The 140,261-nt window shown below is 48.7% G+C and overlaps 5 protein-coding genes and 2 long non-coding RNA genes across 15 annotated transcripts in view; 3 read left to right on the top strand and 4 right to left on the bottom strand.

The window, feature by feature from the left end:
• The window catches only part of CCR7 (C-C motif chemokine receptor 7), an 11,345-nt gene extending 966 nt beyond the window's left edge, over positions 1-10,379 (top strand). The window contains exons 2-3 of the mRNA XM_033089997.1: positions 5,401-5,450; positions 8,344-10,379. Of these exons, the coding sequence (XP_032945888.1) occupies positions 5,401-5,450; positions 8,344-9,423 (1,130 nt within the window). The 3' untranslated portion in view covers positions 9,424-10,379. The remainder of the gene's footprint in view (positions 1-5,400; positions 5,451-8,343) is intronic.
• Positions 10,380-31,705: 21,326 nt separating this feature from the next.
• On the bottom strand, positions 31,706-45,342 carry LOC117013338 (uncharacterized). Of its 6 annotated transcripts, none has more exons than XR_004421315.1 (6): positions 43,633-45,342; positions 37,921-38,724; positions 35,658-35,784; positions 32,979-33,067; positions 32,281-32,472; positions 31,706-32,088 (listed from the first exon to the last, which is right to left on the bottom strand). XR_004421315.1 is itself a non-coding variant. In XM_033090392.1 (6 exons), the coding sequence occupies exons 1-6, from the start codon at positions 44,490-44,492 to the stop codon at positions 32,082-32,084; spliced, it is 696 nt and encodes a 231-aa protein (XP_032946283.1). In that variant the 5' UTR covers positions 44,493-45,342; the 3' UTR covers positions 31,706-32,081. The 6 variants fall into 6 exon arrangements, 2 of the variants coding, with proteins under 2 accessions (XP_032946283.1, XP_032946282.1); XR_004421317.1 differs by lacking the exon at positions 32,281-32,472 and having other exon boundaries at positions 31,706-32,235; positions 43,633-43,759; positions 43,979-45,342; XM_033090392.1 differs by lacking the exons at positions 32,281-32,472; positions 32,979-33,067 and having other exon boundaries at positions 38,528-38,724; positions 43,633-43,693; positions 43,979-44,174; positions 44,385-45,342.
• Positions 45,343-50,944: 5,602 nt separating this feature from the next.
• LOC117013340 (uncharacterized) lies at positions 50,945-81,647 on the bottom strand. Of its 2 annotated transcripts, XR_004421319.1 has the most exons (4): positions 81,557-81,647; positions 79,583-79,637; positions 52,026-52,175; positions 50,945-51,443 (listed from the first exon to the last, which is right to left on the bottom strand). It is a non-coding gene; the product is annotated as an uncharacterized LOC117013340 (long non-coding RNA). The 2 variants fall into 2 exon arrangements; XR_004421318.1 differs by lacking the exon at positions 79,583-79,637 and having other exon boundaries at positions 81,557-81,597.
• On the top strand, positions 54,498-76,217 carry TNS4 (tensin 4). 3 transcript variants are annotated; one of them, XM_033090389.1, is made up of 14 exons: positions 54,499-56,088; positions 56,639-56,744; positions 59,640-60,149; positions 65,748-66,171; positions 67,246-67,670; positions 69,713-69,799; positions 70,114-70,239; positions 71,406-71,498; positions 71,603-71,680; positions 72,663-72,734; positions 73,609-73,777; positions 74,445-74,513; positions 74,763-74,789; positions 75,274-76,214. In XM_033090389.1, exons 3-14 carry the CDS (start codon positions 59,723-59,725, stop codon positions 75,413-75,415), a joined length of 2,139 nt encoding a protein of 712 aa, XP_032946280.1. In that variant the 5' UTR covers positions 54,499-56,088; positions 56,639-56,744; positions 59,640-59,722; the 3' UTR covers positions 75,416-76,214. The 3 variants fall into 3 exon arrangements, with proteins under 3 accessions (XP_032946281.1, XP_032946280.1, XP_032946279.1); XM_033090390.1 differs by lacking the exon at positions 56,639-56,744 and having other exon boundaries at positions 54,498-56,088; positions 72,663-72,731; positions 73,606-73,777; positions 75,274-76,217; XM_033090388.1 differs by lacking the exon at positions 56,639-56,744.
• Positions 81,648-87,132: 5,485 nt separating the features above from the next.
• IGFBP4 (insulin like growth factor binding protein 4) lies at positions 87,133-98,821 on the bottom strand. The gene is made up of 4 exons (XM_033090441.1): positions 98,175-98,821; positions 91,210-91,367; positions 90,277-90,411; positions 87,133-88,329 (listed from the first exon to the last, which is right to left on the bottom strand). The coding sequence occupies exons 1-4, from the start codon at positions 98,521-98,523 to the stop codon at positions 88,195-88,197; spliced, it is 777 nt and encodes a 258-aa protein (XP_032946332.1). The 5' UTR covers positions 98,524-98,821; the 3' UTR covers positions 87,133-88,194.
• A 3,058-nt stretch (positions 98,822-101,879) lies between these two features.
• Positions 101,880-115,191, bottom strand: LOC117013826 (uncharacterized). The gene is made up of 3 exons (XR_004421380.1): positions 115,035-115,191; positions 109,442-109,549; positions 101,880-102,610 (listed from the first exon to the last, which is right to left on the bottom strand). It is a non-coding gene; the product is annotated as an uncharacterized LOC117013826 (long non-coding RNA).
• A 120-nt stretch (positions 115,192-115,311) lies between these two features.
• Positions 115,312-139,903, top strand: TOP2A (DNA topoisomerase II alpha). The gene is made up of 36 exons (XM_033091317.1): positions 115,312-115,452; positions 116,318-116,473; positions 116,690-116,780; positions 117,059-117,122; positions 118,813-118,958; positions 119,151-119,248; positions 119,469-119,681; positions 119,994-120,167; positions 120,352-120,453; positions 120,559-120,696; positions 121,954-122,092; positions 122,776-122,933; positions 123,223-123,348; positions 123,674-123,784; positions 123,913-124,018; positions 124,108-124,217; positions 124,469-124,561; positions 125,100-125,214; positions 125,318-125,439; positions 126,429-126,577; positions 128,385-128,616; positions 128,797-128,931; positions 129,051-129,251; positions 129,424-129,619; positions 131,141-131,232; positions 131,335-131,493; positions 131,627-131,710; positions 132,578-132,757; positions 133,393-133,483; positions 136,498-136,656; positions 136,761-136,913; positions 137,144-137,267; positions 137,385-137,428; positions 137,812-137,952; positions 138,403-138,602; positions 138,914-139,903. Exons 1-36 carry the CDS (start codon positions 115,432-115,434, stop codon positions 139,040-139,042), a joined length of 4,752 nt encoding a protein of 1,583 aa, XP_032947208.1. The 5' UTR covers positions 115,312-115,431; the 3' UTR covers positions 139,043-139,903.
• The last annotated feature ends 358 nt before the right edge of the window (positions 139,904-140,261 follow it).

Raw genomic sequence — 140,261 nt, 5'->3', positions numbered from 1 at the left:
AGGCACCACAGCGGCCTCAAAGCCACAAATGGTTGGCTTTAAAAAGTGAAGGTTCCCTGATGCACCCTGTGCTGTCCTCACCCCTCCCCACCACACCACAGCCTTTTGCCTTCATTTCTGCCTCTCCCGCCCATCCGGAAACCTGGTGGACCCAGCAAACAACTGAGAGGGTTAAAGTAGCCACCCCACCCACAGACTATCCCTAGAAGGCAGGGTGCGATTCTTACTCTGAAGCCCAGGTGCTTTGGGGGTGTGAGCAGAAGACGTCTGTGAAATGAATGAATGGCATCAAGAACTCTGAGCTGATTTTAGTTTTTTAAATCTCTTCCAACTCCTCTCCTCCCAGTAGCCCACCCTCTAAACCCACCCCCCTCCCCAGCCGTCTACCCCAACTTACCACAGTCGCAGAATGCAGATGTCACCCACTAGAGACCCTGCTCCTGACTGACCTCTGTGAAGGAAACCAAGTAGTGTCCCAGTGGTGTGCTGGGAATGCTGGAAAACCGGCTCCCCGGGGTGAACAACGGCCCTGACTTGTAGTGCTTGCCAATTTCCATAGTGTAAACTCTCCCACCACAGCTGATTTCAAGCCTCTAGCCTATTTCAAGCGATGAAATGACTGAACACAGAGTTGGAGAACACATCACTGGCTAATGAGCCTGTTAGAGCCAGCTCCAGTACACTACTGAGGGTCTCCCCCAGACTTAGGTTTGGGGGTGCTAGACCCATGGGCTGTGACGCGGGGAGGAAAGGCAACCTCTGGTCCAGGGGAAAAGGATGTTCTTGCTGCTTCACTCTGCTCGAGAGAGTCCCAACGGCCAAGCACGAAATACTGGTAGGAGGGAAAGCCACTGAGAAGCTTTTGCTCAGAATAGTGTTTTTCTCTTCATCTGCACAGCAGGTAGCAAGGAGAGGGTGAGGGGGCAGAGTTTCTGTTACACAAAATGAAAATGCCAAACCAGAGCTGAACGGGTCTTTTTCACGATTTGAATGAGAAGCCTCGAAGTGCCTTTCCCACTTTTAAGAAATGGGGCCTAAGACCTCAGAATTCTCCAACGAAACCTGCCAAAGACTCCTGTCTCACAGCTTGGCCAAAAATGGTGGCAGAGGGAGATGCTGAAGGAATTTAAGACCAGTCTCTCCTGGTCTTCTGGAAGCTTTGCTGGGGAGAAGGGGAATGCTGTAGGCTGGGGGAGCTTTTGGAAAAATCTCTCCTCTTTGCTTGGACTTTCTTTCAGTGAACTATTAATATCATTGATTGGGGAATTCAGGCCTGACCACTCTGCTGGAGAGAAAAACACATTTATGTCAATACACCACTGTGACAGAGTAAGAGATACAGTGCTAAGAAGGAAAGGGGCAAGGCGCTTTCACCAGTCAAGGGGCCCAGGATGGGACAGGGACAGAAGACTCAATTGTCATCAGAGACCAACAAGGTAAATGCAGGAACGGACATCAGATGGAGTAAGTAGAGGGAAGCAGAGTGAACCAGAGGGTGCAAGCCCCACTTAAAGGTATCCGAATCCAAGTTTTTATAAACTCCATGCAGCCAAGCAAGTATCCTGGGGCTCAACCTGCAGCTTCCCAGATGGTCAGCTCTGGCAAAGGTTAATAGAGATAAGAAAGAAAGAAGTTGAGGGGGGATGTGAAGAAGATTTTTCTTTTTCAATTAATGGAGTTAAAGGATGAGATTTGTGTTTCAGAAGGAATTCTGTGGCAGCAAAGCCTTATGTCAGGGCAGAGGTGGGATCAGCTCTGAGATGCTGGGGCGAGAAGCAATAGAACTGGGTGAACAGTGGGATGTGGGGGAGTGAGGATTCCCTTCATGCTCCATAGAGGTCCCTATACACAGTAGGCTCATCGGAAATGTAACGTTACACAGTAGTGAGAGTTCCATTCAAATCTCACAACCATCTCTTAGCAGCTGTGTGACCCCAGGCAAGTGGCTTAACCTCTCTGGGCCTCTATTTTCTGGAATATAGAATGAGAATCACAAGGCGTAGCTCACAGGATGTTATGAGGGAGCCATACATAACAACTAAGAGGCAGCACAGAAGAGTGGTTAGGAGTACAGTTTCTGGAGTCAGACTAGTTCAAAGCCCAGCTCCACAGCTGGCCAGTCGTGACCCTGGGAAAGGTACTAATCTCGCTGTGCTTCATTTTCCTCGTTGCTAAATGGGAATGATAGCAGTACCTACCTCATAGGGCTTTTGTGAAGATGCAATGATCATACATGGAAATGGTACCTAGTGTGAACTCAGTAGATATGAATTACTTCACTAGATGAAGCAGTTGATATCATAGTGACTACAAGATTCAACCAGCTCTCATCCATCCTTGCCTGTTGTCTAAAAGAGCGTCCCCAGGCCTCTCACCTTCTCTCCCAGTTTCCTACCATTTTCCTGCTTCTTCCCTCCCTTTCTCCCCTCCACCAAAAAGAGAACAATTGTGTTGGCAAGTGAGGAATTCTAGAGAAGAAAAAGTTCGAGGTGGATTTGTGGCCAGTCGAAGGGCAGCCATGATTCCCTGGGTGGCCTGAAGAGCCTGAAAATGTGGAGATAGAAGTTCAGGGTTTGGGGGAGCAGCCAGCCAGCAATGCCCTTCTCCCAGACAAGAAGGGAGTTTCTCTTGCTGGAGGCTCAGGTTGGAGTCCTAGGGAATTTTCATGATGATCCTTACTAGAAACTCAAGACCTCAGAAAATACCCAGCATATATGGCAACCACTTCTCAACCCCTGAGATTCCCAACTTCAGTGGTCCCACCCAAGCTGCTGCCCGAAGCAGTTGCTTTATGACTTTGTAACAGACAGAAATGATCTGACTCATGGCCGCCAACTAGGCCCCCACTGCCACACAGCAAAGTTCCCCTAAGTTCCCAATTAGTTAACTTTCTTAAAAGTGTCCTGTTCTGGTCCTACGAGATCCCTGCTCATTCACCATCTCCAACACACCTGGAATGTGAAGTCACACACACACACACACACACACACACACACACACACACACACACACCAGTGCCCCCCCCCACCCCCTACCCTAGCCAGTGACAAAGGAAATGGGACAGCACCCAGAAGAATGGGTTAATGGAGTAAAATAGAAACACGGTTCTTTCTCCTCATATCTCATCCGTTGTAACTTGTCAAAACTTTGAGGTTTCTCGGTTCTCACTGAAAGTCAGAGCAGGCTTTCTCTAGGGTAACCAAAAGACGTGTTCAGTTAAAAAAACCTGGAGCACTTCACATCAAGATGAGTCAGTGGAGGACGGGCAGTGAGTTCGTTGGGCCCTACAGAGAGTGTGGTTAAGAGCAGACATGTGGACATGAGATCAGGGGCTTGAGGGGTAATTCAGTAAGAAAGGGGGTGAGAGAAGGGAGCTATGAAGTCGCACAAGGATCCGTTTCCTCCCAGGACTGCAAATACTCAGGCACAAGCTGGGGATGATGGGACAGTGGCAGCCTGTCCAAAGAAATAGAAGACATAGGTAGGAAGACAGGTCCAAGTAGACAATGGAGGGCTTGACTGCCGTGCTAAGCATCAGTGGCTTCTTCCTTAGGCTTGTAAGGATTTAGGAGGAGGAAGCAGTGGGGGTTTGCCTCCGAGTTATGCTTTAGGAAGACGTGTCTAGCAGTAGTGTGCAGTACAACTTGTTTGAGGGGGAGAAATACCTACCTGTTTATATGGCTTGGTGTCCTTCATCCTTTCCCCCAGGAGCCACAAGCAAAGCGTCCCTGCCTTAGGCACCCCCTTGGAAAACATTCCCTGCAACTTGGATGTCATGTGGGGAGATTTCCAGCAGGTGGTGCTGTAGCCAAGGACACAGGCTCACTGGGACTGTACGGCTTCCTCTTGGGAAACAAGACCCTTTGCTTGCTTGAGGGGAGTCCCAGCCTCCAGAAGGTGTTTGAAGCAGGATCCCAACCATTGCCCTGTCCCTACTGAGACTGGAGGTGCGACGGGCCAGCAGGTCTCAGCTTGGCATTCATTTGTCGCCTCACAGACTCTCTTTTGTGGGCCAGACCCTGACCGAGAAATGAGGGTCAGGCGAATGGGGAGGGGGTTACAAAGGTGCGGAAGGCACAGCTCTTTCCCTCAGGGTGCTCCCAGGCTGTTAAGTGAGATAAGACCTCTACATAAATTACCCTGTGAACTCCCTGCTCAGACCTCAGAGGAAATAAGTTCCAGGTCCAGCCCTCAGCTCAGCCAGAGCAGAGCTGAGCAGCCAAGGGCCCGTCCTCCATCTGCAGCACGGCAGGCGTGCTAACCTGGCGTCCCAACCCACCGTTCAGACCCAAGCAGAGCCTCCTGACTCCCGGGCTCTGGTCAGGATCCCTTCCCACCGCTGACCTCACGTTCCCCTTCCACTCGTCTTCTAAGGCCCTGGATTAGAAACAACTGGAAGAAGAGAAACACATATACACACACTGCAGTCAAGCAAAAACAAAAAAACAACAAAGTAGTTACCTCAAGAAACAGTCTCCATCCCCCCAGACTGCCACAGGACAGTGTCCCCTTGGTGCTTCCTCCCTTGAAGGGCGAGCAGGGCATTCATTCATTCATTCAGCAGGATGCAATTCCTGGTCACCTCCTCTCCTATAGTCTGGGCCTGCGCTGGGTAAAGGGAAAGAAGGCAAGCCGAAGGGATGGGCCAGGTGACGCACCAGTCAACACTGGGTCAATGTCAGCTGAATGAGAAGGCGATGAGGAGCCCCAAGGGTCCCTGAAGCACTCTCCCATCCATCTCTGAGAGGCTAGTCAGTAACACCCCTCTCCCCAATCCTATGAAACTACCCTATTTCTTCAGCCAGCCTCCCTCAGGAGACACTCAGGGCTTCGTATGTGGCTGACCACTCACCTGGACGCAGGTGAAATGCTCCCAATGGCTTCTGGGACCAGAGCAGTGCAGGATACACACACACACACACACACACACACACACACACACACACACACACACACACACACACACACACACACACCCCCCCCCTACCACCAGCTCAGGGCCTTGCTTCCTGCATAACCTAAAGTGGGAGGGGGCCATTCAGACCCAGGAGTCAAGGTCAGGTGAAGCCCAGCCTTGAGGAGGGTTGGTCTGCGCAGGATGGACTTTTCAACTCCAAAAGAGGCCCTGAAGAGCCAAGAAGGGGTAGGCTGCCCTGCATCCTGATCTGCTCCTTTGGGGGCCTTGGGAGCAGAGGAGGAAGAGAAAGCAAGGGTAACGAGGCTGGGCAGCGGGCCAGGTGCTTTGAGACACAATCTGGTTCTGATGTTCTGTTTCGACAAACACAGTTCCTGGAGCTTGTGATGAAAGTTCCCAATAGCTGTCTCCCATCTCAGTGGCTTTCTTTAATAACAAAGAGCTGTCCCTGCCAAGCAATAACTTTCTCACCTTGTCTCCTGCAGAGAAGCCAATGAAAAGCGTGCTGGTGGTGGCTCTCCTTGTCATTTTCCAGGTGAGGTCTGTTCCCTCAACTGTACCGCCCCCACCCCCCATCCCCAAGCCCACCCCTCCTAAGCCCAGGGTTCTGGTGAAGGAGCTGGGCATTTGCTGGAAGGAAACAGACCCAGACACTACCCCACTCGCCATTCATTTAGCTGATGGCTGCCCCTCTCCATCTACTGAGTGATCCTAGAAAGCCACGGATGTTCTCTGAACTTCCTTTACTCCGTTTAAATTAAAAGATGAGAGAAAATAAGCTACCACCACCTTCCTCACCCCACTTCCAGTATCCCCATCCAAGAGACAAAACTGTGGACTCCAGCTGAGCTCTTGGAGAGGGAAGAGCTGCAAAAAGCAAAGCCTGCCAGGTTACTGGGTTTTGCACATAGGTGTGTGCACCCACACGTGTAAAACTTCGTATGTTTTACTGAGCTGACAAAAGAACTTTTAGTGTGGGAGCCTGGTTACTATCCTATCACCCCAAGGCTGCCTCCCTCCCCAACCTCCAGCCAAAGGCTCCCCTACAAGCCCAGTTCCCTGTTGTGAAATAAAGAGACCCATCTGAGCCCCACTGGGTGGGGGAGAAAGGATGGGGCCCAGGACCCAGGGGGCCACATATATTAATAGGGGCCTGAACTCTGCAGGAGCAAAAACCCCCAATTTACAAGGCTTTGTTTCTCAATCCCAGAAGTGGAGACAAAAAAATCTGTCCCCACCAAGTGCCAGAGTTAGAAGAAACTGTAACTCATGGAGTCAACTCTCCCCCATTTGTTGGGGGTGGGAAGTCTCTTGGAGGGGGCGGGGGTGGCTGAGACAAGAGCTGGAGAGGCAGTGCTTCAGATTTGGCTCTTCCCCAGGTCTGGAGGCCAGAGGGGCAGCTTTCCAGGAGCTCTGGCCAGCGGCAGGCCCCAAGCTGGGCACTGTTCCCAAAACCCCATCCCAGAGGCCCCCCCGGAGCTTGGGCTACAGCCCATAGCCTGGCCCCCTTCCCCATCACCACTCCCTCCCCTCTCTCTCTCCTATTTCCAGGACTCAGGAGGGACTATATTGCTACCAGGGGAGACTGGGAAGATTGGGGAGGGGATGAGGGACAGCTAGGGCTCTCTCTTCTCTTTGCATGGGGGATAGAGGTGGCTCAGATGGGACAGGACGTGGTGGGGCTGTGGGCAGCAGAGGCATCGAGCCTGATGGCCCATGGAGGGGGCTGGTAAAGGGGGAAAAGAGAAGGCAGGATGGGGTGGTGGGGAGCACGATTCATAGAGGCAGATGTATGGAAAGCCCAGAACCCCCTTAAGTCCAGGGACCCCAGATTTAAGGCCTTGGGCCTTCCTAGGGGTAGTCTTCCAGAACCCCCGTGCTGCAATCACACCCAGACATGGAGAAAGGGATTGCCATTGACTTTTCTTTTCGAGATAGCAATGCCAAAGGAAAGGCCCCTGGACATTATTTTGTCCTCCTGTCCCCAAGCAGGACAGTGATGCATCCAGACTTTGTCAGTGAGAAAGAGACAGGAGACAGGCATGTCGGGAGACTGAGCTCCACTTCTGGCTATGTGACCTTGAGTGAGCCACATGGCTTGTCTGAGTGCCCCCGTCCTGATCTCTGAAGCCCCTCCAGCTCCCCATGGTATGAAAAGCCAGAGCCCAATTCCCAGAGGAAAGACCATCAGCTTCTAGCCCAGCTCCCAGCCTTGTACCCACTCAGCCATCACTGTGTCGTAGGGCACAGAGGCATAAGAGATGTGTGTGCCCTCCTTCATTGATAAAATCGCAGCAGGCTGCCTAAATCTTCACCCTACCCTGCAAATAAGCTAAAAAAAGCCCTGAGCAGCTGAGCCCTGCTGATTGAGATCTGCCGGAAGAGACTACAAGGAAGAGAGAGGCAGAGAGGTGGGAGGAGAGGGTGGGAGCCCAGAGACGGAGTGGGAGACAGAGCTGTGCTTCCTTACGGGGCCTTCAAGAGGACTGGGTCACAGCTGAGGCGGCGCCAGCCCCATGGCCCCGTCATCCACACCTGCAATACCTGTGGAGTTCAGTGTACTGGGCACGCATTTCCTGAGCCGGACACTGTGCCCCGGGGCCCCAGGGGTCCATACGTAGAAGTCTTCTAGTCTCTCACCTACCCATGATCATGGCAGCTTGCCCCAAACCAGGATTTCACAGCTCTTCAGAGCTTTTGTCTTCCTCCTTTCACACTCCAGGGCCTCCTCAACCTTAACGCCAAGGTGGATTTTCCCTCAGAAGCTGAGGTATTTTGTAGGCCCCCAGCGCTTTCTAACAAGTCCTAAAGGAGGCTCAAAAAGAAAGGCACACGCTCCCACTCTCCTGGACTTTCCAGTGAGCTAAATAAAATCTCTGTGGAGATGAAATGGTGCGAGACCTGCGTTAGGTACCTCACAACAACCAGGTGAAGGAGATCGTATTCATCTCCATTTCACAGATGAGAAAACTGAGGCTCAGAGAGATGAAGTGTGTCTAACTGGCTCATTTGACCCCAAAGCCCAGACTATTTCCAGTCCGTCGGCACATGTAAGGTCGAGTGTCTCAGAGCTGGCAAACTTGGACCCTGGTTACTTATCAGACATGCAGAACTTCAGGCCCCACCCCAGCCTATTAAATCAGGATATATGTTTTAACAAGATCCCCGGGTAACTCATATACATGTTAAAATTAGAGAAGCGCTGATTTCAAGCCAAAGAATCACCTGGAAAGTTTAGAAAAACAGATTCCTGGACCCTGCTCCCTGAGATTCTGGCACAGTCAGTCTCAGGTAGGGTCCAAGAATTTACAGGTGACGCTGCTGACGCTGGAGACCACTGTTTGACACCACTCCTCTGGGCAATCCCAGGGCAGCAAGGTTAAACTCACTGAGCTCAGCTGGATTACGTTCCCGTTTCCTCCCCGCAGGTGTGCCTGTGCCAAGATGAGGTCACAGATGATTACATCGGAGACAACACCACAGTGGACTACACGCTCTTCGAGTCCGTGTGCTTCAAGAAGGACGTGCGGAACTTTAAGGCCTGGTTCCTCCCAATCATGTACTCCATCATCTGCTTCGTGGGTCTGCTGGGCAACGGGCTGGTCGTGCTCACCTACATCTATTTCAAGAGGCTCAAGACCATGACTGATACCTACCTGCTCAACCTGGCCATGGCGGACATCCTCTTCCTCCTGACCCTTCCCTTCTGGGCATACAGTGCGGCCAAGTCCTGGGCCTTCGGTGTCCACATGTGCAAGTTCATTTTTGGCATCTACAAGATAAGCTTCTTCAGCGGCATGCTCCTACTTCTTTGCATCAGCATTGACCGCTATGTGGCCATCGTCCAGGCCGTCTCGGCCCACCGCCACCGTGCCCGCGTCCTTTTCATCAGCAAGCTCTCCTGTGTGGGCATCTGGATGCTGGCCACTGTGCTCTCCACCCCAGAGCTGCTGTACAGCGGCATCCAGAAGAGCAGCAGCGAGCAAGTGCTGCGGTGCTCTCTCATCACCGAGCACGTGGAGGCCTTGATCACCATCCAGGTGGCCCAGATGGTGGTGGGCTTTCTGATCCCCCTGGTGGCCATGAGCTTCTGCTACCTTGTTATCATCCGCACCCTGCTCCAGGCGCGCAACTTTGAACGGAACAAAGCCATCAAGGTGATCATCGCCGTGGTGGTGGTCTTCATAGCTTTCCAGCTGCCCTACAATGGGGTGGTCCTGGCCCAGACGGTGGCCAACTTCAATATCACGACCACCAGCAGCTGTGAGCTCAGCAAGCAACTCAACATCGCCTACGACATCACCTACAGCCTGGCCTGCGTCCGCTGCTGTGTCAACCCTTTCTTGTACGCCTTCATCGGCGTCAAGTTCCGCAATGACCTCTTCAAGCTCTTTAAGGACTTGGGCTGCCTCAGCCAGGAGCAGCTCCGGCAGTGGTCGTCCTGCCGGCACATCCGGCGTTCCTCGATGAGTATGGAGGCCGAGACCACCACCACCTTCTCCCCATAGAGGTTCCCCTGCCTGGACTAGAGGGACCCCTCCCAGGGCCCCCGGGTCGGGGACAGGGAGCTGATGACATGACTTGGGACCCAAAAGCTACTGAGGGAAACGCAGTTCTTCTGGCCATTCCAAGGCCCGTCTGATGGTGAAAACCCGTGCCACAGAAGACAGATGAACCCCGACCCGAGCTACCTCAACCAAGTTTGCAAAGATATGTGGCTGATACAGCTAAAAAGTACAGCAACACTCCAACACCAAGACTGTTGTCCCCAACCAAAAACCAAAAGTGAAAGTCAAAAAAGTTCACACTTCTTGAATCAAAGGGATAGGTGTTGATGAGAGCCAAGGTGGTGGAAGGACCTGGGGAGCCCTCAGAATGAAATTTCAAGGGCTGAGGCAAAGTCTTCCAGAAAACAAGGCTTTGTCTCCAATACTAGAGGTGGTGGGGAGACTTCTTGGCTTGTCAGGGAAAGGAGGACGCCAATAGGTCAACTAACTCTCGGAATCCTTCCCTCCATCTCTTTTTCCACTGTCATCCAAGCCAGCAAGAAATGGCAGTATCCAACCTCCCTACAAACATACTTGCCCCTCTCCTGCTGCCTCTTCTCCGGCTGTTGCCCTCCCAGGCTCTCCACAGGGAGGGGTGTGGTGTTTCCTACAGACCAGGCCAGCTGCCTCCAGCCAGCCAAAGCCATGTTCCCAGCCAGGGCTCTGGGATGGGGATGATGCGTGGCCAGACCTTCTCAGGTCTCAGCTCTGCTAGGATGGAGGAGAGGGGAGAGGGAAAGGGTAGGGGCCGGGGCGTGGGTGACAAAGCTGGCTGCAGAAGGCCAACGAGCTGTTTCTTTGTTCTTTGTCACAGGGACAAAATACTTTTCATCCTGTTCTGCTTTCAATTCATTAAGAGAGCACATTTTACTCATACACAAATAAAAGTTTTCCCTTGAGGAAACAACAGCTTTAAAAGAAAGGAAAAAATTTTTTTGGTAAATGGCAAATGAGTGTGTTCTTGTTTTGCAAACCCCCACGCCCCACCTGACTCTCCGCACTTCCCTCCTCCCACCACCACCCACAGTCTTCATTTCTCAGAGATGCTCAGAGCCGGGAGGTCTACGGGGCTACTCTCTTTTCAGCCCAAGAGGCTGAAAAGATGCAGGAGGGGAAGTGCAGGCTATCCATCTTGCAAATAGCCTTCCAGAGCTCACGGGGCAGGACCAAAGCCTTTGTGGGCAACAGTGACCCAGGGAGACTGGTCTGCCCTGCGCTTTGGAGAACCAAGTTGTCCCTATAACCTCTACGGCTGGGAACGCGCTCTGATCCTTAGCAGCATTTACAGACTGATCTGTTCGCCTATCCGAGCTCAGTCTGGAACCAGAGTCCCTTCCCTTTGTCAGTCGTCTAGGGCTCCCAGAACTGGCGTTTAGAGGGCGGGCTCTCCCTGGGCTCGGAGACCTCCGCACGCTGGATTAAGGGAGCTTGCGATGGGACCCCTATGAGAGGCTGCACCCTTCCCTGGAGGCTTGAGAGCCAGGTCCACCCAGGACTCGCCCTCCTGCCGCCATTACAGCAATGGCTTTCCGTGGTATGGACACCCATCATGGAGGGGCAGGGACCAGGAGAGCCACTGCCTCATCCAGGCCCAGGATCCGTGTCACTAGGTGCCCTGGTGTCCACACAGATCTCTGACTTCTCCAAGCCAGAGAGGTCAGTCCAACCTGTGATGTACGAGGAGGGAGGTGTCTGAAGGGCCCAGCGCGGAAAGAGCTCGGGGCCTGAGAAGGGCCTGGGGGTAAGTGTGGGGCTGAGACACTCGTGGGGAAAGGTGATTCCATCCATTTCCCAAAGTGAAAAGAGCCTCCTGACAAAATGGAGGCTGCCGATTAGGACGCCCATTGTCTGATCCCCGTAGCACATGGCATTACCCTCCTCTGAGGGGAGCCCTGGGCACAATTTGTCAGCCAGCCTCCACGCCAGGAACCAGTGCCCTGGGACGGAGGAGCCTGGCACGGGCGCGGGCAGTGAGAAACAGCGGTCACAGCCAAGGCATTCAGTGTTAAAGACGCCCCTGCCACTGTGCATGTGAGCGTGGGGCGAGGGCTGATCCCAGCGCCCGTGAGGCCCGAGGGGGCCGTGCCCCGTGTGTGTGTGTGTGTGTGTGTGTGTGTGTGTGTGTGTGTGTGTGGCCATTGTCGTGCTCATCCTAATGAGGTTGCGGGCGGGACAAAGACCCTCCGGTCCTGAAGGGGAGGAATGGGACCAAGGTCACGAACAGGAAGCCAGGCCATCCGCACAGACATGGCACCTTGGCTCCAAATGCTTTTTTCTAAGGTAAATGGGCGTCTCCGGGTATTTACAAAGACAACAAAACCCCCAGCAATGTTACTTCCCCAAACTGCTTTATCTCAGGAGGGCTGACCTTGGCTGGTTGCTGGCCTGCTCCTACTCCCTTGCCCAAGGCTCTCATGTGCCCACGCTAAGCCTACGAAGAAGACACAGACTCACTGGGGAGCCCCCTCCCCCAGAGCATGCATATCTATCTATCTGTCATTGATCTATCTCTTTCTCACCTGCTTCGTACAACTGCCCCTCCTCACAGGTTCACAGCCCCCAAGCCCCTCTGCGTCTCCTGCAGCTTTCCCCTTCTTTCCATCACAAGCCCCCTGTCCCCTCATCCTTCCCGGCTGCAACTCCCAGCCACAAATCTGTCATTCCAGCCAGAAGCACCACACTTCTCAAATCATGGACTCACAGAGCTGCAAGGGACCTCAAAGATCCAACAGCTGGTCCAACATTCAATCATTCTCTAGATGGAGAAACTGAGGCCCAGAGGGAGAAACTGACTTGCTTAACAGACATTGCGATGTAGGGATATTGGATCAGTTTGCTTTGGAGACCTGAGGCTCTGGCAGGACTGCGGGAGGCGGGGGGTGGGGGGGACACACGGGCTCTGGAGCCCAGCCAGCTTTGAATCTCATGTCTCCTGCTTCCCAGCTGTGTGACCTTCAGCTGTTGCTCAACTGCTCTGAGTCTCAGATTTCCTAACTGCAAAATGGAGAGGATTTGGCAAATGCCTGGAATGTGGAGTCTGGTAATGAGAAGCATGGACTCTGCAGCCAGACTGCCTGGTTTGAATAGCAGCTGCACTACCTGTGCCTCAGTTTCCTAATCTATGTAATGGGGATAACCATAGTCCCTACCTCCTAGGGTTGTTGTGAGAGATAAAAGAATTCATATATGTAAAATGCTTAGCAATCCTTATAAAAATGTGGTTGGTAATCATTAAGAGATGTTTCCTAAGTGGTAGCTTAAAACAAAAAAGATGCTAACTGCAAGGAAACCAAATTCAATTCCTTGGCCTCATTTTCATCCCAATACAATTCATAAGTCAAGCTGGAAGGCAACTTTGAGATGAGTTAGTGTGTCCTTCCCACCGACGGTACAGGTAAGTCAATGGAGCTCAGAGAGAGAAATGACTCTCCTGACATCTCTCAGGAGCTCTTGGCAATGCTAGAACTGTAATCCAGGCTCCAAGCTCCCATCCGGAGCTCTCTCCCCAGACTTCCTGCACTCATTTACACACCCCCACCCCCTCAACCCCCCGGCATACACCACCCCATCCCACACCTTCCAGCTCTTCTCTGGCAGGCAACATCCCTCCTGTCCTGCGGCCAGGTCCTTAAGGAGAACCTCCTCATTTCCCCTGACATTGTTCCCATCCTTGCCATTGGGTCTGGAAAAATAAAGTGCAGAAGAAATATGGTCGTGAGCCCAAAGGCAATCAGACAACTGATCTTTTTAAGAAAGGATCCTGTCTGGGAGTTAGGTTTTCAGTTGCATTTCTGTGTTAAGGGTGAACAGTACCGGCCTAGGGGGGTAAAGGCAAGTGAGATGGGGGAGCAATTCTGAGTGGGGAACAGAAGGCGTAGGAAGGGGTAGAGGGGTGGGTTCTAGGGACTAAAAGGCTGAGGGCCAGACTTGGAGAGTATTCTCAGTGAGCAGAAAGATGCCCCCACCTACACACACACAGCTTCCGGGGCCTCCAGATCTCAGGTGAGGTGAAATGGGCTACATTAGTCTTAGAGGCCCGTGAGGTCGTGGCCTCCTTTTCTGGGAGGGGGTTAGAAATGGCCCTGTTTCCTTGGTCTGAGCTCCTAGAAAAATCCCAGGGGGAAAAAGAGGATGGGACTCTCCTTCACCTCTAAAGAGGGACTCTGTCAGCCCTCCCAGTCCCCACCCCATGGGAGCAGATGTCCCAGAGGTGTGGCAGGGAGTAGCAGTCTCACTACCCATACCCACCCCTCCTGTAGTGTCTTGTCTCGGGCCCAGAAAGAGACACAGACCGGGGATCTGCTGCAGAAAAGGCCACACAGCCCTTTGCTCACCAGCCAGAGCAGCCCTAGACTAATGCGACTCAACTGATCTCTGAAATCAGAAATGAGGGGACGTGAATTCTCCCACGGGCTCCTGTGCGTCTGCACACGTAGCCCAATTCAGACTTCTCCACTGCTGTCAGTTCCTTCCCTCCTACATTTACTTTGAGGATAGATAATAACCTTGTTTTCTGAGTATTGTTCAGCAACCACAGGGAATTCACTCGCTGGGTTTTTCTGTGTGTCACAGTGACCACTATACGGTTTGGCCTCCAGCTTCCTATCTCTGGGTAAATAAACATCTCCCCAAGTGAGCAGGGCGGGGTCAGGTTTTGCTGGGCTCTGACTGGCTCCGTTCCCTTATGGTGCAATAATAAGGCCAAAGGTCACACGTCTGTGCCCACTGGCAAGAGGGCAGGTGAGGAAACACGACTTGTGTCCTCTCGTGCCTGTGTCAGAGCTTGCTCAGGCCAGAACAGTTTATATGTGTTCGAAGTAAATAGCTGTCATTGTGAAATTCAACAGATGCTGCAGATGAAATGTCCCCAAACCCTTTTTCAATGTTTAAAAAGAAAATGTACACACGCCTGGAAATGCACGCACATTTATCTTGTATGGTTTATGCAAACTGAATTTGAGTGACTGAAGCAAGAACATGATCACGTGCAAAATGGAAGGATGCATTCTTCCCAGGCCTGGGGTATGTTCCTGTGGCGTGGCTGGAGACCTGTGGTGGATCCAGGTGCCAGGAGTCACCTACATGGCACCAGCTCTGTCTCCTGCCAGGAAGTGTGGACTCCCTCCCCCACAGCTGACTCTCTGGAGACCACCACCTTCCTGCACTAACACCTCTTTCTACCACCTGCCTCCTCCACCCACCCATTTCAGGAACACCCAGCTGCTGGCAACCTCTGGACTTGGGAGTCCTGGAAAAGGGAAGCAGGAAGAACAATGGGAAGCTTTCAGCCTGGGTGGTTCATGGAGACACCCTTCTGCTTTCATCTTCAGGACAAGACACAGGTCTAGACCCACATGGAATCCTTCAATCCTTGGTCAAAGGCAGAACTTGGATGTTTGTCCAAGAACTATCCCTGCACTGTCCCCAGCCTCCTTTCAGTTACCCTACCCCCGCCCATGCTCCCTACCCACCAGACTTAGAGAGACAATGGATTGCCAAGAGCTTGTGAGCTTTCATCACTGGGAGTGAGACAGAGTTTGGGTGACAGCAGGGGTGGGGGTGGGGGGCAGATGTCAGGGAATGGATTGTAGGAATCACAGAGCCTCTGGTGGAAGAGACCTTGAGGGAGTGGAGGAGGGCCTAGGTGGCAGGGGAGCCAGGCTCACATTTACTGAGTGCCTATGATGTACCAGTGAGGAAACTGAGGTTTAGGGAGCTTGTGTGACTTTTCTGAGGTAACACAGCTAGCAAGAAAAACGACAACCTTGTTAGGATTTTGTCATGTACTTCAGACTATCCTAAGCATCATATCTTATCTCATTAATCCTCACAACAACCCTACCAGAGTTCCATTTTACAAATGAGAAAGCTGAGGCTCAGAGAGGTTAAGTAACTTGGCCAAAGTCACACAGCTACTATCTGATAAAACTACTAAGTGATTTTTGACCCGTTGTAGCTGGCCTCCAAAGCCCATGTTCTTGCCACTCCACTATACAGGGCAACTAAATAGCTGTTTATTCATTGCCAAATACATATATATCTATATATATCTATATATATATATAGATAGATATATATATATATATATAGATATATATATAATATATGGAGTCCTTACTTTGTGTCAGGCATTGTGCCAACATTCTCAAAATGTGCCAGCCAACATTTTTCAAGACCTACGGGATGTAGACCTCTGACCTGGGAGGAGAGAGAATCAAGTAACAAAGATACAGCCCCTCCCTACCAGAGGGATATGATCTCCACAGCGAGGCATCAACCAGGTCTTTGCTGAGAGCTTAGTCTCTCTTTGTCTCCTTCACACCCTGCCTCCCACCCAGGGCCCTCCATAGGCCAGCCCTGCAGGGCTATATGCTTTGGGAGGCAGGTGTCCTGGCTCTGCCAGACTCCCTGGGCAACACGGGTGGGTTGATTTCCCTTTCTAGACCTCCGTCTCCTTAGCTGTGAGATGAGGGAGCTGGACCAAATGATGTCTGCCATCCCTTCCCGCTGTGACGTGCTGCGGGTACCTGGTCTGGGTGGGGTCAGCCAGGCAGGGCTCTGGGCCAATGCCTGGAATGAGTGCAGGATGAGTGGGTGAGGGGCTGAGGAAACTGCCCCACCCCCAGCTGTGGTTTCTGGTGGGGCCACTGTGGCGGCAGGTGGAGGGAAGTGTTTGTCACCCTTCCAACAAAGGCAGTAAAACAAAAGTCTCCCAGGGCACTGTGGGAGCAGGCAGCAAAGGCGCCAAACATAAAGCACACCACACACCTTCCTTTGATAGGCACCAGCAGCTGCTGCGAGGCCTGGCCTGCAGGTTGTGAAGAAAGGGCTCAGATTTCATGCCCAAGCACGCATGCACACACACACACACACACACACACACACACACACACACACACACCAGCACATACATGCACATATACAAGTAGCACACTCACTCATATGCACCACTGGCTTCATGGGCCTGAGACCTGTGCAGTCACTCAGGGCCCTGCACTCAGAAGGGCTCATGCTGGACTTAATGCTCGGCTGTCTCTGTCTTGAAATTCTTAAGTTTTGAGCAAGAGGCCCAGCATTTCCATCTTGTACCAGGCCTTGCAAGGTCTGTGGCCAGTCCTGCCAGTATACATTCCTAAGCACATATATTCACCATATGCTTAAAAGCGCACGAACGTTTGTAGATGGGAGTCCATACACTGCACACGTACAGGAGTATAAATACTTGCACACACACACCCACCTACAGCAAAAGTCCCCTCATCCCTCGTGCATACTCACTGGAGCACAGACACCACCCAGAGGGACGTGGACCCTCACAAGTAACACTCAGACACCTGTAGCCCATTGGCACAGTTTGATTAACACTGGGAGGCAGCAGAACAAAGCCATGGGCACAGTGGGAAAACAGGTTATTTTCTTCTACCCTGCAACATCCCTAACAGCTACAGCCAGGTTTCTGTCACTGGCCTGGGACTGCCAGCTGGGACCAGAAGAAAGGGAGAGCATGGGAAGTGGAGGGATCGATGGGGAGGGGGCAGGGCAGGAGGCAGAGAGGAGGAAAGACAGTAAGAAATAACGAGAAGGGCAGAAGGGGGTCTCCAGGTGAGTTAGCCCGAGCCGTGAGCCCATAAGAGTCTAGAAGGTCTTGGACCCAAAGAAGGGGGAACACCGGCCCATCCTCCCCCAGAGAGGCAGTCCCGAGGGCCCCATCTCTGCTCCTTCCTAGCCACATGACCTGGGACATCCACTAAACCTCCCAGTGCCAGCCTCCTCCCGCTCCACGGAACTGGAACGGGGATAATAGCATGCAGCTTGCAGGGGTGTGAGGTGTACATGGATGCTGCACCCCCCTCTCCTGGATTCTGTTCGACACATTGTCTCCTTGTCAGGCTTTGCAATCTGATCCTCCTGTTCAGAAATTCCAGACCTCTCATTAAGAACAGATGTTCAGACGTGTTTACGTCTCATCTTCTCCTCCTCTGCCTCCCCAGCCAGATGTGCACGAGAGGTAGTCATGGTCTTCTACCATTCCTTCAGGCCCATTGTGATCCCACTGCAACCCCCCTCCTGTCAAGCAGGACCTCAAGGCCTTGAACCTTTGCTTTCTCCTCCACTTTTCGCTCCCAGCCCTAACCTTCCCTATTTAAAACTGTCCCAGACCCTGCCCCTTCCCTGAGGGCCCAACAATCTGTTAGGGGGGACCAGACACTAAGGAGTTAATCGGGAAACAAATCCACTCTACAGGGTGTCCACAGTGCACTGTGCCTCGTCCCCATTAGTCACGCATGTGGAGAAAGGAACGGCCTCCTGAGTGGCCACCAACCAGAACCTTGATTTCACCGGAATTCTTCGAAGGGCATATGTTGCTCAGATCCCCACACGCCCTCCCTCAGTTTACTGAGAAGGAAAGTGAGGCATTGAAGAGTGAAATGACTCGGGCAAGAGTTAGGGCCTGTGGTCTTTCTGATATGCAGCTCCTATGAGACCAGATAAAGAGCAGTCCTTCCCTGCCCGCCCGCCTCGGCACTCAGGAACACAGATGGTTCCCATTCCCCAGGCGAGTTGGAGGCCCGCCAGGGCAGGAGGTCTGGTCACCAGGTGCCCTTGACGGGGAGGATGGGGTAAAACAAGGGATCTGGCACCCAACTCCCATACGGACTTCACTATTTACTATCTGTGTAACCTTTACAAGTGTCCTATCCTCCCCAGCCTCAGTTTCCCCACCTGAAAATGGGCGTGATGTTGTTCCAACAGCTTTCTTAGAGCTGTTGGGAAAATTACATTACATGAGACAGTAGACATGAGAGGTTTTTGTAACAGTCAAGTGATGTGAAAATAACCCTTTCCTTGGCTTGCTTCATGATATCTAACGGGGAAATTAACATGGGACAAGGGCCTCATCTTGGTGGTGACAAGAAACGAGGCCTCCAGCCTAGACAGCATCTTTGGGGCAGACAATGCTAGACGTCCTTCCCACGACAATAGCTGGACTAATCCCCTCTCATGTGGGCACCTGCCTTGACCATTTAGGTGTCATGTTTCCACAGGAGATGTAGGAATTAGTTCTCTGACACATGAGAACACAAGTCACTTGCTTTGGTTGCAGAACAAGGCGTTGCGGCACCTGTGTGCTCGTGTCAAGTGGTCCCTAATGGGTCCCCACTGCGCTCTTTCTGACCACAGATCCTCCCAGGAAGGGAAGCTGCAACCACGAAACTTAGCAGGTACAGACTAAATAAAGCCTGATTGGCGGGCCTAGCCCAGTGCTTGGCACAGAAGAGGTCAAAAATATTTGTGGAATAAATATACAAATGGTGAATTTGGGGTCCTCCCACGCCCTTGACTCATAAGTTTAAAATCTACCCGCAAACTCCTGTATTGCACAGACATGCCCAGGCAGACTGGCCCCTCTGGGAAGAGCTGTGAGTCAAGGCTTAAGGTAAAGGGGCCTTTTCAGACACGCCATCCTGGAAGAATCCCCGTCAGTCAACAGATGACCTTGCCCTCCAATGTCCACCCCCATCCCCCCAAGCACAGGGTCCAGGCTTTGACGTGGGCTCCTCTGCAAATAGATGCTGTTTCCATGGGAACTAAAACCCCAGTTTGTTTTTCCCTCCGAGGCACTCTGTAATTTCCAGCACAGTCTGTGCAACGTCAGCATCGTAACCTCGGGGTAAGCTGATCCTCCTCCGAGCACGTCCGGCACAGGGCAGCTGAGCTGACCTACAGGCTCCTTTTACAGAAGGGCCTTCAGAAGCAGTGGGCACCAGCCCGCCCCTGCCGGCCTCCCCACTGCATAGGGGTCCCAGCAAAGGGGTGGAACCAGAGACTAGCCCTTGAACCTCCCCGAGGGAGGCCTGAGGGGTGGAGAGGAGTGGGGGGCAAATGGGGGCTCATTTCCAGTAAGAAGTGGGAGGGAGGAAAAAGTCTGAGTCTGGCAGCCTGGGCCCCAGCGATCTGTAACAGATGATTTCTGGCTGCAGGGGGAGGGGAGGCTGTGCTCTCGGCAGTTGGATCATCAGCCTCTATTGTCTGAGCCTCTGAGGAAACAGCCTGGGAAGCAAAAGCTGAGTGAAGAAGGGGGGAGGTGATGGTGGACAAGGCAATGGTGAATGTAAAGGACAGGATGAGAAGAGGCTGGAGGGGCTGCCCTTGCCGAAAGACACTCTGCTGTCTGTCCCCCACCCCATTCAAGCTTAGGGCCTGGGCAGGTCCTCCCCACTCGAGCCCTGAGATGACTGTAGTCTACAAGAGACTCCCAGCCAAAGACCCAGCTAAGCCACTCAGATTTGTGGCGCATGGAGGCTACAGCCTCTGCCTCCTACCTCCTGCAAATTCCCTCTTCTGCCCCTGGGGAAACGTGGCCCAGGGCCCTCAGGGGCCCCAGAAGAAAAGTGTGAGGCCAAGACTGGAGTTTGGATGCCTTTGACGGAGGGCCTTGACCTCACTTTCTCCGAGCACCCCAGTCAGCAGCACGGGCAGAACCATAACGCCCACTCTCTCCCCTTCCAAGGTTGTTGTGGGCGAGGTGAGGAAGGCGGTGTGAAAGTGATCGCAGCCGGAGCCCTTGCTGTTGTTGTTATTATTACCTGTGCGGGGGCAGCCGGTTGGCTCAGTTGGTTAGAGCGTGGTGCTGATTGTTCCCTGTGCAGAGGGTTCCACGCCACCCTAGTTTAACCCCAGAGCTCTTCACACTGCAGAGCCCCCACCACCAGACAGGGCGCCTGCCTGTCCTCAGGCCCAGTTCCCCGATTACTAAGAGCGGCCACCAGGGAGCCTTCGGACCCTGGCAAGGGGCCCAGGCCACAAGGAAAGGGAGAGGAATGCTGAAAGGGAAACAGGATGTGGCCAGCAATGTGCTCTGCCCAGATTGACAGCCATGGCCGCTGCTTTCTGGGGGCAGCATGGCCTGGTGAGCCTGACGGTGGCCCCAGGCCCAACCCTCGCCCTCCTGCCCTCCGCCTTCAGCAGTTGGAGGCCGTGGCAGCTCGGGCCGCCTCCCTCCTGCGCTGTGCAGATAACAACACCAGTCAAACCACTGACCTGATTTTCTACAAAAAGGAAAAGATAATAGGGCACTTCTATGTGAGTGGAGCACTTGCGTGCACACACACACACACACACACACACAGAAAACTTTCTCTGTTTCCTTGACAGGAACCCAAACCTACAAGGGAGGGAGGGAGGGAGGAGGACCCAGAAAAGACTGGAGAGGGGTGTACAGAGCAGAAGGCCCCTCAGGAGGGAGGGAGGGAAGGAGGGAAAGAGGGAGGGAGAGAGAGAGAGACAGAGAGACAGAGAGAGAGACAGAGAGACAGACAGAGACAGAGAGAGACAGAGAGAGAGAGAGACAGAGAGAGAGAGAGAAGCTTCTGTGCCAGGAGCTTCCTGGGGTACAAAGCTCAGTGTTTACCTGCGGTGGCGGCCCAAGTTCCTGGAGCTCTCCTGCGTGGGCACAGCGGGTTTGACATGCCTCCCTGCAGGGGACAGTGCCTCCAACACAGCTGAGTCTCTGTGAGCTGTCTGCTTTCCCCGCTGGGGTGGGTGATAAGCTCAGGCAGGGTGGGGCCGCATCCCACGACCCCCCAGATCCCTCAGCCCTGGCTCTGTGCTCAGCGCCAACAAAGGGATTAATAAGACCCTCAACCCCCAAAAGTGCCTGAGAGTCGTAGGCGGAAATGTTTGCCACATAAACGAAAGTCTCCCATCCCTACACTTTCTCCAAACCCAGAATCCCACAGGCCTAAAAAGGATCTTGCAGCCAGATTCTGCCACTTATACGTGATGAGGTCTCCTCGTGGTTAAGTTCTCAATGGTGGGTAACTTATTATTAATCACCATCAAAGGGCAACCGCCTTCCTCTGCCCACCTGGGACAGTACCCACAGGAGTGGCTGAGTGAAGGAGCTTAGCACTCTGGCTACCCACCTACAAGTGGTCTTAGAGATGCACGGGTCAGAGCCAGAAGGGATACCAGAGGTCACAGGCCAGCTCCTTGGGGACATACCTGAGACCTGGAGAGTCCTTAGCCCCCCACTCCCACTCATCCAGCCTCACTATTCATTCGTGGACCAGGACCAGCTGCACCAGCTGCACCAGCTGCACCCGGGACCATATAAGAAATGCAGATGCTTGGGCCCCGCACCTGCATTTTGACAAGACCCGTAGTCGAGTCCTGAGCAGGCCAAGGTCTCCTAGGAGCTACTCGTATGCTCTACCCAAAGAGCTGCTCAGCCCTGCCCAAGAGAGGCTGCAGCCAGCCCCCCTCAGTCACCACTGCCTTTCTCCACCAATCAAAAGAGTCGGATAAGGTTGATATGGTTATAATCTTAGGGGTCCCAGCTGCCTGTGTTGAAGATGGACAGGATGCAACAGCCCCCTACTGGGCGTGGAGAAGCTCCATGCCCTGGCCTGCCTCTCACTCCACATCCTCTCCACCTTCCAAACTTTGCCGTTGAAGCAAAGTGGGCAGTGGGCCACGTGCAAGGCCTCATCTGGTCTGACCTAAACTTTAAAACCCATCTGGCTCACTCGCTCTCTAGTAGCTGATGGTCACAAAGGTGGCCCAGTGCTGCGGCTCTGCCTGCCCCTGCCTCTTGGCTTGTGTCTCCTAGTGAACCCTGTTCCTGGGACCCGCAGTTGGCTCCCCAGCCCCAGACAAGAACCAAAACCTGGGCCTCCACTCCCTGCAGGCAATCAGCCGGCTTCAGGGAGGGGAGCTGTGCTTGTCAGAAGGCAGTTTGGCTGGATCAGAAAGCCACTAAAAGCTATCAACACCCCTAGGGTGTGAATATCATTGATTCATTTATTGCTATTAACATCTTTAGTGTGAATTAGCTACCGTTTTTTTTCAATTGGCTGGCAGAAACTGGGATGGGACATCTGGACAGTTATGTTTTGACAGGAGAAGTTAGTCTCAGGAAAGGGAAAGCACAGGTCCAGCTACTTCCCTCCCCTCCCGCCCTACGGAGGCTAGCCACCCGTGTTGTCTCAGCCTCACTCAGTCCTACCATGTTTCCCCGAAAATAAGACCTAGCCGGACCATCAGCTCTAATGCGTCTTTGGGAACAAAACTTAATATAAGACCCGGTCTTGTATTATATTATATTATATAGACCTGGTCTTATTTTAATATAAAGACCGGGTCTCATACTAACTTTTGCTCCAAAAGACGCATTAGAGCTGATGGTCCGGCTAGGTCTTATTTTCGGGGAAACACAGTAAAGCAAGGGATAGAAATCGCCTCCACTGCAGAGGCCTGAGCCTGAGGATGAAAAGAAGAAAACTGACATTTAAGGGGCTCCTAATACGTGTGGGTTACTGCGCAAACCATGTAACCATTAGCTCATTCTATTCTCACAGCAACACTGTGAGTTGGTACTATTATTATTCCCATTTACAGTCAAAGAAACTGAGGCTGGAAGAGGCTAAAGTGTACAAGGTCACCAGTCGATAAGTGGCAGAGTCAGAATTAGAGCCAAGATCTGTCCATTTCTCCCACTCCCTGCCAGGTCCAGGAGGTGAGGCCGAGTTGTTCTCACTCCAAGACCAGGAGACCAGGACTTTGGACAAAAACTGGTGAACTGAGCCTCCATCCTGAAAGCTCTTCCCCACTCTCTCTCCTGCTAGGTAAACTGGAGGGCAGGTAAAGGAGCCAGGTAGGCCTCAGAAGGGGATAGGGCTTCCCCTAACCAGTGCAGGCAGGGTGAAAAGGACAGGACGGCCTCTCCAGGCTGAGCTCTCAGCAGCACCGAATATCTGACCCTCTCTCCCCCCCGCCCCCACCCATGCCAATCCCAATATTTAGGAAACTGATGTTTATTAAACACAATGAGATAACCAGGGTGGTTATCTCATTTTACCTTGAGCAGTAGGTGCTATTATCCCACATCACTGAGGAAACTGAGACCCAGAGAGGTTGACCAAGGGGACCCAAAGTCCCACAGCTGGTGGGTGCTGAAGCTGAGAGGCAAGCCCAGGTCTCTGGTTCTCCCTGCAGGGCCGCGGTCCTTTCAGAGTGAGCCTGACTTGATTGTTGAGACCAGAAGCAGAGTCTCCTGCTCCCAAGTCCGCTGGCCCCTTGAACATGGTCAGGGCCACTCTGGGCCCGACTTCTGCACTGGAGGACCTCACTGCAGGGCAAGGGCAGCTTTCTGTGTTCCACAAGAGCCAGCCGTCTGTTACCTTATGATCCTTCCTCTGCTCCAGTTCCTACCCAGCAAAACACAAACTTCCCGTACAAGCCGTCCTCCATCTAATCCCAAATACCTACCTACCCAGACTCAGCTCCCCCATGAATTCCCTTCACTCCTTTTGTTTCGGCTACACTGGACTGGTCTGTGTTCCCCCAATGAGGCCTGCATTTTCCTTCCTTTCCACCTTCGCACCTGCTCTTTCTTCCTCCTGAAGTCCCCTCCCAGCCATCTCCACCCGTCAAATTCCTACATCTTCTTCAGGATCCATTACAAATGCCACCTCCTCCGGGCAACATTTCAATGTGAACTCTCTTTCCTTTAGTTCCCAGTGGGCCTACTTCACAAGGTTTATAGTTCTCTAAAGCGTATGTCAGTTGCTCATTGCCCCAGGCTAGCCTGAGTGCAGAGTCCTGGCCGGGGCCTCAGGGAACCCTCCCTGGGCAGGTGCCTAGCATCTCTCTGGAGGCAGGTCTTGTACCGAGAAGGCTGGGATGGCTCAAAATGAGACTTGGATTTCCTAGGGTTCGGGGTATTCTTGAACACGGTTCTGCCCCTCTCTGAGGCTGGTTAGAGATGCCAGTTCTGTCACCAGGAATCATGAGAAATCTGGGAACAGTGAGCACAGCCAAGGAATGTCCCAGCCACAGCATCTGGAGCCACTTGCTTCTTGGAAGGAGAACAAAGTAGAAAGAGTTGCTACAACCTCTCCCTGCACAAAGGGTGTGGCCCCAAGTGGGCAGACCTCCGGGAAACTAAGCTGCTAGGTGACAACTGGGGGACCCAGGGGTCCCTGAGAGAAGGATTGGGATGGGGTCGGTCAAAGACTCCTTCCCTTCCTCTTCTTCTCTGCTGCTTTTAGTCTCTCCTCCACGAGCCCCAGACTTTCCTCCCCCACTTCTTTTTTTCTTTCCTCATCTCCTCCTCCTCTATCTCTCACTCCTTATCTCTATGACCATGCACCACCCTGGACTCCATTGCAGAAAGACCACCCATGACTCCAAATTTCCACTCCCTCATCTTGACATTCCAAAATGATCTTGGAAGCCACGTGTTGATGATGGCACAGCTGTCAGCAACCTGGTCTCTGAATGAGCCCCACAGCCAACCTGGTATTTCCTGAGACCATTATAGAAGCAAGAGACAAACTTCTATCATCTCTAAGACATTATACATTCTTGGGCCTATTTGTTACACCAGTTAGCTTATCCTGACCAATACAAGTAGCTACCTATTTACTGAGCACTTCCTATATGCCAGGGACTATATTAAGTGCTTTCCCATTCAGTATCTCAGATTCATTAATCCTCACAGGATCTCTGTGAGGGAGCTACTGTCCAGTCCTCATTTTACAGATGAGAAAACTGGGGCTTAGAAAGGTACAATAACTTGGCCAAAGTTACCCAGTGAGTAACCTACATTCTAACTAGAACCAGAGCATATAGCGACCTACAGTGAATTTGATACCTGTCTGATAACCTCCCTTAGATTATTGTCACTGGGATGGTCAGAGTACTGGTCCAATCACACCTTTCCCCCCTGCAGAGACAAGGGGGAAAGGGCCAGACAAGAGTCAGACAAGTATCTGATATTTTTTAATGTAATTTCTTTTTAGCTCCCATTTTCTGAAAGCCCACTATGTCCTACATGGAATAGGGGTGTACTTCACATATGTCAACTCTGATTACCACAGAAAGGCTGCCAGGTAAGTATTTACTTTGCTGATTTAGAAGCAGGCGCCAGGTAAGTATTTACTTTGCTGATTTAGAAGCAGGCTCTGGAAAGCTAAGTGACCCAAGTAGCCACGTGTGGAAGGAGCATGGTCTGTTGAGATGGCACGTCCGTTCTACCCCTCCCTTGTCAGGTCACTTCTGCCCCGGGAGGCAGCGGGGCGTTCCCAGCAGGGCAGGGTTGGGGATGGAGGAGCACGTGCGTGCTTGCGTGCCTGTGTGCAGGCACAAGCATGCACGTGCCCACACGAGCATATCAGTGTTTTACTGCTTTCCATAACTCAGTCTGTTTTTCATTTCTTTAAGGAAGGGGGTGGAGTGTGACAGAAAAAAAATGGAAGGGAAGAAAATTCCTCAGGCTGAGAGAAGAAAAGATCAGAAAACATCAAAGTCAATAGAAACTGTAAGTATCATGGCCACCCCCCACCCCCCACCACCCACTGCCTTAACCCAGGAGGAAACAGATCCAAAAAAATAAAAAAGGACTTGCTCAGTGACGTGGGGTCAAAACTTATCATTCTAAACCCCACCAGGGCTCTCTGCACCAACCCCTCTGTCTCAAACCTCGGAGAGGCTAGAGTACCCACAGTTTCATGGCTCGGCTCAGGCATCACCTCCTCCAGGCAGCCTCCCTTGACCTCTCTACCACTCCCCAGTGCTGCGATGGTTTACTCACTCATCTCTCTCACCCACTAGACTGGGAGAGGGCAGAAACAGATTCTGTCTTTGTCACTCCTGCCTCCCCAGATCTCAGGAGATAGAGCACATAATAGGCACTCAATAAATATTTGTGGAACTGAATGTTCAGATGAGTGAATGGATAAAACAAATGATGATTAGACATGCTATTATACATTATAATGGCCTCACATCACACAGTGCTTTCATTTCTCAAACCATATAGTCTCAATGGAACCTCCATGAGACCCCTGTGACAAGAGAAGAGACATCAATCACACACACACACACACACACACACACACACACACCCCAGCACATTCAGCTCCCATCCATGTATACGTGCTCCCGAGTATACATGCAAGTGTATGTAAACATATAGACCCATCCCCTTGCCAGCCAGCGAGGAAGATGTCATGACGTGCTATTTCCTGTTTTATCTGCAGAAATAGAGGCCTCCCCCACCCCAAGACACACACACACAAACACACACACACACTGCCTGGTCCCTTCCAAATGCAGGGCTGGTTTTGCCCTTTAGCTGGGGGAAAGCAAAAGTCAGCTAGTTGTCCACAAGGGGGCATCCACAGACCATCCGATTCAATGTCTCACATCCAAGATTGCCACCTGTTTGTCCCCAGAAAGACAAGGAGATCTGCAGAAACAGCTGAGGCACCTGAGTGGGGTGTTGTGCAGAAACGCAGAAGAAGAAATGGTCAGCCTCTGGAGAAACAGGAGTGCACGATGGAACTACATTCAGGCACTAACTAATAGAAATGGTAGTAAATGATTTTTATCATTTAATATTTATTCAGTGTTTACCATGTGCCGTCCCATGTGTTGATCTAATCACTTACCGTGTAATAACTCATTTAATCCTCACCTCGCTTCTGCCAGGTTCATAAATACTATGGTTCCTGTTTTATAGATGATGACAAAACAAACGTCTCAGGAAGATTAAGTAACAAACGCAGAATTTGAACTCAGGACCTTTTGTCCATAGTTGATGATGTGAATGGCTCCCTCTGCTCCCTTGGCCTTAGACCGTCAGACCTCCCACTTCTCAGCCCAGGACTCCGCACTGGACCCCACTTCCCTCATCCCCAAGCCCTTTCGGGTAGTTTTTGAAGGGCCTGGAAGCTGATTCCCTGAGAGCGAATAGCTTGTTGCCCTGAAGTTACCTCCTCATCCGCTCTAAATTGTTGATGTTGAGTTGGCATCATTCCTTTGAAAGCAATTCCCAGCAACACCCATAAAGCTGTTCCTCTTCCTTTGACCCCAATAATCTCATTCCTGGGAACTTATTCCAAGGAAATAATTCAAACGGAAGCCAAGTGTTATCTGCATAAATGCATGCACTAAAGTCTTTCTTTAAAGGTGAAAAACTAGGAGCCAGACTAGGGAAGTGGTTTAGTAAATGGGGACATCAACACAATAGGCAATCAGGCCTGGGAATTTACAGCTGTACGACTGTGTGGGAATGGGGAAACCGCTTTTACTACACAACGTGTCACCATCACACTCCCACCTAACTAATTCGACTAATCATGTTTATCAGAGAGAGAGAGAGAGAGAGAGAGAGAGAGATCTGTTCATGTTCAAAACAGATTCTTAGCCTCCACTGACCCCAAAGAAATGGAAGAAAAGCTGAAACAAACAACAACAACAACAATATCAAATTAAATAATTCGTGGCTTTTGCGTTTCCAAGGCCCCAGCCCCTACTGGCCCCCAGGAGCTTCTCAGAGGGATTTTGATCATTGGTTATTGTGATTTTTCACCTTTCACGCTATATTATGATACAATTCTTCGTATTAAATTCTGCAAAGATAACTAGTATGGTTTCTGTTTTCTGACTGGACACCGATGGACACATACAGACCATGGACCCTGACCTACAATGCTTTCCTCATATTGATAAGTGATAATAGAAGACTTCAAAATTAGAGTGTGCCCACCATGATTTCAACGGATGTGAATATATATATTAGCACGTCATAGGCCTGACTGTCATTATGTATTTCCAAATTATACTTTATATTTATTACCTATTACTGCAAATTACCCTAAAGCTTACATGTCTTGAAATAACTCTCGGTTTCTGAAGGTCGTGAATCCAGGTGCCGCTTAGCTGAGTCCCCTATTTCAGGGTTTCTCACAGGCGACAATCCAAGTGCTGTTCAGGGCTGTAGTCATCTCAACATTCCACGGGGTTAAGATCCAATTCCAAGCTCACTCACGTGGTTGGTTGTTGGCTGAATGCAGTTCCTCAAGGGCTACTGGGCTGAAGGTCTTGATTTCCTTGCTGCCTGTTGGTCAGAGGCCGCCCTCAGTTCCTTGGCATGTGGGCCTCTCCATAGGGCAGCTCCGAACATGACAGCTGGCTTTATGACAGCAAGGAAGAGAGAAGAGTCACAGAGAGAGAGAATGCAAGCAACATGGAAGTCAGAGTGTTTCGTAGCCTAATCTCAAGAGTGACGTTCTCCCACTCTGCCGTGTTTTACTCATTAGAAGCAAGTCCGCTCTGAGGGAGGAGACTACACAAGGACGTGTGGTATGCCTACCCATACTTGAACACGTATAACACCTTCTCAAGTGTTTGCAAACATTGCTTATCTAATATGGAGATTTTCTAAATCTGTCGGTGAACTCCCACACCTTTTTCTCACAGCCACAGCGCCCTTGTCCCCTGCCCCCCATGAAGCTAATGTCCATGGCATTATGGCATCTTATTCCCATCACACTTAGCAGAAAACTCCTGCGCGTGCGGTATCAGGTTGGGGATGAGGGGTGGGGAGGTGTGTGAGGATGGGGGCAACATAGACACTTCCAAAAGGCAACCCAGGGCTCCACCTTTGAAAAAGGCTCAGATGGTCCTTGCCCCAAGGGCATTCGCATTGCTTTTTTTTCTTAACCAGCCCAACAAGGCCTGGCCAGAAGTGGCCTTATGTACTCTCTCCAGGCTCAGCTCACCCCTTCTGTCTCAGCTCTCTGAATTCCAACCACACTGGTCTTTCCCTCCACTCTGCATTTGCTTGTGCGTTTTCCTCTCCCAGACCCCACCCTACCCCCAAAGCCTCACCTGCCTAACTCCTACTGAGCGGTCAGCCTCAGTTTGGACCTCATGTCCTTGCAGAGGCCTTCCCTGAGCCTCCAGGCTAGACCAGGTGCCCTCCCTGGAAATTTCTGATTCTGGCCAGGAATTTCTGATTCTGGCCATTTTTCAACAAGCCCGGGCAATTTTTTAAATAGTACAAGTTTGGGAGACCCTGTCCACCGCTGTCACAGGCTCTCACAGAACTCTTCCTTCTCCTACCTCATTCAACACACCAGGAACTGTTCCCCTCAGGGCCAGGGCCACTTCTGTCTTGTCCAAGCCCAGTGGGGGTGAGAAGGGGAGGGAGAGGGCAAGCAGGAGGGAGATGGACACAAATGGCCAGCATGAAGGTGCGTGGGGTGGATGCGCACATTGATTCTGATGTGGGCAGGAGCAAGGTTCCTCCTGGTTCTTGGAGGAGCTGGGCACGGCAGGACATCTAGGTGGCACTGACAACCATCAGGATGCCAGGGGAGAGTGAGGGACCCAGGACTGAGAGAGGCCTTCCAGGGCTTCTACAGAAAAGCAGGATCTTTGGTCTCCTTCAGGTACAGCCCCACTGTTTGGGATTACAACTGGGAAACCCGAGGTTGAGGGTTGACAGATTTAGCAAATAAAAAAATACAGATGTCCTGTTAACTTTGAATTTCAAATAAGCAGCAATATGTATGTCCCAAATATGACGTGGGGGTCTTGTATTTTATCTGACAACGCTGCCTCAAGGTATGAGGTGAGGCTGAGGCACTAAAGCTGGGGTCTATGATTGTTCCAAGGGGGTTCTGGAGAAAAAAACACAAATCCGAGGGCTTGCCTCTCCAAACAGGCCACGTCCCAGGCCATACGGCTCAGTCACCACTGTTATAATAGTTCAATACTGGAAGCAACCTAAATATCCTTCAAGAGGAGTGTATTAGTTTCCTAGGGCTGATGTAACAAATACGACAAACTGAGTGGCTTATAATAACAGAAATGCATTGTCTCACAATTCTGGAGGCTAGAAGTTTTCCACCAGTGCCAGGTTTTCTCTGAGACTCTAAGTAGGATCCTTCCTTGCCTTTTCCTAGCTTCCGGTCGTGACTGTCAATCCTTGGTGTTCCTTGGCTTTTAGCTGCATCGTGTCAGTTTCCGCCTCTTTCGTCACGTGTCTCTGTCTCTTGTCTTCCTATAAGGACATCAGTTATATTGGATGAGGGCCTAATGAAGTATGACCTCATCTGAACTCGATTACATTGGCAAAGATCCTATTTCCAAATAAGGTCATACAAGTAATAGGGATTAGGTCTTCAATATATCTGTTGGGGGGGGGGCACACAATTCAACCCATAACAAGCAGAATGGATAAATTAGAAATTGACACATGAAAGGATGTCCATGATGGATTTTTGCGTGTAAAAAAAAAAAAAGCAGGGTACAAGAAAAAAAAATACATGTAGCAAGATCCCCTTTTTGGTCTTAAAAAAAACCAACTTTTATATGAGCCTGTATGTGTGATTATTACTTATTCATTTATTCAGTCAACAAATATTTACTGAGCTATTTCCTGAGCTCCCACCAGGCCTACTGCAGTGAATAAAGCAGGTCCCATCCCTGCCCTTCTAAAGCCTACAATTAAATACGCAGCTTGCTAGAAGGACACACATCTACCCATTGTTTCTATTTCTAAGTGAGCTTGGAGGGGAAACGTCTCTTCTGTTTAACTTTTTTCTGTACTGTTTGAATTTTTATAGCAAGCGGGGTATTAATTTGTAACTTTTAAAAAATGTTTAACCTGTTTTTAGTCTGAAAGGCCAGCCTGTGGAAGTTTCCTTGTTATGTCTCCTTGAGCACAGTGGTTCTGATGCAGCTGCTTAACCAGTGGCACCACCATGTGTGGCTGTTGTACCAACCGGCAAGTCTTTCCCTCAGTGTGTGTAAGTAAGAACAAGTAGGAAAGTTATACACAACCCAATCGCTCATTTATTAACATTTTATTGACCAAAAGAGTGAAATGTAATTATATATTTATTTATGTGTTTATTTGATGTCTGTCTCTCCTACTGGACTCTGGACTCCAAGATGGTGGGGCCATATTTGTTTTGTACAATATTATATAACCAGCTTTCAGCACAGTGCTCAATAAAACTGTGTTTAGTGAATGAAAGAAATCAAAGCTTGGGATGGCCCCTCTCAATCATCGAGTCTAACCCACTCATTTTACAACTGATAAAATTGAAGCCCAGAAAAGTCAATCCACAGGACAAGTTATTGGTAGCAAAGCCTAGAAGAGCCTTATTACTCTCAATCCAGGCTCTTAATTGGAAAAAATAATAATAATAATGTGATACACATTTTATAGTAAGAGGAAGAGACATATAACCAGTTAAGTACAGAGAAGTACTGTCTAATAATGATCGAAAATTTAAACCACCGTTTTCATCTAACTATGGCTTTTCCCACTGGCGCTAAGTATTCAACAGATATAGGGATTTGTGGGTGCTAACCACACCCCTCACTTCTCTAAGTTCTGATCCAATTGAGAAATAGTCACAGAAGACAAATAGGAGTTAAAATGTCAGCTTTATTGTTGGTCCAGATGGATTGATGAGTGTGGCTCAGACTCAAGGCGCAAATGGGCTTCCTTTTCCTTCTCCCCCAATTTGACCTTACTCACCCACTCACAGCAGAACAGCCGACTATTGAAGTCCTCCCAAGAAGAGTCTGGGGCTGCCCTGGTGCACATTGCCTGGAGGAGGCAGGAGCAGTGGCCTTGCGGTTAGGTCAGTCCCAGAGAGAGAGCCAGGAACAGGCTGAGCAATGCACACTTGATAACTTTTCCCAATTCCATCAACCCAAGAGGTCACTTCTCTCACAGCGAGGAACTAGGGAGTGCCAAGAAAGTTGAAACGTTTCTTCCAAATACTTCCAAGAGGATGAAAGTTCCTGTTTTATGGGCTGATAGGAGAATGGGGAAAGGAAAAAAATGCCCTCTTTAATGACAGCCTTCAATTTACTTAATACCTTTTCATAGAAATCTAAAAGCCTCTGTGATCCCGGCTGCAGCTCTGAGATTAAAGGTTGTATCGATCAAAGGTGGATTTGCTGGGGAAAAATGAAAGGCAAAAGAATGAACAATTGGTAACTTACACTAATAAGGGATGTATTTTTCTTATGTGACAGGAAAAGTAGAGGTAAGCAGTCCTGGGTTGGTATGAAGCTCCAATGCCACCCAAGACCAATGCTCCTCTGTCTTTCTGCTATACCATCTTTAGCAAGTGGCTTTTGTCCTCATGCTCATAGGATGATTTCTTCTCTACTTCTAGGCATCCTATCTTCATTCTGGGCAGGAGGAAGGGAGGGCAAAGGGACAACTAGTTCTGTCCCTTTTATCAGGAAAATAATAAATTTTCTGGAAACTCCATTCAGTACATGTGTGTTTTCCCATGGCCAGAATTGTGTCACTTGCCCAACCTCTCTGCAAGAGGTCCTGTGACATTTAATTTCTAACTTGGCAAATTGAATTATTTCAAACAAAGGAAGAATAAGAATGAATATTGGATAGCAAAATGACCCACCACAAAGGTCACAAAACAACGATGAAAGAAAACAGAAAATATTGTCAAATAATTGCTTTTTAAAAACTAAATGGGTTTGTTTTGTTTTGTTTCTTTTTGGCAAACATTCAGGAAAGAGATTACTTCCTGTGCAAACACTTTCAGAGCACAAAAAGACAGAAAATTTAGTTCATTTTACAGAGCTAGCATAACCCTGATACCTAAACCTAACAAAGAGAAAACACATACTAAGTACAAAAATTAATTAATTAATTAATTAAAACTACATACCAAGCTAACTTACGAACTGACAAAAATCCCATGTTTTCCCTTTTCTTGGTTTCTTCCTTCTTTTATGAAGCTCATCGTCAAATAACTTCCTACGAAAGAATATGTGGGAAGTAAACTTTCTTAGTCCTTATGTATCTACAAATGTCTTTGATCTGACCTAGTACCTTATAGACAGTTTAGCTGGGTATTAAATTCTAAATTGAAAGTCATTTTCTGTCAGAATTTTAAAGATATTTTTCCCATTGTCTTTTTGCATCCAGCACTGCTAGTGAGTAGCACAGTACCTTTCTGGTTTTCATTTATTTACAGGTGACTTTTTTTCTCTCTCTGGAAACTTTTAGGAGATGTCTTCTCATTTTTCTGGGTATTCTGAAATTTCAAAATCTTGTGTATTCTTCATGCTGGGGGCTTGATGATCTCTGTTAGTCGGAAGACTTGAGTCTCTTGGTCTGGGAAATTCTGTTCAATTATTTATTTGAAAATTCTCTCGATTGATTTCTCTCTTCTCCCTAAAATGCTTATTAATCAAACAAGGACCTCCTACATTATTATTTTTGCCTTAACTTTTCTCTAATACAATTCTGTTTCTTTCCTTTTTTGCTTTATTTTCTGAAGATATTACCTTGACCTTAACTTCAACATTTTCACTGAATTTTAGTTATATTTTTATGTCCAGGGTCTTTTCTGTTCTCTAATTATTCCTTTTTCATAACACCACTCATGTTTTATAGATACAATGTCTCTTGAATTCTCTTTTTAAGTTCTGTTCCACCTATAAATTGTTTCTGTTTCCTTGGAGGTCTCATTTTCAGTTGGTTTATCTCAGTCTTTCTATTTCATATTTTAGGTTTCCTCAGATAGCTTCTGGCTTATGATTGTCCATTCATATTTAAGAATGAAGCAGTAGAAATGTCCTGGAAACTTTGTGTACACAGATAAGAGATGAATGGCAGGCTTTGTTTCAGAGTGAGCTGGTCTGTATGCTTTAGGACTTCTAAATGTCACCCTGCAACATGCTTTACTCTAGGGTGCCACCTTAAAACCCAGCTTCCCTCGTCTTGTTCAGACAGTTTAATTTCTTTAAAAACCCTCCATTTTAGGAGGGAGGTAAAATAAAGGGAGCATATCTGAGCACTCTCCATACAAAGGTCAGGGGAGTTTATTGTACCATTTATAGACTTATAATTAAGTCCCCATTTTCAGCCACATATCCCCTTCCCACCCTCCACTGAACCCAGCATATCTAAGTCCAAGCTTCTTCAGGCTTCTATGGGCAGGTCAGCTCCCTCCTTGGCTATCGGCCCTGCTATGTGCATTCCAGACAGCAGCTTCCTCTGTCCTGCTTCCTCAGCCATCACTCCTCCATCAAACCATTCCTCCAGAAATTTGTTGAGATTTCTCTTTTCCACAGATGCCCTTCCCCCAACTCTTTTCTTTAGAAAGATTTATATATTTTTATTATTTACTTCTAAGACATTTCTGGAGGAAGACGATATAAGACCATTGCATTTAATTAGCCATGATGGACTGGAAGTCCCACCTGCCTTGTAATGGAGAGTGGTGGGTATGAGAATGTGTTCTCTCTCACAATTTTACATGGATAAACCTGAGCAGACTGTGTAATCTTTTTAATCAATGACACATTTACAAGAAATTCAAAAATATGCACAGAGATTGAAGGAAAACTTTTTTATTACATAACACATTTGAGTTTGTGTTGATTAAAATATATTTTAAATATGAAGCTAAAATCAGACATGTCCCTAAAGCACCTTCTCAGAATCCTGAAAGTTTCATAGAATATACTCAGTAAACCATTGGCTTAGTAAAAAGAGCATGGAATTTGGAGTCCGACAAGCTTGATTTAGATCCTGGTCTGGATCCATCTGTTCTGTCCAAATGTTAGTTCCTTCACCAGTACTTACTTCTTCAGCTTACTGGGAAGGTAAAATGAGATGATCCACAGGCAAAGCATCTAGCACAGAACCTGGTGATTAGTAGTTGCTCAGTAAATGCTAACTGCTATTCCTCATTTCCGATTCATACTGAATGACTCACCATGCCCCATTTTGTTCATGCTATTCCCACCTCACCCCTTCACCAATTCTTGAGTGCCTGCTCAGCCCTCAAGGTTCAAATCAGGCATTCCCACATTCACAGAGTCTTCTCTAAACCTCCAGAGAGTCACTGCTCTGTCTTCTGGTCCCCCCAACCCCTATTGTAGCTCCAATCTCTCTGCAACAGAGAGAGCTGTGCACACCTCCATCCCTCTGTGGAGAAGGATTCCTGAAAGGCAGCATCCTGATCTTGTTCCTCAGATTCCCCCTGGCAACCAGGACAGTAGCTGGCACATAGTAGGCACTCAATAAATGTTGGGATCTAATTGAATTGCAACAAACTAAACTGTATGGATTACGAGAGCCTTAACCAACAGCCAGGCTGAGATATAAAAACCAAGTCATGACCCAGACAGACAGATCCTAACTTGTCCACAATGCAAACACCTTGTTCTCTTCTTGCAGGAGTTTCTGAGCTGTTGTCATAATGACCTCCGCTCCCAACCCTGCCACTTTGCCAAACACAAGTAAACACGTTTAACTCCACGAGACAGAACCTTGGTTTAGCTCGGCCCTTGCCACACCCCATGAGACAGAGTGAGGAGGACCAGACACTACTCACCTGGATTTATGGGCACCCACTGGGTGGAGGAGAGGATTTTTCATCCTCAAGAATGAATGTTTAGCTCTGGGGTTGGTCTGGAGCAGGATGCTTTCTCTGTTATTCTCTTCACCTTCTTGGACAGCACCTGGCAGAAGAAAATATCTTGGTCCCTGACCTCTCCCCTCTTCCTTCTTCTGCCTTCACCTCCCACCCAAGCAGGGTCAGGCCAACAGTCAGGCCAAATAGAGATATGACACAATCTCTGTTCTGGGGACTCACGCAGAGTTTAGGGGTGGAAGAATACTGCCCACGCTAGGAGTCACTGGTCTAATGGAAAATGTGAAGTGTTTCTCCTCAAGGAGCTCCCAGTCTAATGGGGTTGGGTTGGGGAGACACAGTATAGTTCCAGCCCTCCAGTAGCTCCCAGGCTTCTGTGTTAACACCCACACTCAGGACACACTCAGTCCAACATGGGAGACAGTGCACGTGCACACAAGCATCATCCATAACTGAGCGGACACAGCACCAGTTGTGATCCCTCTCAGTGTGCCAAGCATCTGACATACGTATTACTTACACGGTCCAGTCTCCAAGCTGTGTTATCATCAAAGTAACTCTGTGTACTCGAATTCCTCAACCCTAACAAAAGGATTTGTTGATCCTAGTGATACTCCTTAAATCTTCTCTCTCACCCACTCTCCTATCACACACATTGCAGCTGCTCTCAAACCTCCCTCCTCTTTTCGTCCTGCTCCTGATCCTTCTTCCTCTCTCTTTTCTCCCAACTTGGCATCCCATTCGCCTACCGATTCTTCTGACAACTGGCACCCTCATTAGAGGCTAAGGGAGGCAAAGAAACGGAGCAAGCCAAGCCAGAATTTGCTCCAACAGGCAGGGAGCAGGGAATGACCGGGAAGCGACACTTAGGTGCTAATAATTTCCATCCTGTCACACACATATTATTTCATTTAAGTCTCAAAGCCTCTTGATAACATTGACACTATCATTCCTACTCCATAGATGAAAAACAAAAAAGTTTAGCAAGTAACACGTGACCGAGGACATGTCATTGGTGATGTCACAGGGACTTGAACCCACAATTGCTGCCTTCTGTGCATGGGGGGGATATAATCACTGAAAAGACAAATTAGCAGGGTACCCGGAGTGAAGGAATTGGGTGACTCAGGGCACTGAGGGAATGCTCTGTGGAAAACATTCTCCAAGGTGTGGTGAATTCTTCTTCAGTACCTCAGGACATTTTTGTGTTTGTGTCTGTGTGTGTCTGGGACATAGGTGAGGTGACCACAGGGAGTTCCTCTCAGCCGTGGTCCACTTCCTACAGCTCACAGTGTGAGAGGACATTCCATGTGGAGCCACTCACTCTGAAGAGGCTCAGGAAAGTCTGTGAAGATTTCCTCCACACGGAGGAACATGCCCAGGGACCCCCACTGAGGGCCAGAGTGGGCCAGGGGACTCCTGAGGGCCCCGCTGAGAGTATTACTTAGGGCATCTTGTCACAGAATGGGAACGTTCTGTGTATGAGGCTGCTAGGGCATAAAGTGTTACCCTGTTTTACAAGTGAGAAAACCGAGGCCCGGAGAAGTTTCGCCCCCGTAGAGAAATCAGGGCCAAGCTTCCACCCAGACCTTCTGACTCCCACTATACCCTCCAGCCAGCCAGACTGCCAGGCAAGAGTAGACAACGCTATATCCCACTCCCATGTCCCCCAACCCACCCTGAAATGATGCCTCAGACAGGGCTTTGACATATCTCTCTTCTTTCTAGGGACACCAAGTGACTAGGGACCTGGGCTGCTTGGGAGAGCTCCAGGGGGCCTGTCCTACTGGATCTTTCTTTGGAGTCTGACAAGAGAAGGAACTCAGTAAATGGAGGCATGCGTGTGATAACAGCCAACTGGTGGGAGCCCACCAAGGGCCTCTTCCTGCTATGCCACAAACCAACACCCAGGACCGGAGGAGGTGGGAATATATATGCTGCAGAGAACCCCTGGGGGGCAGTGAGGAGTGCAGAGGGGTGCTTACCCTTTTCCTCAATGCCCACCTCCCTTCAACTGGATTAGTTCTGACTTATCTGTTTCATTAGTCTACACTTACTAGCAAACTCCTATTTGAAGAAAGGGTCTGGCGTCCTACCTTCCTTCTTAGGAATGTCTTTGTTTGCAATCCTTTTCCATTTTGTGTGTTTAAATCAGGATTTCTCTGTCCGTTTAGGAGAAAATTCCTAGATGGAGGAAGGGAATGGGCCAGGGAAATTTTCTCACCTTCACTGCTCCCGGATTCCCCCACTATTGATCTCAGAAGTGTTGAAAATATGGCTTCTCTTTGAGGCCAGCTCCACTGAACACCTCCCCCTGCAGTATCTGAACCTCCTCTCCCTACTTTATGCCCAGTACTTCTGCCCAATTCAGAGGCTACTCCCAAGAGTTGTTGCGCAGTCCTAGAAGGGATATTTCTGAAGCCCTCAGAGACACAGGCTGAGACCATGCCCTCCGACCTTCCTGTAGCTCCTCATGCATCCTTGAGTCCCACGCGGTCTTTTTGCTTCATGGCCACATTGGAGCCTGTGGAGCTGTCTCCCAGTTCTACCAGTTGTAGAAGATTGCGCTTAGAATGCTTGTTGGCAATCAACTGCCTTTTCTCTTCTCTTTACCACCTCTGCACAGCTGTTGAACCCCACTGCCTTCTTTAAAGTCTTCCAGTTCCATGATACTCCAACCAAAGACTGAGCGTGCTGGGATGGGGTGGGGCTGGAGGAAGCAGCTATCCCATTCTCCTAGCACCCCTCTCATGGTCTGAGGGGTTTGGGGTGGATCTGCAAACGAAGTAAGGCCAGAGCAAGAATGGAGGCCGCTTCAGTTCACAGCTCACATTGGACAGAATGCTTCCCTGGCAGGAAGGCAGGGGGCTGGATTGGATGAGCTCTCAGCCTTGAGGACCAATGGTGGGACTGCCCCAGAGCCCCTGGGCTGGTCAGCAGAGTCTCTTCTCCCTCTGTCCTTCCAGGAGGCAGCTCCTCCCCTCCTGTGCAGGTCTGTTGCCTGGTCTGTGAAGCAGACCCATGAGGCCTGGTGGGAGGCAGAGGAGGGAAAGCATGCTGTCAGCACCCGAGGGCAAACGGGAAAACCAGAGACCAGAAGCCTGAACTCTATGCATCCCCAGCAGCCCCATAAATCCAGATCGCATTCCCAGCCAGAGCAGAGAGTGGACCCTGGGGCTTTATGAAGAAGCACCTTGAAGCCCACAGTGGGTGCCCTGCTAGAACCACCGACAGTCCTAGGCACCAGGAGGACAGATGGGGAGGCAGCAGTAGCCGCCCACAAACCCACCCCACCATGCACCATCCCACACATCAGGAGGGTCCCCCAGAGCTATTTGAGGGGCAAAGGGGTAGCGGGGAGGTTACTGGCAATAAGGCCTCCAGAGGAAACACTCCTTAAGGTGGTGCAGGAGCCCCAGTTTCAAGGCAAAGAAATATCCCTGCCCTCAGACAGCTCCCACACCAAGTGGGAGACCCAGGTCCTACTTGGGGTGGAGGGATGGGGTGGGGAGGCTAGACTTGCTGAGATACCTCAGGGCTCCTCCAGGACTCCCTCCCCCAGGGAAGGGCAGGGCTGAGTATAGAGGGTGGGAACTCCCTGAGTAAGCAAGGTCACAAATGACGGCACTTTCCAATGAAAGTGACTCAGAGGCAGGAAGAGGAGACTGAGAACCCTGAGGCTGGATGCCCGCCCTCACCTGGCCCACTGGGCTCAGCTGCCCCAGGCTCTTGAAGAGACCCCTCTGCCCTCTCACATCCTCAGGCTCCACTACTCTTGGGAAAAGAGCCTTTGCCAGGGGAGATAGGCCCCTGGGGCAGGGGGTCGGGGGTTGGAGTGGGCGTGTGCAAGGAAGCTTCCTGAGGCCAAGAGTCTTGTAAATGATGGTGGGCTAGGAAAGGAGACCTTAATGAACTCCTCCCAGAGCCCTGGCTTCCCGCTGCCCAGGGCTCAACCAGGAGAGCACTCACTACAAGTGCCTGTGTTCCTCTGGCCATGTGCCTTGGGACATGTGCCATCTGACCCTCCCACAGTGCTTTGCACTTTCAACCTAGCTAATCTGCCTGCAGCTTGTCCTTCCAGAGAGACTGTGAGCCCAGCCTGACTCTGGCTCCCCAGGGCACGTCATGCAGAGCACACTCCTGGCAGGTATTTAAAAGCGTTGAATGAACAAATGACCTAAAAAGTATAGTATTTCCTAAGGCCAGTCACGTGCGTGCACTTCCGCCACCACCACCCTAAAGAGGCTCCCTCCTGGAGCTGCCACAGCCTGGAAACTGCTCTCCTGGCTTCCTCAGTGGACCATCCCCATCGTTCCGCCAAACAAGCTTTCCAAATACAGTGTCATCACAATTCTTCGAACACTGTTGCTTCCCCCTGCTCTTGGGATAAATCCAAAATCTCTAACCTGGCCCACAAGGGCTGGCCCCTGGCTACCTGTCCAGCCTCATTATCGTAAGTCCCTCATTCTTTGTGCACCAGCTGTGCTGAGTTTTCTTTGGCTCAAATGGACTGCCATTGCTCCTACCTCAAGACCTTTGCACTTGCAGTTTCCTCCACCTGCCAGCTCTTTCTCTCCCCTTCACCTTCTTTGCCTGCCTAACTCCTATTGTCTTCAGGTCTCCACTTAATTGTCTCTTTCTTGGGGAAGCCCTCCCAGATCCCCCAGGGGCAGCTTCCCCATTACATATTCTCAAGCCAACCTAGATTTTTCCCTCCCAGCGTCTTTCAGTTTGTAATTATAATTTGCATGGTTATTTCATCAGTGTCCACCCCTCACACCCATCCCCTTCCTGCCCCAAAGACCATCAGCAGGATGTGGACTAACGCCCAGCCCCAGAAATGCCCTGCATGCCAGGGGGTTGAGATTTCGGAAGTACTTGATCTGAGAGGTCAGCCCCACCTTGTGCCAGAGCGTGGGGATCACGAACTCTGGGGTAGGTACACTCACCCCGGAAGGGGAAAAATAAGGAGTAATTGGAGAGAAAGATAAGGTGGCTAAACAGCAGGAAATGAGCTGTGGGGAGCTGTTGGCTGAGGGAGGGCAGTTTAGAACGGAGGCTGCAGATCAAAGCAACAGGAAGTGGGCTGATTGTTTTCAGTAACGGAAGAATCTGATCGAAGCCACACTTTCCTGTCTGTGGGGATAGGCCATTCATTCACTTATTCGTATTTATTTGTATGTCATCATAGGGTCATTCAACAAATATCAATAGAGCACCTTTCTGTGTGGCAGGCACTAGGCCAGGCCTGGGGACACAGTGGTGAGTAAAAGTGGATCCAGCCCCTACTCTCCTGAGTTCACAGGCATCTAGCTTAGTGTCCAGACCAGTTTTGAAACTTTGAGCCTGCGATCCGTTTAGTGACTCACAGCCAGCCTGTTTAAAAATGAAATACAGGGTGGAATGAAATGAGATGGGACAGGGCGGAATGGGGAGGACTGGAATAGAATGGAAAATATCAGTGTGTCCCCCATAGCAAGGGTAAGCACTGTTTCGGTTATACACAGGCACACCTCCTTTTATTGAGCTTCACTGATACTGTGCTTTTTTATAAATGAAAGGGAAGACCCTCCACCAGCAAAAAGATGATGACTCCCTGAGGGCTCGGGTGATGGTTAGCATATTTTAGCAATCAAGTATTTTTAATTAAGGTGTGGACTTTTTTTTAGACAAAATGCTGTTGCACACTTAGTAGATAATAGTGTAAACATCACTCTTCTAGGCACTAGGAAACCCAAAAATTCGTGTGACTCGCTCTATGGCGATGTTCGCTTTGTTACTGTGGCCTGGAACGGAACCCGCAATATATCCAAGGTACGCCTGGATGTGTCATGTGACCTGGGTCCAAGCGTAAAATGTATTTGTCACTGTGGGTCACAATCAAAAACGTTTTTTAAATACCAGTCTAAATATTACTTAAATAATTCCATAAGCTTATAACTGAAGTCTACGATAGGGAGCACGCAGAGATATACAGAATGGTATGGGAGCATAGAACAGTAGTATCTCATCTTGCCTGGGCCGGAACGGGGGGGGGGCGGGGGGGAGTCAGGGACATCTTCCCTGGGGAGATGATGCTTGAGCAAGGAGGAAGAAGAGGAGAAGGAAGAGGAAGTAAAGGTACTATCTACGAGGAAGGCGCAGAACATTTCAAGGAAGCAGAGGAGACCAGGCCTGTCGTTCTGAGAGAAGAGGGAAGGATGGCATGAGCTGAGGACGGAGAGGTAGGAAGGAGCCTTGCGGGGCTTATTGAAAAGTTTGGTCGTGATCCTAAAAGCCATGAGAAGCCACTGATGGGTTTATCCACTCATATATTCATCAACAGCTGGCTGAGTCGTCCTCTGACCTGGCTGCCTGTCCTGGTGCTGGATACACAGAGGTGAAAGCACCTGCGAGCCACTTTCAGGCCGGCTGAGAGTCGAGACACACAGGAAGTGGTCAGTGCAGACTCTCATTCTATTTCAGCAAACTCGTGTCTTGGGTTAGCTTCCCCCAGAAGCAAACCCTGCGACAAGAATGAGTCATCTACCTGAGAGGTGATCCCAGGAAGCACCGGTATGAAAATATACAGAAAAGTGACATAGAGAGGGGATTGACAAGCACCCCTGGGAAACCCAGCTCCATCCTGCTGGGACCTCTGGGAGACCCTGGGGAACTCGCCTTCCTGAGGGAGAGCAGCTGCAGCTTTCATCGTCCAGTTCTCACGTCTCGGGCTAAAGCTGCCCCTGGGCACACTTCTGCTGCAGAGAAGGTCCTCTGGCAGAGTTGCAATGTTGCAGTGCCAAGGGGACGTGGACAGGGCACCAATCCTTGCTGCCAAAATCATCCTACAACACTCCCAGAGCATTCTGTGGTCCCTTAACTCATCTGCATTTGATTTAGGATGACGACCCCCAGATCTCTAACTCCAGTCCTAACTTTTCCCCTGGTTTGCAAATCCTTATATTAACTAACCATCACCTGGACGTCCCCCTTTGGATGCCCTATGAGCACCTCAAATCATCAGGTCCTACACTCAATTCTTATCACTCCCATCCCCTCCATCAAACCTACATATCCAGTTTACCTTTGGGATGAATGGCACTGCAATGACCCAATCACCCAGGGAGAAACCAGCTCCCATCGCCCCAGCGTGCACAACCAGTCAATCACAGCCCGTCATCCTGTGCCTCCTCCATCCTCTCAGTCACTGCCCAGCCTGAGGGTGCCCCACCCCCTTTCACCCAGATCACTGCATTGGCTCCCTGGCTACCCTGCTCACCCCCATCAGGCCATACCTGATGTAGCCCACGTGAACCTTCCAAAACCCAGGTCTGGCTGTGTCGGTCTCCGGATTGAAATCCTTCATGCCTCCCCATCTCCCTGAGGACGAGGTCCAAACACCTCCAAGCCAGAAGCCTCTATGGCATAAAGGCTTTCATATCCAGCATCACCCCTTAGTCTAATGTCCCCACGCCATCATTACCACTACTCCACCTCATATGCTCCAACTATTCTAAGGTATTCCTAGTTCCCCTGACACATATCCATTCCTTTGTACTTGCTGAACCCACTTGCTAAACTCAATAACCTCTGCTTTGTCCACCTGGCCAATAACCACCTGCCTCCTCTGGAAAGCCCACTTTGATTTCCGCCACACCCCCACTGTACCTTACATAGCCGTCCTTTAGATCAAGGACGCCATGAAATAGTCACTGGGCAACTGAAGAGCTCCCCCACTAGTCTGCGAACTTCTTGAAGGCAGGGACACTATTTCTTCTCTCTTTCTCCAGCGCCTAGCACATAGACTGCTTCCGGAAAACCCTCAGTGAGTGTTAGCTGACCAATGAGGTGGCTGGGCTCAGGTGACTTCATTGGTGACATGTTAAACAGTGGCTGGGCTGAGAGGGGAACCTGGACTCTTCCCTGCCCTCGTGTCAGCACAGGTGACACATACCTTTGATGATGAGAGACAACGGAGGGTAGCCCTTCAGCAACCAGCTTCGTGCTCCTGAACCCTGTCAACGGAACCTGCAGTTGTTGTCAAGCCGCGGGGCCAAGGTGCGCCGAGCCATCCACACTCCCTTAGGACCAGAGGAAGGATCAGACCGACAGACAAGCTTTGAACCTGACAGAGCAAGGAGTTTCTGTCCCACTGGGCACGACAGACAGCTTTGGCTTCGGGAACACTTGGCAGCACCCATGTGAGCCAAATAGCCAGTGAGCCTCAGGGGACAGATCTGCTGTCTGCTTTGGTGACTTGGGATAAGCCACTTCCCCTCTCTGGGCCTCAATTTCCCCACCTGTAAAGTGGCAACTTGCACCAAGGCCATTCCAGCTCAAAAACACTATGATTTTGACTGTAATCCCACGAAGAAGCAAGTCTGAGGGCCAAGCCAGGGCCAAGTGACATGCTGTGCAAAGAACACAGTCTTTGGGGATGGCTGTCCTCTGCCTTTGGTACCTGGTACCTTGAGTCCCTTTACCTTCCTCAGTTTCCTGTAAAACAGAATAACAGCAGCCATAGAAGATAGCTGTAAGAAGAAACGCAACTAACTACGTAAAGTGCCTGGAGCAGTGCTTTACCATAACTGATGCTATCATTTTGTGGTTGCCTTCCTCTGATACTAGAAGGCACCTGTGAGTGCTGGGTGCCTCTCTAGCTCAGCCTGCAGGGCCTGCAGACCAGAAAATTCTACCTTCACTCACCTCCTCCAGTCCTGGCTTCACTCCCCATCCCCATGTGTGGCTTCCCTCACTGCCAAGCTCGGCTCCTCGCCTGAGTCTGGCTGAGGGCCGGAGTGGCCAGGTGAGCATGGTTAGCCACAGATGTGACCACAAAGACCCCAGACCACAGTGGCCGTCTACATTCACATTGAGGTCTGGAGGCTCCTAATCCAGTGCTCCAGTGACACAGGCCCACGGCCTCACTGCCCTCTCACTGTCCAGCCACCTTCCCTCTGTCCCCAGGTGACCCCACTGCATTCCTGTGGTTTGGGGTTTGCTGGTGTGGTGGCAGCAACTGAAGTCTTGGCACCCTCCCACCGGCGAATGAGGAGGGGGCTCTAGAGGCCAAATTCTTCTTCAAATGAGATTCCCGTGGTTTCCTCAGCTGAGGCATCTGTGGAGCAGAGAACAAACAATGTGGAATTACATTTCTCTGGAAAACAGGCTCCACAAGTGAAGATCTAAGCATCTCTTTGGGCGTGGGGCCGACCTCGCTGGTGCCAGGCTGGGCTCCCACTGCCTTCCAGGCTCGCTGGTTGAGCAATTCCAGGTCCTGAGGCCATACACCCCTTCCTCCACCCCCAGCAGCCTCCCCACCCGTGTGACCTCAGAACTGTCACCAGAGAAAGGCTCCGGCTTTTTCCGGACTTGGCTAGGGCACCCTGCCCAGAGACAGCTGGGAACCCCGAAATGGGAGCATCCTCCTGGGACGGGTCCACACCAGCTGCATCTGATGCTGCCATCCCGCTGGGCGGGATTTCGGGATCGCATTGCAAAGACTAGGGAGGTGGTGAGACTGGCTGTCTCCCTGGGTCCCCAGGCCCCAGCAGCTTATTCAAGAGTGACAGACCCAGGGGCAGCCAGATGGCTCAGCTGGTTAGAGCGTGAGCTCTCAACAACAAGGTTGCTGATTCAATTCCCGCATGGGGTGGTGGGCTGCGCCCCCTGCAACTAAGACTGAAAATGGCGACTGGACTTGGAGCTGAGCTGCGCCCTCCACAGCTAGATTGAAGGACAACGACTTGACTTGGAGCAGATGGACCCTGGAAAAACACACTATTGCCCAACATTCCCCAATAAAAAATTTTTTTAATTTAAAAAAAAAAAAAGGAAAACTGACAGACCCCCAGAGGCACAGAGGGGAGAGCCACCAGCTGACTCCCCCAAACCCCAGCCCAATACCATCTTAGATCCTGTCAAGAAAGGGCCCTGTCACAGGATGGCCACGGGTTTGAAAATTAATCTGGGGAACGTAATTTGGTGGTTACCAGAGGGTAAGGGGGTTGGGGGGTGGGGGATGAGGGTGAGGGGGATCAAATGTATGGTGATGGAAGGGGAGCTGACTCTGGGTGGTGAACACACAGTGTGATTTATGGATGATGTGATACAGAATTGCACACCTGAAATCTATGTAATTTTGCTAACAATTGTCACCCCAATAAATTAAAAGATAAAATTAAAGTATATTAAAAAAAAAAAAAGGGCCCTGCACATGTGGTGTCTCCATACAATGGAACAGTCTTCAGCCATAAAAAGGCATGAAGTACTGATGCATGCTAAACACGAATAAACCTTGAAATCACTATGCCAGTCAACAAAGATCACACATTGTATGATTCCATTTATATCAAATATCCAGAGTAGGGAAGTCCATAGAGACAGAACACAAGATTAGTGGTTGCCAGGGCCTGGGGAAGGAGCTTCCTTTTGGGGTAATGAAATTGTTCTGGAACTAGATAGAGGGGGTGGTTGCACAACATTGTGAAGGTACTAGATGGCCTTACTAATGGTAAGTGTTGTGTTATGTATTTTACCACATTAAAGAAAACAAGAAAGGCCCTTGCCCTGGGCGTCCTGCACTGGCCGCCCCTCGAGAATGAGGAGTCTGAAGGTCCGAGCGGATACACTGGCCAGAGCCACAGCCCCCCTTCCAGACCACACTTGGCATTCTGAGAGCCACCTTACTCCCTGACTAAACACCCTGAGACTCCTCAATTTCATTTTCTAAAGGCAAACCACAGCCTGGACCCAAGGGGCAGGTAAGGAACAGCTGTTTGTAAGGGAGTCGATGGGATTTGGCGTATCCGGCCTGGCGTGTCCACTCCTTCTGGTGCAAACTGGAACCTGGAATGAGAAGAAGGATCAGGCCACAGACCAGGGACTGGGACCCAGGGGCCAGCCCTCCCTGGGCAGCTAGTGCTGGCACAGAATTCTAAGTGGTCAGAGAATTATGAATTTGACCTTGGACTTCAAGGTCACTATGAAAAGGTATATATGTCAACATAGATAGATAGAACATATTGATAGAACATTGACAGTTTTTAAGTCAGTTTTTAAGACTTATGGCTTTTGACTATTTAGACTTGTGGTATATGAGCCTCTGTATTTGTTTTCCATCGCTGCCTAACAACCAACCGCAGACTTAGTGGGTTAAAACAACACCTACTTATTAACCCACAGCTCCATAGGTCAAAAGTCTGGGCATGCTCAGCTGGGTTCTCGGCTTGGGCTCCCACAAGGCTGAAGTCAAGGGGTCAGCCAGGCTGGGCTCTTATCTGGAGGTTCTGGGGAAGAAGCCACTTGCAGGCTTCTTCAGATTGTTGGCAGAATCCAGTTCCATGTAGTTATAAGACTGAGGTCCCCATGTGCTTGCTGGCTGTCATCCGAGGGTTGCTCTCAAGTCATGCTTCAAATCTCTAACTTCCTATTCTGCTCCCAAATAGGAGAAAACTCTCTTCTCATAAAGAGCTCATCTGATTAGGTCAGACCCACCTAATTAATCTCCGTATTTTAAGGCCAACTGACTCAGGACTTTATAGCTACAAAATCCCTTCACAGAGTACCTCGATAAGTACTCAATTGAGTAGCCAGAGGATGGGATCCTGGGGTGGTGGCAGCTTCCAGAATTCTGCCTACCACTGCCCCCATTTGTAATCTTTCCAGGCCTTGCAAATGTTAGGGGGCGCTTGCTCCAGCCAGATGTGTACAGTTCTCTCTACCTCAGGACTTAACTCATGGGAACTTTGTTTACCTAGAGCAGTCACTCACCACCTGTGTGGTCCAATGCTACCTTTCCTTCTTCCAGGACCTGCTGAAATGCCACCTCCTCTGTGAAGCCTTCCGCTTGAGCCCCAGGCAGAATTAATCTCCCCCAGAGAGCACTTTGTCCCTTATATCCCTCCTCTATGGCACATCCCAGCTTGCCTTGGGTTACAGCTGAGAGCCCCGAGTCCTCTCCACCCATGAGACCAGGAGCAACCCAGGGCAAGGGCCACCAGTCATCAGACACTGTGCCAGGCCCTCAGAGATATAGAAAAATGAATCAAATGTCACCCCTGCCTTGGAGGACCCCGAGTCCCGCAGGACTAATAAACCTAATTGTAATGACCATTTACGAATGCTTAGTGTGCAGCAGTCATTGCACGTACCTTCCAAATACCCGGTGACGTACAGACATTGACAGGTGAGAAAACTGAGGCTCAGAGACATTAACCAGCTTTCCTAGTCACGTGGCCCAATTCAAATCTGGGAAACAGACATCACGGGTGCTGCCACAGATGCCACACCCTTTAACCACGTGGCTCCAGGAATCCTGTGTGCAAAGGGCTGCAGGTGCAGTTGGTGACAACAGAGCTAAATGCAAGAAGTGAAAGCAAGGGTGCGCATGCAGCCAGGGGTGGGGGGACTAGGGAGGTATGACAGAACAAAATGTCCTCTTACTCAGCCGCTAGGCTCAGCAGGAGGCGTTGCTCATCCAGTGAGCTCACCTTGGGCCTAGGGCTATGCAGGATCACACACAGCGCCGTCCTCGTCCCCCGAGCTGCCCAGGGACCCCTTTCTCCAGGCTGGGCCCTGGCAGATGATCCAGCAGCTTGGGTCATTGCTGCTCCTGGTCAGAGGTGGGGCCCAGGCACTGATGTCCCTAGGAATGTCGCTACACCTCCCCCCCACCCAGGGAGAGTGAAAGGCTCGAGCAGGGCAGGCTTAGGGTATCGGTGCTGAGCCCCCAGCCTGTCTGTTTTGGGATACAGGTGGCTGATTTTCTTTTCAGATTCAACTCTGAGGTGTAAATATCAGTAAGTCATGGGCCAAAGCCAAGAATAAATTATTTGGTACAAAGAGGGCATACGACTCACCCCTGGTCAGAGTGATCCAGACTCTGTCTGTCATGAGGGAAGGAAGAGAATTTCTCATCAGAAACACGTCCTCACCTGCTCTTGGGGCCCACCCAGTGCTGCTCCCCATAGAGCACAGAGTAGAGGAGATGCTGAGTTTCCTGCCCTGGGCCCCAGGAGGACAGGTGTTCCTGGGGTCCCAGGACCCTGAGCAGTGGGGCTGGGGGGCTGCACTGACCAGCCTGCATTGCCTCCACGTGCCCCTGTTGGGGTCAGGGGAGAGCCCCGGACGGCAAGGACCTGAGTTTCAGTGTGTCTGTGTCACCACTTGCAATGGCCCTTAAACAACCCCCATCCCCCTCGGAGCCTCAGCTGACCCATTGGTGCAGTGAGCTCTGACCTCCAAAGTAAAGTACACATACCCCAAGGTGACACAGAATGACCCCCTGGCATGTGGAAGAAAATTTTAGAATTAAATGTATATGTACTTGCATGTATCTCTGTCTAACAGTAAGGAAAGAATTCAGCTCTACTGATACTTAGCAGACAGACTGACCCAGGTAACCCCACTGGGACTGTTTTGGGCCAGTCATGTCCCCCACTTTAGTCCACGTGTGGAGAGATGTGATGCTCCATCAGGCAGAGAACCTGACGGCGGTCCCTTTTCTCTACTGCTTAGTTTTCAACATACCATGATATTACCATTTATGTATGCCCAGTTGGGTGGAATTCACAGATTGTAATGTCGGATTCAAATTAATCTGCCCTTAAACAGAATAAATGGCCTGAAAAGATTTCTGCAAAGAAACATCAAGAAAATAGCGGTGCTTCCCTCTAATCCTAGGACGTGATTTCATCTGACATTCCATAAAGGCAAAACAAGGGGGCTACAGTAGATGTCATTCCAAAACTGACATCTCTTTTCATCAGGGTAAAAGTGAAGTTTAAACAGTTGTAGAGGAAGTAATTTTTTTTGGAAGAAAAATAGTATGATTTAGAAATAAAGTTTGAAAGTGTTCCCATTATTATATGATTTTGTTGTTGGAAACCTTGTGTGTTCCTAAGATCTTTTATATCTCCCCTTCAAAAAAAAAACAAAACAGAAAACAAAAAGGGATTTTTTTTAAAAAAAACTTGCTTAAAAATCTTCCAAATGAAGAGTTTGAGTGGGTTTAAAATCCATTTGCTAAAAGCATTAAAATGCAAAGTATTCCAATTTCTTTGCAAGAACAACTGATTGACATGAGAAAAGATGGAAATTTGAAAGTCAATTTTGAACAAAACCTTTCCATAATTGGTGGATGGTGTTGAAAATTGAAAACTGAATGTCATGATTTAATGAGCCGAGCCCACAATGCACCTCGTCCATCTGGATCTAGGTATCTTCATGAGGCCTCCTTTTCAGCTGTGACAGCCTTTAAAACTGAATATTGAAATAAACCAAATTTAGTACCAGATCTTCAAGTCACTGTTCTGCAAAGTGTTAAACTAGGATTTTCAAAAATAAAGAAGCATATTTAATGGAGTTTCTCTCATTATAAGAACAAAAAAGGATGTCATACCATTATAAATGAAATGCCATAAAAATTACTTTAGAACTTCAAATTTATTACATTTTTCACTTTATGTAGTTTTATGATGTACGTAATAGAATATACATAATGTATAATTTGTTCATATATGTATAAGGTATTTTATAATATACATGTATTTTTTGAAAGGCACATACTATTTATGTATATATAGTTCATGTACATAATTTATAAAGTTCTATGTATGTAATGGATAAATGAATACCAGGGTGGCCACAAAAAATGTATACAAGTGGACACTTTGGTCAATGTTGCTCAAGCAGTAGTTCGCCGTCATCAGAAGTGTCTGGACGCTGATGGGAACCACGTTGAGCATCTCTTGTAATTGCAAAAGTCAAAAGTGACTTGTGTGGGGCCTGCCCGGTGGCTCAGGCGGTTGGAGCTCCGTGCTCCTAACTCCGAAGGCTGCCGGTTCGATTCCCACATGGGTCAGTGGGCTCTCAACCAAAAGGTTGCCAGTTCTATTCCTCGAGTCCCACAAGGGATGGTGGGCAGCGCCCCCTGCAACTAAGATTGAACAGGGCACCTTGAGCTGAGCTGCTGCTGAGCTCCCAGATGGCTCAGTTGGTTGGAGTGCATCCTCTCAACCACAAGGTTGCCGGTTCCCCTCCCGCAAGGGATGGTGGGATGCGCCCCCTGCAACTAGCAACGGCAACTGGACCTGGAGCTGAGCTGTGCCCTCCACAACTAAGACTGAAAGGACAACAACTTGACTTGGAAAAAAGTCCTGGAAGTACACACTGTTCCCCAATAAAGTCTTGCTCCCCTTCCCCAATAAAATCTTTAAAAAAACAAAACAAAAGTGACTTGTGTTCATCTTTTGTTATTGGTATATATTGAGTATTACAAATTTAATAGGTTTTTCCTTTCTGAAAACGTGTACGCATTTTTTGGCACCCTCTGTAGATTTGCAGGGTGCCTGCTCAACATTTTTTCCTGATAATAAAGTTTGAGGTCGAGGCTGACTGAACACCTAAGGGTCCCTCGAGCTCTGGCCTTAGAGACCGCAGTGGGCCCACCTTGTCCTGGGTTAGGGCGTTCCTAATAAAGTCGCTCCTGGATGGGGCCTCACCTGACATGCAGGTGGAATTTCAGGCATGCACATTTCCTAGGGAAGGCGTCAGAGGGGCAGAAGAGTAAGACTGGAGTCATGCTCCACGTCCCCAGGGCAGACCCATCACAAAGCCCAGAGTCCCCTCCCCTGGGATGAGAAGGATCTCTTACCTCTCCTCCTTACCCCTCCCACTGCAACAGAAGAAGGAAAACAAGACTTTCTTCCTGCTCAGAGGGAATCCACAGGCCCTCAGAGGGTCTTTCCTGGAGATCACAGCAAACTGGCAATGGAGACTGAGTGCAAATTCAGGCATCCAGACTGCAGGTCTGGCATTTTACCTGCTCTGCTCTCTGCACCATGACTCAGAGTCTGGTTTTTAGTTACCGAAATTCTCACTATCGTCTCTGTTGGGAAGCCCTGCCTGCTATTAATTGCAGTCTTATGTGCTACAAATAAAACCTAGAATGTTTAGAAGGCTAACAACCCAGGTCAGTTCTCTGCCCCATCGTAGCAAAGAACATCCCTGCCCTGTTTTAACCCCAAAGAAGAGAGAGTCCCAGGCAAAAAGCAAGGCCTGCCCCTCTGCTTCCTTCTTAGGGGGCTTTTCGCTTGCCTGAAGCAAAATGATTTTTCTATGGCACAAATATGTTCATGTCATTCCCTCCCTCCTCTGCTCTGCTTAAAAGCTTCTGTATCTCCAGTGACCACAACAGAAAAGCCAGGCTGCTTAGGCCAACCCACATGTTTTTTCCCTCTACCTCACCCCGGCCCAGCCCACCTGCATCAGTCACCGGCAGGAAACAGAAACCACACTAGCTAATTTAAGCAGAAAGGAATTTCATGCAGGTAATTCCGTACTTACAAAATCATTGGAAGGAGAATAGGCCGTACCCGCAGGAATGGCTCCCAGGAAAACAGAGGACCCGCCTTGGAACTGTCCCCTCTGGCACCGTCAGGAAGATGAGAATCAAGAGCCACCCAGGGTCGGTTGACGTCAAGAACCATCACCTAACTGATACAGGGGTCAAGAAGTCATTTCAGAAACAACTTCACACCCACAGCGCTGGACACTGGTTGCTAGAAGGCAGCTGCCCAAGACACATGGGGTCTCCACAACCATGCAAAGCAGTAGCAACAAGCCATGTCCCTAAGTCCATTCGTTTGACAGAACCTGTCGCCTAACCAGAACTGTTGCGAGAAATGCAGTGTTCAGCGTCCAGCCTCTCCAGCTCAGGAAGGCTCACTAGGAGAAGAAAGTGGACGTGAAGCTAAACACACACTGTCTCTCGGAATTCTTCTCCCAGCACTCCTCCTCCCACCCTGACCCTGAGTTCCAGCCACAGAGACCACTCCGAAGGTCCTGGGAACCCCCCAGGCTCTTTCTCACCTCTCTGACCTTCCCCATGTTGATCTCCACCCCCCTCCACTTTGAACGTCCTTCATGAACCTGAGATGCTTTCTCTGGCTCCCTCAGCCCGACGCTGCCCAATAGAAATACAAGACAAACCCCATATGTAATTCTAAATTTTCTAGTAGCCACATGAAGTAGGTTGAATAATGGCCACCCAAAAATATCAAATCCTAGCCCCTGTAACTTTTAAAACTTTACCTGATTTGGAAAAAGGATTTTTGCAGATGTAATTAAGTTGAGGATTTCAAGATGAGACTACCGTGCATTATCCAGGTGAGCCTTAAACGCCATCGTAAGTGTCCTTGTAAGAGAGAGGCAAGGGGAGATAACACAGGGAGAAGGCAAAGCAAAGAAGAGACAGAGAGTGGAGCAATGCAGCCACACGCCCAGGAATTCCAGGGTGACCCCCAGAAGGTGGAGAGGCAAGGAACGGCTCTTCCCCTACAACCTGTTCCGGCTTCTGGCCTCCAGACCATGAGAAAATAAACTTTTGTTGTTCAAAGCCACAAGGTTTGTGGTAATTTGTTACAGCAGCCTGAGGAACCTAATAAAACATATTTTAAAAAGTGGGAAAAAGCAGGTGAAATTAATTTTGAGAATATATATTTTATTTAACCCAATATCTACGAAATATGATTTCAACGTGTATTAATATAGAAATTATGAATGAGATAGTTTACATTCTTTTTCTCATACGAAGATTTTGAAATCGGAATTGCATTTTACATCTGTAGCACGTCTCAGCTCAGACTGGCCACACGTGACTAATGGCTGGCGCACTGGGATGGCACAGCTCTAGCATTCTCTAAGCCTGCGGGCTGGCAGAGGCCTGGGGTTTGAGGACCTTATTTGCCAACGAGTCATCCTCTCCCACACACAGTGTGCTCTTTAGGGCCAGGGATCTTGTTCCATTCGTCTCCCTATCTCAGTCCCTGAATACAGGGATGCTCATTCCAAGTATTTTTGAATAAAGTAATGGGGTTCTTTACAAGGAAGAGGCCCTGTTAGAAACTACATTTGTTGTTTGTTTGCTGGTTTGATTGATTGATTGATTTTACCTCTTCTTTAGAGAGAGAAGGGCGGGATACATCAAAATTTAGGCTGGGGCAAAAAGAAAAGTCCTCTTGGAATCCTTTGTCTTCGGAGGGGAGGGTAGATGAAGGACAAGGTGCCCCCATCGGCCAGGGAAATGCTGTATTTTGAGGTTGGAAAGAAATGCTGTCAATAGGCCTGTATCTAGTAAAGAGATTGAATCAATAATTAATAACCTTCCAAAGCAGAAAGCACCAGGCTCAGATGGGTCACTGGTGAATTCTAACAAACATTTAAGGAAGAAATTATACCCACTCTATAATCTCCTTCAGAAGGTAGACACAGAGGGAATACTCCCTAACTTATCTTATGAGGCCAGCATTACCTGAATTACCCAAACCAAAGACATTACAAGAAAACTACACACCAATTGTCCCATAAGCATAGATGCAAAAACCTTCACAAAATATTAGCAAATTGAGTCCAACGATGTATAAAAGTGATACAGCGTGACCAAGCCTTGTATACCTGGGATTTATCCCAGGTATACAAGGCTGGTTCAACATTCGAAATCAATTAATATATCGTGTTTCCCCAACAATAAGATCTAGCTGGACAATCAGCTCTAATGCGTCTTTTGGAGCAAAAATTAATATAAGACCCGGTCTTATATTAATTTTAATATAAGACCGGGTTTTATATAATATAAGACCGGGTCTTATATTAATAAGGTCTTATTGTCAGGGAAACACAGTACTCCATCACATCAACAGGCTAAAGAAGAAAAATCACACGATCATATCCATAGATGCAGAAAGAAATACTGCCGTACCCCTTGGGGAGGCTGATCAAATCAGGGGGAGGGAGGGGGAAGGTGGGGAAAGTAGAGGGAGGTGGGGAGAGAGGCAGGGTGGGGAGGGGGTAGGAAGGCAGGGTCTGTGGGGCAGCTGAGGCAGTAACCAGTGTTCCTGAGACCAGCTTAAGGAGAAGGAAGTAGCCAAATGTGAACCAAAAAAGCCAAACCTGCCAAGAAAGACTGTAACCCTCAGGCACAGGATCTTAAGGCTGGGGACCAACCCTAGCCCTGAAGAACTGCTCCAAAGGCTGTCCTCAGTGCCACCCCCAAGGAGGCAGCCAGGGCTAACCCCAGAACCACCACAATCCTGGCGCAGCACCTCCTGGAACCTGCGCCTTCCACCTGAGAAACTCAGCAGCTGCCCCGACCCCTTCTATGTGCAATGCGCCCCAGCTGATGGCTGCATCTACCCCAAGGGAGAAGCGCCATTTTTTTCGTTCAAAGTCACAACTGCTCACCAAGCCATGAGCCAGCTGGGCTGCGTGGCACCCGGAGCTGCCTTTTAAGGGCACCATCAGGAAGGAACGAGCACCTTTTTACAATCTTGCACAGCTTTCCTTGCTGGCCTCCCATGCTTCATCTGGCCTCTGAGAAGACACAGGGCATCAAACCCTTTAAGGTCAGAAGCCCTTCCACCGAACACAATTGGGGTACAGAGCAGCCCACCCACCCAGGATGAGGCACTGCTGGACTCACCCTGAGTCTGGGTCCCTCACTTCAGACCAACCTGCCCAGGTGGGGCTCAGCTGTGCCACAAACGTCCCTCCCCCCACCATGGCTAGATGTCCCCTCACAACACTCTGGGACCCCTGGCACACAACAGGGAGGGAGAAGGAATGCCTGGACTTCTGGACTTCCTCCTGTCACTCTCATATGAACTTCCACCCTGATACACAGACCAGACCATGCAGAGGGATAGCCCAGGGGGTAAATGAACGAAGAGAAGCAAGGATACAAGCCCCTTCTCAAAGCCCCCCAGACATTCAGAGCTTCCCCTCCTTTCAGAAGCCCCATTCCCAGACTAAGAAGAAAAAGAAGACAACATCTGTGCCTAGTCTTAATTCCAATGGGCCCCTCCCCTGTGCTGCCATGGCTGACCCAGCCCAGATGACACAGGACGGGGCTGTGTGAAGGGTCTCCTGCCCAATGGCTTCCTTTCCCAAGGCCAAGGCCATCACTCTCTTCCAGCTCTGCGAACCCACAATTCCTCCCCTGGCTGGCACATGGTGAGACAAATGCCCGCAGCCGGCACGCCTTGGTCCTAACAAGTCCCTGGCCAACCAGGGTTCCCCTGATCACAGGGTGCATGAGGGGGCGGGGTGCGGGCAAGCAGAGAATTGGGGAGCCCCTCACATACACAGTGGGCCCCAGCCACCACCCACTGCTGCCCTTCCCTTTGCCTGGTCCAGCCCTACCTGAGCCATCCAGACCCAGAAGGGGTGGGGCCTGCCCACTGTTGGCCACGAGGTAGGGCCCCTAGGGGAGGAGGGAGGGTAAGAGGGCGGGTGCTCTTAAGGCGGGTCTGAGGGTGAACTGTGTCTCTCCTTACTCTTCACCTGGTCTCGGAGCTGTCTTGATCCCAGGAGCCAGGAGTGAACACAGCAGCCTGCCTGCCCTATATGCCAGGTAGGTGCCTTTATTCTTTAAAGAGGAGAGAGGGAGACTCAGCACCTTCCCTTCCCTGACCCCTGACTCATTTAACCCTTTGTCCTTGGGGCTCTGGGCTCAGAGTGAAGGTAGAGAGAAACGGGAAAGAGGCTATGGATGAGAGAGACGGTCTCAGGGCCACAGCTCCCGGAATTCAGCATTTTGAAGGAGTAAATCTGCAGCCCTCGATGTACAGATGAGAGAACCAAGGTCCGGGGAGGGGAAGAGGCTTGCCCGAGCTCACAGAGACTTGGGGAGGAAATGGGCACAGAACCCAGGCTTCCTGCCTCCCGGTCTGCCCCAGAGCCCCTGTGCTGGGCCCCTCAGAGGCCAGGGGGAATCCAGAGGTGGGGGCCATGGCTGGGGACCTTCACTGGTCCTGTAGGTCCCTGCTGTCCCTGCGTCTGGGTGGAGGGATGGGACAAACAGAAGCTACTCTTCGAGGATGGGGGTGAGGTGGGATTGGGCTATTGAGGCAAGGGGCATTTTGGGAAACTCAGGCTTCACCCTCTCCCACTTACTTCCTCAGCTGACCTGGGCTTGTAGGAGGGAAAAGAGGTTTACGATGAAGAGAGAAGAGAATTTGCCAAGGTAGCAGGATCCTCCTACCTTCAGAGCCCTTGGGAACAAAGAAAGTGAGTCAAACCTAATGGGAGAGTAGGTGAAAGGGACCAATAAATAGGGCAGAGCTGGCTGGAGTCCTGCCCACTATACAGCCTACACACACACACACACACACACACACACACACACACACACACACACACAGAGTCCTCAGCCCCAGGGGCCCTTCCCCCCTCCTTACAGCAGGAAAAAAAGAGCTAGTAAGTACACTGGTTGGGGCAGGGTGTCCAGGAACGAAGAGTGAGCCCAGGCCCTGCCCTGGGAGTCCAGGGTGATTCAGGGAGAGTTAAAAGTGAGAAGAGTTGGAAGAGCTCTCCCAGGCCTATCCCACTGGGTTCCAGAATCCCAGGAGGCGAAGAGGTAGAAGGGCTCCTAAATCTATGAAGCACAGGATGTGGGACGGTGGGGCCACGACCGGCTTCAAGTCCCCATCTCACCACTGGGCTCATGGGTTATACTACCTTGGGCAAATCCTTCACCTCTCTAGCCCCTCAGTGAGAATACGCTCCTCACAGAACCACTGAGAAAATGAAATGAGTAAGTTTTAGGTATCTGTTATCATATCCCCATTATACAGATGGGACACCTGAGGCCCTGAGAGGAAAGGACACTTGCCCAGGGTGGCACCAAAGCAGTTTCCAAATCAGTAAGAGGGATCCTGGGTTCTGGTCCTGAGGGGAGACCCAGACTCCCAGCATGCTTCTTAAAGTCAGTAAGTTCAGGCTCCTCTAGGCCCAGTCGAAAACCCTGCAGGGTGTACGGAGATTCTGCCCCAGAAAACCCAGGCCTCTTGGAGCATGTGAGGGAAAAGCCACAGCTCTGTGTCCTCAGCTGCCCCCAGGAAGGAGCTCGGAGGCCTGTTCCCTTCCACTGCCATTTATAGACACAATTCAAGAGGCTAGGACGCGCCGCCCCCCTCTAGGACCTGGCCAAGAAGAAGTCTGGCAGGGGCCTCTAGGAGCTGAGGGGGAAAACAGGGGCCTGGCTTTTCTCACTAACTTACTGTGCAACCTTGTGCAAATTACCCTCTCTGGACCTCAGGTGTGTGTGAACTCAATGTGGTATAAGGAGGTAAGAGTTCAAAGTCCCACAGCCTGGGTTTGAATCACATCTACACCATTTTGCTGGGTGTGCAGCCCATGCAGATTTCTTCACCTAAGTCTCAGTATCCTCATCTGTAAAATGGGCTGGTACTAGGGGTATAGTACTTCCTAGGGTTGTGAGAGCAGAGTTACCATATGTAACATACACAGATCAGCACCTGGCACATGGTGAATGCTCCGTAAATGGGAGCTATTATTATTTATTCTTAAGAAGGTGTTATACTCGATATGAACCCTTATTTCTAAGTAGTATTTAGAATTGTCCAACTGCTTTCACGAGCAGCCCCTAATTGGTTCCACATCATTCTCTGGGAGAGTACAGGGCAGAGCATTCTTATTCCCATCTCACAGATGAGGAAACTAAGGCTCAGAGTTACACCTTAAGCAATTGTTTGAGCTGAGAATTGAATGTGAACCTTCAGACTCTAGAGTCCATATTCAATTCATGTGCCCCGGACTGCTCTCAGTGCCTTTTCCAGCACTGGGGAAGGTCTGACTCTAAAGCAGGATGTGATAGAGGCATCTTGGGAAAAGGGAGAAGCGGAGAGGGGAGTGTTGGGGGGGCAAGTGGTGAGACTCAGGACAGGCAGTGATGGTGCGACCAGCACGTCCCAGCTCCTTACGGTTTGCTTGGTAGCCTCAGTCCCAGAACCTCTCACCTCCGACCCAGCCCCACCTGTAAGAAACTGCTAACATGTGGCCTTAAGGTGAGACAACAGGAAGAACTTTCCGTAGTAAGGGAAATAAGAAGGAAGATGAGACATCTCTTTCAGATGAGCCCCAGGGAGTGAATATCATGATGATGTCACTCCCCACCTCCAAATTGCTCTGTGACTCCCCTCGCCCTCACGGTTGAGACAGCACTACTGAGCCCAGCCTACAGGGCACTGCAGGGTGTGGCCAGTCTGCCTCCCCATCCTATCCTTTCCCCCACCCACCCCAGGTGTTCTCTGTTTCCCAGATGCTCAATAATGCCTTCTGGTCTCTCCTGCGGGCCAGGCCTCGGAACATACCTGCCTCCTCGCCCTTACCTGCCTTGCCCAGCCAGCTCCTGCTTTTCCTTCTTATCTCCCTTTACATGCCCCTTCCTCCAGGAAGTTCTCCCTGACCTCCCCACCAGTGCCTGCAGAGTCCCCTTTGCTTCCCCTCTTCCCTGGTGACACTGTTGAGGATTGTTCACCTGCTTATTTGTCTGTTTCACCAACTGGCCCACATGGACTAGCAGCTCAGAGCAAGGGCCTTGACTTCCGGTAGCCTCGGGTCCAGTCCAGCTCTGACACTTGTTGGCCTCTCGCCCTTGGGCAAGTTACTCACCTCTCCGTCTCCATGCTCACATTGTAAAACGGAATAATAATAGTATCTACCTCATAATGATGTTATGAGGGTTTTAAAAGACTTTATTTGTAAATACCAGTGCTTATGTGCACAGTAATTACTCGATAAATATTAGCTATGATTTATTTAATAAATAAGGCTGGGACATAGTAAATATTCAATAAACTTCTATGGAAGTTATTTTATTTAACAATCACTTGCATAATACTTAGTATGTGCCGGGCGCTGTTCAAAGCATGTTACAAATATTAACTCATTTTATAGATAAGGAAAGTGAAGGACAGAGAAGTTAATTAATTTGCCCAACGTTATACAGCTAGTCAGTGGTGGAGCCAGGACGCAAACCCAGGCAGACTGGCTCCAGTATCCACGCTTTTAAACGAATGAATAAATATGCCTTGGTTTTGGGGAAGGGAGGCAGCGGCTTCCTTTACAAGTTACTCAGTGCCCACCCGTGGCCTCTTTCAGGTCCTGAGAGCTCCTGCTTGGCAAGTGACATCTCTGGGATATAAGTGAGGCTGGTTGGGAGCCAGAGGGTCACTGCCCCCACCATGTCGCAAGTGATGTCTGGCCCGTTATTGGCAGGAGGTCATGCCGTCGGCCTGGCTTCCTGTGAGGAACCCAGGAGGGTCCTGCACCCAGCACCCAGCCCCAGCCTGCCGCCCCAGTGTCCTTACTACACCACAGAAGGCTGGGGAGCCCAGGCCCTGATGGCCCCCACACCGCCCAACAGGCTCCAACAGGCCCCACAGGCTGGAGCCAAAGCCAGCTGCCTCCTGCGGTCTCCAGGTGAGCAAGTCTCAGGGGCCCTGGAGGCCCTGGACTCCTACATTGACTTCTCCCTGGAGAGTCTCAACCAGATGATCCTGGAACTGGACCCCACCTTCCAGCTGCTCCCCACAGGGCCTGGTGGCCCCCAGGCTGAGCCCACCCAGAGCACGACCTCACAGAGGAAGAAAGAGGAGCCTGAAGCCTTAGGTAAGGGCCTGGGGCACAGCGCCAGGAGTGGGGCAGGGGACAGTGTCCTGGTGGGAGGTGCTGTGCAGCCTTAAACAAGTTACTTAACCTCTCTTTGCTCTGCTATATAAAAAAGATAAATACAAATTTCCCTCACTATCCACTTCTATTTGGTTCCCAGTTTGGAAACTGATGGGTACCTATTTTATGTGATTTTCCAGAGAATTTAAGTAAGCTAATATGCATAACATAAATCGTATACAATGCCACGCATATAAATAAGAGCTCCATAAATGTGGGGTCCCTGAACCTTGCTGTACTATGAAGTCTCTCTTTAGGGCCTAACCTGGGCCCCTTGAAATTTTTGTAGGATTTCTGTCTGGACCCCTGTCCCTGTTTAAGGGAGTTTCTCTCTGGGGAGGCCCAAGCTGGAAGTAATGGGGTTGGAGAGATGCAGAATTCAGTCTATTGAAGGAGGGAACCCTGCTGTGTTTAAGCAGTGGTATGCTAGTACGTTCAACAACTGGCTCCCTGCGGGGGTGGGCGAAAGCCCTGATGTGAAGCATCTGCCAGTGTCCACAGTGTAAAGTCTCCCACCACCACCAATTTCAAGCACCAACACGATGTCACTGAACGTGGCACTGGAAAGAGATACACAGTAGCAGGCCATGACATAGCATTCACACTGTACCAATATAACAGATAGAAATCACCTCAAGAGTATAGATAATAAGTATAGTAAAAAGATAAAAGTAAAATCATTGGGATGTGATGAATTTTGAGTCTTTATAACTTTCGTATTTAATATAAATTATTTCATTGTAAGTTTATATAATGTAATTTTTAATAATGGCTGAGTTGAGTTCCAACCTGGACAAAATCCTGGAAATGTAACAAGCAACTCTCACGAGCTGTTCCAAGCCAAGTCCAGTACACCACTGAATCCTAAGGGATCTAGAAATTCCTACATCTGCCTTCAGTTTCCCAAGCAAAGAGTTTTAAGTATACTCTGAGGATGAGGATCAAGGAGCCCATTAGACAGGCTGGAAGACTGAGGCTTCCAGGGGTTTAAACAACCGGCATGGGTCAGGGGGCGTAGTTAGGATTAGAGACAGGATCCATGAGAATTTCTACTTATCGAGTACTTATTATATCCCGACACCGTGCTGAGCACTTAATAGTAGAACCTTTCATCCTCCCAATCCCCCATGAGATGACTATGTTATCCATGGTTTACAGATGAAAAACTAAGGTTAATGGACTTGAGTAAGGAGCCAGTCTAGCCTAATGACTGTAGTCGGGCAAACCTTATGCAAGCTGTTTACTTCACTTCTTTGTGTCTCAGATTCCTCATCTGTAAAATATAAATGAGTTCTTACCTCAAAGGGTTTTGCAGGGATGAAAAGAAATAACACTTGTCGGGTGTTTATCACAAATCCTGGCACAGTGTGAGCCATTATAAGTGGTGGCTGTTTTATTAAACACTGGGGTTGAGTTTAGAACCAGCCCTAGGGTAGATTCAGGCTCTGGAGTGAAAGCGAGCCCAGTACCCAGGTCCTTTGGCGCCTGGGCTCCTGGCCTGCCTTCTGCTCCTTGCACCGAGCATGGCCTGCCAGGCCTGTTAAAAGAAATGCCTCCAGCCCTCAAGAGTCTTCCTGCTTCTTCAGGCCAGTCCTGGACATGCCTCTGCAGGGAAGGTGGCTGGGGCCTAATTACCACTGCCAGGGCTTTAATGTTCATAGCCCAAGGCAGGGGTTCCACACTCAAGGCCAGCGGGGGCGAGACCAGTCTCTGGGGAGCGCCCACACGGATGGGTGGGGATGTTGACAATCAAGCCCTTCCTCCAAGGGCCAGACGGGCAGTAGCCTGTGCTCAGATGCCCCGGGCACAACCTGCCATCATGAGGATGTGGCCACCTGACTCGTGAGATGGGAGAGGGAGGGAGCAGCAATGGTCGGAGGGGCCTGAAGAAGCAGCCTAGCTCTGCCCTAGCCCTTTTTTTTTTTTAAATCCTCTCCTCCGACCTTCACTTGGATACTTGCAATGCCCGGGAGCTCACTACCTCCCGATTCAGCCCAGCCTGGCCTGCTCCCTGTTAGAAAGCTCTTCGATCACTAAGAAGGATGAGCGCCTGCATGTCATTGTGCTGACCTGTACTTTGCTCCTACGTCTCAGTCTCAGCCTCTCAGAACCCGCCCCTCAGACCATGGCAGCTGGTGACAAGGCCAGCTCTCCCCGGCCCTGGTAGTGTAACTGGTTCTGGGCACTGTGGTGAGTTTTCATCCATCCATGTGTATTCCATGCAGAGGACCCCCTCCCCCTTTGCACTCTCACCCTTCCCCCTTCTGGGGTGTTGAAGAGAAGACGTTCTATAATTGTGGTGTTAGCAGATGTTCACTGTTTCTCTTTCCTAACTTGGCAACATTAAAAATTAAGCATTGGCGATCCTATGTTGATTCCTCCCCTGAATATATACGGATAGGTTTTTGTGATACATGAGCCCAGCATCTACCCTATGAAGGAAATAGTAGTAACCTCATTTTACAAATGAGAAAATGGAGGCTCAGGGAGGGCAAGCGATGACCGTCACACAACTCCTGTGTGGTGGGTCAGACCTCAAAGCCCGGGCGTCTGGCTCCAACGTCCACATCCTTGCTTTTCACTCTTCCTTGGAGCTAGTTTCCTACCCTCCAGGGCTGCACAGAATAAATCTGTTGGGAGGAAGCTGGGGACCCTCTTCTGAGGCCCCACCTCCCCAGGGCTCAAAAACTTCTCCCCAGCTTCCTTGCCTCTGCCTCTTGCTTACTTTCCTTCAGACTTATGGGGGAGGGTCAGGGTGGGGGGGCGAGATGTCCCCGCCCCACAGGGCACATGTCACTCCTAGAAGCACACACCATGTCCCTTTCTTTATCCTCTCCTCCACCCCTCCCCATCTTTGGAACAGGCCCCCACATTTCACTTGCCAGCAGTTTCTGCCAGGCAACGCTGTTTGCCAACCCCAAGTGAAAGGTGTCTAATAACTCTCTCTCTCTCTCTCTCTCTCTCTCTCTCTCTCTCTCTCTCTGCCCCCACCCACGTGACCCCTCTCCCCCATCGCCCAGCCTGGTGCTGGTGCCTGCATCCACCAAGCACTGCTCAGACTTGCCCCATGGGCCCGTAAACAGTGACTGACTACACCAGGTGATGGTACAGGGGCCTCCCCTCCCCAGCCACATCCACCTCAGAACAGCAGTGGGAAGTGACTCACAGCTCCAGGACTCCTCCTGCACCCCCACCCCACCACACCCCTGCTTACCAAGCAAAGCCTTTGATGGATGTGTGGGTGACCCACTGAGGAGGGGACCCAGAACTTCACCAGGCCAAGACACCCTCCCCAAAGCAGCCCAGCACCTTTTCACAGGGCAAGGCCTTGGGAGAGTGTCCCAAGGAGACCCTTTTCCTGGAAAAGACGCCCAAACAGAGCACAGGAACAGGAGTCAGATTCCTCCACTCCCTGGCTGTGTGGCATTGGATAACTCATTTGGCCTTCCTGTGACTTTTTTCTCATCTGTGCTCTGGAATTAATAATATTTCCTTCTTCAAGAGTTATCGTGAGGGCTAAATGAGCTAATACAGGTAACATGTTTGTAACAGTGCTGGCACACAGCACCCAATAAATACCAGCCTTTATTAAAAATTGTGCAATAAATGTTAGCTCCACTCCCATATTTCTCTGAGCCTCAGTTTCCTCCTCTATAAAAGCAATGCCTACTGGCATTGGGCATAAGGGCTGTTGTAAAGTTTGAAAGGATTACGGTTGTAAATGCTATAAAGTCCTATAAAAATAGAAGCTGTGCTTGCCAACCTTCCAGAAGAATCCACCCCATTCCAAGACCTCTTTTCTTTCAGAACCCACAGTCCATTATGCCAAATATTCTCCTTTTGCCCTCAGCAGTGGGACCCATAGCCGTCTGGCCAATACTGCCCCCAAAAGCAGGCAGGTAGGAGATGCTCCTGCAAGCCCACCATGGGCCAGACTCCAGGCTCCATTTTCCCGTGTATTTCATCCTCACTTCAACCGTGGGAGGTTGGTTTTAGATTCCCACTCTGCAGATGAGGAAACTGAGCTTCAGAATGGTTAGGAAAATTACCCGATGCCTCTTGGCGGGAAAGTGGCAAAGCCAGGATTCACACCCAGGTTTGTCTAACAACAAAGCCAGGCTTGTTCCTTGCTGGAGCAGTAAGCCCAGGTCAGCCTGCCAGCCTCCCCCCAAATCTGATGCAATCCTCCACCCCCACCCTGGCCCAAGCAGGCTCAGACAGAGGCAGTAACCTTGAGCAGAGCCAGAAGGCCCTACCCAGGAGCGGGCTGGGGCAGGCAAGGACTCCACAATCACAGTAGGCGGGAAGATGGTGTATGTGCCAGAGCCCAAGGGGTTGGGAGGCCAGCAGACAGGAGCTGAGGGTGCAGTTTTCCCCACTGACTCTGCCCCAGTTTCCATCTTGGGAAGCCAGAGGCAGAACTCAGCCCTCCAGAAGCGAGCAGCCGGGTAACCCAGACCTCCCACCACCTTCGCTGGAACAGCACCAAGGACAGCTCCCTGCCCCCAGGCCGGTAGTGTCCTTCTTCACAATGGGGAGAACCCCAGGGCGCCCCAATCCCGGGGGGGGGGGGGAACAAGGTCTGGGGACAAGAGTGCTGGGTGCCCCCAGTGGGGAATGGAAAGAGCATTGGAGCGAGTCAGCAGCCTGGGTCGTATTTGATATCTCATCTCTGTGCACCAGATACAATCGGGACCAGGAGAGGCCCACAGTTCAGTAATTGGGCAAGCACTGCCTCAGGGAGCTTCCACTCGAAAGCAGAGTTCTCAAACTCTAAAGTGGACCCAGATCACCTGCAGAACTAAACAAACAAGCAACCTGAGGCCTGCGCCCACCCCAGAGATTCTGATCTAACTGATATGGGGTGGACCCTGGGCAGTAGAACTTTTAAAATCTCATTGGGTGATTCTAGTGTGCAACCAAGCTCGAGAGCCTCTGCCTTCATTGTAGGCATGTGCATAGAAAAGCTTTTACACAGCTGGGTAACAGAGGCATCAGAAGATGTGACTGGCATATCTGTTAAGCAGCCATTTCCAGCTTGGGGAGCGGGGGAGCATACGCAAAGGACAGAATCTCCCAGTTTTAAAGGGCTTGCTATGTGTCAGGTGCGGTGCTGAACCCCCCGCATTCATCTCATTCCATCCTTACTGTAACACCAAGAGGCTGGGTATAGTCACCCCATTTTATAGGTATGGAAACGGAGGCTCTAGCTGATGAAGTTATTCGGCCAAGCTCTCAGATCGTAAGTGACGAGCCAGATCTGAAACCCATGTTTGTCTGACTCCAAGGCCTGCATTCATTCCTCTGCATCTCCCCAACCAAAGGAAGTTATCCCAAAGAGGGTGACTTTGGGACTGGGCCCTGATGGTGGAGCCAGATGCTAATCCGGATTCCAACAAGCGGCTCCTCTCTGAACCTCAGTTTCCTGGTCTATATAAAACAGGGGGGGACCAGATGACCTTGAGGACCCTCCCAGCATTCCCGTCCTGTGAGTCTAGGCTCCCGGGTGTCACCAATGATCTGCTTCTCTCCCCAAAGATATAAAGTACATCGAGGTGACTTCTACCAGATCAAGGTGTCATGATGGTCCCCAGCGCTGCTCCAGCCCATCTGTCAGCCCGCCCTTCGGCTCCCCACGGAGTGGCGGCCTCCTCCTTTCCAGAGATGTCCCCCGAGAGACTAGAAGCAGCAGTGAGAGCCTCATCTTCTCCGGGAACCAGGGCAGGGGGCACCAGCGCCCACATCCGCCATCTGGAGCTCCCTCCTCTCGTCCCCCACCCTCTCCCAGCATCTCCATCCCTTGCATGGGGAGCAAGGCCTCAAGCCCCCATGGCTTGGGTTCCCCACTAGTGCCTTCTCCAGGTTTGGAGAAGGGGCTGGGGGGCCTGGCCCCACAGCGAGGCAGCAGGGTCTCCGTGCAGTCAGCCAGCCCAGCGTCTGATGTCAGCTACGTGTTCGGAAGGTAGGTCACTCCCACTGTAGCTTCTGATGTTGTCTCCACAACACACACACCCTAAAATCTTAAAGGGGCACCCTGCTGTGTCTGAGCAAAATCTGAACATGCACCAAAAATAAAAGAGTGGATGTTCTCATTTATGCCATTTGGACCTCAAGCTTTCCTCAAATGTTTAGAATATGATTCAATATACAAAAATCTTGACTTTTACCTACCTCTTGGGAAAAGAATTATTATATTAATGAGGCCCACCTGTATCCTTTCCAGCCCTCATACAACCCATTTCAAGGAAGGAGTTTCTGGGGGAAAAAAAAAAAAGAAACTCAAAAACTAAGGCTGAAATAGAATTGGGGGGGCGGGAGCGGGGGCTGGGATAAACCATTTAAGAAAGAAAAGCCTCCTTCCTCTTTGTTGCTGGCAAAACTCAGCAGAAAGGAGGTGAACCTGCCTGGTATTATTTACAATCGCCCAGCCCAGTTCTCTGCACGCCTCAGAATAGAGTAGCACACACGCCCATTCTGCCCAGGAAGACCAAAGCACAGGACCTCTGCCCCCCACACCAACTCCAAAGCCACTGTGCCAAGGCAGTCCCTGGCAAGGAAACTGGGATCCCACAGCCATGCCCATTGGCTTGGGCCTCTGAGCTCAGGGAGAAGTCTGGCTGGATGCAGAGCTGGCCTCCTCCTCCTCCTCCAGCTGGGGAATTCCCTCTGCATCCGAGTGGACGTGGCCCAGCCCAGGTCCAGCCTGTGTGCAGGGCGCTTGGGAGTGATGGGGACTCAGGCAGATCTGCCTTCCCAGAAACACAGAGAATCGGTCCAGACTAAGGCCACATGACTTGCAGGGGGTCAGCCCATTGGCTACTTTAATTGACCAAAGACTCTACAGTGCAGGGACATCTCTGTATCCCTCAGCACCCCTTGGGGATCAGGTGGGTTATAAGGAGGTGGAGTATGCGGTGTCTTACCTGACCAAACCCATGGACACCCAGACCACTAAAGTACAGAGCCTGGCTCTGGCCCCTGCGTGTCCACTCCAACAGCCTAACGCCCTGTCTACCTTGTGCTCTCTGCCCTGCAGCAGCCAATCCCTCCTCCACTCCAGCATCTCCAGCCAACAGTCATCTTCTAGGTCCTTGGAAAGCCCAGCCAGCTCTTCCTCCAGCCTCCAGAGCCTTGGCCCAATGTCCCTGTGTACGAGAGCCAGTGACATCCAGGTCCCCAGCAACCCCACCCCGAGCCTGGGCCAGCCCAGAGCAACCTACTCCCCACCACTGGCCAAGGAGCATGCCAGCAGCTGCCCCCCGTCCATCGCCAACTCCATGGTGGACATACCCGTCGTCCTGATCAACGGCTGCCCAGAACCAGCATCTCCCCCGTCTCAGCGGACCCCAGCGCACCAGGACTTTGTCCAACCTGGAGCTGCTCCTGTCAGTCACCCCTGTTCAGCCACCAGGAGCCACAGCCAGACCTTGCCACATGCCTCTCCCACCACATCTCTGGAGGGTACGTTGTAAGCCAATGCTTCAAGCATTGTAAGGTTTGGCGAGGGGAAATAGACAAAGCACCAGTGGGTTTCTGCAACAGCCAGTCAACACATCGATTGAGGACCTACTGTGTGCCAAGCCCTGTGCCAGGTAATGGCAACACAGAGAGGTAAACTGTCTAGACAGAGAGACCGAAACGAAGGATCGCCATAGAGTAGGACAAACACAGTCGCTGGGGCCACGGAGGAAGGAGTGAACCTTTTAGTCTGGAGAACCAGGAAGACTCCTCAGAGGACGTGACCTCTTCCCTGGATCAGGAAAGCAGATTAAAAGGCCATGCCCAGAGCAGGAGAAGAAGGGCATCCCCCATAGAGGGAACAGAGCCTACGGTCACCAAGGTGTGGAGCACATGGCATGTTCAGAAAGTGACCGGAATGTTGGGTGCGGGGTGAGGTCATGGAGAGTCATTTGAGGCCAGAGTGTGAAAGGCCTTGAACCCCAAGTTGAAGAGTAGGCTTTACCCTTTGGCAACAGGAGACCATCAGATTGTCTCAAACCTCAGATGGGGTCAGAGGTTCAACCTCAATAGATCACTCTGCATGGCAGATGAACTGCAGGGCCTGGCCCAGCAGGGAGAGTCGTTTTTATTTGGTTCTGTTTGGGTTTTTATCATGAAACGGTTCAGACAAGCCAAAACGGGGCCTGAACCAGGGCGGGGCAGGGCGCGGAGGAGAGAGGACAGAGCCAGGAGACCCTCGGGATATGGAAGCAGCAGGCTCAGAACTCCTGAGAGGGACAGGGAGAGGGAGAGTCAGTCATAGCTGACGTTGGTGGATGATGAGCAGACAGAGGGGGAGGACAGGGTGATGGAGACAATGCATTCCGATTCAGACAGCTCAAAACCACAAAAAAGCAAACACCCTCCTTCCTGGAGTCTGTGACTGCAGGCGTCCAAAAGAGCACAACCAGCCCGAACCCAATGCAGTAAACACAGAGGCTAATTAAGCCTTCGCCCAGCGCCCCTCCCTATGCTCCTCTCCGGAGAGCAGAGCTCCACAGGCATCAGGGTGACTCCTGGGAGGTTGGGGTGGGGGGATGAAAGGCTGACTCTGGTCCCCTGCTCGCTCCCACTCACAAAGCCACATCAAGGCAAGCGAGAGAAATGACATGACACGTATGCCTTTGAATCCGCCCTGACCGTTTTCCTAGGACAAACCATTTGCAGATTTCAGTACAGATTTTCTGAGTTACTCTCAACTGGCCACAACACACCTTCTCAAGATGCTGAAATTAACAGGAAGTACTGCTCTTTGCTTTAGGGACCTGAAAAAGGGGCATGTTGGTATCTCAGAGGGCACACTTCCTTAGCCTGATGATATATTCCCATCCTGGTTTGGGGATGCCCGAAGATATTATTAATCATACCCTGGGATCTTTTCAGATTCTGCCTAATATTCCCACAACAAAATTCATCGTAACTTCAGAGGTTATCAGAGCATTACAGACCCTCAGAGGATTTTTTTTTATTTCACTCAGGCCCCTCTGGGCTTCAGGGGCAAAACCGTCGCCCCAAATCAGAGTCAAGAATCCCCTCTCATGACCTGTGAGCACACACTCTTCTCCCCCAATCTGCTGTTTTCCTTTCCTTGGCCTTTTCTTTCATTTTCTTTTCGAAACTGAATATACCCCTAAGGAACTCATAGGATTAAGGGGATGACAGTGTGAAATCAAACAAATGATGCATCTCAGAATCCCTTCTTTATATCTCATTTCAGGCCCCACCAGTGGGATTTGAGAAACTGTTTCTCATTAAACTGAGATTTTTTAAATCTATTTGTTTCTGATTCATTACTAGGGATACAAGGGGACACTCCTAAGTCCTAGATATGCCAAGCCCTGGAATTCTTCTGTTGCATTTTGTTTCTTTAGGCCGTTGTAGATACAATGGGGCTGGGTTAGGAGGTGGTAGGTTGAATGGGACTCCTGGACAGGGGCGTGGGGAGAGTCTCTCAGCTCCCCTCTGTCCAGCCTATAGGGACTCCCTTCTCTCTCTGTCTCCAGGTCCCACCAGAGACATGCAACCCACCATGAAGTTTGTGATGGACACCTCTAAATACTGGTTCAAGCCAAGCATCACCCGAGAGCAAGGTAAAAGGAAGCACTGTACTTCAGGGGACAAGTGACCCAGGAATCAGGTCTGGGTCCTGCAGTCGAGGCCCTGGGTCATGGCAGAGGAGGGAATGGCAAATGGAAGGCCCAGGGAAGGGGGGTGTCCTGCCGACCTCATGACCCGAGGAAATAGGGGCTGCAGCAGGAATGGTGGAGATTAGACAATAGAAAGAACTTCCTAGGAACGAAAGGTGATTCTGTAACATCTGCTCTATGAAGACCCCTATGCAGATAGGGGAACAGAGGGTGTCCAGGTGGGGCGGTAACTGTCTCTGACCTAAGGATCGTTCCAGCAATCGAGCTGCTGAGGAAGGAGAAGCCAGGGGCTTTCGTTGTGAGGGACAGCACTTCATACCAAGGCTCCTTCGGCCTTGCCTTGAAGGTGCAGGAGGTTCCCGCACCTGCCCGGAACCCGTCAGGTATGCATCTGTCTCTGTCCTCAGTCAAGGCCTCTCCGAGGCAACGGGATGTGGTGGGTTCTAGTCCCTGTTCTGCCAACAGCTTGAGGGGATGACCTTTGGCCAGGCCCATAACGACTGCTGGGGGGAGGGTCCATATCAGCGCTCTCCCAGCTGTCCTCTCGCACCAAGACTCTGTGAAAAGCTCCTTTCACAGTAAGCCTGAGCTGCAGCCACCTGCCCGAGTCCCACAATTCCCTGGGAGGAAGGTCCCCGCCCCTCTCCAGGATGCTCTCTTCTGGGTGCCCACCTCTCTCCAGACCACATTTATTTTGAGGGAACCTAATGTAAAAACATGTGTGTGCTAGCTTATCACGTGTGTGATAGCTCATCACATGTGTGTGTGACAGCTCGTCACGTGCTTTCCTGTGGTCTCACACATGCACTGCACATCTGTGGGGCACCACCCAGCCCCAGGTACTGTGGAAGGATCTGGGGCACCTCACTAGGGAGAGAGATAAAGACAGGTCATTATAGTTTGAGGTACCTGAGTCACAGCTCCCCACTAAACCCCAGGACGGTAGCTCTCATGCAACAAATGGATGAGGCAACCAAAGCGCCAAGAGTTAGCAGATCACCCCCTAGAGCACGTAAGTCACAGAGAGAGGATGAAAACCCAACCTCAAGTTCTCTACCCTATGCCTCTCGGTCTAAATAAGAAAGCGACCTCTGGGGCCGTGTTGCTTATCCAGGAAGTCTTGCCAATGAGCCGAAAGAGAGGAGGAAGCTGTGCGCTGGTGATGAAGGCCAGAGAGCATTGTTCCCCCTCCCAGGCCAGCCTGGCTCTGGCAGGGACCAGCTTGTAGAGAAAATAGCGACTTGGAGGGGGTGGGTAGGGAGAGAGAGAAACCAGGGGGAAGAGTTGAGATTTGATATAAACAGTCATTGGGAACCATCTCTGAGAGCTCTTGAGACCAAGAGAAAGGTTTCCTAAAGGGAGAATTACTGGACACAGAAGCCTTTGAGCAAAAGTGTGGGCACCTCCTTTGTGGGTGGCCTGCAGCCCCACCCCGAGGCAGGAGGATGGACAAGCTAATCTCTGGATGGACCTGGAGAAGGCGGCTCAGGTGGCTAACCCTGGGCTCTGGAGCACCTATCCATGTGCACTGTCTTCTTTCTTTGTCCAGGCGAGGACAGCAGTGACCTTATACGCCACTTCCTCATTGAGTCTTCCGCCAAAGGGGTGCATCTCAAAGGAGCAGATGAGGAGCCCTACTTTGGTAAGCCGCTCCTGCAGCCTCCGGCCCCTGGGTGAGCCAGACCCTCCTGGGCTGGGAGGTGGTGTGGGAAGGCCTTCTCACACAGGGCTGCCTGTTCCCTGCAGGGAGCCTCTCTGCCTTCGTGTGCCAGCACTCCATCATGGCCCTGGCCCTGCCCTGCAAACTCAGCATCCCGAAGAAAGGTGGGTCTGGGCCCCAAGGAGGCAACAAACACCCGGCCACCGGGTCCATTTGTTCTCACTAGAAAGGCTCCTAGTGGTCAAGTGTCACCTTCTTTATGGATTATTTTAGTGCCACAATTAAACATGCATGCTCAAGGGTCTGGCAACATCTCGCCTTCCTAGCTGTGAGAATGCCAACCAATCCAAGCCTCAGTTTCCTCATCTGTGAACTGGGGACAGCCATCATCATGCCTACTTACAGGACTGGTGTGGGGATTAAATGAGATAAGACAGTGTCTGGCACAGAGCAGATGTCTGATAAACAGTAGCCTTCTTTGAGAGGGAAAAATGAGCCCTAAATCAGCCAGTTTGGCGAGGTTTGGTTTCTTTTCTTCCAGGTCCAATGTTTACTGGGCTTGCCCTCATTCATTCATACCTCACTACAACCCTGTGAAGTAGATGTTGCTGCTATATACCCATTTCACAGATAAGAAGAGGGTTCGAGATGTTAAGTATCTCAGCCAAAGGCACAGAGTCAGACTTCACGCCCAGATCAGGAAGCCCCATCCAGAGCTTCCAGCACAGCCACACCTTAGGTGTGCAGGAGGAGCAGTGAGGGGGTTTCTGGGACCAGAGGCAGGGCAGGGGGAGCCCCTGGCGGAGTGATGGCGAGAGCCTCCCTACTCTCTGCAGAGAAAGTCCTGGGGTTGGGGGCAGAGATCCGAAGGAAGCGAGGTGGTCAGGGCCCTCTGCAGGAGTCAGGGGCTGGAGCCTGAGGAGGGGAAGGGGGGATCAGAAGGCTTGCAAGCTGGGCCCTGGGGAGCCCAAAGTGACCCCGTTTGTCTGATCTCGGTCACACCTGGTTTCTCAGCCCAGGCACTTCCCGAAGGCATGGGCTGAGGTGGGAAATGTTCAAAGGGATTCATGTTAAGGGATTCCTATGAGATGGGTCCATTCACTCCACCCCGCCCCTTCGGGGGCCTGTTCCTTTACTTTGGCTCAGAATTGGGAGGTGGAGACGGGACCTCAGACCCCTCTGCAGATGGCCGGACCTCCTCCCTGAAGAAATCTGTGGGTGAGTGGTACAGGGGAAGCTCCAGGCTTGGCTTGTCCCTGGAGGACACGTCCCAGCCCCGTGCACAAGCCACACACATGCATGCCCACGAGTGTTCCCCATCGCTTCTACTTCTTCATCTTTAGCAAGGTGCCACATTCCTCGCCCTCCCTGTAAAGCGGGAGACAGAGGATGCAGGCAGTGTGCCAAGGGGAAGCAGAGGAGGGGGAGTGGCGGGGCTGACACCCCACCCTGCACACACATGGGTACACGTGGACGTGCTAGGGTCTCCCTGGATCTGAAGTACCTGCTCTAGAGGCGGTCTCTGGGTCTGGGATCCGCTGTGGGGTGTCAGGTCTGAGTGCTGGGCGTGTTTACAAGGGACCTGTTTTCCTCTTAACCTCCCGAGGCCAGGCACAGGTCAGCAGAGGTCAGCACCGTCTAAGTGACAGCTCGTCCTCTGAGCCCCTGAGCACCACGGCCCCCTCCCCATTCTCGTCTTCTTCCCCTTTTCTCAACAATGAAGCAGGGCCCCAAGGGCGGCTGGTGGTGGAGGCAGCACCACCCATGGGTCTGGACAGAAGGAAGGGTTGCCTGCCTGCCCCTGCATACGGGGCACTGTCCCCTCCTTTGTCCCACCCTGGAGGGCCCAGGACTAGGGCAATGCAAAGCAACAGATGATCCCAAAGTCCTCTGGGGTTGGCCAAAAATGGCAGTCACCCACACACTCGCTGTCTGCCTGCCTGGTGACTCAAAGAGGAGCCCCACTGGATTCCTGAAGAGGGAAGGCTGCCCCATCCCCGGGCTCTGGGCAGAGGAAGGACCAGGGCCTGGGGGACCCCTGCCCGGCCTGTGAGTCCTGGCAAGGCCCCAGCGCAGTGTCTGCTTCCCACAGGCTGCCATGCCCTGTACCTGAGCTCCGTGAGCGTGGAGACCCTGAGCGGAGCCCTGGCTGTGCAGAAGGCCATCTCGGCCATGTTGGAGAGGGACGTCCTCCCCACACCCACCGTGGTCCACTTCAAAGTCACGGAACAGGGCATCACCCTGACGGATGTGCAGAGGAAGTAAGGACTTGCCTTGCCCTGGGGCTGCAGGCTGGGCAGGGGGAGCTGGAGGGTCGGCCGAGACAGCTACGGATCAGTGAGCAAGGCAGAGCTCAGTGTCCTGGACCCACACGGCTCAGCAATGTGCCGAGTGACTCCAGGCAAGTGCGCTGCCCTCTCAAGCTTCACTCCAGTGACCTCCTGCCAAAGTCCCCCCTCACTGTGACTGATGGAGATGGAATCAACCAGTATTCACTGGACACTGATTAAGTCCACTCCCAGTGACATAGTAGCACATCTTCTGTCAGCCAGACTCTGGCTGACCACTGGGACACTGTGGAATGAGGTCATCCCTTCCCCGGGCTGAGATTCAGTCTAGCAGGAGCCTGGTTCTAGGCGGGAGGAGTGACAGATGACGAAGACGTCATTTCTATCCTCAAATGGTTAAATGACGTGGTGGACGGGGAGGGGCTAGAAAACCCCAATGTGTAGGACACGTGGCAGATACACTCATGAAAGGAGACAAGTGTTAACATATAACCCAGGGCACCAGTGGGAAAGGTCACGGCAGGCTGTTAGGGAGCCATCTGAGAGGCTTCTTGGAAGATATGGAGCTGGAGATGATGGAGGCGGGTATGACCCCGGGACGGGCTCTCACCTGCTCCCCTTCTCTCCTGCCTCCTCCCAGGGTATTTTTCCGGCGCCATTACCCCCTCACCACCCTCCGCTTCTGTGGCATGGACCCTGAGCAACGGAAGTAAGTTCAAGGCTGGGACAAACAGAAAGTTGCCCAAGGCCTAGCTGCCCAGTGAGGTTTCCTGCTGGCACTGGGATTGGGATCACAGACAGAACCTGTGAACCTCAAGGGACCAGGAGCAACCAAAGGAGGGGGTGGGCATGGTGGGGGTGGGAACACAGCTCACCATCCTCCCCTCTGTTCAGCCAGAGTCCAGTGGAATAGAACAAAGCCTCAGTACTCACTATTGCCCATGTTCCTTTCCCACAGGTGGCAGAAGTACTGCAAGCCCTCCTGGTAAGTCCTTCCTGTCTATTCAGTCAGTCTCCATAAGAAGTCTCCCTGAGGCAGGGCCCCCTGACCCAACATGGGGACGGAGTTAGGGAAGGAGGGAGGCCCCATTCTGACCCTCAGAGCCCATGGTTTAGATGGGGACAGCACAGGGAGCCTCCAGTCTGATAGGGGAGGCACAGGCTCTAACTTCAAAAAGCCTGAAGCTGTAGGGAGGCCAAGACACATCCTTGTATTGCCCAATCTGATGGGGGTACACGGGTCCTGTCCAGGGGGCCCCATTCCAAAGGAGGAAAACACTGACCATGAACTCAAGGATCTCCCAGTCTGATCGGGGAGGCACCTACACTCCCTCTCAGAGAGCTCGCCTTATAATGAGAAGCTGGAGCCACTTGGCTAGGAAAGGGGCCAGGAGGAACACTGTGGGCTTAGTTACCCCCTTTCAGCCCGGTCACTGCCGCCCCTCACTCAGGCTGCTCTCTCCCACCAGGATCTTTGGATTTGTGGCCAAGAGCCAGACCGAATCACAGGAGAATGTGTGCCACCTGTTCGCGGAGTATGACGCAGCCCAGCCAGCCTCACAGGTCATCAGCCTGGTGGGTGCTCTGCTGCAGGACACAGAAAGGATGTAGGGGTGCTCCCTGCACACTTTCCCAGATATTCCAAGGAGCTTGCTCAGAAACCCCACCTCCACCCGCTGAAAAGGGGCCTGTAGCCTCACAAATGAACCAATGTACTAGACTGATGGCGAACAGTACTGAGTTGAAACCCTCGAACCCATATGACCTTCAGCAGTGACTTTCCTCCAGTCCCCCCCACCCCGAGCCTCAGTTTCCTCAGCCATACAAAGAAGCCAATAGACAGGATCCGCTGTGCTTCTCAAACTTTGGTGGGCATCTGACCAAGCTCCCTGTGATTCTGAAGCACACCCACACCTGAGGACCCCCATGAAAGCCACTTCTGAGGACCCCTGATGCCATCAGCCTGACACTACCCACACAGCAGCCTGAGCTAAAGACCTGTGACCCTGTTTCACGACAAACAGCAGGTGCTGGGTTGGGACCCAAGGGGCTGTGGCCCAAAGCTAGCCTGGAAGCAGATGGTATCCAAGGATTGAGGACCAAGAGTTGGACTGACTCCCTTTCCCTCCATACCTGTTTCTTTCTCCACTTCCCTGGCGGCTTCTTGGGCAGCTGTTCCCAGAATAAAGTTGAATCCCCTGCTCTGGATTCTTCAGGCTAACGTGGCCATGCTTGTTGGAGCAGCTTAGCAATGGAGAACTGGGCCCCATGGTCAGAGATAACCCAGCTGTCCTCGTATTTTTGATGTCTAATCCCCTCCATTGCAAATGAGTGTCAGTCTCAGTTTTTCTTGTATTTTTCTGGTAAGCAAGTGTCTTCAGCTGGTGTCACAGCTGCCCTAGTGTTGTTGCTTGTATAACCCACACCTGGGTAGGGGCAGAGAGATCCTAGCTCTGCAGGGCAGACACCAGGGCCAGTTCTCTGCTTCTGCCTCAGCTCCTGCCTTGCTGAGTCCCTGCCCCTCGTCTCCCCAACACACACACACACACACACACACACACACACACTCACGCATCTCACACACACACACCCCCCACACGCCTTCTACAGTGGTGTGGTGTCAACTACCCCTACAGCCACACGAGGGCAGCAGAGAGTCAGGAATGCAAACAGGCTGCCACGCCAGGAGGCTTGTAGGCTTCTGGGGTGTCCTTCCCACCCCACCCCACCCCAGAAGCTGGAATAGTTTCTCGCAGGCCTGGGGTCCTAAGGAGACCACACCATGAAGGCAGAATGGGAGGCTCAGAGAAGAAGCCCACTTTTGCTCCGTGAGGAACAAGTGCCTGCCCCCTCCCAGCTGCAGGCCCTGCCAGAGCACCGTTATCTTTGGCCAAAGCTGGGCCTGATGGATTAGAATTTCAACCCAGGAAACCAAACTGAACTGAAGCGGCCCTGGGCTGGCGGGACCAGTTAAGACCAACCTACCCAGCCTGTGGTTGGGCACTGGCCCACCCCTGCAGACTGCAGACTGCTAGAAAGGTTCTCAAGGTCACAGTCCGGGGGCTGGCGGAGGGCCCTCCATAGACCCATGGGTGCCTGCGTTGCTCCCATCACAAAACAAAGTTCCTGTCTCTGTACAATAGTTGGTTCTGAGGCATTCAAGGCTGTGCCCTCAGAGAGGGAGAAGGGGTCCCCTCAGAGAAGGGGACCTGCGTTGGCAGGTGGCGGCTGTGTCTTAGACAAGGTGACATGTGCCACATACCCTCCCACACCCCTGGCCACAGCCATGCAGTCTCCACTGGCTTCCACTTCATAAACCATCACTTAAATCACGCTGTCTCTCCCCACCCCCTGCACCATGTCTGACACCTGTTCTTCATGATCTCTTCCCTGCCACTCTGCCAGGAAGACAGAGGGGCCGGATTTCCCATGTCCTTTCCCGGAGGCAAAGGAAGTCCGTGTGGCACCCCTGGTGGGTTCCAAGGTCTCACTCGGGCTCCCTGAAGGACAAGGAGAGGCAAGTGAACCTTGAGCAGCCAGCAGGAGTCTGGAAGAGTCCTTGAACCCAGATGAGCCTCGAGCTATCAGCTCAGCCCTAGAGAACCACACGACGGCCCCATCCTTCCACCCGAGGCCTGAGGAGTCCTACTCCGGCCCCCGGCACGGCCAGGCCAAGCCTTGGCAAGCGGTACCAGAGGGGACTGTAGGGGGCATTTGCTTTCCTAAAGAGCCTTAGGAAGGAGAGAGCTGCAGATTCCACTTGGGCTGAGCTAAGGCACCCAGTGGCAGGGGCTGCCCTGGAAGGCCTGTAAATGGACCCAGCCCAGAGCCTCGACTAGCCCCTGCCTCCTCTCCCTCTACCAAACTGCAGTTCCAGCCCCTAACCCCTACCCCCTCAGCCTGGCCATGGACAGAGTCTGTGGAAGCCAATAATCTCGGCTGCATTTGCAGTCCCCCCCACCTCCGCCCTTTCCTCCAGGAAGATTTAACAGAGAACTTGACTTGGACTTTTGCTGCCGGGCAGAGCAGCCAGCCCAGCAAGGGTGGGAGGGTTGGAGGGCAGAGGGGAGGAAGGACAGCCACCAAGCCAGGAGCCAGGAGGGGAGGGGGGCTCCTCACATCCATACAGGGACGCCCAGGCATTTTGTTTCCAGGAGCTTCCAGGCCTGGCCCTTTTTCTTAAGCCTCCCTCCCAAGTATCCCCTCCAATGTTACTCCTCCCAACTTTCCATCTCTCCCCATCCCTTTCTGCATCCGTCTCTCTGCACACACACACACCACCCACCCAATCCTCCCTCATTTCCCCTCTCCCAGTTTCTCTCTCCGTCATCATCTTTCTCTTCCTCATACCTTCTCCACCCACCTATTCCCAAACCTCTCCTCTCCTTCTTTACAGAAAAATCTTCCCTCTCACTCTTTTCCCATTTAATTCCCTTGCCCCTTTGTTCCAAGTGGCTGAACTCACAGTGAAGTCCAGCTGCTGCTGGAGTTGAGGAGAAGGGCGGGGGCAGCCTCCTGCACTGCCAACCATTTTTCAGTACTCAGATTCCCATGCCCCCTGAACCCTGCCTCCTCTCGGGCTGCAGAGTGACCTCCCATCTGACCACCTCCCCCACACATCTCCCACAGAGCGCCAAGTTTGTTCACTTCTGCTGTTTCATCCTCCTCGGCCCGTAATTCTTATGTCATCCAATAGGCTGAGGACTTGGAACCAGGGCAGGGTTGGGGGTTCCCAGCCCAGAGATCGGCACCTTGATTCCTCCAACAAATGTTTTCTGGTGACATACTGAGCCAGGAAAACACATAAATACAACAGTATTTTAACAGAGGTTTGTAAGTGCCGTGCAGGGCTGGCAGGAAGGGCAGAAACAGGGAAGATAGACTTTACCCATTTGGGAGGAATGAGGGCAATATTACCAAGGAGGTAACATTTGAGTGGGGTCTTCAAGGATGAATAGGAGTTTAACATGCAAAGAAGGGGAAAAACTAACTTTTATTGGGGGGGGGTTCCTATGTGCTACGTTCAGTATGAGACACGTTATATATGTATAATCCCATTTTACAGATTGGAAAACTGCCTAAGAAGAGAGGCTCTCATCCCAAGACAGGATGGGAGAGGAGCCTACTTGATCTAGGCCTGGGTCCTTGGTTCTCTCTGAGCTTAGTTCAATGTGGGAAAGAGCAGGACTAGAGGCCTCTACTCCCCCTTGTATTAGTCTGCTCAGGCTTCCATAACAAAATACCAAAGTCTGGGTGGCTTATACAACAGACATTTACTTTCTCACAGTTCTGGAGCCTGAAGTTCAAGATCAGGGTGCCCGCGTGGTTGGGTTCTGGTGAGGGCTCTACTCTTGGCTTGCAGGTGGCCACCTGCTCACTGTTTGTTCACATGGCATTTCCTCAGTGCGTTTCCTGGAGAGAGAGCTCTCTTCTTATTAGGCCACCAGTCCTGTCAGATTAGGAGCCTACCCTTATAACTCAGTTAACCTTAATTACCTCCTAAAAGTCCTGTCTCCAAATACAGTCACCCTGGGGGTTAGGGCTTCAACATGTGCATTGTGGGGTAGCGGGGGGCACATTTCAATTCAATCTATAGCACTCCTCCTATTGGCTTGTCTCCCTGCCCCCGCCATGTTCCCCAGCCCACAGCCCCCCAGTGCTGGCCAGGCTGGGCCCTCAGCCCCAGCAAAGACCTTCTTCTTCCCGACTCTGGGCCCTTGGAGCCAGCCAGGGGCTTGTATTATAACCCTGTTTTCAGGAAGGCATCTCAGCCTTTACCTCTCTCCAGTGGAATCTTGCCGGGCGGGCAAGTGGAGCTTGGCTTGGAGCAGGCCTGTAGGGAAGAGAGACACACCACGAGGAGAGAACCAGAGAGAGGATGAGGAGGGAGAGGAGAAGGGAGATTGCCACTCACTTGTTCATTCATTCATTCAGCAACTATGTGCTGAGCTGCCATGGGAAGAGCAGAATGAATGACGCACACCACGACTGGCCGGTAGGTGCGGGTCCGGTCTGCATGTGCCCAGGAGAGATAGTCTCTCCTCCACGGCACTAGATTTGACACCCGTGAACATCAGATGGCACCTGTCTTTTCCCTAGTTCACCTCATTGCCACCTACACACTGCCACACACACACACACTACTTCCCTCTTCTGCATCAAGAATTAGAAGCCTACGTGGTCAGACCAATCTGGATGGCAGGTCCATTAACTAGCTGCATGATTTAGGACAAGTCGCTTCTCTGAGCATTGAGCCTCAGGTTCCCACCCATAACGTTAAGGTAATGGGAAACCTAAAGACACACTGGACATGAATGCAGTTTGTGGCCTATGGAGCACACGTGCTCGTTATGTGAAAGATAGCACTCCTGTCACTCTTTCACCAAGCACCTAATACATAGGTCAAGTACCACGCTGCTGGAATGGCAGCTCCATGAGGAAAACCACTCGTCTTGTTCACTGCTGAATCCCCAGCACCTAAAACAGTGCCTGGCACACATCAGGCTTGCAGTAAGTATTTGTCAGAAGCTTTGCCATACATTATCTCTCTTAATATTGACAACACCAACGACAGGTAAATACTATTATTTGTCCTCAATTGATGGATATGGAGCTGTGGATTAGGCAGTTAAGTCATGTTCCCAGGGTCCAGCCATAAGCGGTGGAGTGAGATGTGAACCCAGGCAATCTGGACCCAAACCCCTGGTGACGCTGATAATAATGATGACTTTTGGAGCTTATTGAACCAGAGGCCAGTAAGTCCAATCCCCTGCCTCCTCCATGTACACGGTTCTCTGCCGGGCCTTCTGATGTTCTGCAAACCCCTCTTCTTCCATTAGGTCCCCACCCCACCCTGGTCCCTAGCCTCAGGCTGCTCAGGATGTTGACAAAAATCACCCCTCCCACTTTCTGCCTGGAAAGTGACACATCTTCCTCTGTAATCTTCCACCCAGAATCTTCCATCAGGACCTCATTCCCTCCTCTCATTCGATAGCACTTACTTAGCTTCCCTTTTCGGTGTCTGAAGAGTCCCATTCCATTTATGTGCCCAAAGATACCCCCCGCTTGGCTCCACTGGGAGGTGGTATGAAAATAACGTTGCCCTGAGTTCTACTCTGCTACTACCATTAGCTTGTTTTTGCCTTCAGACAAGCAAGTCCCACACCCATCTAAGCCTCAGTTTCCCATCTGTGCAATGGGTGAGCTGAAGAAGAACTTGAAGGCAGTTCCCAGCCCTGGTCTTCTAGGAAGTGACCTTTCTCAGCCAGCAGGCTAACCATCCCCTCTCTCCCCACCCCACCTTATATCCACCCCCCCACACACACACATACCCTCTCCAGCCAAGACACTGTCCTGCTCTCCCCAAAACTTGCTGTGTGTTCTTTCCTCCCTCCTACCTCCCACCCCAGAAATTTGGGATGTGCCTCCTGGCAGGTTCTGCTCTCCCCCCACTCTGGGGCTGCCCTCTACTTTGGATTGTGCTGAGCCTCCCTCTCTCTGCCAGTACCCAGAGCCCCCACAGGCCATCAGCGTCCCCCACAGGCCACCATCTGCAGACAGCACAACTGGAGGCTGACACTTCCCCAGTCTGCAGGCCAATCTCCCCTCATAAGAGCCCCAGGGAAGTCCCCTGCAAGGGTCTGGCCATTTCCATTTTAAAGGCAACTTCCCCCACCCCACCCCCGCTCCCACGCTGCTCCCCACCCGCCCCCCCCCCGCCAAAAAAAGAGAAAACCTTTAAGGTTCACTTACATATAAACCCCTCTGAGCCTGTTGCCTGGGATTTAGGACTCACCCAACCTTAAATCGAAAATCTTTTGGGGAGAGGGTTTTTATTTCCACCACAGCCCCTCCCTCATTGCATGGGGCTGGGCCTGCCCAGGGCCTTTGGAAATGGGGATGGTCACAGGTCCTGGGAGAACAGTTCAGGCTGGCCTGGCCTAACCCTTCAGACTGTGATCAGGCCAGGGGTCACCGAACAGTCAGACGTCACTTGGAATGAGAAGCCTTCAAGTGAGGCTAAGAAATGAAGTTGGGAAACAGCTCAGCCAAAGGCAATTTGGCTTTCTTTTTTTCTTATGTTTTTTGGGGGGAAGAAACCTCTATTGTCCGACTAACCTTCCATGATGCTGGAAAATTGAATTTATTTCCTGAGCAGTCTGGTCCAATTTCCCCTGGGTGGAGACGAGGCTGGGCTACTCTCCCTGCGGCTCCAATTTAGAAGCTCTGGCTCTTCTCAGAGACGGGGACCCTGCACCCTGGCCCTGCCAGGCAGCCCCCCACTCCCACCGCCCACCACCCAGCATGATCCTCACGAACTCCCCACTCCAACCCCTGCGTGTTGAGGAAACTTTTTCAGGAGCTTCCAGTTTCCTTGTCATTCTCACTCTCTCAGCAACCAGCTATCTTGGCCTGTCCCCCACCCACCCCAGTTCTCTATGTGTACCCCTCTGAATCCCCCGGGCTCCCCATCTCTGTCTCTAGACTCAAAGGCAAGCCCATAGGGAGAAGTACAGCTGTAAAGCATTTGTGCTGGCCGCCAGGCTGGCGGGGGCGCCATCTGCAGCCGGGTAGCTGCCAGGCCTGCAATGACGGGAACCCTGGGCCTCAGCCCAGCCCCGGCCCTTCCACCCCAACCCCCTGCACACGAACCTCCCTGTCCATCAAGGCCAAAGAGTCCAGGAGTGAGGGGAATGACCTTGAGACCAGTCCAGGAGACAGGGGACAGGAACGGTCAGCCTCTACTTGGAGCCTGCAGCTGAGCTCCGCTGTGGGGGTGGGGCGGTGGTCCCAGGTCGAGGATTGCCCACCCAAGCCTCAGTGGGAGACTTGTCCTCAGCTGGCCGCCAGCCCACCACCACCCTCCATGGTTAATGGAAAAGTTCCCAGGCCAACAGCCTGGAGAGTAGGGAGAAGGGAAAGAAGGACTCTCTCTCCCAGCCCCAGTGAAGAGGAACCCCCCCCCAACCTCCACTTCCTCTTAGCCTTGCCCCCTCTCTCCCCTCCTGGGGGAGGACATTGAGTGAGTGGACTGCGGAGACAGACCTCCGGCCACAGCAGACCCATCTGGTTTCAATCAGGAGAGCAGGTTCCCGGGTCGTGGAGGGTACATGGAAGAGGGAGGCCACAGCCTCGCAGCCCTCCCAGAGTGTGGCCCCTGTCCTGTTTGGTCTCCTTTCACCTCCCGGAGGGGCCTCACGCTCAGCCACCGGAAGGCTAGGTAAGGCAGGGGAATTTAAGGGGTCCATGGGCCTGCCTCTTACTATCCAAGAGTCTAACCACAGACGTCTGTCCACAGACGTCCAAACCACAGAGAAGGGAAACTGAAGGAAGGAGGAAAACTGGAGGGAGGAGAAAAGGCTGCAAACACAGAGTCAGAGTGAGTGAAGGTCCTAGAAACCACCAGGCCCCAGCTGAAACTTATCACCAATGGGGAACCAGAGGTCCTGAGAAGGAAGTCTAATAGCACCACTTGCTGAACTCGGCCCAAGCCCTATTCACACATGCTGCCCACTGGTCTTCACAGGCACCCTATACATAGGAATTCCCATCCCCACTTGACAGATGGGAAAACTGAGGCTCACAGGAGTGAAACGTCTTACCTGCCCAACCTTACTCAAGTGGTAAGCGACGAAGTCTGTTTGATTCCAGAGCCTGGGCACCAGGCTGCCCCTCCAGGAAGTCAAGGCTGCCTCAGTAGCCCGTGCCCCAGGGCCACCATTTTGCCTTCCCTGCTATCTCCAGACTTCGACCAGGTAGGAACACGGTTCTGGAGAAATCTGCCCTCCGCAACCAGGGCCTACTCTGGTTCCCCAACCCTCACCCTTCCAGCTCCAACCTCTGTCTCCAGGCCCATGGTATAAAGGATACAAACCTAAAAAAAAAAACAGCCTCCCTGGTTATGGCTTGGTGCCAGGGTTCTAATCCTGGCTCTGGATGACCTTGGCACCTCAACTTGCCCGTCAATAAAATGGACCGGTTGTCTAAAACTGGGTTGGACAGTGATTCTGCAGTTCCCCAACCCTCCATTCCTATCATCCTGAACAAATCTAGAGGTTTCCCCTTGACTTGGGTGGTCTTTAGAAAGAAGGTTCTGACCCCAGTTTCAGAATTTAGAACTGGCAAGGAGGCCAAGAGAATAGGGGACCCAGCCAGCCGTGGAAGCTACTAATCTCCATCTCTGCCTGGGGGAACTTCACTGCCGCCTCCACTGAAAGCAATTTGTCATGCCTTGAATTAAGTGATTCCAACAAGGGTTTAATTTCAGTTTAATGGCTCTGTTTTTATGTGTAATTAAATACCATTGCATGGCGAAAATAAGTTGTTTGCACTTTAGAGAGTGTGTAAGGGCCAGGGAAGCCAGTCCCACCGGGTTTCTACTCCCAGGCTCCACCAGCCCCTCCTCTAGTCTGGCTGGAATGTCTAGGTCCTGGGGAAGGGGCCGGAGGCCCGGGGAAGACAGGGGGTCCACGAGGGGAGAGGTGGTCCTGGGGATGCCTGCTCGCTCAGGAGAGCATGTTTCTAATTATCTGCAGCACCCCCCCTTCTACTCCCTGACCCCAACCCTCCCCAACCCCCTGGGGCCTCAGACGTAGAGGGGACAGGTCATTCTGACAGTGAGGATCTAATTAGACCCTTGGCTGGCTGGAGTGGTGTCTGCTCCCCCGTGGGGGGGCCCAAAGGGGCCCCATTGTCTCTCCTCCACTTACTGTTCCTGTTAACTCCCCCTCCCCCTGAATAGCTTCCTCCCCACTGACCCTCCCCCCTGAGTCTTAACGAGCCCCTTTCCTCCCCTCTTCCCTGGGACAACTCAACATCCCAGCTGCCAGCCTGCCTCCCAGCTCCGTCCAACCACTTCATCTTGACTTTCTCTTTCTAGGTCAGAGGGGCCATTGCCATGGGGGCCTGGAATGCAGGGGGAGTTTCTCTGGCTGGGAATGTTTCAGGGTCATTTACCACACAGCCATCTCCCCCCCCCTGGAGCGGGGGGGGGGGGGGGCAAGAGGCGCCCCAAGTCCTGCATGCCTCAGAACATTCCTGGAGCAGCTTGGTGGCGGAATCTGGCCCAGCGGGTAGAGGGGTTGGGACAAGCCGCCTTTTCCTGGAAGTTGAAGCGGTAGCAGTGGCTGGAAGCTCAGGGCCCTGACGGGAGGCTTGGCCAGCGCTCCAGAGATTCCCCCACCTGATTCTACTACTGGCGTTGGTCCAAGTCTCCATTTTTGCCTCCCTACTCCCACCCTGCCTTCTTGCCAACGGAAAAGCCAGCCCCCAGCCCGCAGCCGACATCAGGGCTTGATCTCGCTAATGAGCTGGGAAATGGAAACCAAATGCCTGCTGTAGCCCAACGCCCCCCCCCCCCCCATTCCTCTGCTCCAAGCCACAGCAGGGGGGAATGACATTTTTCAGGGAGGCTGGGTAGAGCACTCCAGGACGGTGGTTTTAAGTTCAGCCAGGTATGGTGGCGCCACCAGGACAGAAGGCTTTGGTCCTTCCCACTCCTCCTTTTTCCCTCTGCCAGAGATGCCGATGCCCCGGTGGCACCAGAGTGACCCGTCCAGGGTATGTGAAGGCTGTGCTGGGAGGGCCGAGGTGCACACAGGCCCACACGTCCCGTCTGTAGCCCGCTTCTCCCCCAGGACAGGTCACTTTGCCCCAGAGCGTGCCCACGTTGACACTGAGCTGCTTGGATTTCCTTTTTTGTTTTTGACACCGAGGACCTGGCTCCCTGATTGTGGGAGCAAGCGCCAGGGGTGGGGGCAGTGTTTCTGTGGAAAATGGATGTGCCCCTCCCAAAGCGCACACCCTCTGTTCTCTGATGCTAGACAGCTCCCCACAAATCCTGCCGTGGGGACACCTAACGAGTGAGGCTCACTCATGCACAGCCTGGAGTGAATGAAATCCGTCCTCTGAATTTCTCGTTCCCTCTCCTCACCTCACGCACATTCAGTCAGATTCACACCTCCCATGTACACACACCACACACGTGCTCTCATTTACACACACCAGACCAGGTATACACGCCCTGTAGAAGCCCACACGCTCACTCACATTTCAGGTACCACTTTGCTATATTCACACACATGTGCGCGCACACACACAATAAATATACGTGTTTCACAAAGGCATGTCCCAGGCCATATGTGCAGCTACTTCCCAAGCAGACCCTGCTTGAAGGCCCCTAAAAGGAACAGGATGTCCTACCACCTACTGCGGAGGGCAAGGCTAGAGCATTGGGAAGAGAGCCTGGAGACAAAGGGGATTTAAAGAAATGCTTTTCCTTTATTTGGCTTAGGGACCTAAACCTTAATCAACAGTCTCCCCCCACTTACCTGGGCCTTGGCCCCAGAAGGAGGGAGAGAGCTCTGTGAAGAGTGGCCGGGGGGGCTGAGAGAGCAAGGTTGGCATCACTTGGTTCTTTACTGCCTGCTGTTGGCAGCAGCCTGTGGTGCATCGGGGAGACCAGGTGGCTGCGGATACCACCACCAGGTCAGAGCCGGTGAGCTGAGTGAGGATGGAACAGTGCCGGTGCCAGCACAGCAGGGGCCAGTGGGATGCAGGGACCTGGGGCTGCCTCTGGAACTGGGGAGGAGCTAGGAACCCAGGAGACTGCCAGACAGGAGGGCGCTCCCCCAGAGTGCAGCTGCTCGGGGCACAGCGCCTCCAGGCTGCCTGTGACCTCCCAGAAAGGGGCCTCCACCCAAGAAATCAGTGCCTGGTACAGAGGTAGGGGTGGGGGAGGGACACTGGGAAATGACCAGGAATCCAGTTGTACAACGTGATCACAAATCGTGGGGTTGACACCAAAAGCTCACAGCCTGGTGTGCCCAGGACGGCAAGATCAAAAATGACCCCTCAGAGTCAAATCTCAGCACAACCCCCAGTCAGGAATCCAGGCAAGCGGAGCTGTGGAATGTGGTTGAAAATTTGCCGCCTTTTCTCAACTTCAGGGCAGTGCCTCCCCTCACTCAATTAGTAAATCAAATCCAGATGCAAACCCAATCTGCCCGATGCCCTAGGAAAGGCCCCAGCTTTACACACCAGCTGATCCCAGATATAGTCCTGGCCCAGCAGGGCTATCCTGGCTCCCTCCCTTCAGAAGCCAGTATTTCCCCACCAGGAGTCGGAACACAGACAGACAGCACAGCCTTTTGGGACAGGGAGTCTCCCTAGGAAGAGGCTTCGGGGAGAGGAGAGTAATTAGCTGACCCTTCACCACCTTTTTACCACGTAGGACAGGCCTCCCCACCCCTTGGTACATCCCTGTCTCTAATTGTAAATAAAACAACCAAACACAGGTATCTAGGATTTTTCGTTTTGTTCTGTTTTGTTAAAAAAAAAAAAAAAAAAAAAAGACAAGACAAGACAAGACATCATGGCCAACTGATAGGTCCCTAAGTCTCCTTTCATCCAGTCAAGCCAGAAAATGCCCAGGGGGTAGGGAAGTGTAGGGGAGGGAGATGTGGGAGAAGGAGGTGTAGGGAGGGAGGCAGAGCCACAGGCTGTAAGCCACTGAAGGATGGAGTCCTCCTGGTGATGTCATGGCTCTGACCACAGATGGAAGGAAGTCCCTCGGCCCACAGCACGCCGGCCCTTTTCTCCATCAGGCACATGCAGTCCGCTCACGCATTCTTTCCTCTGACCCTGACCACTCCGAGATGCACTGCACAGCCCCAGCCCTCTGTCCTACAGGCCCTCCTCTGACCCTCTCCCATCCCCCTCGCAGGGTCTCAGGTGTCAGGCAACCAAGCAGAGGGCACTACACACAACCCAAAGGCAGGCTTATCTCTGCAGCTCCTTGCCCCTGCAGGGACCTGGGGAGGGAGAGCGGGGAGCTTGGCGGGCCTTAGCTTTGACCACTGACCCATCTGCTTCCCCACACCCTCCCTGTGGCCTCCACTTTCTGACTAGATTGAGAGGGACAGTGGTGACGGTCCATGTTGACGGGAGGCCATTCCTCTAATTATGGGAATGAGACTTCTCCCACAGACTTGTAGGAGTGGCTCCACATGTTCAAATCAGAGGAAATCAGAATACGAGCCCCGTGCTGAAAACTAGAGCTGGCATGTAGTATGTGGTCAATCAATGTTTTCAGATGGCGGAATGAATGAATGAATCCAGGATCAATCTGGAAATATACCAGGGCTCCCCGCTGCTATTCTCGGACCTCTCGGGCTATCTAAGCCCAAAGAGGACACCCCTAGGCTCCGGCTCACCCCAAGGGCACACCCATGCTCATAAACACACACATACACACACACACAAACAAACACCCGAGGGAAACTTCTGGGCCAGAGGCAGAGCTAGGACTCAGACCCAGGCCCCAGGTCAGCTCTGCAGCCCCCAGGGGAAGGGGTGGCAGGGGGCACTGAGCCCCCTGCCGACGGTAGGGCTCACTCTCGGAAGCTGTCCGCCAACTGGTGGCAGTCCAGCTCCCCCTTCGGCTCCAGGTCCCCCGGAAGCTTCACCCCTGTCTTCCGGTCCACACACCAGCACTTGCCGCGCTGCCCATCCAGGGCTGGGTGGCACTGCCAAGACAAGGGCATGAGAGGTCAGTTCCCAGGCAGCCGCTCAACACCCCCCCAGCCCCCAAGTCAGACAGTTGCTTGAAGACGGCCGGAGGATGGAGGCTCTTTCATGAGCGCAAGCCCACTGAGCTCACTGGAGTAGAGAGAACTGACCAAGAAGGAAAGGTCCAGAGGGTTGGAAACGGCAGCGTCTTTTAAAGAAAGATTGACAGCCGACCTGGAGGGGAGACTGGATCCATAGGATTTAGAGGTACGGCTGGATTTGAAAGGCTCGGGTTCAGAGATTTGGAGTGTGTTCTGACTGGGGTGGGACTTTAAGGGTGGGATTAATAGCAGGATCCCAGCTGAAGTGAAGGAGGATCAAGGGAAGAGCCGCACATGAACTGGAAATTCTGATGAAAACATGAGTTGGGTAAAGCTTGGAGCCCGGGTCAGAAATAGAATTGAGATAAAGACAGAGGTCAAGGCAACTAAAGCAGGTGGGCTAAGGTCTGGGTTGGGGTTCGACTGGGGAAAGAGGGAGGGCAGGGGGCAAAAGTGTATTTCAGAGTTAGGATTAGAGTTGGAGTGAAGGTTGTCTCAAGGGTCAGAATTGGTCTGGGGATAAAGGGTCAAGTGTGAGAACTTTCAGTGGAATAAAAATTGGGGGAAGAAAACCCATAGAACTGTTCAACACGAAGCGTGAACCCTAGTGAAAAGGGTGGACTTTAGTTAATAATAATGTGCCAATATTAGTTCCTCCGTTGTAACAAATGTACCACACGAATGCAAGATGTCAATACGGAAAACTGGGGGTGCGGGAGTAGATGGGAACCCTGTTCTTCCTGCTCAACTTTTCTGTAAACCGAAAACTGCTCTCTAACAAATGAAGTCTATTAATTTTTTTTTTAATTAGGGAAAAAAGCTTTTAAAATTTGGGGGGAAAAGTTTTTTAAAAATTGGGACAAAAATAAAATTTAGGATAAAGGTTGGAGATAGGTTTGGCATTGGTTTTGGGGGCCCTCCCTGGGCTTCCCCTCCTCGCGCGCCACCCATAACCTCCGCACGCCATCCCGGAAGTGCACTCAGGAGCAGCGTTTCTCCTCCGAGCTGGGCCTCTGCTGGCTGAGTGGCAACCCACTTTCTGGATTTGTCTATAGAGCATGAAGTGTGAGAATCTGTGTGACTACACCCCAAAGAACTGGAGAAGGCGATCCAGGCCAAGGCTCCCCAGGCAACACCCCGCATGAGGCACCCCAGTGCCCTGCCAAGATATGCCACCCTTCCAAGGGGGTCCAACTCTGACTGGCCAGAGATGGGGCTGGAGCAGGCCAACCTTCCTGAACACCCCAGCTTCCTAGAGGCTTGTGGGAGGAACTCATGATCCGAGGGTGTGAGGGAACTCAGAGGTTCCCTACATTCCTGTCTTCTCTCTTGCTCCTATCTCCAGCTGGAAGATCTCATTTCACCTCCATCCTGGCTGTACCCCAGGTGGTTTGGCTGCTCAGCTTGGGGGAAGGGGCAGCCTGAGTTTTCTCCTTAACCCCTCTGGACTTAGCCTCTCCATTCCCAGGTGAGACCTCAGACACTGCACGACAAAGGAGAATGAATCACAGGGAGTAGGGGGACTGAGAGAATGCCGGGAGGCAGAGATTGGCCGGAATATTAGGTCGACATCACAGATGTTGAATCAAGAGGTGATGGAAATAGCCCTGGACGGGGAGGAAAGATAGGTGGTCTGCCATTAACTCACTCTGTGGCTTTGGGCCTCAGTCTCCTCATTTCCAAAACGAGTGAGGTGGACAAAATGAGCCGAAGTCCTAAGGCTGGGGGAGGGCCCTCGGGGTTAGGTGTGGGTTGGGGAGCCTCCCTGCTCCTGGGACCTCCATGCTGGACAACGCTGTGGAGAGGCCAGCGATGCCCCCGGAGCTGAGGCCAGGGCCCCGCAGGAGGGAGATGGAGACCCACCTGCTTGGGGTGGAAGTTGCCATTGCGGTCGCAGTTGGGGATGGGAATGATGTAGAGGTCCTCGTGGGTGCGGCTCTGTGAGGCGGCCAGCCGCTCCAACGCCCGGTGCAGCTCGCTCTGGCAGGAGCCCTGCGGCTGGAGAAGAGGCGGCATGAGATGGCTCATCAGAAGGGAGATAGGGAGGAGAAGGATACAGTGCTGGGGGTCAGATCGCGACGGAAGACCCTGACAGAGGGTCAAGGCCTCAGGCCAGGCAGGGCTCAGTGAGGCCAAGGGCACGGCGGGGACACTGGTGGGGAGGGGAGAGCAAAGGGACCCTGAAGAGAGGATCTTGAGTCAAAGAACTTCTAAAAAGGAGAGGCGTGAAGTGAAGGGACCTTCTGGGGGAAAGGGCTGTGGAAACACCTGTGGAGAAGGACTTAGAAAGGGGTGATTTCTAAGCAGGAGAGATGGATCAAATCGCATAATCAACAACTTGTAAGACCCAGGCATGGATCCTTCAGAACCACCCATCAGAAAGGACATTTACCAGACCTGGGAGCAGGGTCCCAAGGCCCCTGCTATGTACAGCATTAGCCCTTTAGATACTGAGGCCTGGGGTGGACAATCCAAGAGAAGGGCCATGAAACACCAGGAGGCTTGGGGCAACCACTATTTACCAACCAGTACAGAAGTATTTCAGTATTTAACAAGCACTTCAGCAATACCAATGTATAGAACTGCTGAGCAGGAATGGAATGTCAAGGAAAGGAATGAGGACTCTCTGGGTCTTGGTGGCACATACTAGGTACGTCTTGCACAAAGAATGTTTACTGAACGAACGTAGTCCAGATCTAGTGGTGATGGTGGTGGTGATGGTGGTGGTGCTGGTGGTGGTGCTGGTGGTGCTGTGTGTGCCTGTGCACGTGGGCATCTGAGGTCAGAGCTCCTCACCATAGGCCGAGTCTCCTCTCGGGGCACCCCGATGACTTTCATCTTGCCTCCACTCATGGTCCGGTCTCGAATTTTGGCGAAGTGCTTCTGCAGGCACCTGCGGTCATGGGCGCTGCAAGGGCTGAAGCTGTTGTTGGGGTGATCACCCTCATCCTTGTCTGCAGTCAGGCCAAAATGGGGAGAGGTAAGCACCGGGAAAGGACAGGGCAGCATAGCAACCCAGCCTCCCACCTGTTTTCTTCTTCTTGGGGATTCTCCAGTCTAGCACTGGGGAAGAACAGGGGGGCTGGGGGCAGGAAGAGGTGAAAGCAGCACCCTGATCTCCTTCCCACTCCCCTGGATCTCTGCAGGCGAATATGCCTCTTGAAGTCCTTGACTTGTCCCTCACCCCACCCAGTCCAGCCCTCAGATGAGTCACCAGCTACAGCTGCCCAGACAGCAGAAGGATCCCCTGGGCCCTGCAGGGAGGTCTGAGGCAGGCAGGGGGGCCCCCTGCTGGATCTTGTCTCCCTCCAGTCAGCTCCTTTTACCATCCCCCTCTCCGTCTGCTCTCTCTTCCTGTCTCCTTTCCTGCTCTTTTCAGTGTCTGGCTGTGCCAGCCAGGGGATCCCCAGAGCTGTCAGCTCTGCTGTCCCTCTTCCAAATGGCCAAAATCAAAGTTTCCACGGGTGATGAGAAATCTGGCCCAAAAGGCTCTCCCCACTGGCTGGATGGGAGAGAAGTGGGAATGGGTGTGTATGCCTGCATGTGAGAGAGTGTGTGTGTGCACGCGCACACACGCGTATGCATGTACACACAAGCACGCTTGTATAAAGTTCTGTGTGGCCCCAAGACCAGCAGAATAATCTCCACAATCCTTCAGTCCCCCACCCTTAGACATCAGACCCCATCGAAAGTCCACGTCTGTTGCCCAGAGCCAGGACACTAGGGATCTGGAGAAACCCACCCCCCGCCCAGATCTCCTGAAGACTCTGTCTGAACTCAAAAACCAACCCCATCCAGAAGTCCCACCACTGTAACTGCTGCTCCTCCCTCCAGGCAGCCAAAACCGGAATACAAGGCTGAGCTGGAGAAAGAGGTTGCAAGATCTCTCTGCGATCAGAGCCACCTCTGAAATGCTCAGGCTTGGCAGCTCGCTGCCGGCCTGAGTGCAAAGCCCCTGCCAGCATTCCAGATGTTGGCAGCCAGACAGAAGGTTACATCTGGTTTGCGTCAGGATTTTTTTTTTTCCTGAGGAGTTAGCAGGTTCCTCCATGCATGGCAGCGGTCCCAGAGCTGCCTCTGGGTCAAATGGTATTTTTCCGCCTAACCAAAGTGAGTTGGGGGTTAGTTCTCTTTTTATTCTCCTATTTCTGGGGGTGTCGGGGGAAGAATGTGGATAAAGGAAAACCAGGCAAGGAAGACTTGATCCTCTCAGAAAGTTTTTGTCAACATTCCACACCAAAGGTTATTTATAAAATTGAGTCACCAAGGATAGGAAGAAGGCTTTGTCACGAGTGGAGGGCTGGCTTTCAAAGAGGAATCAAAGGAAAGGAATAGATGGAGCAGATAGATATACTCCAACCTTCCGCATATTTAACATCCCAAGGACAGTCCAGAAGGCATGTCATCAGATGACCCAGAGATGACATCAAGTTCCTCCTGAAGGTCAACCAAGGAGAAGGCAGTATAGCCAGACCTCCCAGCTGATGGGGGTGGCAAAAGAAGGGGCAAATATATTTCAGAAGACCAGGATTGTGCGAAAGGGGCCATAAGATGAACCCCGAGCCCTCAGTCAGGAACCAGAAAAAAGATCTGGGATCCAGGCTCTTCCCTGAAGAGCCTCCCAAGAAGTCTTTTGGCTAAAAAGGCCCAAGCTGGCCAGTGACCTCCCCTCCACGTCCACTTTGCACAGAGTCATGAGACTTGTGGGGGTCAAAGGGGTGTAGGCTGGAGCTGGGGAATGGAGAGAACAAGGAAATGGAAGACCTCCAAAAATTAGAGCCAAATCGTGGCTCGACAGAGGCTGAGCTGAGATGTCAGCAAAGGTACCACCACGTTACCTGGGAAAGGCTAGACGGGATCACAGGGACTCATTTGCCACAGCCCACAGCACCAACTAGAGAGAGGCCCTTCAACCCTGGAAAGGTCTTGTTGTCTTTCCTTTGAGCTTGCTTTCTTTTCATGACCATAAAGGAAAGCCCCACTTTGCAGTGCCACCTATTCCTCTTGGTAAATGGGCAGAATGTGCTTAGGTGCGAGGAGTAAGAAAGAGTTTTCCAATGAACGGGGCTGCCTCCAGCGGTAGAGAGCCCCGCACCCTGGAGGGGTGGAGTGTCAGAGTGGCTGAGGACTCAAGAATCTAGAGAGATCTGAAGTAGAAGTTCAACTGCAATGGGGCTTTCCAATGTTGAACTTCTATGCGTTCGCAGTTCACAAATGACTAATGCTCATGGTATCATTGACGGATATTTGGGATGTTTATCCCTTAACTTAGGAGGTACTGGGTCTGCTCACCGAAACCTGGGACTGCCTGGAGCCTGGAAGCAGAGCTTATGTTCCTGGGTTGGTAGGACCCCCGTCACATAGAGGAGGGTGCCTGGGGAAGCCGAGTAGGCAGCATGCCTGGACTCCCCCTTCTTGGTTTCCCCACCGTCAAGCACACTTATGCCTGACTTGTGTGTACGCTTAGAGTAGAACACACCAAAGCAGGGAGCGTAGCTCCTTACTTACTCTCCTGGGGACATCAGTACACAGAATATATCATATCTGATCACTCAGACGCAGACAGGCCAGGACTCAAGAATCACAAACATATACAAACAATCACATGTCCAGACACATACTCACCCACACATTCATACCCACATGCACTCGGTACTCTGACCTGGCCCTGGGCAGAGACACAGACCTGAGGCAGGACACACGGGTCATATACCCTGGCTTGTTGACTTTCTGTTTAATCTGTAACCTTTCCTTGCCCAGACTTGCTTGTCCTATCCCAGGATCCACCCATAGGCACTGGGTTTGGGAGGGTGAGGGTTGTAGCCTTGGGTCTTTGGAGAATGTTAACCTTCCCACCTGCAAAACTGGCTCAATACTTGTTACTTCCCTGCTCATGCAGGTGTTCCAGGGTCCAGTGCTGCTCACCTAGGCGGTGTCCTCTAGAAAACCTCAATCCTGGTGGGTTCTCCTCTGAGTTGGAAGGAGCCAAAATCAGACCTAGCCCCCTGAAAGTTCTGATCTCCTGAATTCCAGAAGGTGTGTTTGGGAGGTGGGGATTCCAAGGGAAGCCAGGTAGACTCCTTCAGCCCCTGCTTAGAGCTAGGCCAATGACATGCAGCCACAGAGGGAAACTTGGTTTTTGCTCCAGCAACAGAGGAAGGGAAAGCATCCACAGAAAAAAGAGGTTTCACAGCTTTGGCACCACTGGCTGCAAAGTTCATGGTCAAAGCTAGAGGATTTTCTCTTTCTCACTGCCTTATTTCATCTCCATGATTTCTCCTTAACTCCAGACACCCAGGGTGAGGATGTGAGGGGGTGGGCCGAGACACTTCAGGTCATGACCTGGAGGGTCACCCACCTGCCCTGAAAGAAAGACATTCTCCCTCTTCCCCTGGACTCTTGCTGGAGAAGCCAAGACCACCATGCTGGTCTTGAGCTCTGGCTCAACGGGTGTCCCCCTCACTGCTATGACATGCTGCTGGCCTCAAGAGTCAGAGAGAACGACAGCTGGCCCATTCTCCCCATGTTTACAGCAGCAAAAGACTCCAAAGTCCACCCTACCCTCTCACCTCCTCTGAGTGTCCCCCTAGCTTTCCTCCCTTGTCCTACCTAAGTCCCAACATCAGAGGAGGATTTAAGCTTCAACTGAAATCTACCCAGCTTCCTCTTCACCACCATCCTCATCATCACTCCAATTTATTGAGCTCTTACTCCATGCCAGACACCCCAACCCTGTGAGGCAGGTCCTACGGTCATCCCCTTTTCACAGAGGAGGAGATGAAGTAGACTGGGTGTGGGGGAAGGAGGAGAGACTTATCTCTGCAGCTCCTCTGTCTTTAAATGGAAAGACTCCTGATACCCGAGGCACCAATCATTCTGGCTTGGCCAATGCTAAAGAAAAAATGTTCAGTGGCTATGCTCCTCCTTCCCCTCTGCCCCGAGGCACAGACTTTCTGGGAAGGCCCTGTTTCCAGGACATGACTGGATTCCCAGTACTGAAGTAGGGGGGACAGGATTTGCTGTGTTGACTAAAAATTAACCCGGCCTGCATGTTCCCTAACCCTGTCCCAGAGGGACCCAGAACACAGTTTAGGAACTCCCCAGTCCAAACGCTGATCCCACTGTCCACTCCCCCAGATTCCATGAGTCGAGGGTCAGTACACTTCTGCAGAATTGTGGACCGCTGACGCACAAGTCCCACCCGACCCCCACCTCTGGCGGCCTCCAAGTTGTTGTTAATCCACAACATTTTCTGTCTTGGAAAGCTGGGACAGGAAGGTGGGGGTGGTTAGGCTGGAGATGGAAGGGGGAGACCTGCCCCTAATAGGCCCCTAATAGGCAGCTGGACCATAGCAGTTCAAGGGAGGGGGCATGTTCCTCCCCCAGTCACCTGCTGAAGTACAGCCCCAAGAGGAAAAGGCAGAAAGAAGAGCCCGACCCCTCTGCCAGACAAGAGGCTTAGATCCCCAAGCCTTGGGACCTAGGAGGGACAGCGGCCTATTGACAGTGGAAGGCAAACGAGAATAGCAGGGATAGGGGCCAAGCCCTGCACACCTCATCTCACCAGACACCCTAAGGGCTGCTGCACAACTCTTGGGGGTGACTTTCACCTGGTGCCCTGTGACCCAGGCTGTGCCAGGGGCACTTCTGTGGGAGGTAAGAGGGCAGGGATACAGCTTGCCAAGTAGGTACCTAGTCTCCCCAGGCTCCTCCAGACTTCCCCTTTCCCTCTCCACATAGCTGCACACACTGCATAGGCTGCATGGGTGGAGGATGAGGCAAGCGAGGAGGGGGGAGGGGCGTTAGAGACCTGGGCCCTGTAATCCAAAGGGGACCTAAAGTAACCTTTGGAGGCTGGTTTGCATAATATCCACGGGACAATCGAAAACTGTTCGTGCCATGCCTGCCCAAAGTTCCTAGGAAAACAGACTTTTCTCCACTACAGGATGGGGTATTTCTACCCAGCCAAGGAAAACTGGATGCCCAAGACCGTCTGAGGGCTCTGCTGCCCCATGTTCAAGTTGGTGAGAGAGGAGCAGGCTACCAGACATCCTAATCTGGTGCCAGACACCCGCTGGCCAGTGGAGGAGGGAGATACAAAGGGAATGTGGTCCTTTTATACCCAGGGAGCCCGAAGGCCCAGCCCTCACTCCCAGCCTGGTCTGGTACCAGTACCCCTCCTATCCCACTGGCACTGGCATCTCTGCCCCCAGGATCAGCGACTTAATCCCCCAGAACCCCCCCTTCCCAGATGTACTGGGTGCCAGGCTGGCATTTCTCCTAGAATGTTTTCTGCTGACCCATCTCTCACTGCCCAGGGGCAGGAAGGGCAGAGAGGCCCAAGGCACAGACCCCTGGGGTCCACCTCCTTCCTGTTTTCCCTGCATCCTGCTCTCCTCTGGCTAACAAGCTGCAGAGGATTGAGGAAGTGGAGCGGTCTGGGACCCAGAGCAGGAAGCTTGGGGCCAGAGTCCCAGCATCCGGACTGCAACAATGGAAGCTTCAAGCACCAGGAAAAGAGACAGACCCAGATAGAGGCACAGGGAGAGCAAAACAGTCAGAGAGAGAACAAGAAATAGAGGCAGACATACAGAAAGGCAGAGAGAGGGGAGGGAGAAGGAAAGGGAGGGGGGAGGGGGGAGAGAGAGAGAGATTCCAAAAGTAACAGAAAGACAAGAACAAAGAAAGAGAAACAGTGGCACACAGAAAAAGCAAAAGAAACTGAGATGAGAGAGAGAAGCAGGGCAACAGAAACAGAAAAAGGGAATAAGATAGAGAAAGAGAAAGCAACGGATAATGGGCAGAAGATACAGAGGAAGACGAACTCAAGAATGCTGTTAATGAAACTAGAGGTTGAAAGATGCAGCAGCAAACAAAGAATAAGAGAAAGAAGGAAAGAGACTGAGAAAGATTATAAGGAGAAACTGAGAGGCTCTCTGAAAAATGGAAAGAGAAAGTGTAAGAATGAATTTAGGGCAAAGGGCCTTCTAAGCCTGTCTCCCTCTCTCTCTTCTCTGCTCCCTATCTCACACCCGTTAGATTTCTGTAGCGCTGGTCTGGGAGCCAAGACTTGCTTCTTTCTGACACCTCCAATGGCACCTGCCAAAAGGAAGGAGCGGGGTGCCTGTGTACCAGGGCAGGAGGAGATGCCCAGGCCTGGTAGTGACCCCTGTCTTCCATGTATCTCTCAAACAGCTAGGTGAGCTGGCCTGGGGCTTTGGGGAAGGGCAACTTTTATGCCCCCACCACCCAAACCCCTCTAATTTGCATGTCCCACTCCACCCACCTCAATGCCAAAAGTCCAAGCCCTGGCGTCTCAGGGCTTCCCTGGGGTTTCACCTGTGGCCAGGGTGAGGGGAGGCCCCTGGATCAGGAACAGAAAGCCCGGCCACCACCACACCACCACCATCCCCATCCTCCAGTTATCTGGCTCACTTGGAGGCTGTGGGCTGGGCCAGGTCACTTAATTTTCCACACTTGCACCAGCAGCCACGACGACTCTTCCCAAATAGCCATCCTTGGCAGGTCTGAGATGGAGGGATGGGACAGAGTCCTCCTTGACGGTGGCAACAGGCTGCTAGGGACTCGATAGCAGTTTCTTTGGCTGAGCCTGTCCCATGCCAGTAGGGCCCTGCCACGTACCTGCCTTCTCCTTAACTCACAGGGGATTTTAAAGGGCCTTCCAGACCAGCCCGACTGGGGAAGGGGCTTTTGGAAGGGGTGCACGTCAGGGAAGGCGTGCAAGGACAGGGGCACCTTACCAGAGGGCTGCAGGCTTTCCTGGATCGCCTCGATCTCCGCCAGCTCCATGCACACGCCTTGCCCGTGCATCAGCGTATGCAGGGGCTTCTCCACCCCCCGGGGCGGGTAGCAGCGCAGGCCCGAGCCGCAGCGGGGGGTATACACCCCGCAGGGCATCCCCTTGCCCAGGGCGCAAGTGGCGCAACAGCCGCAGCCGGGCTCCCGCACCAGCTCCTCGCAACCCACGGGGGGGCGGCAGCGCGCCAGCTTCTCTTCGGAGCAGGGCGGGCAGTGGATGGCTTCGTCGCCCAGGCTCGGCCCGGGCCCGGAGGCCAGCAGCAGCGCGGCCACGAGGCAGAGGGACAGCATGACCGGGCGAGGACGCCGCACCGGCGCGGGGCGCGGGCGGAGAGTGAGGGCACGCGGGCTGGCAGCAGGGGGCACACAGGGGCAGCACCCGGCGCGCCTGGAGGACCCGACCCGGAGAGCGCGTGGAGACCGGGCGGTCCCGCTGGCGGACAGGGACGAAACCAGGGAAGTTAGCAAGCAGGATGCAGGGGAGCGAGCCTGGCTGCCGAGGCGCTGCGCCGCATCCTCGGCTGAGCCCAGGAGGCGGGCGGCGGGGGCACAGGGGGCTGAGCGGCTGCCCCGGACCGGCTCCCGCGGACTTTATACCGGCCCCTAGCCACACCCCCAGCGCCTTCCCAGAGGTGGGGGAGCGGGCTGGGTTGGGGGAGGGCGAAGGGGAGAGGGAGACGCGGCCGTTAGGGGGAGGGGGCGCTGTCCTGACTCGCCGCCGCCGCCGCAACATCTGAAAGTCCTTTTCTGCCCAAGAAGGAAGCGGCGCAGTTTGGAAGCCCTGCTGGGCGCCGAGAGCGCCTCGGAACCAGAGCCCGGGAGAGGAGAGAAGAGAGAGGAGACGCGAACGGGCTGTTCTTTGACTGCCTCCCTGGACTTGGGAGGATTCTTTCTGGACCCACCGCGGCAGCCTGCAGTCGCCCTACTGTGAACAACCTCAGAGCCTGGACTCCCGGCTCCAAGGACTCAGTCTCCCCAGCCAGAGTCCTTTCCGCTCCCCCCCCCGTGCTTCCGGTCTTGACCACTGGAGACCAAGTCGGGTGAGGTGGTGGAAGGGGTACAGGCACCCAACGAGGGTCTCAGAAGTGTGAAGAGAACCTACTAAGACATAAGTAGGTTCTCTTCACACTTCCCCTTCCAACCTCCCCCAGCCCCCCCTGCCTTCCAGATGGAATCACCGAATTCCCAGCCTCTTCCTCCTTCCTGGATGTTTGCTTTTGCTGCCCAGACCCCCTCCCAGGGGGATATTGGCTGGGGAGCTTACCACTCTCAGTGTGCAAATTGTGCATTGCACAACTCCAGGGGGCGCCATTTCTTTTGTAATCATTGTAGATTTGGATAGCCGTTGTGACAGTTTTCCAGCAGATGGCAATCAAGCGTTTTGAGGAAGGGGTGCCTTTTTCTAATTTACCCAGTGTTGCACTTTGGGGTTGACTTGGCCCTCTGTGAGATCCTGTTGGTGCCTGTACCGCCAGCCTTGTCTCAATCCCGCTGATTGGGAGGATAACATCTGGAGCAGGGACCCATTTCCTAGGTTCTCTCTCAGGTCCTCCTAATACCCATCCTCCCCAACAAAGGCTTCTGCTCTTCTGCAACTGGTGTCAGGGTAAGGACACCTGTCCAGGCATAATCGGTGACCCACTGTGCAATTTTTGGGGCTTGGCCTAGAAAGCTGCAGGGCAGCCAAGCGGAAGCACAGATCAGAGACCCTCTCTCTGCTATCTCTCCCAGGGCAGGGGTCTTCCAGTCTCACAGGGATTAGGCCATCTCCCCCTTTTGGCAAGTGCAGGCTATCCCGGTAATAGGAGGAAGAGAGGAGCTGGAAGCTGGACCTGTAGGGACAGAACCAAAAGTTGCAAGCTGAGGGCACCTACTGGCAACCATCAAGACTGCAGAAGGGCTGGAGAGTCATGGCCAGAGACAAGATTATCTCACAGATGAACCAGGGTCTCTTCTGCCCCATGTACCTTAGAGAAGGGCAAACAGAGCCAGGTTTCTCAAGTCCCTGGGGGAAATCCAGCCTGTCCTTGATTCAGAAAACTGCCCCAAGCCCTCTCTCCCTCCTTCATCATACTGGACCCAGTTCTGCCACCAACTTACTGTGTGAACTTGGACACCACCCCTTGGTGCTTGAATGTCCCTAACTGTAAAATGGAGGTAGGCCTTCTCCATCTATCCTACCTCTTAAGCTCTTGTGAGAATAAAATGGGACCAGGAAAGATGGTTCTGATCCCTATGCCAGATTTGTCTCCTAGACAGCAAACCTGGGAGGGATAAAGGACGTGGAGGAAGGAGTGCAGGAGGCTGGACTGAAGCCAAGAGAAGAGCCTTGCGATAATGCATGAGTGGAAGTGGAAAGGTTTCCAGGTGAGTCAGATGCTCACACCTGTACCCCAGCACTGCCCCAATCCATTCTCTGGTGTCCCCACTCCTCTCCGTCACTGTCTGGGATGATTCCAAGGAGGCGGACGATGGACATGAGGCCGCCTTCCAAGTGCCTCCTCACCATTCATGCAACACACATTTACTGAACAGCTATGTGCGCAGGCTTTGTGCTACACACAGAGGATACAGAGATGGCCAAGACCACTCTCTGCTCTCAAGGAGCTCACTGCCTAGTGAGAAAGTAAGTCTAAGAAGTATGCCCTGGGGGTGTTTACATGGGGCACAGTGGGGACCCAGAGGCACAAGCAGTCAGTTCTACATCCACCGCACGGAAAGACTTCCTGGAGGAGGTGAACCTGAGCCCGTGTTACATGGTCTCCCATGTTAGTTAGCATCAGGCTGACCTGGATTCTAATCCCCGCTTTGCCACTGGACTCACTGGGGAACCCGAACCAAGTTTCTTACTCTCTCCGAGCTTCACAGTCCTTACCTGGACAATGGGACTTTGTGGTCAGAAAGAGAGAAGGGTGGGAGGGGACAGAGGGAGAGTAGACTGTGCAAAGTGCGTGTGTTTGTTTCCTCCTAATCCTCTAGTTTCCTCCTACTTCCTCCTAAATACTCCATAAGGCTGGAGATCCGCTGATAGCAGCACCTGCGTCTCGCGCACTGGGCGGGCAGCTCCTGGAGGACGGGGTTTAGTTTAGGACTGGGAGAGGCTGTCTACAAAGGGCATGGGATTTGGAGTCAGAGGGCCTGGGTTCACGTTGTATGTGCTGGACATGGTTCTAAGTGCTTCACTCGTATGCACTTCACCCTATGACGTAGGTGCTATCATTATGAGATTATTATTAGTGTCAGGTGTACAAAACAATATACTGATTAGACATTTCACCCCTCACAAAGTGATAACCCCAACAAGTCTCCTACCCATCTGACACCGTACAGAGCTATTTTAATACCACTGACTCTAATCCCTATGCTGAACTTGACATCCTGTGACTATATATATTTTGTAAGTTGACATTCAATATTATTTGATATTAGTTTCAAGTGTACAGCTCAGTGGTTAGGCATTTATATAATTTATGAAGTGAACCCCTCATAAGTCTAGTGCTTATCTGACACCATACATACATATTAATGTAAAAATCAATAATTTTTACATTATTGATTATATTTCCCATACTGTACTTCACATCCCTGTGACTATTTTGTGACTATCAGTTTGTACTTCCTAATCCTTTCACCTTTCTCATCTCCCCAACCCCAATATCCCCTTTTTAAGACAGGGAAACTGAGGTATGTAACCCAGAGAGGTATGTAACTTATTCAAGGTCACACAGCAAGTAAGTGGAAGAACAGGGATGTGAACCCAGCCTCTGGCTCCAGAGTCTGTATGATTAACCCCTCTGTTTTACTGCCTTCCAAAACAGCTGTCATGAGCATTCTAAACAAGTGTCAAGGACAAAAGACTATGCTGCACAGCACAAGCCGGGTGCAGGGAGCAGAGCAGAGACGACATTGGCCCAGGCCTCCCCATAACTTGGGCTGCCCAGCCGCGCCCTGGCCTCCCTGACCACCCACACTGAGTAGGGAGCTCAGCTCCCACTATGTCAGCTGACGTCCAGGCCCCAGGTACAGCATCCTCCACAATCATCCCAGGTGTTGGGCTGAGCAATGGCCCATCGGTATGGCTGCCTCCTTGCCCAGCAGGGCCCCACACTTGGAGAGACTAGATCAAGAGAGTGAGGATCTCCCTAGAGACCCCACAATGCAGAGAGAGGCTGGTCCAGAAGGACTCAGAGAGCCTGAGTCCTTCCCTTAGGATGTACGGCTCCAGAAGTGAACACCCAGGCAGGGGAAAGGGGTGGAGAGAGGAGAGTCCATCTGCAGTCGGGCTGGCCAGGATCCAGTTTTATATCTCCAGTGCAGCCAGCTGTGCTCCTTGCCAGCTTTGTGGCCACTTCCCTTTCCTCAGCTTCAGTTTAACCATCTGTAAAATGGGGAAGGGGAACTCATTGAATTGTGAAGCCCCTTTCAGCTCAGGCAGTTTAGGAATCTAGAACCTCTGGAGCCCTTTTGCATGGTCCTAGACCCAATGCTGGCATGGCTCCAGATCCTCCAGAGTGGGCACTGTTTCCAAGCTGACTGGCACTGACGGAATCTCTTTCTCATTGCCCAAAGCCTGCACAGGAGACAAGCCAAGTGAACGATGTTGGTCCTGTGAGAGCTCTCCCACCACCCAGAGAGGTGACAAGGCTCACTCAAGGTAGCACAGCTAGTAAGTAGTTGAGCCAAGACTTAAGGCAAATATAGTTACTGCCTACTGTGGACTTAGCCCCTGTTCCATGCTGCCTGTGCTGCCAGGGCATCACCAGCGAGCCCTGGTCTGAGGATTCAAGGAAGGTGGGAGAATCTACGTAGAGGACACTTGCAAAAGTAGAAATACAGAGGTGACTGGGCAAAGAGAGACTGACGTTACAGTGGGAAAATCATTTGCCCTGCCTTCCCTGACACCTGTTCAGTCAAAGAGCAAGGTTCCTGCTTGCCAGGTGCCTCTTGATCTGATAGATCAGAAGCCCACAATCAGAGCAGACCCCATGTCCTACCCCCACGCTCCCTGGAGTGCCTCTGGGACCTCCCTCCTACTCCCCTGCCCCAGAGAACAGAGTGGTGCTATCCACCCCTTAGAAAATGTCAGAGATCCTACCATGAGATGTCTGAACCCAGAGAGACCCCTCAAAAGGGCTCTAGGATTCGAGACCCCACAGAGGAGTCTTCAGTCTCAGGAAAACCCCAGAGAGAGGGTCTGAGCAGAGAGCTCCCCAAGACCCACACTCACAGGGGCCCTCATTCCCCAGCTATACACGTCCTCCCTCCGCACCAGCATTAGGAGTTCACAAGCAGTCGTGCCTTCTGCTTAGTCCCAGACCTCTCTTCTGGCCCCACCCTTCGTGCCCAGAGCTAGCATCTCTGGGCCCTCACACCAGCCTTTCTGCCTTATCCATTCTCTCCTCCCCACCCCCACCCACTGCACCCCAGCCTTCCTCTTCTCCCTACCCAGGAGAACATTCTGGCCGGAAGGCGCCTCCCAAGCTTGGTAGTAACCAGACATTCCAGCCCCACTGGGAAGAATGGGGAGGGGTCCCCAGGAAAGGTGAGGTGAGAGGAAGGGGAAAGGGAGTAACGATGGCCTCCATTTCCTCATCCACAAAATGGGGATGATAACCACACCTTCCTCAAAGGATGGTTATGAGAAGCTGTACAGAGTGGATGTTAAGAGTGCTTGCTTCTGGTTATGCCTCACTTAATAAATACATATGGGAAAACATAATGGGATACCACTACCTAGTCACCAGACTGCTGACAATTTAAAATACTGACAATACCAGGATGTGGAGTGTGGGAATTCTCACACAGGAAGCAAATTTGTACAACCTCTTCGAAGCAAGCAGCAATTCCACCCCCAAATATACATCCAATAGAAATGTGTGTGTGTGTGTGTGTGTGTTTCAAAACACATATATGAGAGTGTTCGTAGCAGCATTATTCAGCCAAATACTGGGACCCATATACACATAGAATAGATACATCTGTAATTGAATCAACTATTGCTACGTCCAGCAACATAGATGAATCACATATTGAACAGAATCACATATGACTCCATTTATATAACATTCAAAAACAGGCAAAACTAATCTATGGTTTTAGAAATCAAGATAGAGGGTACTTTTGGGGAGAAGCATGGGAGTAGTTACTAGAAGGGGTCTTACGGGGAACAGGTAATGTTTATTATTCAGTTGCATAGTGTATTCACTATGTGAAAATTCATCAAGCTAAATATTTCTTATTTCTGTACTTTTCTGTATGGATGGTACACTTGAATATTTTTAAGAAAAAGCTTTCTGTTTGTTTTCTGTTTTTTTGTTTTTTTAAGAGTGCTGGCTCTCAAGTCAGCCTGGCTGGACTGGATTCCTGGCAGGAGATTTAGGACAAATTAGCACACCTCCCCGTGCCATCTTTCATTTAAGTGATGATTATATAGGGTGGCTGTAATGATGAAATGAATGAATCTGAGTAAAATGCTTACCGTGGTGCCTGCTTCATATTAAGTGCCCAATGAGTGTTAGTTATTAGCCACGACCAGCCAAGTGAAACGAAGAGCCTGGAGCCAAAGCGCCTGCACTGAACTCTGGATTTGCCATTTACACTCTGTGACTGTGGCCAAGTGACATCCTCCCTCTTATCCTTAAATGCCCTTGGTTGTAAAAGAGGGAGGATGCCAGCCCAGCCTGATAGGACTGAGCAAGGAACTGCAGAGACGACATGTGTGGAGCTCTCAGCACAGTCCTGGCGTGGAGCAAGTCTCAATATGTGTTAGCCATTACGGGTGCTGATCACCATGGAAACCCTATAAACCCATTTTTTAGATGGGGCTCCAGGTAGTAAAAAGACTGGCTTCAGGTCACAAGCAACTAAATGTGATTTAAACCCATTTGTGGGATGATACAGAGCCACGGGCACCCCCCCCCCCCACTGCACCCCAGAGGCGGCACAGCCTTGGAGAGTTTTGCTCAAACCCAGAGAGCTCCTCTTCTTCCTGCCAGGCTGCCCTTGTCAGGGTTCTGTGTGCCCAGAGGCTGCTGTGCCTTCCCTGCCCGCCCAGCTCTCGCACCAACCTGACAGTTCTGGTGCCCTCGGTCAGGGCTGGGGGTGCAGCCCAGAGCCAGATGGGGCTCCATCTGTGGGAAGAGAGGGGCTCAGAGAGAGGCTTTCCACGCCAGGGGCCTCCTGGGGTGCCACCGTGATTGTCCTTGCCCTGAGAGGTAGGGGCCAGTGAGGGCTCGGGGGATTTTAAGGGCACAGAGACAGGGCTGAGTGGGCCCAGAAATCAGGCCCATCCTACCTGGAGCCCCCAATCCATAGCCTCCTGAAGCCTGGACTCCTCCCATCGTCACCCCCTCAGCCCTCAACTTTTCCAGAGGCTTGATGTTTGCTTGGAGCCAGTAATCCTGCAGATCTGTGCCGTCTGTTCCACATCCCCACCCAGCCTTGATAATCTAAAGCGCAGCAGAAGCCGGCCCCGAGCCAGGGAACGCCAGACAGCCCGCAATGGAGAGCTCTGCCCTCAGGTTGGGGTGCACAGGCTGTGGGGTGGCGAGCTCTTGCAGTCGGAACCATGGCCTCAAATCCCAGCTCTGCCCCGATTAGCTATATACTGTGGGTTGGGTCTGCACCATGATGGACCTCAGTTTCCTCATCTGAAAAATGGAGCTGCCAGTCCCTACTTCACTCTACAGGGCTATTAAGGAGGATCAAATGAGGCCATATAAGTGAAAAGACACAGTCCAGAAAGCAGGTTACAAATTAGTGGCATCATTATGACTTTTTTAATTATAAGATTCTATGATGCTTTGAGATGGAAGGCTAGAGAGAACGGCAGAGGGTACTACCAAGGGAAAGTTCGAGAGAGGAGAGACTGGAAATGGAATAGGACAGAGAGATGGGAAGGCAGAGAAGATGGATAGAGGTGATGAAATGAAGAACTTGGAGAGATGAGAGAGATTTCAAGACAGATATGAAACCAAAGATCCAGATTCCCCCTATTCATTCATTCAGTCATTCATTCATTCTTTAGAGGAAGGAATGAGGCAGTAGCTGCCAAGCTATTCCCACGGGGACTGTCTTTAAGGAATACGAGCTCTTCCCTATCTGTCTGATCACACTGACATTCAGCCTCTACTCAGACTCTCCCCACCAGCAAACAAGCACATATAGAGTGAGGGAAGGAAGGATCTAGAACCTGAGAGATGAGCTCGCCATGGAAACGGATGGATATGTGTAGAGGCACACAGCACCCCACTCCATCCTACTACTCTCTTTCTGGGCCCCACCCTAAAGCTTCCTGCTATTCTGACACCAATTCTGATGTGTGGGTTTTCCAACACCTGCTGGGTGTCCTACGGTTTAACTCAACTGTGACATTATTTCCCTGGAGTTAGCATCAGATCGCACAGGTTAAGGGCTCAGTCCTACAAAACTGCCCCCCAACCCCACTTCAGATACCAATCGCAAGTCCAGGTTGTCACCTGGGCTTCTGACTGACCTGCTATAAATCAGAGGTTCCCCTTAGGTGCGACACCCTCCTTAGGTTCGATTAATTTGCTGGAGTGGCTCACAGAACATTTTCCTTACTAGATTACAGGTTTATTATAAAAGGATATAACCCCAAAACAGCCAGATGAGGAATGGCATAGGGCAAGGTGTGGGGAAAGGGGGCAGAGCTTCCATGCCCTCCCCCAGGGCACCAGTCTCCCAGCTCCTCCACGTGTTCACCAACCCAGAAGTGCTCTGAACCTGTCCTCCTGGGGTTTGGGGGCATTAGTCTGTCGCCTCTATCCCCTACCAGGAGGTCGGGAGGGAGGTCAGCGAGTAAGAGCAAAAGTTTCAACCCTTTAATCACTTGATTGGTTCCCCTGGCAACCAGCCCTTATCCTTAAGTTACCTAAGGGCTTTCCAAAAGTCTCTATTAGCATAACAAAAGATACCTTTATTGCTTTCTCCACTTAGGAAATTCCAAGGGCTGTAGGAGCTCTGTGCCAGGAATGTGGAGGAAGGCTAAATGTGTTTCTTATTATAAATCACAATATCATACCTCCCAAGGACCTTATCTGGGATTTCTGCCAATTTCAGAGCTGGGAAGAAAGCGACAGGTCCAGGTGACCCCATTCCCCACCACATCAGAAGACATAAGTGGCTTTCTCACTCTGCCCTCTATCCCCCAAGCCACCTTCCTGTCGCATTGCAGTCACCTGCAGTTACATGTCTCTCTGTGCCTCAGTCTCCCCACCTGGACAATGAGGAGGTTGGATCTAGTGATCGAAGACCCAGCCTAGATCTAATCTCTCTTCCATGGTGATCCAACCCTACTCCCAACCCACCTTCTGGATGTGCCTGCCCTTCTGAGCCCCCTGAATGTCAGGTAAATTTCAGGGACTTTGGGACGCTCCGGGATGGCAGTGGGAGTGGGGTGAGGGAACAGAAGGCTGAGGAGTCGGAGTGAGACTGAAAGCACTCCCCTCCCCGCCTGCATCTCTCCTACAGGCCTGCCTGCTCCAACAGGGAGAACTAGAGGAGTACCCCAGGACTGGGCCCCTGGCTTATGGGGCGCCCAGGAGCCCCTGGCCTCTCAGTACAGCCTGTAGCCCCAGACCAGCCCCACCTTTGAAAGGAGCAGTCAGACCAGAGGTGAGGGGTGGAGGGTGTGTGGTTGGTGGGAGGTGGGGGATGAGCAAATGTTGGGTGGATGAATGCACGAATGGCGGGGGGAGATGACATGTGACAGCATTCTTTGGGTAGAAGGGTGGTTGAGGGTCTTCTGAACCGGGGATCTGGGGTAAAGGTGGTGACAGGAGGAGTCTCAAACTAAGAAACCAGATTCCTCCTGAGGCAATTTCTGTATTTATACCCAGGTACTCTAATAGGGCCTGGAACCCAGTAATCAGTTAATGACTCTACATGCCCAGGGCCAGTTAATGACGCCATGCCCAGGGCCATCTTAGCTTTCTGTACGTGATCTCAGCGCCCCAGGCACTTTCCCGTACACACATTCTACTCCCTGCAGGGCCCCTGACTTGGCCCCATTGCCTTCTCCTGCAAGAGGCAGGGTTAGAGTTTCCTCCAGGCCTGCCAAGCCAGCCAGGTCCACACGTGAGAAAAGGGCACCCACCCTGGCCCCCCACCTCCTCTATCCCAAGCCCTCCCGAAACTTCCCTCAACACCATTTTTCACTTCTTTTTGGGGACTACTCACTTATCTCCGAGCCTTTTCGCCATCCTTTCTCTCGTCCTATTTCCACAACTAGAATGTGAGTTACTGTGCCTTTCTTTCCTGCTCTCCTGTTTATTTCTTCATTCTCTCCCCCCTTCCTTATTGACGCCCCCCCCATTGTTCCCTACACCCTTTGCTACAACAAGTGCTGCTCACAGGTAAGACACTGTCCCACACTTCCTATGTGGTCTTAGACTGGCACATATAGATGCTCAGTAACACCTGCTGGTTCACTGAGACCCCACCTCCCCTGGTGTCTCTCTCTCCTGGGGGTCTTCCCCCCCCCATGCCCCCGGGCTGGGGACCTGCGTCATCCTGGGTCCTACTCCCCTTCCCAGTACAGAGTCAAAAGGGAGAGGCCCCATGGGTGTCCCTGGTTTGTCCTACAGGCTTGGAGGGGCCTCCCGGGACCCCGGGTCCATCTGGAAAGGTGATCTATGCTCAGGGAGCTCTCCCTGAGAGAACAGGCCAGGGTGCTCCTCCTTCACCGCTCTCTCCCCTTTCTCTTCTACTTCCTCTTCCTCCCTGAAGCAACATCCTCAAATAGTCCTCTCAAATCTCACCTTCCACCATTAAAGATTAATTCCCTTGGCTTTTAGAAGGTAGTGTGTGTAGTAGAACATCAATAGATGGGGAATTGTGAGATCTTGGATATGTCACCTCGCATGTCAGTGAAGCCTGTGAAAATACCTTTTCTCTGGATAAATCATTCCAGATGCCTCCCTCACCCTCTCTTCTCTCATCTGTTTGTTCAAAATTTAAGTCATCGGCAATCCTCTGCATTTCCCTCATGCCTTCATCTGCTCCACCTCTCTAAAGCGCCGTGGTGAGTGGATGCTCTCCTCCCTCCTCCTGGCCCCCTCCAGTACCAGCACCCCACCCCTAGCACGCACCTTCTTCCTCCAGATAGCTCCAAGTAAGATAAGTAGGAGGGTGTCTACAGAGACGTCCTGTGACTGCCCTGTCTCTGCTTCCAGAGAACAGACTTTACCTGGTTCCCACCCTTCTGCTGCTCTCAGGTGAGGCACGTGGATGTAGGAGCACCTGACGTCACTGCACCCCCACCATCCTTAGAAGTGATCTGGGAAGGCCAGAATATCTGAGAAAAAGGTAGGAGAAAGGGGGATTGTGAATGAGATTCCTTGAGCTGCTGACTCTTACCCACTTCCCAGTTAGAAGCAAGATTCATTTGCCGTTGTGGACAATTGTCCTGCATCACTAGGGATGCAGCCCTACTCAGGAAAAGTCTCCTGGGACTCTTGCAGCTGACCGCTCTGCCCCTTCTGGGTTTTCATTCCCGGGGCTCCCGAAACTCTCTTTGAGTTTAAGGTGTAGAGGCTCAGGGACAGCCCCAGTGTTCCCAAGGACATCCTGCCAATGTCAGCAGTGGGTACTGAGCCTTCCACTGAATCGCCAGAAGATGGAGCAAACTGTGGGTACAGTGGGTCCCAGCTTCCAGGACGACGCAAGCAGAGGCACCTGTGGACCTTTCCCTTCACTTAAGGATTTGACTTGGCCGGGTATCCCTGGAGTCCACGCGCTCCTGCACAACGGGGTCTGCTTCTGGGTATGCTGCCCCCAGGTGGACAATGGTAGTACTGACAGTACCACTCACCGAGGGCCTCCTGGGGAGTGGGATTGTACTAAGTGCTGAGGGTTCGAAGGAGCCCGCAAATCCCTGCCTTCAGAAGACCTTGTGGTCTGCAGAGGGAGACCTGCAGGTAAACACACTGTGATCGGTGCTATGTAATAGAGAGAAATGCATTGAATGCCAAGAAAACAGGAGTCCGCAGTGGTTAGGGAGAACTTCAAAGGGAGGTGACATTGACTCGGAGTCTTAAAAGCTAAGTAGAAATTTGCAGTCTTGAAGAAATTACCTTAACCCCTCCAAGTCTCAGTTTTCTCAGTTTAAAGGGTTGTTATAAAGATTAGGGGGGAAATTATATAAAGTGTTTATTATCGTGTCCAGTACATAACTGGCACTCCAGCTGTGGGGGCTGGCAAGTCTGTAATCTAGGGCAGACCAGTAGGCTGGAGACTCTTACAGGATTTCTGTATTACTGTCCTGCGGCAGAATTCTTTCTTTTCTGGGAAACCTCAGGTTATTTGCTCTTAAGTCCTTCAACTGATTGGACGAGGCCCACCAGCCTCATAGAGGGTAATCCTTTTACTTACAGTCAACTGAGAGTAGATGCTAATTACATCTACAAAATACCTTCACAGCAACACGTAGACTAGTGTTTGACCAAACAACTGCACACCATAGCATAGCAAGTTGAGCCAGAACATTACCCACTGCAAAGGTCATTTCCAAGCAAAGGCTATTCCAGACAGGGACGACATTACATTTTCTCGCCTGATTGTGCTTTTTGAAAAATCACTCCTGTCAGATGGGTAATAGACTTATTGGGGTTATCACTCTGTGAAGTATATAAAAATATAATCACTATGTTGTTTTGTATACCTGAAACTAATAAAAAAAGAAGAAAAAAATCAGTCTTTCTTACCTATCAAAGACCAATCTTATCCTGGTTTTTTTTCCCAACCTCAGATAGAATACTTCCTTACACTTGCCCTAAATGTTTATTTGCCAGGTCAAAACTTCTTTCTTAGACATTCAGAGTGCTTCAAGACAACTTGATTTCAAAAGCCCAGGCAGGCTTTCTCCTCTAGCAGGTTCTAGCTCATCTCGTGAGAACAGGACGAACTACCTGCTCCAAATGACAGTCTTCTCTGTTCTCTGTAAATTCCCACTTTTCTGCTCATGTAGCTTCTTTTCTTTCATGATCAACAGGGAGGAAAGAGAAACATGTAGGCAGCACTTAGCTGCAGGCCTTTCAGGAATACCATCTTTGTCTTTAATTACAAACAGAAGGGCATAGCTTTTTATTTCCTTTTGGTGAATAACTTGCTCCTAACTCCACTCCACCACTTACCAATCTTCCTGGTCTCTGACATCAACTGTGAGGGGGCCCTGGAAGTACCAGCAGGGGGGACAACTATCAGATTAGTATCAGACAGAAGACACCCCCGAGATGTCCTTTTTTATTCCTCTTCCTACGTGGAGAATTCTAACCCAGAGTTCTTCAGTGATGACCTTCTCTGTTCCAGAGTGCCGTAAAACGTACCAGGAATGAGTATTCAGGTAGCCTGCCCATCAAGACACACAATCCAGTCCAGCTCTGCCTCCCCTTCTCGTGTGAGAAGCCAAGAGAGCAGAGGCCCAGCCCTGGCCTCTGTTGTCAGAGAGGAAGTCCTCCCTATCCCACTCCCTTGACCACTTCCACTCTGTGGGTTATAGAGGAAGGATGTGAGGAGCTGGAGAATCTGGGGGTGAGGGAGAAGGGAGGGGTTCATGGCTGTGTTTGTCCAGGTTTTGCTGACCAAGCCTCCAGGAGGCAAAGATGCCAAGTCCAAATGCCAGTTCCACCTGCTGCCATTAGTAGCCACAGGTGCTAGAGATAGGTAACCAGGAGGTCTTGGGACCCTGGCAGAGATTTAAGGTTACATCAGCCATGCTACTAGGCCAGGAGGCAAGGGGTAGGGGTGTCACATAGGGAGTGGAAAGAATCAGAGACCATGCTTCACCTCCCTGACACCATGCCCCAGCCCCAGTGGGCTTGAGCTCGTTCCTATGCAGCTCTGGGCTGGGCACTGGCAGGGAAGGGGAAGCCAAGATAACGGCATACCCTGATTTCAACCAACTCAATTCACAGGGGTTTTTCTAAATATAAGTAATGGATTGCCATTTTTACACAGAACAGAATTCTTACACGTAAAAAGATGAAAGTGGAGCTGCTCTGGGTTGGAGAATCTGGGCCCATCCCACCCCCTCTCTAGACTCTGTGGAAGGCGTTTTGCAACCCACTCCTCTAGCTGGGCTACCTAGACTTCAGTGTACAGGTGGGGAAACTGAGACCTAGAGACAGGAGGAGATTTACCCAAGGTCATGAGACTAGTGACAGCAGAACTGGGCGAGGACTTCCCACCACAATACTCTGTCCCTCAATTTGGCGCAAAGGTTGAGATTTCCTACTGAGTCCTCACCACTGGGTTTACTTAAACTGCGAGTTCCCCCAGTATGTTGAGACTCTATCTCTATCTACAAAATTCACATTCTCACACAAACTTGTATAGACAGATAGGCCTTCAGTGAGGTGAGGAAAAGGGTCGGGGGTGAAAAGGGTATAGGGAGTATATGAAAACAAACACTTAGAAAGTCACATGTTGGCAAAGGGTCATGAACACCGAGAATTATCAGGGCCCACAATTACAGAAGAAAATCTTTTAAATTTTGTTTAAGCTAACTTTTTACATTATAAAAATAAGACATGTCTACAATTTTTAAATGATCAAATAGGATAGAAAGGAAAATATGAAAAGTGTTCCTCCCCCTCCAGTTATTTACGATTCCTTCCAGATGTTTTCAACGCACACATAAACATTTACCTAAATGGGATTATGTTCTAATTCTTTCCTTCACTTTTTAAAAACTTAATATGTCTTAGTGATATTTCCATATCAGTACACCTAGATCAACTTCCATTAGATAGCTGCCAGTTCTTTTCTAATAAAAACAATATTGCAATAAATAATCTTGTACATGTATCTTTGCACAATTGCAGACACCTGGAATTCCCTCTTTATGGACAATACATCCCAGGCCCACCTGTCCTGGACTTTTCAGTGGACCCCCACAAGTCTTGCAGGGCCCCTGTGAGAGGCTCTAGGAAGGAGGCAGGCTGACAGAAATAGCTTATGTCCAGAAGAGAAGTGGGGGTTCTTTCATGATCAAGAGAAGAAATTTCTGTGCTAGAGGGCTGGAGAAGGATTGTCCGAGGTGCTTCCATATGTCATTTAGCCCTTTGTACTTTTGATAAAGGATAATGATATGGGGAAACTGAGGCTCAGAGCGATTTCTGACTCATGCATGTGTGACTCCAAAGTCCTTTAGACTCCACAGTTCTGCTTCCAGGTTTTTGGAACAGGATCAGGCTAAACTGCAGGGCAGATTTAAAGGTGGGTCCCAGAAAATAGGGCTAGAGCTGCTTATTAAATTCCTGGGTACTGCAGGCTAGGATGAGCAACAGGGTGGAGGCAAGAGGGACAGAGGCTGGACTGCTATCCTAGGGGAAGCATGGCCACCCACCCCTACCACTTTGGAGCTCTGTGTTCCAGGAGGTAGAAGGCAGCATGGCTGGTCTCTGTCAGGGTCCTCCTCTGTCCTGGGGAAGCTGTAGGCAGTGACATGAGAAGACCTGTTCAACCTCTGGGTGGGCAGAAGCTACAGGATGGGCTTCCCCACAACTGCTCTGAGACCCTGGTGGTCCTGTGCATGGACGTTGCCTTTCTGATCAACACATATAGTGAGCAGAGTGAAGCTGAGAACACTTGGGAACTACGGGAGGCCAGGAGACCAGAGGAAGGGACCAGCGCCATGCCGAAGCAGCCTTCCTTCGGCTTTCCCAATCACTCTAGCCCAGTGGGCTACTTCCATCCCGGACTTCACGTCCTACCACACCCCCTCCGCATTGGCCCTCCCTGGAGAGCTCTGCCAACAGGCTGGGCATCAAATATGCCTGGGTGATTTAACAATTGGTTGGCCCTCTGGTTCTTTTAGAAGAAAAAAAATTAAATCCACAAATTGTCATGCCAGCCTAAGGAAAATTCCTGCTTCCTGATTCAGATACTGTTAGCCTACTATCCTAAACATGTATCTCGCGTAATCTTCACACAACGCTGAGGTAATACTATTATTTTTATTTCCCTTTTTCAGCAGAAGAAATGAAAGCGACTGAGAAGCTGCCTCCCTCAAGATGACACAACTGTCAAATTGTCCAGCCAGGACTGAAACTCAGGGAAGGAGCTGGGTCAGATGGAATCAGTAGCCATGCAAATTGTGCACTCCTTAATTTTTCTAGCATCTTGTAAGGGCAACAACATTGTTTTGGTCATTTTAACATTGTGAATTGATGAGGAAAAAAGAAAGCCACTCAAGAAAAACTTCAATCTGGCATTTCCTCATCAAACCTGAACAGCTGTTTTGGACTGCAGAATTCAGGGAACTTAACAGGGAGCAAAAGTCACGAGGGTATCCTACTGGCAGTCTGAACCCCAAAAAAACTCAGTACTAGAATGGGCCCCTAAGCCATCCTCAGCTCCTGAGGCGGTAACTATAAATTACCCCAGTGGCAGCCTAAAGCCCCTCTCCTGGGGGACTCGAAGGCTATTTCGCGCGGCCTCTCTACATTTTTCTATTATATGAAAACGAAAACCCACAACTGTAGCACTTTCGTTTCTTTGAAAATAAATTCTTGGAGGGGAGGGGAGAGGAGATTGAGGCAGACGTCAGAACCTGTGTTCGCTTAATCAAATCGCCGCCAGGCTTCCTGTACACAAAGCCAGCCAGCACTGTTTCTTCAGGAAAATGGAGCTAGGACTCTCGTTCTTCTCGCTAAAAAACCTTGGGACACAGGATCGTTTTTAGCTTTCAGGGATCTGAAATAAATTAGCAGTTCCTGGGGAATGAAACCTTTTCTTTCCTCTTTTTATGCCAGTCTGCACCTCAGAAATCCCCCTCCTACCTCCACCGCGCGGTCCACCGAGTTTTCTGCACTGCGAAGACAAACGAGCCCTCCTCATTGGCCAGATTCCCTGTCGATCCCTCCGCTACGACCCAAAGTGGTGTCGTTTGAAAACCCTCTAGTCCCGTCTCCCTTGCCTAATTGGTTCATTCGAACAGGCGTTCCTTGGAGAACATAAAAGACCAGCTACGATTGGTTCTTCAGGACGGAACCGGTGAGAGCGAATCAGGGATTGGTTTACCTCGTTTCGGCGGGCTAGAGGGAAGTTCAAATTGGACTGGAGTTGCTCTCCCAACCGACCAGCGTCTGTGGAGAAGCGGCTTGTCCTGTGATAATCTCGTGGGTCCCGCCGGTTTAGTCTCTTGCAGGGTTCTCGAGCCTTTTCACGACCGTCACCATGGAGGTGTCACCACTGCAGGTACAACTCGCGAAATGGGCGAGTCGTGGAGCCTTAGCGCGGCCCGATATCTCTGGTTGCTAGTGAGGGAGTGAAGCTCCTGGGCTTCGCGGTCGTCCGGCCGCGGCGGCCTGGGAGCCTGTATTCCGTGTGGACCCGGGTCTCCTGGGTTCGGCGTGATCGTGACGAGGGTGAAACTCTTTATGGTGGTAATATTGAAGTGTTATGGACTAAATTGGCTTCTAGGGTGTTGTGTTTTGTTTTACTGTTTCTAGGGACAGGAAGCAACTGGTCCTATCGTAGATCTGTACTATAATGGTCCACTTGTGACTAAACAACGCCTCCTGATGCTTTCCTCTGCTATCCTCCTGCTGAATATGGAATTGAATGTCCTTGACCTTGGAAGGTGCAGAGCAAGGCACAGTGTTCCCAATGAGCCGGCAGGCCCTAGTTGCTCAAAATACGTCCTTCTGTGTTCACAACGTTAACGTGGCCAAGGGATTGAATCGATAGCCTCCCAAACTGCTGCTGCTGAACTAGAATCTACTATGTGCCTGGGACACAGTAGGCACATAGTAGATGGAGTAGATGAATAAGTGGGTGTATTTTATTGATGACATCTAAAGCCCTTAAGGAAAATATTTCCATACCAGATACATTTAGTGAGATGAGATGTATGTCCATTTAAAATGTAACCTGGGTACCTGGCTGCAGTTAACTTAAATTGCCACGTTTGTACAAAACGATGTAAACTCCACCAATACTCATTAAAGATGGCGATTTGTTATAGTGTTTAAGCATATCATAAAGGTAGACGTTTTGTTTATAGTTTCTGATAAACCTATGATTAAAGTTCCCTTTGCTTCAAATGTTTTTAAATTGCTAGCCTGTAAACGAAAATATGCAAATGAACAAAACAAAGAAAAATGAAGATGCTAAGAAAAGACTATCTATTGAAAGAATCTATCAAAAGAAAACGCAATTGGAACATATTCTGCTCCGTCCGGACACCTATATTGGCTCTGTGGAATTAGTGACCCAGGTAAAACAAGCTAATTAAATGCAGTTACTAAGTAGTTAAAATGTGTGTTTTTCCAGGTTAATTTTCTATACTTCATGTACTTTGAGTGTCACTGGCACTGGCCTAGTCTATTTTATATGAATATATATATTCCAGAAAACTTATTCCAGTAATCATGATGATAAAACAGAATAAATATAGGGTAAAAATAACTGCATCTCTTTGCCTTATTTCTAGCAAATGTGGGTTTATGATGAAGATATTGGCATGAATTTCAGGGAAGTCACTTTTGTTCCTGGTTTGTACAAAATCTTTGATGAAATTCTAGGTAAGTAAATTCTTTCACATAAAGATCTTCTGGTCAAATCCTTCATAAGAAGTATATAATTCCTAGCAAACCCTATGTAGCCAGAGCTGTCATTTCAAACAATAGTTGGCAAAGGTGAGACAGTGAAGTTGAATTCTTAACTAGAAACAGTACTGTGAATAAAAATTGCTGAATTAACACCTCATTAATGCTACTGCGTTTGAGATTTTTGCTTTCTAAGAGTTAAAGATTTTTTTTATAAATACTTCAATTTCTTACAAATGTGTATTTTCTTTCAGTCAATGCTGCAGACAATAAACAAAGGGATCCAAAAATGTCTTGTATTAGAGTCACAATTGACCCGTAAGTCTCTTGCTTAGTCTTTTGTTTGTTATAGTTCATTGTTCTGTTAGTTGCATTTACTTAGATTTATAGTGAAGTTGGCTTTCTTAAAATGAAAGTTTGCAAAAACACAGAAAGGCAGAATGCTAAAATGAACAATCTATGATACCTACCACCTAGATCCAGCAGTTATCAACACTTTGCCATATTTGCTTCAGCTATATTTTTTCTGAAGCATTTGAAAATAAATTACAGACATTATGGCACTTCATCCCTAAATAGTTCAGTAAGCATCTCCAACAATTGCTCAAAGTATTCTGCAATCTAGAGCTTTTTTTCATATGATGCTATTCAAATAGTAAACCAGAAGGTGGTGATAGAGATCTAACATTTCTGGTTATAAATGATCCCTTTGTGGGTGGTCAGGATGCTTGTTTCACCTTTTTATTAGCCTAATCAAAGTCCAAATAAATTTTTAGTATTTTATTGGCAAGCAAAGAAGTTTACAAATGATGTTTTTCCCTTTCACATTTGTTTTGCAATGAGCTTTGTTGGGTGGAAAAGGCTAAGAGAGCTAGGACAGTACAGAAGATCCTCTCAAAAGCAGTGTAATACTGTTTCCAAATTATGTTCTTTTCTTTCCATTGAGCATAAATCATTTCCCTTTGTTTATTTTAACATTTTAAAATTTCATGTTTTTTTCAACATTATCAGTGTCTGCCCAGGTGTTGGAAAAGGTTTCATTTTTTTTTTTCCTCTTGGCTCCTATTTTAGGAGTGTCAGGAACTAAGCATGGTGGGAAAGGTAGTTCATGCTGAATTTCAGAGGGTATATATGAAAAAGAATCATAAAGAAATTGAGACTTTGCTGGGTAGAGAAATCTTGGTTGTAGGCCCTTGCTTTTCATCACTTTGAATATTTCATGCCAATCCCTACTGGCCTGCAAAGTTTCTGTTGAGAAATCAACTTCGTCTATGGGAGCCCCCTTGTAGGTAACTAACTGCTTTTCCCTTGCTGGTTTGAAAATTCTCTTTGTCTTTAACCTTTGGCATCTTAATATGATGTGTCTTAGTGTTGGCCTCTGGGTTCATCTTGTTTGGGACGCTGTGCTTTCTAGGCTCGTAAGTCTTTCCTTCACCAGGTTAGGGAAGTTTTCCATCATTTTTTCAAACAGGTTTTCAATTCCTTGCTCTCCCTTCTGCAACAACATGGATGAACTAGAGGGTATTATGCGAAGTGAAATAAGTCAGAGAAAGACAAATATCACATGATTTCACTTATATGTGGAAATTTAAAAACAAAATAAATGAACAAACTCATAGAGAACATTTTGATGGCTGCCAGATGGGAGGGGTGTTGGGGATATGAGTGAAAAGAGGGAAGGGATTAAGAAGTACAAATTAGTAGTTACAAAACAGTCATGGGGATGTAAAGTATAGCATAGGGAATATAGTAAATATTGTAATTATGGTGTCAGATAGGTACTAGATTTATCAGGGTGATCACTTCGTAGGTTGTATAAGTGTCTAATCATGATGTTGCATACCTGAAACTAATATAATATTGTATATCAAATGTAATTGAAAAAAATTATTTAAAAAAGAAATTGAGACTTGTGAATTTATATATTTTAGAAATAATGATATTTAAAAAAAATTAACCACTAGTTTAACGTTTGTTTTACAATGAAATTTTAATTTTCTTTTCTTAGGGAAAACAATTTAATTAGTATATGGAATAATGGGAAAGGTATTCCTGTTGTTGAACACAAAGTTGAGAAGGTATATGTTCCAGCTCTCATCTTTGGACAGCTCCTAACTTCCAGTAACTATGATGATGATGAAAAGAAAGTAACAGGTAGAGTACTAAGGAAAATGAAGAACATATTGTTAGTGAAAGAATATGTCTTTTAAATGACTATATGTGGCATAAAGTTTTTTTTAAAAAAAGGGAATAAGTCTATAATTGCACCGCTTTGCCAGTGATTAAAACATAAAGCTGTTAATGAGACAATAACAATTAAATAGTATTTTATATGTATTTGTCCAGGTGGTCGAAATGGCTATGGAGCCAAATTGTGTAACATATTCAGTACCAAGTTTACTGTGGAAACAGCCACTAAAGAATACAAGAAAATGTTCAAACAGGCAAGTAAATAGGTATTTTGTTCCTTGATTATAAATTGTACGATAGCAATTTATGATGATATTATTGGTTGATTTCATTTAACATGATGACCTATTAAAACATGGAAAATTACTCATGAACATATATTAGGTTTTCTCTTAGAACATAAATTTGTGTTATTTGGTTCTAGTTTGTGAGATGACTTGAATTTTTCATCTTTCCTTTTCTTTACTTCCATAGACATGGATGGATAACATGGGGAGAGCTAGTGAGATGGTACTCAAACCCTTTAGTGGAGAAGATTATACATGTGTTACCTTCCAGCCTGATTTGTCTAAGTTTAAAATGCAAAGCCTAGACAAAGATATTGTTGCACTAATGGTTAGAAGAGCATATGATATTGCTGGATCCACTAAAGATGTCAAAGTCTTTCTCAATGGAAATAAGCTTCCAGTAAGTATTTTGCTGGATGTGAAGGGTAATGAGGGACTTTGTGATCATTGTCAAAGGCAAAATTTATTTTTTTTTTCCTCTGATATGTTCCTGAAAAGAAAACTATATACCACATTTTTTTAATCAGCTCTGTTTAAACTTAAGGAAATTTCTTTCTCAAAGAAACACCTAAATAAATCCTTTTGTGCCCTTTAATGACCATTCTTTTATGCCCATCAGTGAGCACCGTTTCATTTTGAAAAATATTTAGTCAATTATTGAAGCTACTTTTTATAACATTCTTTATACCATTACTCTTTAATTCCTCTATAGGTGAAAGGATTCCGTAGTTATGTGGATATGTATTTGAAGGATAAAGTAGATGAAACTGGTAATCCGTTGAAAATAATCCATGAACAAGTAAACCACAGGTGGGAAGTGTGTTTAACAATGAGTGAAAAAGGCTTTCAGCAAATTAGCTTTGTCAACAGCATCGCTACTTCCAAGGTAATTTTATTCTTGAATTATTAATCATGATTTATGTTTACATATGTGTCCATGTTATTTCTATCATACAAAATGAACTTGAATATTTGGCTACATTGGTATAAAGGAAGCTAAATTAGACTTCTTATGTTTATTATAATTTTGAGGATACTGAGCTTCACAATCTGGTGCTTTTCCTCATTAGGGTGGCAGACATGTTGATTATGTAACGGATCAGATTGTGACTAAACTTATTGAAGTTGTGAAGAAGAAGAACAAGGGTGGCGTTGCGGTAAAGGCACATCAGGTATTGTATTTCAGCACAGTTTTCTTTTTCCAAAGTTAAGGAAGAAGAGGCTATAAATATAGCATGAGTAAGTTTTTAGTGATTTAATATCAACTTTTACTGCAGGTGAAAAATCACGTGTGGATTTTTGTGAATGCCTTAATTGAAAACCCAACCTTTGACTCTCAGACGAAAGAAAACATGACTTTACAAGTCAAGAACTTTGGATCCACATGCCAATTAAGTGAAAAATTCATCAAAGCTGTGAGTACTTGGAGGGAAATAAAAAATAGAAGTAACTTGCTTTATTTTCCATTGCCCTTCTCAACTCTGCAGAAACAAAGATTCCTCCCACATGTTTTTTCACTCTAAAGGAAATTAAAAAAACAGCTTTAGCTCCTTGGTCTTACAGAGGCTTACTTACCATGTATATGCCTATATTCCCCCATTTCATATCACCATCCAGTTTAGATCACTTCTGAATTCAGCCCATCTGACTGCTTAACAAGCACTGAATGCCTAAAGTTGTTCTCAGTCACACATCCAAAACTCAGTTTTCTCCATACCCTCTGGCCTCCATACAAGGAACTCCCCCACCCCTAAAACAACAAAACTATTTCCTATCTTAGTAAAAGGCCCCAACCAACCACACGGTTGCATAAAAAAGCAAGCTGGGAGCCTTCTCTTTATCCTCCTCTCTAATCCAACCAGAAGAATCTTTCGGATCTGTCAGTAGCCTCCCACTACCATTTCTTAATAGTTTAAAATTCATACAGTTTCAGTCCTTTTTTTGCAATGCTTTTGAGTAATCTTTTTGTGTGTTAAAGCACACATTTTTGTCTTCACTCTCTTTTGGAAGTCTTTCAGTGACTTCTACCCTTAGAAAAAAACCAAATTCCTTAATTTGGCCTACAAGACCCTACCATGTCCAACCTCATCTCAGTGGCAGTTTTTCTTGTTGTGTAATCTTCAGTCCTGCTGGTTTTAAATTACTGAAAAGCATGGTACTCTTCCCCTCCTGAGAGCTTTTTCACATGCTAATCCCTCCCCTGAAATGCTTTTCATATGGCTAACTACTTCAGGTCTTAACGTCATTTCCTCAGGAAAGTCTTTACTTTCTACAGTTCTCCCCAACTAAGTTCGTCCAAATATAACACTGGCCATACATTATTATATGTAGCACATTTTTCACTTATCCATAACATTCATTACACTCGTGAATTCTCATTTCTGTTGTCTTTTTGTGTATTAAACGTCATGAGGACAAGGATCACATCTCATTTGTTGTAACCACTAGATCTCCAACATGAGTATGTAGTCAGTAAACATTTATCGAATGCATGAGCCCAAAGGAACCAGCTTCCTCAGCAGTGATAACCTGAGACAGGAAGATGTACCACCCTCTATCCAGAAATTAGTTTTCTACCTCTTCAATCTTTTAATTATTTTTATGAGAGCTCATTCGTATTCTAGATTTCTTACAGAACTCTTCTTCCCTAACATGAATCTTCTCGTTTTCAGGCAGTGGGCTGTGGTATTGTAGAAAGCATACTAAACTGGGTGAAGTTCAAGGCTCAAGCCCAATTAAACAAGAAGTGTTCATCTGTAAAACATAACAGAATCAAGGGAATTCCCAAACTGGATGATGCCAATGATGCAGGTACACATTTAATGTTACCAAACTTTAAATCTTGTAGTTCAGTTGTTTTGTTCATTAACAGCATACGATGGATTTTTTTTTTCCTTGACAGTTAATATCAAGAGAATATTTTTACTTTGTTAAAAATCAATGGATTTCTGTTATTGAACATTTATGTCATTTCCAGTTTGGCATTGTTATAATGTTAGGATAATTATTTTGGGGTATAAAACAAGAAGGTTTACATATTTATCTATAAGGAAGGAAAAGGTTTTCCTCAACACTCTTAGGTCCCTGAAAATCAAAACTGACAAAGACAGATTAACAGGAGAAAAGCATGCAAATTTATTTAAGTTTTACATGACGCAGGAGAAAATGAAGCCCCAAAGAAATGGTAAAACCTGAGTTTTTATGCTAGGTTTGATGAAGAGTGGAAAGTCATGGAAAGATATGATAAGCCAAGCGTATGAACTCAGTGTAGTAAACTTAGGGAAGCTCAATGAGGCCTGTTCGTTCAAATTCTTCTCTGTGTCCCACAATCTTGAAGAATGTTCTTTTCCTCTGGGTATACAGAGGGCACCTCTCACATGAGGGTCTTATGACCTGCTTCAGGGGAGAAGGTTGAGGGGATCAACAGCAAGTCTGAGTTAATACTTGAGATTGAATTAAATCTGTCAATATTAATTTGTGTATTTTTATTTTAGGGGGCCGAAACTCCACTGAGTGTACGCTTATCTTGACTGAGGGAGACTCAGCTAAAACTTTGGCTGTTTCAGGCCTTGGTGTGGTTGGGAGAGACAAATATGGGGTTTTCCCTCTTAGAGGAAAAATACTCAATGTTCGAGAAGCTTCTCATAAACAGGTAGAATACAAAACTATCTTTAGAGTCTGTCTAGTTTTATAATGCAGGACTTCATGCTTTTATTTCCTCATCGGGCATTTTGAAATATATTCTAGATAGCTTGTTATTTTAAGAAATTGGGTACATTATAGCATGTCTTAACAGATCTTTCTGACTTACTAAAGTATGGGCTAATAATAACTCAGAATACTGGGGTTCAAGAAAATCTAAGCAACATATACTATTGTATTTCTTTGTTCTTTTCAAATTTATAAACAAAACATTACTTTTTTGGTAATGTCCATTTCAGATAATGGAAAATGCTGAAATTAACAATATCATCAAGATTGTGGGTCTTCAGTACAAGAAAAACTATGAAGATGAAGATTCATTGAAGAGTCTTCGTTATGGGAAGATAATGATTATGACAGATCAGGTCAGATTTGCCTTTCAGACATTTTAGATTGTTAGAACAAATTAAACATGTCTTGTTGTATTGCTTCTCTGCCATGAAAGGAAATTACTTAACTTGGAGCTTTAGTTATGATCTCTAATCAACATCTAACCAGATATTATGCTTATTTCATATGTATATTACAATACAGGTTAAGGGTCTGGGTATGAATAGTCTTTGAATATTTGAATAGCCTTTTTTTTTTCCAATCCCCACAGAAAACATTTTGAGATATTACCAGTATGTCAATCATAATTTTTTTAGTTTCTAACAATTCTTTTGTGTTTGGCTTTCCAAATATTTCTAGGACCAAGACGGTTCTCATATCAAAGGCTTGCTGATTAATTTTATCCATCACAACTGGCCCTCTCTTCTGCGACATCGTTTTCTGGAGGAATTTATCACTCCCATTGTAAAGGTATATTAATTTCTAAGATACCATGATGGATATTTTAAAGCCCTATATCTCACCCCTTGATACACACATAACCTCAGTGATGTCTGGTGGTACTCAGAGGCCACGGCAGTGTGTCCTTTACCACACAGGTGTCTAAAAACAAGCAAGAAATCGCATTCTATAGTCTTCCTGAATTTGAAGAATGGAAGTGTTCTACACCGAATCATAAAAAATGGAAAGTCAAGTATTACAAAGGTTTGTAATTAAGCCTATATAGAATTTTTCATTTTGTTATATACCACTAAAAAATTATATGGAGTAACTTGGTATTCTTGGTTGTATAGGTTTGGGCACCAGCACATCAAAAGAAGCTAAGGAGTACTTTGCAGATATGAAAAGACATCGTATCCGATTCAAATATTCTGGTCCTGAAGATGATGCTGCAATCAGCCTGGTGAGTTTGAGTGTATTCCATACGTACATTCTGGTTTTATAAATCACTGCTTTAGGTAGTCCATTGAAACATTTGCATTTTTATATAATAAAATGTTTTATAGACTAGAATGTTTTTAGTAAGCATATCCCAGAGACAGAGACCAGATATTTTAGGAAACTGAGTTTTTATTGTTTGTTTAGTTTTTATCCAAGAGATGTTTTGGAACCTGTTAGTACCAGTGACATTTTTTTTCATCTTCTCATCTGTAGGCCTTTAGCAAAAAACAGATAGATGATCGAAAGGAATGGTTAACTCATTTCATGGAGGATAGAAGACAACGGAAGTTATGTGGCCTTCCTGAGGTAAAAATTTTAAATTATCCCACGAAATGTACTATTTACTGACCTTTTAGGTTTGATGTAGCAAATTTAACTTACTGAGTAGTTATTTCAGTAAGTAGAATAATAGTCGGTAACTGTATAAATATTCTTATTCTTATGTAGACACTGCATAAATGTATCGGCCCTAAAAGAAATTACAGAGGCAGTGCACTTTTTTTCTAATTGTGCAGCAATTAAATGTGCTTTATCATTTTTAAATTTTGTTAAATTTATTGGAGTGACATTGGTTAATAAGATTATCTAGGTTTCAAGTGTACAGTTCTATAATACATCATCTGTGTATTGCATTGTTTGTTCATCCAAAGTTACGGCTCTTTCCGTCACCATGTATTTGACCCCCTTTACTCTCTCCTACCTACTTTATATTTAAAACATATAAAATATTTCAGCATAATTCTATATTTTTGAGGGACTTAAGAATTATAGAAAATACTGCTGAGAGATTTCTTTGTTTTATTATTTTAAACTAGATCATGTAATACTCTCTTTGGTCCCTCAGGATTACTTGTATGGGCAAGCTACCACTTATCTGACATACAATGACTTCATAAACAAGGAACTTATCCTGTTTTCAAATTCTGATAATGAGAGATCTATCCCATCTATGGTGGATGGTGAGTCCCAATTTGTTAATCTGTTTTTAACATAACATAGAAATCAATGCCCAGAAATGGTTAAAGTAAGGATACTAATATTTGCACTTCTTTCATTTTGAAGGTTTGAAACCAGGTCAGAGAAAGGTTTTGTTTACGTGTTTCAAACGGAATGACAAGCGGGAGGTGAAGGTTGCCCAGTTAGCTGGGTCAGTGGCTGAGATGTCCTCTTATCATCATGGTGAGGTAAACACACAATCTGTCATGTTTTCAGAAAGCACTGTAGCAGAAATACTGCAAAATCATTCTCCAAACACTTGGTGAGGATATAAGCTGGCACATCCATAATAGAGAACAATTTGGTGAGATTGATCAAACTAGAAATGTGCTTACACTTCGACCTAACACAGCTATTTCTAAAAATAATATTCCTATAATGATAATCATAAGTCTGCAAGGATCTATGTTCAAAAATATTTAGTGATGTGTATTATAACTTTGTGATGCTAAAATTTAGATAATCAAAAATGTCCATTGATTGGAAAATTGTTATAAATTTCTATGCATGGAATTAGTGATATAACTGAAGTAAATCTGTACTTACTAACATTGAAGAATGTCCATGTTCTGTTTTGTGATTAAATTGGTTTTTTGCATTCATTATGTTTTAAAGAACTAGATTGCCTATAAGTTTCTAGAACTTTAAATGTAATGATTGTCTTACTTGTTGCTTTCAATGAAAATATAGTGGGTACTCAGTAAATGTTCACATAACAAACATTTGTTGAGTCCTTACCATGTATCAGGTATACAAAGATAAATACGTTTCTCACATTCTAGGTGTAATCACATTTTAACCAAGAGGGCCAACACACACACACACACACACACACACACACACACACACAAAACTATAGAATAAAGTTGTACGTGCTAGAGTAGAAATGGGCAAAGTGTTATAACTCAAAGTAGGAAATATTTCATTCTGCTCTGGGTGACGAGAGGAGCTCTGCCTTCAAGGATTCGATTGAAATGATTGAAAGGCAAGAGCCCAGAACTTGGAGCCAGAAGTGTTGGGTTAAGGTACTACATCTGCCATGTATTTATCTAGGAAAAGTCAGTAAACATCTATACCTCATAAAACCTTACAGGATTATAGTAAGGCTTAGTCATACTAATGGGTATTTACTCTTAAAAGCCTACAGGTCAAATTAACAAATCTTTTCCCTCCCCAGATGTCATTAATGATGACCATTATCAATTTGGCCCAAAATTTTGTGGGTAGCAATAACCTGAACCTCTTGCAGCCCATTGGTCAGTTTGGTACCAGGCTGCATGGTGGCAAGGATTCTGCTAGTCCTCGATACATCTTCACAATGCTCAGGTTGGTGTGCTTTCAATTTCTAATGAATTGCCATTTCCCGTTTTGAAATAATGTGAGATTTACTTGACGAAAAATGTGAAAAAAATCAACTAATCAGAAAATGTACTTTTGATGCAGATGCTTAGAGTATTAACTTATTTTAAAACTAGCTCATTAAATGTTAATTATACTACTCTTTGCAATGAGCAGAAAGTTAAAATTCTATTTCAGTTTGATAACCACAGCTTTTGTGTTCCCTTAGAAGTGTTGTGTCCTCGCCAAACTATAAATGTTTTTATTTCCATTTCTTATATTTTCTTCTCTTCATATAGAGAGTGATTCTCAACCAGGGTAGATTTTTGCCCCCCAGGAGATACGGAGCAATGTCTGGAGACTTTTTAAGTGTCATGACTAGGGGAGCCATGCTACTGCCATCTAGTGGGCAGTGGCCAGGGATACTACTAAACACCCTGCAATGCACAGGACAGCCCCTAACAACAAAGAATAATCTGACCCAAAATGTCACTAGTGCCGAGGTTGAGAAACCCTGCTGCCTAATTTGGGTCAGAGTAAAGACGAGTTTGATTCTTCCTAAATACCACAGTTGAAATCTTCCTTTACAAATCTATGGAAAGTACGTTATGAATAGTCAATTTTCGGCTGTTATCTTACTCAACCTTTTGGCAGCATTGGATATAGTTAATCACTCTATCCTCCTTAAACTCTTCTTTCTTTATTTGGCCTCTAAGACACCAGACTGTTGGTTCTCCTCCTTATTAGTCTTTGCTGGGTCCTTCTCATCTTCCCAACCTCTAAATACTGGCCTACCTCAAAGCTCCTCCATCAGATCTCTTTCCACTAGCTACACTCACTTCCCATCCATGGATGACACCCCATCCACCCAGTCTCATAACTTCAGCCCTGAAACTCTTATGTCTGATTGTCCTCTCAACATTTACCACGTGGATGTCTCATAAGTATCTCAAATATAAGTCCAAAACAAAATCCTTAGGCTTCCTGTCTTAGTAAATGGAATGCCGTCCTTCTAATTCTCAGGCTGAAAACTTTGAAGTCACTCTTGACTCCTTTTCTCCACACTTGTGTCCAATTCATCAGCAAATCCTATGGGCGCTGCATTGGAAAAATATTAAGCCTCCCCATTCATCCAAACAATTGTAATAAGGTCTACTGTCCTTCTTATGGCAGCCAATTAACTTGAAAAAAACAGGTCACTGGTTCAGAACCTTCCAACTGCTTCATTTAGAGTAAAATCTGAAGTCCTATTTTAGCTAACCAGACCCTACATGATCTTTGCACCCACTCCCCATCTTTTGATTCCATCTCACATTATCTCTGCTCCAAACCTCTGGCCTCTTTGGCTATACACTTCCTCTTCAGGACCTTTTACTTACTAGGCTCTCTACTTGCAGTTCTCATTCTCCGGATAACCTCATGGCTCGTTCTCTCAGTTTTTTTCCTGCTCAAATGTTATCCTATCAGAAAGTACCTACCATTCCTTAAACCCCTTCAATCACTCTTACCAACTTCATTTTTCTTCTTAGCATTTATGCCACCACCTGACACAATGTATGTTCATTGTCTAGCTCCCTGTACTAAAACGTGAGCTCCTTGCAGGCTGAGACTTAATGTCTGCAGTGCCTGGTACATAGAAAGTGCTCAAGAAATATTGTTAAATGCATATTAGTCAGCAAGTAAAACCAAGGTAATTTTCATGTATAGATACGAGATAATGCATGTCCTTTTCATGAAAGTTAAATATCAATGCCATGATTTTTATAAAATAACATTCTTTGATTGTTTTCTTTAGCTCTTTGGCCCGGTTGTTATTTCCACCACAAGATGATCACACATTAAAGTTCTTATATGATGATAACCAACGAGTAGAGCCTGAATGGTACATTCCTATTATACCCATGGTGCTGGTAAATGGCGCTGAAGGAATCGGTACTGGGTGGTCCTGCAAAATCCCCAACTATGATATTCGTGAAATTGTGAATAATATCAGGCGTTTGATGGATGGAGAAGAACCTTTGCCGATGGTAACTATTTTGTGTATATTAGGAACCATAGTTTTCCTCTGGTTTCAATTCAATAGACTATGGTTAAAGAGGACACAATTTATTTCATACTTAAATGTTAGATTTTTAATGCTGTTGTGACTTCTGTTTTTAGTGTCACATTTAAAATGTGTTTATATTCTTTTTAAATTAACAATTTAGCTGCCGAGTTACAAGAACTTCAAGGGTACTATTGAAGAGCTGGCTGCAAATCAATATGTGATTAGTGGTGAAGTGGCTATTCTTAATTCCACAACCATTGAAATCTCAGAGCTTCCCGTCAGAACATGGACCCAGGTAAGTAACTGGATTTCTTCTTTGATTTTTGTGCTCAGGGGAAACACTTTTTTGTACTGCTTGTTGAATATTCAGGAGCCTATGTTTTAGAAACTCAAAAGGATTGTTTATTTCTTTAGACATATAAAGAACAGGTTCTAGAACCCATGTTGAATGGCACTGAGAAGACACCTCCTCTAATAACGGATTACAGGGAATACCATACAGATACCACTGTGAAGTTTATTGTGAAGATGACTGAAGAAAAACTGGCAGAGGCCGAGAGAGTGGGACTACACAAAGTCTTCAAACTCCAAACTAGTCTCACGTGCAACTCTATGGTATGTCTTGTTTTATGAGACATACGTTTCCATTTATATTAAGATTAATATCAATTTTAAAAGAAAATCATAGGCTACTTTTATATTTTCAAACAATAAAGTCATTTCTCTAAAACATTAAAGTTTAACCAATTTATCTATTTTTGGCTCCAATCTTGTTTTTCTTTTCCAGGTGCTTTTTGACCACGTAGGCTGTTTAAAGAAATACGACACAGTGTTGGATATTCTAAGAGAGTTCTTTGAACTCAGGCTTAAATATTATGGATTAAGAAAAGAATGGCTTCTAGGAATGATTGGCGCTGAATCTGCTAAACTGAACAATCAGGCTCGCTTTATCTTAGAGAAAATCGATGGCAAAATAGTCATTGGTATGTTTTTGGAATAATAACTGCCTGTACCAAAACTACAATCATGCCAAACTCTAAACATTTCTGAAGAGGAATGGTGGGGAGGGTGGGAAAAATCCATTTAGTTCAGCTGGCTACTTATGAGCATTTCTTTGAAATACTTAATTAGGCATTTTTAGTTTGAAAGACAGCTTTTCCTAGATTGAGCATCTTGAGAAATCAAGATTTAGTTGACATTTAGACAGAATAGAGAGTTAGAAGAGGTTCCTGAGAAGAGATAGTAAGTATGACAGGGAGAAAAAAAAGGCTGGAAGTAAGAATATAAATGGCTTCTATTATAAGTAAACTGTGTACTTAAGCCTGAAAGAGTCATGTCTTGGGGAATTTTTTTCTCTATTAAGACATTCTGGAAGTAAAGTCACAGTTTAAGTGACCAGGAAGAAAACAGTTTTGACTAAAGCTTGGGGTATGGGAAAGGTTAAAATAAATATTAATAGCTCAGTTCTGGCCAGGGCTAACTAGGAAAGCTGGGTAATTAACTCATGCTACTAGGTTATAATAGCAAGTCCCAAAACATGACAGTATGAATTCCTGATGATCAACAAGATAATTTTCTTGTAGTACACAAAAATGTTTAACTTGATAGCTACATGTTCAATTTCATGAATATTTTTTAAAAATAACAACACTAGTCTCTCAACCCTTTAATTTCACAGATATTATTGCTTAAGACAAGACTAAAATGAGTAATTTTGGACATAACTCAAAGAAAAACAAAAAGTAAAGGTTGCATTGACTACTGTAGACATTAGAAGAGAGGTACTAAATGCAAAAGGAAATGAATACAATATGAAGAAATCAGTGTTTGTATAGTGGCACTAACTTGCCCAATGAAATGTTGAAACAAACAAACAAAAAACACAGAAAACAGGGAGCGTAATTGAGATAGAGACTTACCAGAAATAAAAGTTTTGATTGTCTTTTGTTCTTATAAAAACTATGATTAGATCACAACATCATGATTTGACTGCCCCCTCGTGGTAATTTACACTTGTCAATGGTTTAGGGAGAATACTTAATTACCGTTGACCCTTGAACAACTCGGGTTTGAACTGTGCGTGCCCACTTATACATGGATCCTTTTTGATAAATACATTGGAAAAAATTTTTGGAGATTTGCGACAATTTGAAAAAATTCAGAGACAAACCTTATGATTTTCTTAATCTTTTCTCTAGCTTTATTATAAGAATAAAGTATATAATACATTTAACATACAAAATATGTTAATCAACTGTTTATGTTATTGGTAAGGCTTCCAGTCAATAGTAGGCTATTAGTAGCTACATTTTGGGGGAGTCAAGTTATACACCCCAACCCTTTATGTTGTTCAAGGATCAACTGTATGTATCAGGATGTACAAATTTATGTAAGACAAAGAGTTTAATATCTAGTTTTAATCTTTTGAATTAATATGGTAAAACCTTATCACTTTCCTAAAATATTGCTCAAAACTATTATCTCTGTTTCCATTTTTTTAATAGAAAACAAGCCTAAGAAAGAATTAATTAAAGTTCTGATTCAGAGGGGATATGATTCGGACCCTGTAAAGGCTTGGAAAGAAGCCCAGCAAAAGGTAATTTCTTGGTTAGCATTTTTCTATACTATTAAAGACTGAAGAATCCAATGTCTGTGTTTCACAGTTACTATTAAAGCTACATTTTAATTCTTCCTTTAGGTTCCAGATGAAGAAGAAAATGGAGAGAGCGACAATGAAAAGGAAACTGAGAAAAGTGACTCTGTAACTGGACCAACGTTCAACTACCTTCTTGATATGCCTCTTTGGTATCTCACCAAGGAAAAGAAAGATGAACTGTGCAAACTGAAAAATGAAAAAGTGAGTTGTTGGTAGATCGCACATGTTGCTTAGTTATGTTCTAATGGTGAAAGTAAAAACTTAATTGTGTGCTTCATGAAAATGCTGTTTGTGCACATAAATTAACTCTTAATTTTCTGACTATCTTATGAAGGAGCAAGAGCTAGAAATATTAAAGAGAAAGAGTCCATCAGATTTGTGGAAAGAAGACTTGGCTGCTTTTGTTGAAGAGCTGGAGGTGTGTAGTTTATAATGCCCATGTTAGAGTATTAATAAAACAACATTCCAGCAATATACCTGTCTGTCACAAAATTTCACAACTGGCAATAGAACGAATATAGGAGGCACAGGAAATATTACAAGGTAGCACATATAAGAATAGATTGTTTTTAAAAAATAGTTAGAATAATGTAAATGATGCCAAGAAATATGCCACCTAGACGTTTTTGGACCAAGATAGGAAAGGGCAGGAGTTTATTTTTGACCTATTGGAACTAAGAAGCTAAAGAGAATTTAAATGGCGACCGACCCAGTCCCCCAAGTCATCCTGAAAGGACAAAGATAGTTTACCTTCAGGGCTAGCCAGTCAGCAGTTTCAGAACCTCCTGTTACCTAAATCTCATTAATATGGTTTTCCAACATTATTTTAACAAAAAGCATTTCAGAAAGTAAGCTAAAAGACAAATTTATATTATTGGCACTTCAGTATGATGTCCAACTTGCAATCAATTGACTGGATAAATGAACATTAGTGGAATCACATCCTTTTGAGTTTACAAGTGTGTACATCATATGTGTGTACATATATATATATTTTATCCCTAACCCAGTTTCCCCTTTTTATCCTCAAAAAGGTTAAGTGGTAGAATCAAGAGTAGAACCCAATCTTTTGTCTCCAAACTTTTCAAAGTGTGTCTTAGTTATATGTTCACTATTGTAGTGGTATACTTAGTCATAGAAACAGGTTATCACAAATTTTATCTTGCAATGTAACAAATTGAAATCAATTTAACAGTTGTCTCTTTATTCTGTCCCTATAAAGTAAGAAAGATGTTGTAGTGTCTTTGTTAGCTTATAAATTTGCTTTCTTCTATTCCTTTTGTAGGCTGTTGAAGCCAAGGAAAAACAAGATGACCAAATGGGACCTCCTGGGAAAGGGGGGAAAGGAAAGGGGAAAAAACAAATGGCTGAAGTTTTGCCTTCTCCAAGTGGAAAACGAGTTATCCCCCGAGTTACCATAGAGATGAAAGCAGAGGCAGAAAAGAAAATTAGAAGGAAAATTAAGGTAATGCTCTTGAAAACATTAAACATAAAATATTTTAAGCATATTTCCACATAAAAGTGAATTAATTATAAATTCCATAGTTTGGAATTTATCGTATATCTAATCATAGCATTCCTTTTTTTTTTTTTTTAAGATTTTATTGGGGGGGAGAACAAGACTATTGGGGGAACAGTGTGTACTTCCCCCAATACTTTTTTCCATGTCAAGTTGTCCTTTCAGTCTTAGTTGTGGAGGGCACAGCTCAGCTCCAGGTCCAGTTGCCATTTTCTAGTTGCAGGGGGCACAGCCCACCATCCCTTGCAGGACTCCAGGAATTGAACCGGCAACCTTGTGGTTGAGAGCCCACTGGCCCATGTGGGAATCGAACCAGCAGCCTTCGGAGTTAGGAGCTTGGAGCTCTAACTGCCTGAGCCACCGGGCTGGCCCCATAACATTCCTTTCTTACGAGCCTGATTTTTTTTTAATGTTTAAGTATCTTGAAAAAGTCATACCTATACCTTTATTCAGAGCTTTTAACCAGAACCCAAAGGAAAAAAATCACTCTTTGACCAGATATATATTTGTATGTTTAACCATACAGTATTCCAAATAATAAGTTGGCAGAACTTGACCATTTGCATCTTGCTATCTTTTAGAATGAAAATACTGAAGGAACCTCTCAAGAGAATGGTATGGAACCAGAAGGCCTAAAACAAAGATTAGAGAAGAAACTGAAAAGTGAACCAGGTATTAAAACATTTTAAGGAAAATGGTATAGAGTTGAGATAAAATTGTGTTTGTTACCTAGCTCATTTCAAATAGATGTTCAATAAGTTATTATTGAATAACATGAAGGAGAGCTACAGTAAGTGGTCTTTTGTGACTGGCCTCTTTCACTTATAATGTTTTCTAGGCTCATCCATATAGTAACGTGTGTCAATACTACATTCTTTTTTTTTTTTTTAATCACTAAATAGCATTTCACTGTAGAGCTATACCACTTTTTTTTTTTTTTTTTTGAGGAGGGCACAGCTCACAGTGGCCCACGCGGGCATCAAATCAGCAAACTTTGTGCTACCAGCACCATGCTCTAATCAACTGAGCTAACCAGCCACCCCCATATACCACATTTTATTATTTGTTCATCAATTGTGATAGGTATTTGGGTTATTTCCACTTCTTGGCTATCATGAATAATGCTGCTATGAACATACGTGTACAAGTTTTTATGTGGATTTATGTTTTCATTTTTCTTGGGTATATACCTAGGAGTGGAATTGCTGAGTCATATGATTTTTCTGTTGTATGACCTTTTGAGGAAATGCCAGACTGTTTTCTGAAGCAGCTGCACCATTTTATATTTCCACCAGCAATATATGAGGGTTCCAAGTTCTCCTCATCATTGCCAAAACTTGTTAATTGTCTTTTTTTTTTTTTTCATGCTAGCCATCCTAGTGGGTATGAAATAGTATCTCGTTGTAGTTTGGATTTGCGTTTCTCTCTTGGCTATTGATGTCAAGTGTCTTTTCATGTGCTTATTGGCCATTTGTATTTCTTTAGAGAAATGTCTGCAGATTCTTTGCCCACTTTTTGACTGGGTTATTTATCTTTTTATTGTTGAATTAGTTGTAAGAGGTCTTTATATATTCTAGATGGCAGTCCCTTATCAGGTATATGATTCTCAAATATTTTCTGCCATTCTGTGATTTGTCTTTTCAATTCTTGATGATGTCCTTTGAAGCACAAGTTTTTAATTTCGATGAAGTCTAATTATCTGATTTTTTATTAATTTTGTTGCTTGTGCTTTTGGTATCATATCTAATCTCTTGCCAAATCCAGGGTCATGAAAATTTACCCTTTTGTTTTCTTCTAAGAGTTTTAGTTTTAGTTCTTACATTTAGAGTTAATCTTTGTATATGGCATAAAGGAGAAGTCCAACTTCATTCTTTTGCATGTAGATATCTGGTTGTCCCAGGACCATATATTGAAAAACTTCTTTCCCCGCTGAACTATCTTTATCCTTGTCAATAATCAAATGACCATAAATATTAAGGTTTATTTATGGATTCTCAACTCTATTCCACTGATTGACCTCTGTCTATCCTTGAGTATCTACTTTTGATAGATAATGTGTGGTCAGTTCTATGGGGAATACAAAGATGAATAAAACGAATGGAAATACATTAGTATTAAAAAGAATAAAAGTATGTCATGTGCAAAATTATATACGCGTTTTGGCCTTCTAATGCCGCACACATATTATACTTTAAATCCAACTAGCAATCGCTTAGCATAGAAATCAACGAGTCGGTTAAGCATTTTGAGCGTTCCCATTCCCATCACTGTCTCAAATATCGTGAGGGCACAAGAAGGGGGAGAGCATGCATTTACCCTCAAGAGGTTTATCAAGAAAGAAAGTTAAAGCAGTATATACTAGTCATTGTAAAAAAAATAGAGAAAGGTGAAAGCAGTGTGGCTACATGTAGATTAAAAGACTTTGTGAAAGAGGTAAAACTTGGGGTTAGTATACTGAAGATTAGGTAAAATTTAGACATTCTAGATTGGGAGAAGAAAAACGGGCATATAATATGCATGGGACAAGGAGAACGCCCCTTAACAAAGAGGGGAGTTTTTATATTGGAAAATAATAAAACATAGTTAAACCAGATTATGGAGAGCTAGAAAACCAGGTTGTTGAAGTATGAGTAAGATTAAATTCAACGAGGGACTATGAAATCGATAGGTATACTGATAAAAATATGAAGAAAGGACTACATCAGAACAATAAGGAGACTGCCCTTGTAATCTTTGTGGACCAAGATGAGGGGAGTAAAAAGCAAAGGATGGGTATGAGAGGCATTTGGGGAAAAGAGTGAACAAGACTTAAACCACCTCACTCGGCCATTAAATGCCCCTCAAGGTTTGGTCTTAGCCGTTCTTTTTCCTGTAAATTGTCTCCTTTGCCTTGACATCAGCAATAACCTTTTGTTGAGCTCTGTGCACCTGTTCTTGCCCCTTTCTGATCTCCACTCTTCAACCTGAGAACTTTTTAAAAAGCAAATCTGCTCATATTGGTTCCCTGTTTAAAACAAAATCCTTAACAAGACCAGCCACTTCCCCACTAACTTCTACTTTCCAGTCAATGGATTTTTTTTCAGTTTCCTAAGTGCACTGTTTTTTTACATGCTATTTCTTGAGCTGGATTGTTTCATCACCCACCTCCCTTGAACTAGTTAACTCTTATTTAACCTTCAGATCTCAACGCAAGTATCCCTTTCTTGGAGAAGCCTCATATTTATATGCGTAAGTATACATATCTCATACCCTGCGTAAACACACTGTATTTATTTATTGGGAGTACCATGTTTCCCCGAAAATAAGACCTATGCAGACAATCAGCTCTAATGCGTCTTTTGTAGCAAAACTTAATATGAGACCCGGTATCATATCATATCATAAAGACCCAGTTTTATAGTATATATAGTAAAATAAGATCGGGTCTTATATTAATTTTTGCTCCAAAAGACACATTAGAGCTGATTGTCCGGCTAGGTCTTATTTTCGGGGAAACATAGTTGGTGACCAAGCTGTAAGCTACATGGTACACAAGAAGAGGGACGGACTGCGTCTGTTTCTGTTCACCATTGTATTCCCAGTAGTAGCACAGAGCTCACTAAATATTTGAAGGATGGATGAATGATAGGTGGAGAAAAGTGAGTCTAAGAATATGTAAAGATGGTTAATTCCTATCTCCCTTCTAGGTACCAAGACAAAGAAACAAACTACATTGCCATTTAAACCAATCAAAAAAGGAAAGCAGAGAAACCCTAACCCTTGGTCTGATTCAGAATCAGAAGCGAGCAGTAAAGAAAATGATTTTGATGTCTCTCCACGAGAAACAGAGCCACAGAAAGCAGCAGGTAAGAAAAACTGAAAAACATGTAGGTGCTGAAAGATTTGAATGGCGAAGAAAAAAGTGAGTCTAAGAATATATAAAGGTGGTTAATTCCTATCTCCCTTCTAGGTACCAAGAAAAAGAAACAAACTACATTGCTGCTTAAACCAATCCAAAAAAGAAAGCAGAGACACCCTTGGTCTGATTCAGAGTCAGATGTGAGCAGTAATGAAAATGATTTTGATGTCGCTCCAAGAGAAACAGAGCCACGGAGAGCAGCAGGTAAGAAAAGCTGAAGGATGCTGAAAGATTTGAATGGCTGATACATTTCAGGGCACTTAATCCCAGAAATGGTTATACCTAGAGCAGTAATTATATTAAACTTTTTTAAAAACTAAAGCATCTTTTAAGAGATTAAACTGAAGCTTAAATCTTCATAAAATGTTATATCAATCTGTGGATTAAATATTTCTCCTGTTACCCTCTTGATTCTTCGTATATGTTTTTAATAGCAAAAAATAAAGTCATAATTGATTTGGATTCGGATGAAGATTTCTCAGATTTTGATAAAGAAAGTAAAGAGGAAGATTTTGTCCTATCGGATGCCAGTTCAATTAAGACCAAGACTTCCCCAAAGTAAGTATCTTCTCTCATGTGGATTTTATTGTGATGGTTTTTAATAGCTAATGAGATAGTCTTTGTTGTTTGACACATTGAGAGTCGGTTGTCAGGATGTGATTGTTTTTATTCTAGACGTCCTAACAAAGAACAGATGCCGCAGAAGAGAGCCACAGCAGGTATGTACTGAAGTAAAAGTAGTGAGGCCTCTGCTTTGCTGGGGAGCTAGGTCCAGCTGGGATTTCTCTGGAGGACATTAGCCAGGAAAATAACTGTGGGTTGTTAGCATTACTTTGCTGTTGTTCATTAGGTTTAGTTTTGCACATAAATAGGTTCTACATTTGATACACTACAAGTAATCATGTGCTTGCCGGGTGCTGGAGAACAGAAAAATAACTTCTCTTGCTAATCAAGAATCCAGAAATTAGAACAAAGTTATGAGTGTTTTAAACATTCCCAAAAAGTCAGTCTTCGTGTTTAAAGAAGACTTCGTGGCGGGGACAAAGCAGTAAGTGGGTTTTCATGTGTTGCTTATATGCACTATTTTCCTTTTCATTTGAAGAAATAGACCTTGGTGCTGGTGATGCCCAGGACGACGTTCCACTTTCTCCAAGCTCTTCTGCTGCTGATTTCCCAGATGAAACGGAAATTATAAAACCTGTTTCGAAGAAAAACGTGGCGGTGAAGAAGAGGGCGGCAAAAGGTGAGCCTAAATCTTGAACATGGCTTAATATTGGGATTAACTAACTGGCCGCCACAAGTCAATTTCAATTTTTTATTCCCAAAATTTAGTGTTGATATTGAAATTAAACCTTTTCCAAATAAAGCGAATTTTTAGATCTTTATAGTCAAAATTGGTGGTCCAAAGGTTTAAAATCAGCATGATTCTCAAAATGCCAGGCCTTCGTGTCTAGCTCATTTCTATGACGGAGATAGGATTTTATAAACAGTTGCAAATGTTTAAGGTGAAACATATACTTATTTAAAAAAATTGGATTCTTAAGAATACTTTGATTCGCTAATGTATTTTCAGCTAGATTAGGTGGTCTTTTCCTCAGTTAAATATAAGCAGTCAACAGGTTGCTAAAGAAAGTTCACAGAGAGAACCGTTCATCTAAGAGTGGCCGTGACGAATGCCTGTGTTGACTTGCAGGTCAGTCTTCCACCTCCACAACAGGTGCCAAAAAAAGGGCTGCACCAAAAGGAACCAAGAAGGATCCAGGCTTGAATTCTGATGCCCCTCAAAAGCCTGATTCCCCCAAAACCAAGAATCGCCGCAAAAGGAAGCCATCCACGTCTGATGATTCCGACTCTAATTTTGAGAAAATGATTTCTAAAGCAGTCACAAGCAAGGTGAGTGTTTATCTAATTGGCCCCTTTGCTGCAGGTATTTTCAAACATGTAACCAAGCTTTGCTCTCAACGGTTTGGCCCATTTTTAAGAAAATAAATTTAAATCCCATAATCCATTAGCTTTTACTGTGTTTGGTATAGTTGTAACAAAGTTACAAATGCCACTTAATCAATGAGAGAGTTGCCTTAGCTCTATTTCTTACTCCTTATTAGAAGGCGGAAAACTTGGATTGTAGTCTGTTGATGTTTTTTTTACATTGAGATTCTGCTGTCAGGTTGACACTGTGCAAATTACTTGGGCTTTTCTCTTAGAAATCCAAGGGGGACAGTGATGACCTCCATCTGGACTTAGACTCTCCTGTGGCTCCTCGGGCAAAATCTGGACGGGCAAAGAAACCCATAAAGTACCTCGAAGAATCAGATGAAGACGATCTGTTTTAAAATGTGAGGTGACTATTTTAAGTAATGGTCTTATTGAGCCCATGACTGGTTTTAAAGTTACCTGAATCTCTTAATTTCCTCCCCTTTGAATTTGGTTTGGGGAAAGTAGTTTTAATCTAGAACCATCAAAGTGAAGTGTGTAGAAAGAGAGCCCAGAGTCTCTTATTATAATACGCTCTGAATGGAGACCCATCCTATGGGCGTGTCTTTTTTCTCTGCTTTGTCTGTTTTCAATCCATTATTAACTTCTTCTGGACCCTAGAGATAGTTGTGTGGTCACTTCAGCATAATGTAGTTTGTTTATGGGCCATACATTAAGCTAACATTGGAGCGCTTTGATATAAAAGTGTCTACTGTGCCTCCTTTCCTACTTTCATAAATATGTGATAGAGCATGATTAATTCTCTATTTTATCTTAGTTGTATAGGTAATTTTCCACCAGCTAGAACTTTATAGTTTTAGTACAGATACTCCCCACTCAGCCTTGTATGTGCTGAATTTTTTTTCAAGCAATGAGAAATGGCTCATATTCTCCATATCCTTTAGAATATCAGCAGAGGCTAAAGAAAAACACCCTGGCTGTGTCTATATAACCTCAACTCAGTCAAATAGGATGAAGAAAATTAGACCATAAGTTATGTGACTATGTCAACTTTTGACTTGTCCCCTCTGGCTGCCTGTGAGTCTGAATTTCCCAAAGAACAAATTTCTAGGGAGCACTGGATTTTAAAGACCTTTCTGCATTTTACATGTGTGTGGCTGACTGGTGTTGTTCATGTTTTTGTAAATATTTACTATGTTTTTCTATTTAGCATAATTCCAACAATTTTGTACTTTAATAAAACGTTCTAAACATTGCAATTCACCATTGATTCCCTTTTCCCCCTGTGCTATACCCTTTTTCTTACTCTAAAATGTGTCCCTCTTCACTTCCTTTTTTTTTCTTTTATAAGAATTTAGATACTTTTTTTTACCACTTCCTTTTGAGAACTATTCTGATCCTATTCTGATGTGCCTGATAGCCCCGGGCCAGTGATGGATGTAAGAGACCGATACCATGCCTACTGGAGGCCAGTCAGGATCTTCCAGGGACTTTATACATGAGTTCTAAGTTCTTCATCTTCTCCATACTCAGACCTTGGCTCTACATCAGTAAATATAGTTTTAAATGTACATGTCTTTTTTTTTAATGATTAACTATTTTAACAACTATTTTGAT

The sequence above is a fragment of the Rhinolophus ferrumequinum genome, chromosome 21 (assembly GCF_004115265.2).
Source record: "Rhinolophus ferrumequinum isolate MPI-CBG mRhiFer1 chromosome 21, mRhiFer1_v1.p, whole genome shotgun sequence".
NCBI classification, from domain to species: Eukaryota; Metazoa; Chordata; class Mammalia; order Chiroptera; family Rhinolophidae; genus Rhinolophus; species Rhinolophus ferrumequinum.
This window is presented reverse-complemented; position numbering and strand designations above follow the sequence as displayed.

Excerpts from the sequence above, each read along its gene's own strand:
- LOC117013338 (XM_033090391.1), bottom strand. The coding sequence starts at position 44,492 with ATGCTCACCTGGCCACTCCGGCCCTCAGCCAGACTCAGGCGAGGAGCC. Across the intron at positions 44,175-44,384 it reads TGAAGCCAGGACTGGAGGAG|GAAACTGAGGAAGGTAAAGG; the intron begins GTGAGTGAAGGT and ends TCTGTTTTACAG. Across the intron at positions 38,725-43,632 it reads GTTGTCTCTCATCATCAAAG|GCCTCATGGGTCTGCTTCAC; the intron begins GTATGTGTCACC and ends GCCTCCCACCAG.
- TNS4 (XM_033090390.1), top strand. The coding sequence starts at position 59,723 with ATGTCGCAAGTGATGTCTGGCCCGTTATTGGCAGGAGGTCATGCCGTC. Across the intron at positions 66,172-67,245 it reads GTCAGCTACGTGTTCGGAAG|CAGCCAATCCCTCCTCCACT; the intron begins GTAGGTCACTCC and ends TCTGCCCTGCAG. Across the intron at positions 69,800-70,113 it reads AAGCATCACCCGAGAGCAAG|CAATCGAGCTGCTGAGGAAG; the intron begins GTAAAAGGAAGC and ends GGATCGTTCCAG.
- IGFBP4 (XM_033090441.1), bottom strand. The coding sequence starts at position 98,523 with ATGCTGTCCCTCTGCCTCGTGGCCGCGCTGCTGCTGGCCTCCGGGCCC. Across the intron at positions 90,412-91,209 it reads GAGAGGAGACTCGGCCTATG|CCGCAGGGCTCCTGCCAGAG; the intron begins GTGAGGAGCTCT and ends CCTCTTCTCCAG. Across the intron at positions 88,330-90,276 it reads GCAACTTCCACCCCAAGCAG|TGCCACCCAGCCCTGGATGG; the intron begins GTGGGTCTCCAT and ends TTGTCTTGGCAG.
- TOP2A (XM_033091317.1), top strand. The coding sequence starts at position 115,432 with ATGGAGGTGTCACCACTGCAG. Across the intron at positions 125,215-125,317 it reads TATCCCATCTATGGTGGATG|GTTTGAAACCAGGTCAGAGA; the intron begins GTGAGTCCCAAT and ends TTCATTTTGAAG. Across the intron at positions 137,429-137,811 it reads GCAGAAGAGAGCCACAGCAG|AAATAGACCTTGGTGCTGGT; the intron begins GTATGTACTGAA and ends TTTCATTTGAAG.